The 124,890-nt window shown below is 34.2% G+C and overlaps 14 protein-coding genes across 19 annotated transcripts; 6 read left to right on the top strand and 8 right to left on the bottom strand.

Annotated features, from left to right (window-relative positions):
* Positions 1-13,787: 13,787 nt before the first annotated feature.
* LOC110427939 (GRAS family protein RAM1-like) lies at positions 13,788-15,957 on the bottom strand. The gene is made up of 2 exons (XM_021443592.1): positions 15,118-15,957; positions 13,788-14,912 (listed from the first exon to the last, which is right to left on the bottom strand). The coding sequence occupies exons 1-2, from the start codon at positions 15,955-15,957 to the stop codon at positions 13,788-13,790; spliced, it is 1,965 nt and encodes a 654-aa protein (XP_021299267.1).
* A 5,773-nt stretch (positions 15,958-21,730) lies between these two features.
* Positions 21,731-24,063, top strand: LOC110427821 (Pollen Ole e 1 allergen and extensin family protein). The gene is made up of 2 exons (XM_021443436.2): positions 21,731-23,115; positions 23,233-24,063. Exons 1-2 carry the CDS (start codon positions 22,914-22,916, stop codon positions 23,565-23,567), a joined length of 537 nt encoding a protein of 178 aa, XP_021299111.1. The 5' UTR covers positions 21,731-22,913; the 3' UTR covers positions 23,568-24,063.
* Positions 24,064-26,677: 2,614 nt separating this feature from the next.
* Positions 26,678-28,737, bottom strand: RWP1 (HXXXD-type acyl-transferase family protein). 2 transcript variants are annotated; one of them, XM_021443434.2, is made up of 3 exons: positions 28,604-28,737; positions 28,016-28,486; positions 26,678-27,711 (listed from the first exon to the last, which is right to left on the bottom strand). In XM_021443434.2, exons 1-3 carry the CDS (start codon positions 28,604-28,606, stop codon positions 26,854-26,856), a joined length of 1,332 nt encoding a protein of 443 aa, XP_021299109.1. In that variant the 5' UTR covers positions 28,607-28,737; the 3' UTR covers positions 26,678-26,853. The 2 variants fall into 2 exon arrangements, with proteins under 2 accessions (XP_021299109.1, XP_089641667.1); XM_089785541.1 differs by lacking the exon at positions 28,604-28,737 and having other exon boundaries at positions 28,016-28,495.
* Positions 28,738-30,146: 1,409 nt separating this feature from the next.
* On the bottom strand, positions 30,147-34,495 carry ARP2 (actin related protein 2). Its single transcript, XM_021443399.2, has 15 exons — positions 34,356-34,495; positions 34,159-34,269; positions 33,911-34,045; positions 33,733-33,804; positions 33,557-33,635; positions 33,275-33,324; positions 33,044-33,147; positions 32,878-32,946; positions 32,732-32,795; positions 32,370-32,438; positions 31,977-32,060; positions 31,286-31,344; positions 31,054-31,120; positions 30,771-30,854; positions 30,147-30,633 (listed from the first exon to the last, which is right to left on the bottom strand). Exons 1-15 carry the CDS (start codon positions 34,395-34,397, stop codon positions 30,553-30,555), a joined length of 1,170 nt encoding a protein of 389 aa, XP_021299074.1. The 5' UTR covers positions 34,398-34,495; the 3' UTR covers positions 30,147-30,552.
* Positions 34,496-34,706: 211 nt separating this feature from the next.
* On the top strand, positions 34,707-36,901 carry LOC110427825 (large ribosomal subunit protein eL8y-like). Of its 2 annotated transcripts, XM_021443440.1 has the most exons (7): positions 34,707-34,801; positions 34,949-34,999; positions 35,087-35,288; positions 35,836-36,005; positions 36,112-36,240; positions 36,328-36,420; positions 36,502-36,901. In XM_021443440.1, the coding sequence occupies exons 1-7, from the start codon at positions 34,799-34,801 to the stop codon at positions 36,631-36,633; spliced, it is 780 nt and encodes a 259-aa protein (XP_021299115.1). In that variant the 5' UTR covers positions 34,707-34,798; the 3' UTR covers positions 36,634-36,901. The 2 variants fall into 2 exon arrangements, with proteins under 2 accessions (XP_021299115.1, XP_089641660.1); XM_089785534.1 differs by lacking the exons at positions 34,707-34,801; positions 34,949-34,999; positions 35,087-35,288; positions 35,836-36,005 and having other exon boundaries at positions 36,093-36,240.
* A 1,132-nt stretch (positions 36,902-38,033) lies between these two features.
* Positions 38,034-45,540, top strand: LOC110427836 (uncharacterized). The gene is made up of 11 exons (XM_021443456.2): positions 38,034-38,390; positions 39,144-39,206; positions 39,301-39,395; positions 39,674-40,522; positions 40,615-40,714; positions 40,823-40,960; positions 41,044-41,829; positions 41,915-44,224; positions 44,313-44,385; positions 44,765-44,913; positions 45,040-45,540. The coding sequence occupies exons 1-11, from the start codon at positions 38,315-38,317 to the stop codon at positions 45,375-45,377; spliced, it is 4,977 nt and encodes a 1,658-aa protein (XP_021299131.1). The 5' UTR covers positions 38,034-38,314; the 3' UTR covers positions 45,378-45,540.
* A 272-nt stretch (positions 45,541-45,812) lies between these two features.
* On the top strand, positions 45,813-49,129 carry LOC110427837 (cation/H(+) antiporter 15-like). The gene is made up of 4 exons (XM_021443457.2): positions 45,813-46,480; positions 46,615-47,613; positions 47,700-48,932; positions 49,015-49,129. Exons 1-3 carry the CDS (start codon positions 46,241-46,243, stop codon positions 48,822-48,824), a joined length of 2,364 nt encoding a protein of 787 aa, XP_021299132.1. The 5' UTR covers positions 45,813-46,240; the 3' UTR covers positions 48,825-48,932; positions 49,015-49,129.
* A 25-nt stretch (positions 49,130-49,154) lies between these two features.
* Positions 49,155-51,502, bottom strand: LOC110427838 (Tetratricopeptide repeat (TPR)-like superfamily protein). Its single transcript, XM_021443458.2, is given in 10 exon segments — positions 49,155-49,473; positions 49,729-50,133; positions 50,136-50,168; positions 50,171-50,203; positions 50,206-50,234; positions 50,236-50,503; positions 50,506-50,541; positions 50,544-50,578; positions 50,580-51,183; positions 51,186-51,502. Coding segments are annotated over 10 exon segments (1,941 nt in total). The 5' UTR covers positions 51,370-51,502; the 3' UTR covers positions 49,155-49,159.
* Positions 51,503-51,874: 372 nt separating this feature from the next.
* On the bottom strand, positions 51,875-55,062 carry ACR6 (ACT domain repeat 6). Its single transcript, XM_021443669.2, is given in 15 exon segments — positions 51,875-51,978; positions 51,981-52,166; positions 52,169-52,205; positions 52,332-52,363; positions 52,366-52,433; positions 52,731-52,787; positions 52,789-52,811; positions 52,813-52,903; positions 52,905-53,058; positions 53,061-53,381; positions 53,594-53,647; positions 53,650-53,658; positions 53,757-53,871; positions 54,232-54,277; positions 54,815-55,062. Coding segments are annotated over 15 exon segments (1,341 nt in total). The 5' UTR covers positions 54,859-55,062.
* A 5,744-nt stretch (positions 55,063-60,806) lies between these two features.
* Positions 60,807-66,024, bottom strand: TCP20 (TEOSINTE BRANCHED 1, cycloidea, PCF (TCP)-domain family protein 20). Of its 3 annotated transcripts, none has more exons than XM_021443363.2 (3): positions 64,467-66,024; positions 64,313-64,363; positions 60,807-61,409 (listed from the first exon to the last, which is right to left on the bottom strand). In XM_021443363.2, exon 1 carries the CDS (start codon positions 65,617-65,619, stop codon positions 64,684-64,686), a length of 936 nt encoding a protein of 311 aa, XP_021299038.1. In that variant the 5' UTR covers positions 65,620-66,024; the 3' UTR covers positions 60,807-61,409; positions 64,313-64,363; positions 64,467-64,683. The 3 variants fall into 3 exon arrangements, with proteins under 3 accessions (XP_021299038.1, XP_021299039.1, XP_021299037.1); XM_021443364.2 differs by lacking the exon at positions 60,807-61,409 and adding an exon at positions 62,913-63,553; XM_021443362.2 differs by lacking the exon at positions 60,807-61,409 and having other exon boundaries at positions 62,913-64,363.
* Positions 66,025-72,914: 6,890 nt separating this feature from the next.
* On the bottom strand, positions 72,915-77,296 carry YSL6 (YELLOW STRIPE like 6). Its single transcript, XM_021443518.1, has 7 exons — positions 76,846-77,296; positions 76,425-76,597; positions 75,895-75,992; positions 75,440-75,577; positions 74,746-74,935; positions 74,409-74,541; positions 72,915-74,037 (listed from the first exon to the last, which is right to left on the bottom strand). Exons 1-7 carry the CDS (start codon positions 77,189-77,191, stop codon positions 73,103-73,105), a joined length of 2,013 nt encoding a protein of 670 aa, XP_021299193.1. The 5' UTR covers positions 77,192-77,296; the 3' UTR covers positions 72,915-73,102.
* A 14,126-nt stretch (positions 77,297-91,422) lies between these two features.
* LOC110427976 (protein LAZY 1) lies at positions 91,423-94,925 on the top strand. The gene is made up of 5 exons (XM_089785542.1): positions 91,423-91,516; positions 91,602-91,668; positions 92,260-93,026; positions 94,050-94,335; positions 94,788-94,925. The coding sequence occupies exons 1-5, from the start codon at positions 91,511-91,513 to the stop codon at positions 94,805-94,807; spliced, it is 1,146 nt and encodes a 381-aa protein (XP_089641668.1). The 5' UTR covers positions 91,423-91,510; the 3' UTR covers positions 94,808-94,925.
* On the bottom strand, positions 94,525-99,115 carry ABCI11 (non-intrinsic ABC protein 14). Its single transcript, XM_021443640.2, has 11 exons — positions 98,873-99,115; positions 98,720-98,777; positions 98,324-98,403; positions 97,998-98,049; positions 97,782-97,915; positions 96,410-96,524; positions 96,177-96,278; positions 95,983-96,031; positions 95,637-95,721; positions 95,180-95,299; positions 94,525-95,077 (listed from the first exon to the last, which is right to left on the bottom strand). Exons 1-10 carry the CDS (start codon positions 98,959-98,961, stop codon positions 95,227-95,229), a joined length of 837 nt encoding a protein of 278 aa, XP_021299315.1. The 5' UTR covers positions 98,962-99,115; the 3' UTR covers positions 94,525-95,077; positions 95,180-95,226.
* Positions 99,116-106,828: 7,713 nt separating this feature from the next.
* LOC110427966 (NAD(P)-binding Rossmann-fold superfamily protein) lies at positions 106,829-110,061 on the top strand. Of its 2 annotated transcripts, none has more exons than XM_021443629.2 (5): positions 106,829-106,952; positions 107,196-107,300; positions 107,687-107,886; positions 109,005-109,234; positions 109,620-110,061. In XM_021443629.2, the coding sequence occupies exons 2-5, from the start codon at positions 107,209-107,211 to the stop codon at positions 109,896-109,898; spliced, it is 801 nt and encodes a 266-aa protein (XP_021299304.1). In that variant the 5' UTR covers positions 106,829-106,952; positions 107,196-107,208; the 3' UTR covers positions 109,899-110,061. The 2 variants fall into 2 exon arrangements, with proteins under 2 accessions (XP_021299304.1, XP_021299302.1); XM_021443627.1 differs by having other exon boundaries at positions 106,910-107,059.
* Positions 110,062-124,890: the final 14,829 nt, after the last annotated feature.

Below are 124,890 nucleotides of genomic sequence, written 5' to 3'. Positions count from 1 at the left end.
TTCTTGTTCTCAAGAGAGAAATGTAATGGCTCCCTCCTCTGTACAAATGAAAGGCAAAAAAAAAAAATAGTAATTTCTACTGAGTTTTCTCATTGTTATATTCAATTTTTTTTTCTTTCTGTTGATCTTAAATGCTTTCCTCTGTAATGAATGGCAGAATCCTCAAGGAAAAAGCCAACTTGCTAACTTTACCCATAGGGACCCCATGGGTAAAAGACAAGTACTAGCCTTTTTTGACCAAGCAATGAAAGTGGGGGGCTTAGACAACAAGAAACCCGGTTTTTACAGCCTCAAAAACAGTGAAGAAAGAAACACAAGTCGAAGAGTTTCGCCTGAAAATTCGCCAGGTTTAACTTCAAACTTAAAACACTACCACAAATTCTTTGCTCACCTTCAGAAGGACCCCAGGCTTTCATTAATGCAGCCCCCCACCCCCTCCATGGCCATTGGCCTATGAGTAGAGAAGGGAGAGGACTTTTTTTACCATACACATTGAGGTTCATGTCCGTACAATCTTGTCTTGTCCCTTTTGACACGTGCGGATGTGTGGTATGACGTGCAGGGGAGGGGGTGTTCCCAGCACCTGCGGTATTGGCAGTTGACCAAAGGGGCAGAACCTTTTGGAACTTTTGAGGAGGTCGGTGCGGTGGGTGTCGGGGGAGGCACCTCCCATGGGACTCCTCTAAAAAAGGCTTCTTCTTTTGGGTTTTACCTTTGGCGTGAGATTCCTTGATTCTTTTTGCCATAACGCTAGTAGTTGTTAATGGAAAAACAAAAAACAATTGCCACTTCTCATCCTGTCTCACTCATGCAGCTGATAACATCCACGTCCCCATGAATCTTCATCCCATACTTTGAGCTTCATTTACTTGTCTTTTTTGGTCCCAAATACTTATTAACAATGCAAACCATTGTTCTAGTCCAATTGTCCTTCTTCTTTAACCCTCTTTAATCATATGTGGGTGATTAAGTTGGCATGCTCCAAATTGAAATTTCAAAGAACTTTCAAACACTGACTTAGAGTGACACTCTTGCAGAATCATTATATGTTTATTTGAGTGTGTTGCGGCTGTATTTATAAACTCAAGACTCCTATCTTATCCATCCCATATGAGATTTCATAAGATTCTTTCACTCTTTAAAACTGTCGTTGCAATTCAAGTGATTTTGTCTACTCCATGCATTGAAATGCTTGGTATGGTATCAGAATAGAGTTTGAGTAAATTCGAATATCATTTATCATGAAACGATTATCTTCTTTCTAAAAAATTAAATTAAGTGTGCAACATCTACATTTATAAGCTTCAAACCCTTCCCTTGTTTATTCTTTTATTTGACGTAACATTCTATAAAGATGCGAAAGTAGCCCCTAAACATAGCAATGGTTCCATTCTCACAAAATCAAAGCTGCGGACTAATTGCAAAAGGGGATGGTATTTTGGACCTAGAATTTTGAGTGGATGAATGCTTCCCACATTCCCTTGTTCCCGTCTTATGATGTAAAATAAGTGAGGGAATGGTCATATTGATTTCGGCTCTGATAATGTGATGATTCCCAACTTTAGATTGAGTTGGTCCACATTTAGACTAGCTCACCTTTAGAACTTCCAAAAGACAAAGGGAATGACTTTATGCTGATACCATAATAATAATAAAATAAATAAAAATTTTATATTTAATGCATTATTAGCACATAATATATATCATCAATAAATCAAATACTATCACTTTGTTAATAAAAAAATACTTATAATTTTAAAAAATTTTGTTTTGAAAGAATTTTAAAATTTTTAACTTTATACGTTTATGAGATATTGTTAAGAGTTTTTTTTTTTTAAAACAAGCTCCATGCATAAGGTGTTTCTGAGAATAGGCTTTTCCATAATTTTAACTATTTCTAGCCAAGAGAAATAAAATTTGGACAAAATTGTCCCTAGTGAAATCGACCCATTCGTTGGCTCCACGCTTTAACCCGAAACCTATTAACGGGTCAAGTATGTTTATATGATCCATAACTCCTTAGTTCTCATCGACAGACCGTACATCTCCTCAAAAGCAATTTTATCGGAAGCATTCCTTACCAGTTCAACTTCCAAGTATTTTCGCCATAGTAGGAGCATTTTGGAGCTGTTATTATTCGCATAAATGTAGTTCACATATTGAATAGTGAGAGGAAGTTCACATTATGTGAAAAAAGGTATAATATTTTTTTATTATATTGTGAACCATGTGGAGAAATGGTTATTCTTCATGTTTAGGGTTTAGGTTTTTGAGCATAAACGTATACATATTGCTAGCAACTAACATTTGAAAGGCCACTATCTTTAGGTACGGCAACAATAACGTTCTCAGAGTTTGTAGTTTGCTTTAGACAACGATTTCGTGTGTCCTCGGGTTGTTTGCAATTTGAACATGCCTTGGGTCAATGCCATCAACAAGCCATCGGCTGAGTAGATGATGTTTCCCTGTTTGTTGATGTACCTGTAAACGGAGTCTAGTAATTTTGTCTATTATGACCATAGCTCTTGCATTGTGAACATTTACGTTGTCGATTGCCTTCCCTAGCTAATGGAATCCTTTTCTTCATAGGTCTTCCAACTTGACCTCACCAAGTTGGTGGCAAAACGATTGGGATGCCTAATCGGGCGAATGGGAACCACATATCCCTCCACCTAAGATTGAGTCTTGTAATAGTTCGAGTAGAATTCAATGGCTGCATGTTTGCACTTATTGCCAAGGCAATGAAATCACAGTTGTGAACAATGTCAAAATCTAATTCATCATGCACAAAATAAGAAAAAATGATTATTCATACCTTATTGCGGCCATGGCATGCGCGCAGAGGAGTAGATCAGTTTGGAACTCACCGCATGAACACGTCTTGGTGGACAAATTGACGACTGCGTCCTTAGTCTCGCTTATAACTTAAAACTCCACCTGATCAATTGGTTGTATGGAAAAGTGACATGTTTCATTGAACCATGTGTTCAATAGATCGGTAGCCCAAGGGTTGGGAGGCGTTGTCAATTTCAATACCTCATTATGCCGGTCATGGAACCAATGTTGGAACATGCCTCTGATGCACTCGATCAAGACAGTTATTGGCATTTTCCTTACATGCCTCAAGCAAGAGTTAATACACTTCATAATGTTGGATGTCATTAGCTTGTATCACCTTACTGGTGACCGTGCACGTGCCCATCTTTCAGGCCTTAATCTCATAAGGCAGTCATAAGTAGGTTTGCAGAGCTGTTTCAGCTGATTCATACGTCTGTTGAAATCAATGAGCCTATAGCAGTTGGTGGCCAAGGTGACAATCGTAGCAATATCTTTGCACTTGAACATGTTTTTAACGTTTTTCCCTAAGTGGTAATTGTATAAACCGTGATGCGCATCCTTGTACACTTTCTCAACTGTATTCTTAATGCCAAGATGCTAATAAAAAATGAATATTGCACTTTCAGGACAACCAATTGCACAACACAATTGGTTAAGAAACCACAACCAAGACTCTTCATCCTCAACGTTAATGCCAAATGAAATTGGATATATCTGCCCAGTCACATCTTTGCATACTGCAATAAATAGAACACCCTTAAATTTGCCTTTCGGATGTGTGGCATCGATAGCAACTGTAGGCCGCATTACAGCACTAAACCCTTGGATACATGACTCGAATGCCTAAAAACAATATTTGAATCATTGTTCCCCATCCGTAGCAACACTTGTGACAGTATCGGGATTTTCATGTTCCAATATATGGAAATACGAGGGGAGGACTTGGAATGACTCTTTTAGGAGACTGAACACAAGACTCTCCACATACTCTTTCAGTTGTCATGCCTTACCATATAAGCATTGCAATCCCCACTTACGATTTATCTTTTCCATTATTTTCTTAGGGCTCAATAGGGTTACATAATTTCCTTGTAACTTTGTGGAAATAAGCTCACCAATTAAACTCGCACTCGTAATTCGGTACCCACATTGTAAACCATCAACAGTACACGTGTGTACTTTCTACACCATCTGAAGTTGCCAATATTCTCCCTCAGGTAACTTTGTTGCATACAAAGCAAACTTGCATGCCTTCTCCTTACAACCAACCTCAAAACAAGTGTGACATAACTTTTTAACTCTAACGTCAAAATACTCTTTTAGTGCCAACATGCTCAAAGCTCGTTTCAATTTGACCTTCGATGGAAACACTTTTCTGCAATATAAATGGTCATCCATTGATCTGGATTCCTCACTCGTAATTGATTGAAAAGAGATCATATCTACCCCGAGAATAATCCATTGATAAGATACCCCTGTATTTACCTTTTCTTGATCATTATCATCAAGCGAATGAATGTCGTTCTCAAGTATGATGTCGTTGTCATAAATAAGGTTGGCACCCTCAACATCTTCTAATTCTACAGTTGTGGTATGGTCATCGACCTGAACCTCTTCTAACACAACAGTTATGGCATGTCTTGTACTGTAGTCTACATGACTGCAACCCCGAATGTCGGTGTGCTCACCCCTATAGTCCTTTGAACTGTCATTATGTCTGTCAGCAAAATCATCTTCATAGTCATCATGCAACTCATCGTTCCAATCCTCTGTGTCATCCTCTTCAACATCATTTTGAATTTGATCAGATGTATCCTTATCACTTACAACCATCATAGTATCGTTTACGAATGACAATGGACCCATTACATTCTCGAACGACAATTGCGTTTGTTGCAAAGTACCAAGTATTTCATTCAATACACATTCTGATCAGAATTGTATAGACATTATTTGCAAACACCTCATGTATGTTCGGAACTACTCAAACTCATAAAGATACGTCAAACGTGATTGCCATGGTTGTTTGTTTAAAAATGCATAGTGTGGTATATCAAAATAATTAACATTATGTTGTAAGTGATTATTATGTTGGATACCATGTTCATGTGAAATGTCGTTTGCATTTCGTGCCTTAACTGTCACAAAAACAACAATTGCCCTCTCATCCCTCTCATCTCGCAGAATACTTGCTACATCTTCATCATCCCTGATAATTACGTACATGACTGAGTAATGCATGTAGTTTGATTTCATTATTTTGTGACTTGGCCTCAATAACCTCTTCAACCTGCATCACTAGGCTCGAAAATGACAACTCACTCCCAACACTCCTCACTCGTGTCTCACCACCCATGTGAGTGTCATCGACCCAATGAGTATTGTACGTAATCATAAGCTTCACATTTGGCAAGCTATTGAAATTTAACAAAAAATAAGTATCACAATTAGTCAATTTATCAAAAATTACCCCTCAATGTATAAAAACCACTTACGCAATGCCTAAGTCACATTTCGTAGGCCTCTGAAATTTAACAAAAAATAAGTGTTGCAATTTCTAATACACATTCATGCAATGCCTAAAAATTAGTAAACTAAAACCTTAAAACAAGAGATGAATTAAACAAGTCACTCACCGTCAGTCTCGCAATACCTAAGAATAAGTCACTCAATGCGTAATATCCACTCACATTATGCCAACATAACCAATCACATAATAGCCTAATGTCACGCAATACATAACAACAAGTCACGCAATATATAAAAACCAGTCACGTAGTGCCTAAAAACTAATGAACAAAAGCCTCAAAACAATAGATGAATTGCACAAGTCATGCATCAGCAGTCTCATAATACCTAATAATTAGTCACTCAATGCATAATATCCACTCACATTATGCCAACATAACCAGTCACGTAACAGCCCAATGTCACGTAATACATAAAAAATAGTCACGCAGTGCCTAAAAACTAGTAAACAAAAACCTCAAAACAAGAGATGAATTACACAAGTCACGCATCTCCAGTCTCGCAATACCTAATAATAAGTCATTCAATGCGTAATATCCACTCACATTGTGCCAACATAATAAGTCACGTAATAGCGAAATGTCACGCAACACATAACAACGGGTCATGTAATACATAAAAATCAATCACGTAGTGCCTACAAACTATTGAACAAAATTCTCAAAACAGTAGATGAATTGCACAAGTCATGCACCTTCAGTCTCGTAATACTTACTAATAAGTCACTCAATGTGTAATATCCACTCACATTATGCTAACATAACCAGTCACGTAACGATCCAATGTCACACAATACATAACAACAAGTCATGCAATACTTACAAACTACTGAACAAAAGCCTTAAAATAAGAGATGAATTGCACAAGTCACACACCTCCAATCTTGCAATACCTAATAATAAGTCATTCGACGCTTAATATCTACTCACGTTATGCCAACATAACTAGTCATGTACTGACCCAACGTCACGCAATACATAACAATAAGTCACCATATACACACAAACCACTCACCCAATGTCTGAACAGAAGATATGCATTGCACAATTCACACAGTGCCTATAACCCAGTCTCGCAATACCTAATAATAGGTCACGCAATGCCTAACATCAACTCACGTTTGCTTCTTTTATTAAAATAGAAAATAAAATTATTCAGCATAATATAAAATAAACCAAGAAAATATGAGATCAATGAAAATTTTTATTTTATTCATGATCGAAATAAAAGGAAATGATAAAAAAGAAAATGAACCGTAGTTCATTTCTCTTAAGTTCATCTACTATTTTATATATTTCAACCAGAATCTTGTTGTCTGCTAGAATATCTCCCTCTAGGTCAAATGTCCTAGCCACCAGCTTGTCCATCAGGGCATGCATCTCTTGCTGGATTTTCTCGACTTGCTCCCTCAAGGTAACCATCTCCGGCATGTCCTCATCAGAGGCAGCCCTTTTCCTAATGTCGACTCTTGGACGTTTTGATGCCATTAATATTATCTGGCTGCTTAAGATAATTGAATTTGAGTAAAGTGGTTAATGGTTCCCTTTATTTATAGGTATGAATACTAATTCTTTGTTTTCTACATCGATATATGCAATTAAGGGAGGCTGAATTGGTTATTAAGTATATTAAGTATCTGTTCAGCATGGCTTTTTTTTAGTCTATCTACCTTTTAAAAGAAAAAGCTAGGCCAAACGTCATTTTTCGAGAAATTCTTAATAAAAAATAACTTTTTTTCAAGAACAAAATTTTCAAAAAAAGAGATTAAAGAAAAGCTTGAGAGATGAGCCTTCTCTTTCTTCTCTTTTTTAAAAAACATATTAATTTTTGAAAAAATACCCCTCTCACAATCAATCTCTCTCTTCTCTCATTCCCTCTGCAAAATTACCATTCTTCAATATAAATCATGATTTCCTTCTCCTTTACCTCTTTTTACAAAAACTATTAAAAAAAAAAACAAAAGACCCAACAAGAGAATATCAAAATCTATAATTTTTTTGTTCTTACAGAGATTAAGAGAAAAAAAATAAAAAATTCAAAACTACATTCAAATACTATTTAAAAGTTTTTTTCTCTTTTTCACCAAAAAGGATTTGGATGTTGCATACATCGTTTCCTTTTTCCTCTAGTTTTTTTAGAATTTAAGCATCGTGGCGATATAGACCTCAATGGCGTTGGAGAGATAAACGGCGAGATATATACCCCGATTGTGTTGGAGGGCTGGATGGAGAGATAGCTAAATTGAGATTTAATTTTGAAATTTTTATCTAAATGGTAGGAGAGGAGAAAGAAATAGGAACGTGCCTTATTATTTTGGATTAAATGGTTTAAAGGGTATCCTTGTCAAATCTTGTAAAAAATTATCTAAAAACAATTAAAATTATAAAAAAGATTATTTTTGAAGTGACCTTATTATGAAGGTCATTTTTCATAATTTTTACTATTATTAATCGCAACTGATGGTGTATAAATATTATATAGTATTAATTATGCATAGAATATAAAGTAATAATTAAATATAAACTAGGGATACCAGGAAACTTTGAAAGAAGTTGAGGGAAATGGCAGGGTGGAATGTTATGTTAGCCCCATCAATACACCACCTTTTGTCTGACATTGAGCTAATGCATGCATGCAGGTACCATCACCCTTTACATGGAATTTGCCAGCAAACAAATGGGCTAATGTTAGGGGAATCACTTTACAATCCATCTATCCATAAAACAGAAAGGGTGAAGATGAATGTACTGAAATGATAAGACAACTTTCTAACCCAATTAAATGAAAAATAAAAAAAAAAATAATGAAAGAAGGGAATTTGTCAACATGATTATTAGGAAGGGATTGTTTGGCCCAATACTCAAGCCAATGGGCTTTGAACCTGTTTTAGTGGGAATGGTTGACCCAAATAGACATGGATTGGATACAAATTCAACGTTTCCCAAAGTTGTATCATTCCAACCCAAAAAAAAATATTGAAAAGAAACAAAAGAAGGGAACATGTCAGTTTTTGGCCCAAACCTCAAGAAAATGGGCTTTCAACCTGTTTTGTTGGGAAAGATTGACCCAAATAGATGCAAATCAGATACCAATTCAAGTCTTTGAAAATAAAAAACGTAATATTTAAAATAATTTTTAAATTATTTTTAAAAATTTAAATAAGTCTTTATGATTTCATTACGTTTAATAAAATTTTTATATTTTTATTTTAAATCAATTAAATTTTTTAAAATTAGTGATTAATTTAGATAAAATATTATTTATTATTTTATATTAAACTTTCCTATTCAAAGATCTTAAATCGAGCCTTTTTCGATTCTTATGTATCAAAAAACAAACATTACGACAAAATTTCGATTGCAATGAATTTTGCTCTCCATCACAAATTTTAATCCTAATCATTGATTACAATTGCTATACCATATTGGGCTTTATAAATTTTAATTGTTAATTTCTTATTTAATTCAGTAATTTCAAAAAAAATAAAATTTTTTTCTTAAAAAATTAATGACATGTTTGGTTTCATTCTCCTTATTGTCATTATTTTTTTAAATCATGTTTGATTCATAAAATGATCATTTTTGAAAAATGATGATTTCTCAATTCTATTTCATTTCGGGAATCATTCACAACAAAATAACGATAGGAATTAAAAATAAAAATAAAGATTTTTTAATAGTAAAAAAGATAGAATTAGGGATTTTCCAACAATTTATTGTCCATTGTTCTAATAATTACGTGCATACGGCATCCTTAATTTTGCTACTCCATATTACATAGGAAACTTCTTCTGAAATTACTAAACGGAAGCCCACACGTAGCTTCTTTCCCTGTCATTTACCGCGGCTTTCCTAACCTTGTCGGCGTGTCACCAACGCGCTCAATTTCCCGCTTTAAATTTTGGTCAAAGTGTTACTGGAAAGCATCGAATCCCCTACCATCTAAGTTCCCTTGCTCTCCCTCACTAACAAGTAAAAACCCGCCACGTATAATGACAAATTCCTTCGGTCCCCAACGTTTACAGGACCATTTGGAGAAGTGAAGAAAATATTGGAACAGAAGATCAAAACTCGGTTTTCTTACAATGTCCCAAACTGACTGTTAACTGACAAATTCGGCTCGAAATCTCACTTTTACTTTCTCTACTAGGCAAAAAAACAAAAACCAAAAATGTTTTTCTTAAAAAAAATAAAAAGAAAAAAAAGGGAAACAAGAAAATAAAGCTAACAAAATTCTAAAAAAAAAAAAATCCTCTTATGGAATAAAATAAAACCAAGAAAAATAAAATCAAAGATTTGCCATTAAATCAAGATTCTAAAAGAACACTTATTAAAACCCTAGAAAAACACAGCAACACACAAGGGAAAAAAGAGAAAAAAATTACATAAGAAAAGGTGGCAAAAAGGTGTTCTTGGTTTTTCTTGGGTTTTAAAATTTTTAGATTTAAATTTAAGAATTTCGGAGAAGTTTTAGAGAAAATGAGTCTGATCAAAAGAAAATTCGACTTGAAAGGGTGCGATTTTGGGGCCGATGAACGACCACTGGTGTGGAGAGTGCGACGACCAGTGAGATTCCGACGATCGAAATCTGAAAAAAGAAGGCAAAGGAGAGGTTTTTTTGGAGGGAGAATAGAGCATCAGCATTGGAGAGAGAAAAAAAAAGTGAACAGAGTTGCTTAGGTTTTTTTGAGAGGATTTTATACCTTAGTGAAACGACGTAGTTTTGATAATGAAGCATTTGGACTTTAAGTTAGTTGCCACAGGCCACTTTTGACTAAGTCCACTTATGAATCTTGCTTCTTGGGCTGTTAGATTGGTTTGTTGTCCAAGCCCATCTTATTTGGATCTTTGGATTTTGATTACAGCCCACTTGACAAAACCCACTCTTATTCAATTGTTGGGCCACTTATCAAGTATGGGCTTGAACCTTCATGTTACTCATTTTATTTATTTATGTTTATTTATTTAGTTTTATTTTGTTTTTGTTATTAATGAAAACTAGAATATAATAAAAATAAAGTTCTGTTTTAAATCATAATTAGGTTAGGATGAAATTCTTACAACCATAATTAGTAGAATGAAATTATAAAATAAAAAATAATAAATATTTGTAATTATTTAAAAATAAATCTTTTTAAATGAAAGTTTTAAAGGAGTTGTAAGGGGCAATTTTTTTTCTTAAAATTGTCAGAATAATTATGAGACTTTACCATAAGGGTTGGGGGTGATCTCATAAATATATTTTATCAAAAAATTTATTTATAAATAATTAATAAGAACATAGATAAATAAATTATTGAGATTTTGTAAATATAATTTCATAATAAATGTTTAATATAAAATAAATGAAAGTCTTCTGATGATGGAATTTTGAGAATGTTATAAAAGGAAAACATATAATTAATTAGATACCATTTTCAATGGGCATTGTGAAGGTGCTAATCTCTTCCTCACACATAATTGTGCTTCCAAACCTAATTAGTTTCGTAAAGTGTAATCTATTTTTTTAAATGAACTTAAAGTCAAGCCTAAGACTTCATTAGAAAAATAGATTTAATTAAGTGAACAATCGCACTTAAATAAAAAAAATTAATGACGACGTCGAACGGTTGAGTTTTAGGACTCATATGTTATGACAGACACTATTTCTCTTCAGCCTTTTGTTGTATTGCACATGGACTGTTAATTAATTATCAGACATCTGATATATTTCATTTACATGTTGTTGGTGGCTTCCTATGTTCAAAATACCCGGTTACATTGATGTTATTTATGAGGATTATGTGGATCATACCTCTTTGAGATAAAGCAAAGTGTTTTCAAATATGTATTTTCTGACCAAATTTTATCTTGATTTTGCTGGAGTCTTCTTTCTTGTGCCTTTATTACTTCCACGCTTTCAATGTAAGTATAAGGTGAGCTTATATTTTCTTTTTGAATAACTAGCTTAACTAATTTTTTGAAGCGTACAAGTACTTATTCTAGCCTTCTAGTTGGAAGGATGTCTTGTTCTATCATCCTGCTTTTCATTATACAAATTTTTTGGGTTAAAATTACTTAATAGTTACTATTTCATTTGACAATCTTTACTCATTTATGACTGTGTATGTTTTATTTGTTTTCTTATCCCATCTTTTTCTTCTTCTTTGTTATGTTGTATGATATTACCCACCCATCTTTAAAGTCTTTACCTCTTAGTTTTTTTCCCAAAATCCTTTGGGATTGATAATCTGGGATGATTTTGAAGATACATTATCTAAAAGAATGTGTGGAATTTTCAAGGTTTTTGCTAAAGGGTTGGACTAATGTTTAGACTTGAGATTGCTGAATGGCACATGATGTCCTTTTAGTGCCATTTGTCTTCACTTATTTTGACCTATGGATAATCACATCTTTTTTTTTTGCTGATCCTAAGGGATGTAGTGAGACGGAGGGAACTTGTTTGCTTGTGTTAATGAACCAATCACACGAGTGGGCACATATATGCATTTGAGTAATGAAAATTTTGTGTTTGGGCGAGTAATGTTTCTTATTTACTTTCAACCTGTGTTGTTTTCTCTTTGCTTTTCCCACTTCATTTGTGGAGTTGTGGTAGACATGAGCATCAAAATGGATAAATTTGTATAATTACACCTGATTCTCAAATGTTTAAACTTTGAAATGTTCTGTTTCTGAAGCCTTATTGTAGTAGGGTGGTGGAAGCAAAGATCTTGATAAAAAAAAATTATTGTCTTTGTGCTTTCTAATGTTGGATCTGAATTGTTTTGATATGTATTAGATAAAACAGATGCACCTAAGGGAGCCAATGACATCAAACTGATAAATGCCGGCAAAATTTTGGAGTACCTTTTGGTGATCTTCCTAAAGCAGTCATCACCATGCATGTTGGTAGTCTGATCTCGTCCATTTTTCTTCTGCTGGATTTCTTTTGTTTAAACTATAATCCCCGCAGAGTAATATATTTATTGACTACTGAGAATAAGAATTTGAATTTGAAGGGATGGCATTATCTTGTATTCAAGGTCAAAATATGCATATGTTATGTGCTTTCTTTGCTGCATCTGTTAAATGTTAAAATGTGGTTAATTTTTGTCTATAGCAGAAAAGATGGTGAATGAGGCCCCCAAGAAAAACTTCTGTTCGTGTTCCGTATTGTAAAAGAGTTTGCTCTTGATCTGGAGTCAAGCTAGTGAGGCAGCCTCACAGGTTCTTGAGATCTGTTGTGCTATGGACATGGTAGCTGGAAGCACAAAATAATTAGTAAAACAGTGCCATCCTTCATTGTTACATGGTTTGTTTGAGGGCATTCTTGAGTAACACTGATGTTGATGATAATGTATTTGTGTCTTTTAAAAAATATGGTGTTTCATGTATTTGGTAGCTACCCTCTTTCTTCATTATTTATCTAATAGAAAGCTTATGGATTCGGACGTATACATAATACTCTTTCAGCCATGATCTTGATATATTCGAATACTGTTATATTCAGACTAGGGAATAGGCTTGGATGCTTTCTGAACCCATCAAGATTTAATTGTGTGAAACAAATCTAGAGCGTGTTTTGATAACTAGAAGTGTTGATCCAATGTAGAAGTTAATGCATTCATTCAACACCCTTTCTCCCACTTCCTTGTTCCCCTTTCACTCTCCTAGCTCTGCTGCCATGTTTAGGTATGTGTCTGGAAGAGTACATACTTTGTTTATATGTATATGCAGATGTATGTTTGTGTACTGATTCATGTGTGTGTGTGTGTGTGTGTGTATGAATGTATAAAGTCAACAAAATTGAACAGAGAAATGCATATTATACCATCAGGGTGCGTATGGCAAACCATTGGAAGGAAAAATGGAGCCTGGACTTTTCATTTCCTTGGTGAGATTATCTCATAACAATGAATGAATTTGGTTTCCTGTTTTACAACTTAAAGGAAAACCCACCATAAATTTAAAGATGAATTAATTAATTGGGACCTAATAAGCCGAGAGCCTCGCTTTCGAGAGTGGGTCTCACCATTCACCAAATCATCAAGCTTTGCAAGGAAAAATCTGATGAACTTGTTTTTCTCAAATACCTTAGCTCATCACCACCGACCTTGCGCAAACCCTTCGGTCCAGTGGTTACAACATATGGGACGAAAATCAGCAACGTTTTCTCGACCCTGTGCCCAAGAAAACAATAGTTTTTCTTTCCATTATTCAAAAGAAAATAGTTTATTATACAATGAATCAAATTTTAGTATTGACCTTATCCTGACTCACACCTTTCTTGGCATTTATCTTGACTTCTTTTTCTTTGTTTGTTCCTTTTCTTCCTTGGCATAACGTAAAAGAGAAGCAATATCCAAGATTGGAATGATAAGGAAAGCTTGGAAAGAGGGAAAAAAAACATGCATGTAAAATAGGAAGGAAGAAGATGATTAATCAACATCGCCATGCAGAAGCAGCAAGAATTGCTCTATCTTGCCACCCCAAAAGTAAGCAGCCTTTATCTTCAGTTAATCGGTAACCATCACAGGAATATAAACCGAGCAAAATCTTTGATTGGGTCACTGCATTTGCACTTAAGGGCACCCCTTTAAACCCTTTTCCTTCCATTAATTTCCTCCATTTCTCTAGCCTCTCATGCCTGGCTGTCCTCTCACTCCCTTCACAAGCCACAATGTTTCTTATCTCTGGTGCAAATATGTACTGCTCGACTTTTGCTCTTTGAGCAGAATCTGGGGAAAAAGTGGCATCCAATGAGTCAAATATTGCTGAATAGTAGTGCAACGCCTCGAGGAAACGGCCTAAGAAGTAAGGGCCATTATGGCTTGCTTCTTGTTCAACGAGGGTTACAATGTTAGGAGCTTGATCACGTATCATTGCCAGTAGGTTTCCAAGGCAATTACTAGGTACTCGGTGGAGCCTATTAACAGCGTTAACGGCTAGAGCCTCACCAACTCTCCTGTTGAACATATGAGGTTTTATATCTTCAAGTTGCTCGCCAATAGGGTGGAATTCAAATGGGATGTGGAGAGAGTGAGCTAGTTCTGTTAAGCATCTGCCTGTCTCTTTGATGTATTCTAGAGAGGGTCCAACTCCTGTTATCCTAAGAAAAGGAGCTCCATTAGGTCGGGCAGCTAGAGCTTGCATGAAAGCTGGCCATTGATAGCCTTGGAGGATATCTAAGTCAATAACATGAACACGTTCTTCAGCTTCAAAGGCCTCAAAAATGGCTTGATTAGCAGTGAAATGTGCAAATTTTATGTATGGACAGGCTTGGTAAACAATTTGATAAATCTTGAGAACTTCTAAGGAGTTTGATGGGAAAGGAACAAATGGTTTTGGAGCACTGGAAGTGCCAGGATTAGTGGTTATGGTTGCGGCAAGCCTTGCACTAAGGGCTTCGGTGAAGCAAGAGGCAACTCTTTGCATGGAGTCACCAAGAGGAGTTACCACTCGATTTAGATGGTGTATATATTTTCTTGCTAACAAGTAATCTTCTTGGGCCACTGCTTCAGCACATGCAAGGAGGAGATGCACCAATTGAAGCCCACTATCTTGCTCCTGTAAAGGCAAATTAGATTGGAGTTAAAATTTCTAGCTAAACTAAAGATAATTTGTTTAATTATATGTGAAAACTTCCATGCATCATATCTTTTTCTTCCTTTTTATTTTGTTCATGATCTTTTTCTTTATAAAAGTGCAAAAGGGAATCATCTTGAATAATCAATGAATGGAAAAAGGAAACCAGAGCAAGAGATCATAGTACCTGCTCAGGGCCAATAGGAATAGGAACCATTAAGGTATGGCCAAGGTTCTGGTGTTGCTGTTGCTGTTCTGGTGGTGCTGGTTGTTGCTTTTCTAGTTGTTTCTCTTGCTGTAGTTGTTGAGATAATGGTGGTCTTGCGATAGAGTTTACCGGATAGTGTTGCTCATGGGTCAATTGTGAACATCCGGCTGACGATGACGTTTCACTTGCAGACCCACAAAACCTTGAAGAATTTGGGATTGTTATGCAGTCTAGCACTGCTGGAGCCGTGCTTGGCATTTCAAACATGTTATTTGAAGTTCCCATACTTGAAATCCTTGTTGTTGGGTATTCTCCATAACCATCCTTCTGATAATCATCCAGGAATTCTTCTATAGCAGGCAATGAAAGGCTCTCAACCTGCATAAACTGATTGTTAGGTGAGTTAAAGACTTTGTGGAGTGGGCTTTGCCCTTTCCCTTTGTGGGTGCTGTTAAATGACCCAAGCTGAGACGAAAACCGAGGTGGAGAACACCCTGGCAGACTCTGCCCTTGCATTGCCTGAACATTACCGAAACTATAGCTTGATATTTGTGGAGATGGTAAGTTTCTCACTGGGGATGAGATCATGGCGTCAGAATCAAAATAATCAGAGAAAAAAGTTTCCCATGCAGAACTGTCTGGGGACTGGACCTCAACATCATCCAACTCAAACTTGACTGCTGGGAAATTGAGGCTTGGTGGGGTTAAGCTCTTTTGCTCCAAATCAGAAGATGGAAAAGTTTTCTTAGACTCAACAATTGACTCGCATGAGTTCTCACTCTTGATGGAACCCATGCTGCCACAAAGAGAATTCATCATGTTTTCTTTACTTTGATCAGCAATACTTTTTCCAAACACCCAAAAACCCTCCCAAAAAACAAAAAAGGGGTCTGTGTTTGTTTTCAGGAACCAAGCCCTTTCAAAAGAAGTAGCTAGTTTTCCAAACCCGCTCTCTCATAAGTTGTTCGACTAATAGCTTGGTAGGGTCTGTTAATGTTAATGAGAAAGAAGCTAGAGACAGTTTTCCTCTCTTCTTATTTCATAAGGGATTTGTCTTATTGTCTTGGAAAGAGAATGGGATTAGAGACAAATTTCTAAGCTGGATTCATGTTGATTGGAGGGTTTTGGTTAGTAATCTCCTCTACTAAGTCTAAGCTAAGCTTTAGCTGGATTTTTCTAGGGGTTTAATTTGTCCTTTGGGGTTACTCCTTGGAAGACTACAGGACAAACTCTTAGTTGGCATTGATTGGGACCACTTTTCCCTTGGGCCGTCCCATCTCAGAAAAGTTTATTAAACAATGATTGGACCCTTTCTTGGTGTGAAATGTGTAGTAGATTATCACTAGGATTGGAATACACAGAGAATGATGGCAGGGGGGGGAGAAGACTGGACAGAGGAGAAGGGGAGAAACTGAAGAAGAAGAAAGAAGAATAGTTTTGAAACAGAGAAATGGGGCCTCTGGAAACATGACAAATTCTGTGAAAAGGACTTGGAGCAATGCATAATCCTGAGAAAAGGACTTGAAACGAATTGAGTAAATGACAAAGGGATCATGATGCTCCTGCATTGTGATGAGCCAAAAATTGTTATTTTTACACTATGGAGGATGTCCTTGCCGATGCCACTTAGCTGCTTTCATCTATTGTAATAGTGAAATGATTTTGATCTCTTTTGTCTAACAATGAAAATGTTACATTACATCTTCAACCAAAAATCAATAAAAAAATGTTACGATGATAACAGTAAAACATTGGTTTAATGATTTTTACTTTAGGGGTTGACAATTTGAGTTCAACAATCACTCATTGCCACAATAACAATACCTGTAACCATATGTTATTAAAGAATAAGTTTTAACCAGCCATGGTCTAAGGGTAGGTGAAGAGTACTGTAGGAAATGAAAAAGTTTTAAGAGTAAATTACATCCATGGTCATTAAACTTGGGCAAGATTTCTTTGAGGAAAGAAAGGGGCACAATGAGGCGAATTTTGTTGACATATTAGTTCAAGTGGTAGCTATGTTAATTTTTGGTCGATTATTTGTATGAAATTTGTTATGATTATCAGATTTGATATATTTTAAAAATTTCAAGAACTTAATTGAGATAAATTAAAATTCAATGACTAAAACGAAAATTTTGTGAAAGTTTAGCGACCAGCAGTGTAATTTAGACAAAGTTTTAGTCCTAAACTTAGTGACATTGTTGGTAATGATAAGCAAATTCGAAGGGATGAATAGATGGAGGAGGTGGGATAGTGAAGAGAGGGGGAGAAAGGACAAGAAAGGAGACATAGGCAAGGTCGTCGGATGTGGCGTCGGTGGCGCCGCCTGCTCCTTGGACTTGCCAAAGGAATGAAGCGCTTGTCCCAAACCATCTTCTTTCTTAGGCGGCATCTCTCTCTCTCTCTCTCTCTCTCTCTCTTTCATTTTCATACAAACAAATACAAAGCCTAATCTGCATGTCCTTACGTACCATTTTCATGCCCCTAAAAATGTTTGCCTCTTGACATGGAAACATTTCTACGTTGTGAGTCTGTCCAATCAGAACCATCTTCTCCTCTTTTCTTTTGCATTTGTCATCTCCTGCCTAAATTGGTCTTGCCATGGAAATTCCATCTTCTTTTCCACTAAAACCATCATTTCATCATTGTCCAAATCGTCGGTTAACACTGTTGAAGCCAAAGCATAAACTTCCCATTTTTCCTCTTCTTTTCCTCACCACGAAATCATGGTCAGCAATGTTTTTGTATATCGTCTAGCATATGCCTAAATCAATCATTAATTAATTTAACCCTTTGGGAGGCAAAACTTTATTAACTTAAAACCTCCCTTGGATCAGCTAACTGCTAACATATATAGCTGATCTATCTAAATTTAAAAAGATTACTGACGATAAAAGTCTATATAATTTCTTAACTTTAATCAAACAACCCTCTCACAACCGTAACATTATTGTTTTTATAATTTAGATCTTAATTGATCGAAAGTAGCTGTTAATTAGCTATAGTAATTGTACACATTAGAAGTTTAAATCAATATTAGTTTATTAGATTATGATATTGTGAGTGATACAGTAAAATTAAAATATTGTCGGTGATATAATTAGATTATGATACTATTAATTTTGTACAATATATATCGCATTCATCTTAGTATAATTCACACAATCCAAAATACAAGATTTCTCTTATTATAACAACAAGTATATATTATAATCTAAAATATAATCATACTAATTTAGGTTATGCACCGTACAATTATAATAATTAAGTTAACAACCGCGGATTAATTCATTTTGTTGAGCATATCACACCAGAATTTTGTTTCAAGACCAAGTCTTCATTCCTTTTTAATGGCTGGAGAGAGGTAATGGTAAATTTGTGTGTTGCAAAGTAATTAATTAAACCTCACAGAAATGACAATGAAACTTGTTTTATCACTTGTTTCGACCTGCTAAAACAAAGCCATTGGCTCTACTAACGTAAGGGCATAATCCCTATAGCAAACAAAGTTTTCCAAAGAAACAGTAGAAGCTAAAGCCAAAAGGCAAACTGGTCTGCATGGATTATGGCCAGGTCAAAGCACTGCTTTAAAACATTTGTTCGGCATATTAGTATAAATTAAAACCAATCTCAATGTCTGTCCTCCATATCTTGATAGACAATGATATATCACAAAGTCAACAAATGTTCATTCGCCATTTGGCTCACGCCCCTCCACTCTAATTAATATGCCGTTTCATATAGTCTATTTGAGTCTGTCATGTTTGTTTAACCTCATGATTTAACCTTTTACTTCGAATAGATTTAAATGAAATTCAGTCATCTTATGAGATAGAGAATGTAATTGAGCAAATTATGAGAAATAATTAATTTGATAAATTCATTTTAAAAATAACATTTAATATAAAATTAATTGTTTTTACTTAACTTTTGTCATGACTTGATAAAAACATCTTTAAAATCATTTTAAACAAATTAAATGTTCTTAAGTTTTCTCTCTCGCCATTTGTCTGTTATGTTTCCCATTATGTTTATTTCTTGCCATCTCATTATATCATTCTTGATCTACAAACCAAATAACATGATATGGCAAGTAACAACATGTTTTTACATTTATTAATTTATATTTACAAAACCCTCTCTTTGTTTATCTTTTACCATTTTGTCATATCATCATCGATCTACAGATCAAAAAGAATAACATGGTGAGTAATAACATATTTTTAAGTTTTTCAATAATTTAAGTTTGGTAGAACAAATCTTGACGTGTAACAAAGTAATTCATGTTTGACATGTAATATTAGTAGAAAAAAAGAAATTTTGGCATGCAACATCTTATGCTGAAGCTTTGGGATTAGCGTGTAACATCAATATCTAGTGTTAAAGATTTGGCTTTGATGTGTAACATCTGAAGCTTTAGTGTGTATCATCTTTTACTAAAGTATGTAACATCTGCTTAGACTTGTAATGTCATTTTATTTTATTTTTTTGTTATTTCTAACTATTGTAGATACATATATAGATTAGTTGTTTTTGATATTTTGTAGTTATTTATATCTAAAAAAATTTAAATGATGGTGAGAGATTTTTTTTCCTCCAAAGTTGTTAATCTCTTCCTCTGTTCATCTTCTTTTGTTTTTGAAAATTATAAAAGTTTTTATTTTTTTGCAAAATTTTTTTGAAAAATTAACAATTGATTTACATTTACAAAATTTAAAAGTTTATGGGTTGAAATTATAAGTAAAATGAAATATATAAATTAAAATATTACCCAAAATTATCATACCCATGTTTGCATATAACAACTCTAATGCACTTGATATGTAACAAATCTATTGGATGTGGTATAACGCGTAATAACATTTTTTTAACATGGTGCGTTTGAATATGAAGAGATTTTATTAATAATAATTTTATTTAAAATTTTTTTTTCTTAATTAAAAATAGTTAAAATTAATTTTTTTTTTGAAAACACTGTTAGGTTTAAAGGCAAAAAAATGATCCTAATGTAATTTAATGCTGATTAAATTCAAGACAACAAGTTTAACGCCCAAATGAGAAACTCACAGGCCCATGGGTACTATATTATTGAGTTGGCATTCAAGTATTCATCAAAGGACATTAGCATGAAATCAACAACCACCAGCCCATAATAAGGTTCATCAAAATGATAATAAAAGAAACTCACATAAGTTATATATTTTCATTAATAATTAATCTGCCCAAGACAGTAAATTGTTCCTGATACAACTATAGTATATCTGGTGTACATACATGACACCAGCTAACAAAACATATCTGGTACGAACAGTACCACAATTCAATAGTAAGCTAAGCTTTACAATATTAAAACATTGTGAACTAAAAGTATTCATAAAGAAAATTGCTAGCGAAAGCTACCACCATGCTTTGAACATTGACTCACAATTAACACCATGTTTAGCAAGCATGCCTGCGAACGAGTTCCCATCTCACAAATGATCTTTTTATTTATTATCAATTGATTTTAAATTAGATATTTATTTTACAAATTTAATAATATATTAAAAATGCTATTTTCTCTAATTTTTAACATATTCGACGAGATTTAACTATAATTGGGTTTATCTAAAATCAGAAGAAATTGGTCCAACTAAACTAAGGTTTTCATAGATAAAATCTTTAAAATATTCCGAAGATAAATTTGATCTCAATTTTTCATATGAAGATGTTTACATTTATTTTTGGGTAAAATATCTCAAACCCTTAAGTTATGATCGAAATTTCAAACGAATTTATTAATTTTCGAAATAGATATTCTGTCTATAAAATATAAACATCATTAATAGAGATTATAAAAAGATTAAAATATTTCTTTTTCTTTATTAATTTAAAAAATTATTATTATAACTTTTTTAAAAAAATATAAAAAAATATTGGTGCTCCCCAAGATGGGGGAGCATCGATATGTACTCCCTAAGAGAGGGGAGCATTAATCGATGCTTTTTTATATTTTAAAATTAAAAAAAAAATTAATAAAAATTATATAATAATAATTTTTAAAATTAATAAAAATAAAATTATTATTTTAATATTATCACTTCATTAAATTAAAAAAATATTAACAAATGATTAATAGCTGAATCTATATGTCTAATAGAAGAATTTTTTAAAACATGATATTTATTTTGAAAACTTATTAATAGGTTTATTTGAAATTTAAATTAAAACTTAAAAGTGGAGGTTTTTTTACCCTTTATTTTTTCATACTTAGTATCATAAAATAATCGTCCATTAGGTGAAATTCGTGAGGATTTAAAAATGTGGAAGTCCCTTTAATGGACAGGCTGTTGGTTCACATGTTACTACAAGACATCCCATATAATCTGTGAAAGTACCAAGTGTTCACCATGTCGATTAGTTTGAACTTCGAACACTAGCCGCCATGACGCCAACCCTCTTGATTTAGCACAAATTTGGTTGCAATTCCGAGGAACTTTTTGAGTTGAAAGGTGAAAATTCATAAACACAGTGATCCCATTTCTGTCTTGGTCTCCAGAGCCCTCCCAAAAAATGAAAAAAAAAAAACATTTCCCATCATCATCTCGTCTGCCATGCCGATACCTATAGCACTCTAGCAACTATAAATAAGCAATCCATTGCCATGTGATGGCATTGCACTCTCTCACAGCTTGAGCGTGAGCCAAATGTCACCAGGCATCAGCTCATTTACCCTTGTTCACGGGTATCCAGTGCCTTCCATCAGGCAATTGGCAAGGCCAAGAAGGAAGCCCAAGTTAGCCAATAAGTGCACCTGAAAAATTACCCGGCAGCTTCTTTTGGTTTCCATAATTCTATATAGAGCCTAAGCTGAATTACCTTCCCCGATAATGGGGGTTACCACTTCACTAAAACAGGCAACAAGTCAACAGAAGAATTCCAGCTTCAACCAGGAAAGAGAAACAGAGAAAAATGGTGGAAGGTTAGCTGACAATTAACTCGAAAAGAAAAAAAAAACCTTTATGTGGTATGTTTTCAGTTTCCAAGTTTAACAGATTCATGATATTACAAGTAGTGGGGTGTGTTTTTTTTCCTAGTAACTTTGATGGAACTTTATCCTTACCAGTTCTTCAGAAGAGCACGTGAATAACTTTATTGCATTCCCATTAAAGCTTTTCTTAAATGGCTGATTCATCTACACAACCAAGTCTGCATGCATGAGTAGTAAGCAATAAATTCAGAGTTAATGGCTTAATCTATTGAGTTTTTGTTGAAGCTTAGCAGCAAATGCATCCTTTGCCCACCCCAATCCATTAAGCATGAAAGAGAGTCTGCTTATGTTTCAGTAATGTCTCAGGTTACACTGCAGGAGTTGCAAAAATACATTGTGTTATTGCATAGATTCAAACAGCAACCAAAATTTCCTGAATTAGGGGAACGTTCCAATCTGCCAACTAGGGGCTTTACATGCTAATTTTGAGCTAGTAATTTAAGCTTATTGCATACTCGGGCCTTCAAATCAAGCCCCACATGAATGTGACAAATGAAGCCACTAACGCTCATAAAGAAGCTAGTCTCCTTCTCTATCCTACCCATCAAGTCCACATGTTGCCAAAATACATTCACATGTCTGTGTTTTCTTGTGAAAAGGGATAAATTTTCCTCCACTTTTGCATACAGTTGGATCTCCACCAACTCCTACCATCCTCTATCCACGCTACAAAACTCATCATCAAATACATGATAATGCTTTGTATGCTACTCATTTAAACCAACCATTCATAGTGAAAGTTATGAGAAAGTTTGTCTGTCATCTCCCAAATTTTGCTGCCATGAACCCAATAATTCTCTTTGTTCTTTCTTCTCTGTTGATTAAGGCATTACCTTTGAAACCTGAGCCAGCAAAAAATAATGCCCAGATCACTGTGATGGGGCTTGTTTATTGTGACATTTGCTCCACAAACAGCTTCTCCAGACACAGCTACTTCTTACCAGGTAAAGTATCTGAAACAACCTACTCTTATTCCAAGTTTTGTTGTATTACTGTCTGAATGTTTAACAACAAATTAAAATGAAAGCACGGTTTCTCATTGTTCAATATTGCCTAACCAGGTGCAGAAGTTCAAATAGACTGCAACTTCAGGGCATTTGTTCCGAGAACAAGAGAACAGATATCATTCTCAGTCAACAGAACTTCCGATAAACATGGAGTTTACAGGTTGGAAATACCATCAGTTGATGGGATCGCATGTGCGGAGGCAGCCATCGCATCATCCTGCCAAGCAAGCTTAGTTGGGAGCTCGTCTACTTCATGCAACATTCCTGGTTACAGAAGCACAACGGATCAGATAGCAATCAAATCCAGACACCCCAATCTCTGCATCTACAGCCTAAATCCATTGAATTTCAGACCATCAAAAAGAGATGCTTCCTTGTGTGGGAATTGAAGCAAGACTTCACTAGTTATACATATTTACCTCCTTAAAGCATCTATATGATTTCCTTTTGCTACTTTTCCAATTATCTCTTTTCCTTAACACACTAATCCCAGTTACTGAAGATAGATCCCAATCTCCCCATCCTCATCTATCCTATGAAGGTTCTTTCCATTTCTCAGTCTGCACATAATACAAGAAATGAGGAACCCTTAGACACCCTTTTGTCTTTGCCCTTACAACCTTACTTGGTGCTCCTTAAAGAAGAACAAAGGGCCACGTATTACTATGTATTTTCCATCCGTGCATTGCTTTTTTATTGTTTGTATCAGCACATTCAATTGTGCCCAAGAGACTTTTGTGCATATGGGGTCCAGGTCAAGCATGTGGACATACATGATTTACCATATTTTATCCTGATTGGTCTTTAGTTACAATGTATGAAATGTGTGAATGAAGTGATTAATGATATCAACAGCCTTTCGAAATCCGAAAAGCTAAACAAATTTGCCCAGATTGCATCACTCCAACTCAACCATGTAATTCTTTTTATTATCACAAAAAGATGAGAAAGTGAGGAAGGATCAATGAGATCATAAGAGAGGAAAAGTTTTTATTGCACAGTTACAGATAGCGTCCAACTTGCAAAGATGTGGCAGAGGTCAGAAATTTAGAGCAACTTCAATCTAAGATTGGTCTATAGATACAAAGCCAACATGGCAAAAAAAAAAAAATTCTGATTCTGCTTGACAATGGCATGAACTGCAGCATGATTAAGCTCAAAACATGAAGATGCTCTTAAAATCACAAAGTTCTTCTTTTACTCCAATACCCTCAATTGTCATGTCAATGTTCCTTATGAAATCATCGTAAGGTCCTTTCAAGTAGATGATAGCAATATTCCACCGAAGTGTTGGCCAATCACAGTCCAGCTTTCAGTTCCCCCTGAAACACTTCTACAGTACCATCTAACTTAGATGCTTATAGTTGTTTCTTTACTTGGAGAGATAAGAAGATGTCTGGAGAAAGAAAGAAAGAAAGAAAGAAAAAAAGGAAAAACTGAGAAATCTGCAGGCATGAGTTGTTATTCTCAAAAATTTTTGCTGCCTCTTAATTCCACCATTATGATTTCATCAAAAGATCAGAGTTGTAGTCCTACTAAGTCATTGGAACATACTGTCTAAAATATGCCCAAGTTCACTAGTGTTGGAGTAGATGGTGCTAAGGACTGAAAAAGTCAATCTCCTGATAACCAAATAAGAGCCTAGCAGTAGCCCTACTCTACATATCAGATTTAAGGTTATTGGATAATCCCAGTCAGTGCCTTTAGGCAAAATCTCCCAGGATGCATGCAAGTCCAAAGAAAAAGACACTGAAATATTTCATCAAAGAAATATCTCTAAATCCCACTTTTTTTGAGTGTAAGTTATCAGTGTAAAGCAACAACATATCTCCATCTTGTGGACCGACAGTTCTTTGCCACCGCAGAAGAAATCATATGAGCACTGCACATGCCATGTGAACGTCATCTGACTCCTCCTACGGACAGCAATCGTCCATTGCCATTCCTAAGGTGGAGGACCGATGTAATTCCAGATGCTTTACCATAGACAAGATCACAATTTAGAATGCTGCAAAAGGCAAAAGCTCAAATAGAAATTCTTTTGTCTCTATTTGGTGTCTCCTTTGGTGTCCTTTTCATAATTTATGTTACACATCCCATAAACTTTTCATATTAAGATTAAAGTTTTTGGATGTCTAAAAATTATAGAAAACGATACTAAGCGGGTTGGAGAATTTCTATTAGCACCAGTAACCCCTTCTTGTGCAACTACTCCAAGCATTTTCAAGTACTTTCACTTTCTCACTTATCCATTCAATTTCTGCATCTTATTATGCAATTGGGATGAGATGGAAACTTATATTTCATAACAAAATATTTGAGCAGAGTATAGAATTGAAGCTTTAATGCAAACTGACTGAAACAGATAAATCAATGCCCTTCCAAACTATGAAGCCCAGTTCAGAACAAATGGGCATAAAATCTGGTTTCCACAAGTGCATTGTTTCTAGCAACTAGCAGGCCGTACTCTAATGCCCTTTTAGCATCTCCATATGTAAAATACTACCAAAGAAACTCTGATTTAGATCAGATCATGCTTAGGACAAACTTGCCAACTCTGTAACTCCTAAGCATCAATTCCTATGTTAAAATTGAAATCAAATCTTATTCCTGGGACTAAAAATTGACTTTTTGCCAAAGAAAGAAAAAAACAGAAAAGAAATCAATACTGAATTTGGGTTGTGAGAGAGAGGAATTTGCCATACAAGTAGAATTATTTTTTTGTTGTTACTTCCATACTAGAAGTATTTATGTTTGTATACCTTGAAAGCATAATGAATCGAAATTTTTCATGCCAGAAGATAGGCAAACCCCTAATGCTACTCATATGAATGTAAGGGCTGCTGCTATATTTTTTGGGTTCTCTCTCCCCATCCAGAGCGGTACCAGTGCAAAAAGATAGCCTAGGCTACGTAGTTATCAGTGGTTAGCACCTATATGTTTCCACTAGGATAGGCTGTTCCTTGCAGTTGACATGATAGAAATTGTCCAACCAACATTTCTTGATGGACTCTCCTGGACCCCATTTTGCCCTTTGGAGGTGCTTCTGAGCTGATGCAAAAATTGGGTTTCACTTTATTGCATGACAAAAAGCAATAAGCAAGAATCCTTTTAGGAGGCAAATGAAACATCTTTTCTCCTTTTTAGGTGAACTAACTTCTGCGTCTGTGTCATGTATTTGTTTGTGTCTGTATGCTGTGGCGTTGCTTTTGTATAATAGAGGATGGAAAACTTGTTCCATTCTCAACCACTTAATCTGCAAGGTCCTTCTGTCCTTCTTCTGCAGGTTATTCATGATGTATATGCAAACAAAGACTTATGTTTTGAATAAAGAATGAAATATAAGACATAACATTAGATTTTAAATCAAAGATACATAATTTCTGGGCAATACAAGTTAGAATAGATGTGCCTCCAGCTTTATAAAAATCCCCATTAATAGATAAATTAAAAGAAAAACGAAAAACGAATGACCACCCCACACAGCAGCAATTTTCACCTTTAATTTCCCTTTTACCCTGCACCAACTTTACTTGGTACTAGGTTATAGCATAATCGATCTTTTTCTGATCAGATGTCTACGGAAGAACGTAGCATACCACAAAGAGAATTGACCTAGAACAGTGAAATAGAAGACAAGAGTATAACAGCATCCCACATATAATTTCTTGTTATCTAAATCTGCATCTGTTCTTGGAAGACCTTCATGGCAGAAGCTGGCAATCCTAAAAGAACATTTATGCTTTTCCTCTCTTTGCCATGAGACAGGAACAAGATCACTTCCTTCTCTGGCAATGCAACTGGCCCTGATAGAACAGGCTCTCCCCATCCGAAATCTGTAGTGTGGAAAGATAGCCTAGACCATGTAGTGATCAGCAGAGTGGATGACAAAGAAGGCCTAGCTCTAGTGACCTCGAAGTAATCTATGGCTGATCTCATGTAACCATCTGTAACCATCTTAATTGCATCCTGAATCAGGCCCACGGCATGTGAAAATGGCTTGTCCAATAGCTCACCTGCCTGGCATATGGAATTTGTCAACACAATGCCATTGCCGAAGTAACCATTTGGTAGAGGCGGATTGAACTTAGGCCTGCCGTCAACAGCGAAGAGAAGCTTTGTTTGTTGGTCAGACAGCATGTTAAGTGCCTTGGTCCGAGCCCTCCAGACAAATGCTGAAAGAGCTTCAAAAGTAGTACATTTTCCAAGAACCCCATCTTCCATAGCTTTTTTCTTTAGGCTTTCAAGCTTCTCAGGCTCAAAACAGAAAGATCTATAGAGCATTTCATCTTTGTAGAGATCACCAGTGCTGGACTTGTCCTCTATCTCAGCAAATTCCTGATGCAGGTATTCTATCTTAGGTGGGCTTCGGGCTTTCAGAATGGCTCTATCCGAGAATGGAGGGATAGTCAGTGGCAAGCCTCGGGCTGTTTCACCCCATGAGTTGACAAATTCCATAGCACCAATGCCATCAAACATGCAATGGTTCATGCACAGGCCAAGGACAAATCCTCCACATTGGAACTTAGTCACCTGGAAAATAAATTGTATCATTTAGATATACAAAAAAATTAGATCTGTCCAACACTGTTCATGATATTCATGAACATTACCTGTCTAGATCATTATTTTTCATGACATTCTGGTTGATAAATGCTTGATGATTATCATGCAAAGAAGCAAATTTTCCCAGAGAAAATATTCAATGTTGACTGTAAAGTGAAATAGATTAAACTTTTAATCTATATATCTAGGATAGCAATAATCATACTTCAGAACTCTTACTACAAAAAAAAAAAAAAAAGGAACAAAATGTTTCTGTAGAAGTTTGAAATACCTGAGCCACTAGAGGTGGAATCTCTAGTATGTTTTTTGCACCAGGAATGTCATAAACCAGCTTCCCAAGAGTCTCAGGATCAGGCTTTGTTATGTCTCCAATCTCCTCCATCTTACAGTTTGCTTCAGCTTCAACAAACACAGCCCCTTCCCCGTTGCAATCCACAATTAGTTTACCCTCTGAGCTGATTGTAAGCCGCCCAGCAAGGGGATAGTAATGAACAAGAACCTTTCTCAATGCATCCTTGACCACTTCACCAGCATTTTCATTCCCTTTCTCATCTGACTTAAAGCAATATATGGTGCGAACGATCACTGCAATATTCTGATCAAGATTAGAGAGAAAGTATAGACCCTTTTCTGTCTCTTCAGCAGGACAAACCAGGGTTGGCTCTCCTTGCTTCACACTAAGCTGAGACACTTTTCCATCGGACCTTTCCATTATCGCAGAACCTTCAATAACTTCTGCGACCTGAATCATAAATTAGAAATGAGATGATATATAACCTGAGAAACAAAACTAAAAAAAAAAGTTGGAACATATCTAATGCGGATAAATGCAGAATTTATTGATTCTGAAAACACGAACCATGTGAAATGCTGAAAAAGAGATATGGGAAAGTTTTCTGGTAAGGTCTGACGGCAGGGAATTGCAGTGACCAAAACCTGATAACTATGAAAACAATGATAGCACTAGCTGGCTCGATGCCTGTCACAAATTTGTAATGGTCTGATAGAACCTGGTTGATATATAAGGAAAGTTATAGACCCCGACTCCCTTCTATAAATAAATGAAAATGACATGAAAGGACAACTGGCAATGCTTCATTGGAGTCGGCACATGCTAAAAATATGAACAGTACGGAGAAATGAAGAAATGTCAAAGGTTTTTGTTTCTTGGAATGAAGATTTTGTTTTGGTCCATATGGGTTGGGGTAGGCCACTGGTCGTGGGACCTAACGCACCAGCCGAAGGAGTCTGGCGTGTGCAAGGAGAGCCTGACTGGGCTTCGGTTGGTGGGGGTTGGCATCCCAATTTGTATCTTATTTTGTTGTATCCTTAATTTCTCCACTCGGATCATGTTATTTTTTCTGATGAAACTTGTTATCTGATTTTCATTATAAGTATTAAGTTGCCTGCTTATTCATTGCTGATGGAGCCATTATTATGTCCTAGTGTCTGTCCGTCCTGCATGACTAATTTCTTTCTACAGAAAACTTTTAATCATTTGCACATATGGGGTAAACCGGCGAGGCATGGGAGTTTTCTGATAGACGTTCACTTTCTGTGATAAGTATTCATAGTTTTGTTGGTGACAATGGGGAATCCTGAGTGGAAAACATCATGGCATTGTATCCTGATAAGATTCTGTACTGGCTGCTTACATTTTTATATTCATTCTTTCCAAAAAGTCATCTCAAATCTTAGGTGTTCAAAATGTTTGTTTATGCATTATTTTGATGGATTAGTTATTGCTTAACTACTTCAATAGAATCTTCCAAATGAAAGATGGTTAAATTTAGGAACAAGATTTTCTTGGACAGGCGATATTTTAATGGATCGATGTTAGCTTGTTAGTTTAATCAAGTCTTTGCTTGATGGAAACGGGTCAAGTAAGCGAAAAGAAAGAGTAAAGCATTGCGTTTTTTGGACGCCAAATTCGTTGGGGATGTAGCAATCAATCCTGGGTAAACTATCATTAGATCAACAAGAAATCCTAAACTTTGAATACCTGCCTTTTTCTTGCCTTGTACGGGCACTGACTTCAATTGCTGGGAAGAAAAATGAAAAATGGTGAGGAACCGTTTCAAAGCTGAGAACAAGTCAACATATAGATTTCTCCAGGAATAGATATTTCCTGCCTTATTTGATACTTGTTCAACTAAACACGTGACATAAAATTATAAAAAACAAATACCAAATGAACCTTTTCTCAGAATATTTCCTCAATTACTATAGTTGTTGTATAAAATTTATCTGTCGGGGTAAAGCCTTATCGGGGATTTCGTATAAGGTTATCAGAGCATCATCCGAAAAGTTAGACGGACGAGACAAAAATCAGAGCATTGAAAAGGTTAATATAACCCCAAAATCATATGTAAAGAAAATGTTATTTAAAGTATATAGGCATATCCTGTCAATATTCACGAGTTCATTCATTTTCAAATAGGTAGTTGCAGATACAGCTCAGAGCCTCAAACCTTTAAGAAAATAAAACAAACATGAGCATAACAACTTCTATGAGAATACACACCAAAACCAAAATTTTGGCTTTTACATTTTGCTTGGTAAAAGTATATAGCACAAGGAAGCTTTTTCTGCTGGGAATAACATAATAGAGGCACCACCCAATGGGATGCCTCTGTCCGATGGGAAAATAGATGGCAGGATGTGATATAACCCAGTTACCTGACACGAGTATTTATAGGTAGCTTGGACACCCTTTCATAGTGTTTTCTCGGCTCCTGGTTTTGCTTGTGGACAATGCAATCACAGTGAGATAACAATAAACAATGAACAAGAACTGTTGTCAAAAAGTCAAGCCTGGCCGCACTTGCTTAGACAGGCAATTCCTTCTTCCAAATAATCTTCCCTGCTGATCCAAAACTCAGGTGCATCCTGCACATGATAACATCAACGTTCAAATATTCTTCAATTACTTCTAAACTGTCATCAGAAATATGCTAACTCATGCAGAAAATTACGCATGAGAATGAGTTTACATGTGCAGGTACAAGCATCAGAGAGATTTAGACCTTCATAATCCCGGCAAGAACTGCACCTCCAAGATACACCATATGCTTTCTCCGTGGTGGGTCCTCAATCCGCAGTCGCAGTTTCTACTCAGAAGCATGAGAAAACAATTTAAAAAGATGAGCATCACAGGTTTTCATAGTCATTTACGTGTTTTCTGTGTCCAGCTCAAAAGATCAACTGACTTGCTCAATCATTGGCATGAAATAAAACTCAAAAAGAGATAATACAAAAACAGAAGATGGAGTAACTTCTGTTCTATATTTTAACAGCAATAGAGCTTACCTTTAACCCATCCTTATTTCCCTTTAGAACCACTTCAAGATATCGATCTAGTATTTCCTTCTCCAGCCTGAATCAAAAGTAAAATCTCTATCATATGAAAGGCACAACTGTACTGGATAATGCGACCAAGGGGGATGGTTGAAGCCAGGACCAAAGCAGACAATGAAATTAACCACATACAAATTTCAGAAGTATCTTAGACATGTTTCTTTGTACAAGTAAAATATATTACCGACTAGGTAATCCCGGATACATAGTGCTCCCTCCACTTAAAACTATATGCTGATAGAGCTGAAAAATATAAAGCCAATAAGAAGTCAGATTTACGTGGATATAATCCCAGCACCACAAAGAATTAACCATTAATTTTTCTGATGATCATTTTCGAGCCCATAAATCACTGTCCTGACCTAGTAGGTCATAAAATCATACTAGTTACTTATATCCAAAGCCTGCCCTGAATTTGAGACTTTGTGGTAACTAAATATAAAAATGCTAAAGCAGATGAAAGGGATATCATTTTAAGTGGAAATGGAAAAGGAAAATATGGACATATAAACTATCAGAAGCACTAGATATTCACTTCATTGATGAGTGAAAAGTGCACTGACAGATTTATTTTAAATCCAATGCATGGGAATACTGCTTTGGGAGATTGTATCCACCATGAGACGTGCAATTTAATTATACAAAGAAGACAATAAATGAACAACAGATTTCTTGAAGAAACTGAGAACTAACATAAGAGAAAAAGGCACACAGACACATGAAGAAAGGGCTGCAGAATGGCTTCAAAGAAAGAGGATGATGAGAGGCTTCATGAAAATCCAGAAATTCTAACAAATTAACAGCCTAAAGCTTCAGCACTTTGTTGGAGTGATTTTAGATAATAAAATCTATATTCCTTGAAATAATTTTAGTACCATCATGCGGTTGTCAATATCCATCTCTTGAATGCAGCGGAAAACCATGTCAGCCATGCCATCACCTTCAACATCAATAAGTTCCTGCAAAAGGGTTCCTTACTTTTCGCAATCTATGGTCTATCAATATATCTTTGAGACTAAATAAAATCAGTTTTACAACAATAATTGATGAGAACTCAAAAAGTGGCCTGAAGAGTGCAATGTTACTCACGCAATCACTGCTTGTCAAAAGTTCTCAACATATTGATATTAATATATGGAGTGCAATTTTATTTTGATAGCAATGGACTTTGAAACAGCCTAACTCATTTCGATAATCCCAAAAAACAGGTAGCACAGAGAAATTTTAATATATGGGACCAGTAACAATAAAGAGAACTGCAGTCTTACAGGAGTGAAAAGAGCCTCAGGGGCCTGGAACCTTTCAGTGCCTACTTTAATGACCCTTCCATCTGGCAGCTGGTCAAAAGAAAATTTGTCAGTATACTAGATACAGGACTCTTGATTAGCGTTTTGCCATTCTAAAGATAGAGTAATTAAAATGTCAGACCAAATCCATAAACACGCATCAAATTCAACGAGTAAAACCACACAATAAGATAACAACAAGGCAAATAAAGGGCAAAAAGTACTTGTCTAGATTCCTAATTAAGTTTCTTTAATCAAACCCATGCATAAGAGTTACAAATTATATATTTACAGAGGAAGAGGGAATGGAACATTTACAAAAGGTACTGAGAGAATGAACTTACAGTGTAACTCTTAACAAGGATGGTCGTCTCAAGTCCCAGTTGATATTCCCTTTTGTAATCATAACTGCATGAAAATACAAGTCATGTTACGCTTAATTCCATAATTAGTTCATTAAATCAGAGGACAGCATAAAATGTTTGTTCACCTTATATAGCAGAGTTTTTCTTTGATTTCCCTGACAGTCTCAAAATCAGCAGTTCTATTCATTGCATACCTAACAAAATGCACCCAAAAGCAGATCACTTAATGATCAAAAGCATTATCAATCTAATTAATCTTACAAGTTTATCTCACAAAGAAGTGGTCCTCACCCTCTCCGGGAGAGTAAATCAACAAGATAGGATGTTATGTGCCGACCAGCTACATTCATTCGCTTAGTAAGGTGAGGAAATGAATAGCCATCAACAACAGGAACCTGGGAAGAAAGACCAAAGTAATTATTCTCAAGACTTCATTTGCAGTGCTCCCACAAATGCACACCTTATACCATAGAGTGCAACTTCTACTAAAAATAATGATAACTGGGTTTTAAAACAGTTTACCACGTGAGTGACACCATCACCAGAGTCGATAACTAATCCAGTCAGCAGACCTGTGATGATTCAAGGTAATGCTCAAAAACAAGGGAGAGAATACAAAAATTGAACAGTAATAGTTTTGAACAAAAGATTCCTCATGACGCTACAACATTCTAGGTGACATGCTATAATACCTACCGTTGTCTTTAAAGGGCAGTAGCAGAACTTCATGCCCAAGTTGTGAATGTTCTACAAACACATATTATATATAACAAAATTTAAACCTTTAATTATCTCCGTAGGCACCTTGAGCATACAAAGTTAAAACAGCCTGAATTTGAATGAAGACACCAGAAAAGTTGTATTTTTCAAACATGGTCTCGACCTGCAATCTCAAATCAAAATCCAACTCATCAGATCCCAGCAATAATGTTCTCGAAAGGTTCAATCAATCACCATGCCAATGAATTGGGATTACAAACCATTTTTTCACGGTTTTTTGAGGGATTGAGAGGCGGGTCGGTGAGTAATATCTTACATTCCGTTGGATTAATCTGTTTACAAACAGCATAGAATTTTATCAGACTAATAACACAAAACCAAAAACAAAAAACATGAATTAGAGCTAAACAACATAAACTAGAAGAAGGAATGATTTACTTTTAGTTCATTGTAAAACGCATGATCCCAAACATGACACATGTCATCCCAATTCTGCACAATTCCATTGTTAACCGGATACGATATATCCAACTGATGCCTCAAATCAGCACACGTTTCTCCAACAACAATATCCTAACCAAATTTCAAATCAAACAAAACAAAATGAAAGAAAGAAAAAACCTCATGAACATGATCTCTGAAGACAAAGAAATAAGTAAAGTTATGAAGAGTTTGAGTTTTTTGACCTTCAACTCTTGTTCCATGAGAGATTCCTCGTACCGTAACATAGGTCTCCCGACCACGCATGGGAACACCGATGTCGGAAAATTTTCTCCGGCGAAACCACATTTTACGTACTGCAATCGAATATTAAACAGATCCAGTGAAGCAAACTCAAAGAAATGAAACAAAGAAGGAAAACAGAAAGGAGAAAATGAATTACTCCGGTGCCGTTGTCGCAAACGACGACGTTCCGGTTATCCATAGGAGGTGGAGTGTGTCAGCTGCTTGAAGCAAAGGGGAGTCAAATCGCAGGAAAGAATCCGGGTGTTTGCTTCCCCGGTTGACATTTCGAATAGTTTTAAAAATATTGAAAACGACATCGTCTCAGGAAATAGTGTGCCTGTTTGGTAGGGGGTTTGGACCTTTTGGTTGGGTTTGCATCCAAAAGGCTTTCATAAAAGTCCAATTATTTTGGGCCTGTTGGTTCGGTTAGGGTCTAAAGGGCTGATCCCAAGCCCGTATTATTACCCCTGTGCAACGACGTCGTTCATAACAGCCTGCTGTTTATAAGCTTATACCAAACTAGGGTTTTTTCCCTTAGATGTTCGTAGTCGACACATAGAGCTGAACAGCTGAAGGAGCCGAAGAACCAAAGCTGCAGAAATGGTGAAGCAGCTTTCATCCTCTCTCATTTTCTTTCTCTTAAAAGAAAATGGAAATTATCTTCTTTTGTCTATTATATCGGTTTTTGCTTCATTTTTTGGCTTAGTCGAATCAATCTAAGCTAAAATGTGTGCTTTTTTGAAACTGTAGGCTCCAAAACGAGGTGTGAAAGCCCCGGTGGTTGCAGCTAAGAAGAAAACGGTACTTTTACTTTGTTCATGGCATTATTTGATGGTTTTAAAGATTCCCGTTTTTTTTTTGATTTTAAATCTTTGTTTGGGGTTTTAGGACAAGGTGGTCAATCCGTTGTTCGAAAAGAGGCCGAAGCAGTTTGGGATTGGAGGGGATTTGCCACCCAAGAAGGATCTCACCCGGTTCGTTAAGTTCCCCAAAACCGTTAGGATTCAGAGGCAGAAGAGGATCCTCAAGCAGAGGCTTAAGGTCCCACCTGCTTTGAATCAGTTCACCAAGACACTCGATAAGAATCTTGGTACGAATTCCATTCGCACCTTACTTTCGTTTTAATTTAAGTTTTTTGTTTATGTCAAATGATAGTAATCATTTCATTGGTTCATTTTCATGATAAATCTGTGGTTCCTTTTGGCTTGATTTCTGGGTTTTAAAAGAGGTTTGATTCGCTCCTTGCCTTTGCTTCAGTTTAAGTTTCTGCAGATGTCAAAATTATAGTAATCATTACATTGGTTCATTTACATGATAAATCTGTCGTTCTGTTGACTATCGGGTTTTTATAGCATGATTTTTAGGTTTTAAAAAAAGTTTGAGGAAGCCTGCAGCTGATTGTATGCAATCAGTGTTTGTAATTTTTGGAAAATCCATTTTACTTAAGTATGTAACATCGATCTAAGGATTGCCTAATTCAATAGTAATGCATTTCTGCCGATTTTAATATATGTGCTACTTGATGGAAGTCAGTGGAAGGTATATTCTCATTGTTTTGTGACATTAGGGTGCTTTCTATTGTTTTGTCTTGGTTGATGTAACAAGTTTTCAATTGTTCCTTTTTTATGTTGCTGCAGCATCAAACCTGTTCAAGATGCTTCTCAAGTACCGGCCTGAGGACAAGGCTGCAAAGAGGGAGCGACTCTTGAAAAAGGCTCAATCAGAGGCTGAAGGAAAGCCTGCTGAGGCTAAGAAGCCCATTGTTGTGAAGTATGGTCTCAACCATGTCACCTATCTTATTGAGCAGGTATTCCCTCATCTGATAATTTATTTGCTACAGAATTGTGTTTCAGTTGCTACTGGTATCTATGGTGGGTCCTTTTTTATTGTCTCAAAGGAAATTTTCCTTGCAGAACAAGGCACAGCTTGTAATTATTGCTCATGATGTGGATCCCATAGAGTTGGTTGTCTGGCTGCCAGCATTGTGCAGGAAGATGGAGATCCCATACTGCATTGTCAAGGGAAAAGCACGCTTGGGAGCGGTAACTGCCTGTTATCTTGTATTCTTAGAACTTTCGAAGCAGAGTTATGAATGCAAAACTAAATGTTTGTACCTCCATATTTGATAGATTGTTCATAAGAAATCTGCATCAGTTTTGTGCTTGACTACTGTAAAGAATGAAGATAAGTTGGAATTCAGCAGGATCTTGGAAGCTATCAAGGTGGTGTGAAGTTTCAATGTGCTGTACATTTGTTCTTCTTTTAAATTGTTGGATCGTCTGATTCTTTTTTTCTTGATACAGGCCAACTTCAATGACAAGTATGATGAATATAGGAAGAAATGGGGTGGCGGTATCATGGGTTCCAAATCCCAGGCGAGAACCAAAGCCAAAGAGAAGGTACTTGCCAAGGAAGCTGCCCAGAGGATGACCTAAGAGCTAATATAGAGTTCATTTCCTGTTAGTTAGGACATTATGTTTGGAGGCCATCAGCCTCTTTCAGTTTTGGTTATTTTAAAGTAGTTCATGATAAAAGCAGAGTGTTTCTTTTCTTTAAAGGCAGGTTATAATCGAATTATCTGGTAATGCTGTTTGAGGGTGACTGCTTTTTTCCATACTCGAAGCTGCCTCCTTTATTCATGAATTGTTAGCGTTAGACTCAATGCAATTTGCCCGTCATTTTACTCATTTTATTACAGCTCAATCATGGTGTCCTAACATAAATTTTGTATTCTTTTCACATGGCCTTACCTCATCTGAATTTTTTTAGTGGTTTTCTGCTTAATTCCATGATAAACCAACAGCTTAGACTTGAAATGGAAGAACTATGCTGTGATTGAGATTCTTTTGTCACCTCTGTTTCTTACTTTATTCTTGGTTTCACACTAATGGGTTTCCCCACCTTAGAATATACTTTAATCCACTTATTTCAGCCCTGGGAATCAAGGCCAGGTGAAGAGCTGATGTGGTTACTGTTGACATTGTTGAAAGTCATATTTGGAATCGATTTGAGCAATGTTGATTCTTGATTTTGAGTTTTCTTGTCTGCCTTTTTTGTCCTTTGGACATTGTAGTTGAAGAGTAAAGAAGCAGGCAAGCAAAATCAATCATATTTCGCCTTTAAAATCATACCATTGGGTTTTTTTCTTACCATGATTGGCCGCTACACTTTGTGGTGTGCAGAATTAGAGGAACTATGTAGATTGGTTCGGGATTTTTTTTTATCATTTTTTTTCAATAATTTTCGAGAAAATAAAATAAAATAGGATTATTCGTTTTCAAATTTTAATTTAGATAAATCTAATCTCAAAAAATATCATTATTAAAATATTACAATATATGTAAAATATATTTTAAAAATTATTATTAATAATCCATTTGTTCGATATTATGTCAATCAAATTTTGTTCAGTTTTTACTGCACCCATCCTATTGTTGTCATTTTTTACTGTTTCCTTTTTTCTAATTTATTCAAAAAAATAAAATAATATAATTTTTAAAAAATAATGAAAAGAATAAAAACTGTAACTTAATTGTTAAAAATTAATAACTAAAATTTTAATTTGAAAATTAGAGATAAAATGTGTGATGTATACCTTAACTTCTAATAAATTCAGGGTTGATAGCTATAAAAAGAATTAATTAATAGTAAAATGAAATGTAAAATTAGTAGTATTACTATTAAGTAGCTGTAGTAATTTTTTTACTTTATTTTGTTTTCAAATTTTTAATCCTCAAAAGGAAAAACGCACAATTTATCTGATAGATATTTAATTCCTTCTTTTTTAAAAAAAAAAAAGTTCTCTCACTGTAAAATTAAAAAAAAAAAAAAAGATCACAGTTTTTGTTTGTTCTGACTTCTGATCAAAATCAAACCGAATCCTCCAATTTGAGAAACCCTAGCAATTCCTCTCTCTCTCGCTCTCTCTCTCTCTCTCTCTGCAAAATCATCTTTTCCTGGTACCTTTCTCTCTCTCTCTCTCTCTTTCTTTCTATCGAACCATTTGATCGCTCGCCCTCTTCCTCTCTCTCTGCGTCGCCCTTTTCAGAACCTTAAACGCCGCCGATACTGTGCTCCGATCTCCGTTTTCAGATTCTTGCAATTTTCATTTTCTCGATGGCTGACAGGAAATTCGAGCTACCTGATGATCTCCTCTTCTCCAAAACTGCGTCTGACCACTCCTCGCTCAAAGGTTTTCTACATTTCCTTGTTTTTTTATTTACCAATTTATTCAGATTTCTTTTTCAATTTTCCTGCTCTCATTTTTCGTCCAAATTTTTTTGCATGCCTATTGTATAATCTCGCCATATCGATCTCAATCTTTGCAGCTTTTTTTTTTTTAATAAAATTTCATTCTTTTTATTAAAATGGTTTCCTCTGATGGTTTGTTCGACTTTTTTTTTAATAGTTCAATTTAATTATCTGCTGTAAATTTCATATTTTTTCAATGATTTGTATATTTTTCCCTTTAGATCTCGATTAATTTTTTTACAGCAAATTTAGTTCTTTTTACTGCTTAGTAATTTAATTTCGAAGCTTTCGCCTTAAAAGAATAAAGAAAGGAAATGCATGTTGTTTATATGTAGAATCGTTTTAGCTCCAACCTTCCTTTCAAATGTATCAGGTATTATAGAACAAATTTTAACTTTTTTTTTTATAGAAAAAGAAAATTCCTTTAGTTGCTTCAAATAATTATTGGAATATTATAAGCGTCAACGATGAAGTGGTGCAATAATTCAGTGTTTTTTTCCCTTCTAATTATTGGAAAGATTCAATTCAATGAAAGGTTCACTTGTTTCAATTAGGAAAATTGGAAGTTCAAATTCAAAGGAATTTGATATTTTTTTAGGGACTCAATAAAAACAACCTGAAAGCTATGAGGTTCGAAAGGTGATTTCTACCTTATTCACTTGTGTGTTATTTACTTGGTTTCTGTTGTCGTTAGGTGAAGCCTGGGATGGGAACTTGGAGGAGAAGGGACTCACGGGGTTACTTGATGACATCAAAGGTACTAATATTTTTCTTATGTTGAATTGTGAATTGTTAAAAACCTAAGCAGCTCTTTTATTGTAAAATTTAATACTTTGTTTTGTTGCCAATAGATCAAGCAAATTCAGAGAGCAGCATACCTCTGTCTCCACAATGGCTTTACGCTAAACCTGCTGATGCTAAAATGTTAGCTGCTGGAGCTTCTGGGGTATGATACCTACTTTCATTGCCCGTATGAGGGGTTGAGGTGTTTGTTTGTATTTTTATATACCCTTACTAATAGAAGTATGGGTAAATAGTGCATCACATCAAAAATCAGTTAGACTGAATTTGAATAAATTGGTATAATTTTCATTGCTTAATCCTCATAATGAATTTATATTTGGCATTTAGCTGATGACTTGTGGAATGTTCAGGTTGAAATAAATATTTTCTTCATTTTGGTGTGTCTATTGTTTTTGGGTTATAATTTGTTTACCCTAACAGGATATACGGATGCCAAATTCATTGCCCCATGGAACCTCTGGTGATCCCAATCTGAAAGATAGTTGGCGATTAGACGGGTCCCAAGACAAGAAAGACTGGAGGAGGCCTGCACCTGATCTTGAAAGCAGTCGCCGATGGCGTGAAGAGGAGAGAGAAACAAGCTTACTAGGCCGAAGAGATCGTAGAAAAGATGATCGCCGTGCTGATGTTACTTCAACAAGGGATGTTCCTGAAAATAGGACCTTGTCGTCTTCAGAGCGATGGCATGATGGTAGCAGTCGTAGCTCTGGGCATGAATCTCGTAGAGACAGCAAGTGGTCTTCGAGATGGGGTCCTGAAGACAAAGAAAAGGATTCTCGAACTGAGAAGAGGACAGATGCTGAGAAGGAAGACGCCCCTAATGACAAACAAGCTTTTGTCAGCGGGAGCCGCATAGCCTCCGAGCGTGAGAATGATTCTCGTGATAAATGGAGGCCACGGCATCGTTTGGAAGTTCATGCAGGTGGGTCAGCTTCTTACCGCAGTGCTCCAGGTTTTGGTTCGGAGAGGGGACGAGTGGAGGGGTCAAATGTGCGATTTGCAGCAGGACGAGGAAGGTCAAATGCTAATGGAAGCCTACAAATTGGAAGGCCAGCGTCTGCTTCTGTAATTGGATCTCTTCCTGTCGATAGACACAAAGCTTCTAATGCATATTGCTACCCAAGGGGAAAACTCCTTGACATTTACCGCAAGCAAAAGACTGGTCCAAATTTTGACATCCTACCTGATGAGATGGATCATTTATCACCAATAACTCAAAAAGAAACTGTTGAGCCTTTGGCTTTTGTTCCACCTGATGCAGAGGAAGAGGTATGAAGTTTCTATTGTGATTTATAGGAGAAAAACTTACTCATCTTTATCCTTCTTTCTTTGCTTAAAATTGGCTTGTGTGATTCTTACAGGTTGTCCTTGGAGATATATGGAAAGGAAAAACCACTAGCAGTGGTGTGTTCTACAACTCATTTAGAGACACTAGTAGGGGATCAAATGACAGCATTGCTGGTAGTGTTTCATCTATGTTGTAACTTACCCAGTAAACAATCAGATATCTTTTATATGCTGAGTTTTATTTTTTTTGTCCTAATCTAGCTTTTACTGATTTGACTTCAGGTGAAGGGAAACAAAGTTCCTCGGTTAATAGGGAGGATAGTGTTGAATCTGGTGAGAAGGTGGCTGTAAACAATTATTATCAAGGAAATCATGCGGAGACATTTGATGTGTCAGATTCACAGATGATTATTTCCAATGGTAGGCAACTTTTATTTTTAGTTGTTGGGTGTTAGCAGTCAATTGAGAATATATTTCATGATTTGTTCTGTTTGTCATTACAGAAAGGAATAGTTTAAAAGAAGGTGAACAGAGATGTCTGACATCATCTGATATAGATGTAACCAATGCTTTAATGTCAGATGGGGAGATTAGTGGGTCCAGAAATGACGTGTATGAAATAAAATCTTTTGATAGCCAACAAGCGGCAGATTTGAAAGTGCAAAAGCACCCTAAGTGGGAGGATAATGAATCATCCTTGCAATGTGAAGTGGGTAATGAGCTTCCCGAAGACTCAAGTTCTCTGTTTGATTTTCCATCACTACAGCCTGCTCCAGGCAGTAAGCAGATAAATCTTAGGGGCAATAATGAGGCACATTCACTGGAAAGTGTTACCCTTCCTGAGGATTTGAGTTTGTGCTATCTTGATCCTCAAGGGGTAATTCAGGGACCATATCTGGGGATTGACATTATTACATGGTTTGAGCAAGGTTATTTCAGTACAGACTTACCTGTTCGATTGGCAGATGCTCCAGATGGTTCACCTTTCCAAGAACTTGGTGATATCATGCCACACCTAAGAATGAATTCAGGTTCTGCCTCCAGTGTGAATGCAGTTACAAGAATGCAAATACCTGATTCTGTTGAATGCAACTTGGAAGAGACCATATCCTCCTCTGCTTCTGCTTCTGATTTGAAGGGGTTTGCCGTGGGAAATGAGCAGCAAATTTTGTCTGCTTTTGAGACTTCTGATACTAAATTTCAGTTTAGAGGACTTGATCGAAGTTGTCATTCTGAGCATCGGTTTTCTGAAGATCAAAGCTTCCGTAAATTTGCTGCTCAAGAAGAGGGTAAGTGTAATGGTTGGACCTACTGTTGATTTTGTTTTTAATTGTGTCTCTTCATGATGCCTGCTTTTCCTCCTGTGTGATGCAGAAACTATTTTTCCCGGAAGGCCCGGAAGTGCTAATGGTGACCGTTTGAAAGTTTCTGGCGACATTCAAGGTACTTTTGGCAATCCTGCCAGCCATTTGTCGATTGCAAATGAATTTTCAAAAGCCAATGTACCTTCTCATCGTGATGATGAGTTGCATCCTTTTGGATTGTTGATGTCTGAGTTGAAAGGCACTCATTCAAAGCATTCTCAATCATCTAATATGGCTTCAAGTATTGGTGATAAAGGGCAGTTTTTAGACCCTTCACTCGATATAGAGGCCACTTTTTCTGGTCAGAGTATTGTTGGTACAGTGGCTGAACAAACTTCTTTTCCAGAGGCTTGGTCTGATGATTATAGAAAAAATGCTTTGTCTAACTCAAACATTCATCTAGGCACTACTGGTGCTCGTCTGTCATCCCACCGGGAGCAAGAATACAATGATTTTGACCTGGTACAGCACCTAATGTCACAAAAGTTGCCCAATGAACCACTTCAAGAGCAAAATCGATTCTCTCCTCATACCTTTTCACATTCAGCTGGATTTGGTGTAGAGCAAATTCAAAATTTTGACCTTATGCAGAGCAAGAATCTTAATCTTCAGCAGTCAATCCATCATTCAGCTCCACACATGGAACATCTTTTGGAACTTCAGTATCAACAGCAGCGGCAGTTGGAACTTCAGCGGCAGCAGCAGCAGCAGCAGCAACAGTTGGAACTTCAGCGACAGCAGCAGCTTCGTCACCAGCAAATGAAATTGTTGCAGCAGCAACAACAACAACAACAATTACAGCAGCAGCATTCCCAAGCTCAGCAGTTGCTTCTTGATCAATTGCTGCAGCATCAGATGTCTGATCCTGGTTATGGTCAGCCCAAATTTGATGCTGCTAGAGACAATGTACTTGATCAGGTTCATTTACAAATGCATCTCCTGAGTGAATTGCAGCAGAATTCTCATGCTTCAAGGCACCTGGATCCATCACTGGAGCAGATCATCCAAACAAAGATTAACCAGAGTGCTCTCCAAGGGCGACAGGCTGACTTTTTGGATTTCATGTCGCAAAAAAAGTATGGCAGTATGCTCCCTTCAGAGCATCAGCTTCGTCTTCAACAAGAACACTTGCAAGGGCAGCAATTATCTATGGCACTGAGGCAACAATTAGGAATGGAGGGGGAAAGACAAAGTGCTGGGTCATGGTCTGTAGATGAAGTTGGTCAGTTTGTCAGGAATATCAGTCATCACCAGGCTCAGTCAGTGGGTTTGAATGCTTCAGATATTTACCAGCAGAGGCTTTTATCTCTTGAAGAGCAATTCAGCAATCTTAGACGGAATCATACTTTGCAGGAGCAACAGCGGCGAGGGATTTTTGACCCCAACCATGCAGCATTTGACAGGTTGACTCTTCCTGCAGTAGCCCCTGGAATGAAAGTAGGCAATTTAAATTCTCTAGATCTAGCTGAACATTTCTTTATGCGCTCAAACAACCAGCTGGGTCCTTTTTCTTCTGGTACCTCTCTTAGTCAACAAATTTCGGGTGATGTCTATGCTTTGCATCCAGATGCAATAGAGAGCTTGCACTCTAGGAAAAATGGGCAGCTAGAAAATAGTTGGACTGAAAAACAGAGACAACAATTACAGTTTGAAGTGGAGCTGCAAAGAAGGGAGTCTGAAGTTGATTCAAGCGCTTGGGCATCAGCTGGAGGAGTTCATGAAAACTCTAAGAAAGCTTTAATGGACATTCTTCACCACAAACTGGGTATTCAACCTGTACAGTCATCAGAATTAGATTATCAACATCCAATTTCATCTTCCAGAGGTCGGGAAACCTTTTGGCCTGTTTCTGAGCCACAAACTTCCAATTTTCCTTTTAATCATATTCCAAAACAGGAAGTTCATGTGAACGATTCGTTTATGGAAGGTTCTCAAAATTCCAATTCAAGTGCCTTGTTGCAAGATCATTTGTTTGGAGTTGCTGTGAGTGATTGTGTCAACCTTATGGGTAACTCTGAAAGATTGCCTCTTAAAGCCAGTTCTGGCTCGTTTGCAGAAGAGGAGTCATTCTTGTTGGGCATTGAAGATCCTTGCCGTAGTAGTTATGCAGATGCCAGCTTGATGGGAAAATCAGCTGCAAATAAAGAGTTAGCAGTGCTGGAGGGAAAGAAGGAGAAGAAAAAAGGATTGAAAGGCATGATAGCAAGGAGTGGCTCTATGTCAGGGTCTGAGGACAACATGGCAGAGCAAGTAGAGACAGCTTTGGACTGTGGTGACTTACAAAGTGGTATCCATAGTCGGCATGATTCTCTTAGTGCCGGTAATCTGCCAAAACCTTTTCCTTTTTCCTGTAAATGCCGATTATTATTCAGTTCGATTTAAATCTAAGAGTAATTGAAATGGTGCAGGTGGGAATGGCAGGTTGTATAGTTATGAAATTGGATTAGATACATCAGTTGGAGAAGATGCTTCTAATGATAGGTGAGGTTCCTTTTTACATGGGTTAAGTAAGAGATTAATACCTAATTCCTATTACCATGCCTAAACTTGTAACTGTCCATAACTACCAGACAAAAGCTCAGGTTGTGCTTGTGTAGTAGCAGCTGGTACAAATGAGTCAATTTTGGAGCTTTTGTGTTAGTTAATTTTTAGTTTGATGATTTACGCAGCTATGGCACACTCACCTTGTAACTCTGAGCTGTCTTTTTTGGATATTCCTGACACTAGATAATACCCTCTCTTCTCCCCTGTTGGCATTTGACTCTGTCTCTGCATTGTGCATGTGGCTTTTTGATTGTTAACTTAGTTTTAACTATTGAACTTCGACTTGCAAAACTGAACATTCTTCTGTTATTAATAGGTTGCTGTCACTGGCAAAAGGGCTTGACAAAGTTTCACAGAAATGCCCACCTGTGTCACGGGTTTCGTCATCCCAGGATGTTTTTTCTGATCAAAGTTCAGTGGCCTTTGTCAAGCAGAAAAATTCTACAAGCCTTGCAACTTCTGATGGTATGATTTTCATTTTTCTCTTTCCTTTATTTTAGAAAGGATGAACAAAGAAAAAATTAGAAAAACTATATACCTTACCTTGCGTATATTGATCACCAAATCTTGTGTTCTATTTACCATGTTCAGAAGGAAGACAGGAAGCTGTGGGGAATACAGGCGCAGTGAGGCTTGCAGAAACTCAGGCATCTGTGAAGAAAGATGCCCGTTTTAGAAGGACCTCATCTTGCAGCGATGCTGCGGTGTCAGAGGCATCATTCATAGATGTTCTTAAGAAGCCGGTTCTTCACGGGACTGAGGCAGCAACGAATGGCGCTGCTTTGGAGCCAACTGATGGGGTTTCTCAAGCTGGACGAAGTGGCAAGAAGAAAGGGAAGAAAGGGAGACAGATTGATCCTGCCCTTCTGGGTTTCAAGGTCACAAGCAACCGCATAATGATGGGTGAGATCCAACGCCTCGACGATTAACGACCAACAACCACATGTACACTCTATGATGCTGTACATCTCCTGTAAATTCTTTTTTTACCTCCCCATTTTTGCTATAGATAATTTTTGTACAGTTTATTTTAGATGCACAGTTGATTAATTCATTTTTTCTAAATATAAAAAATAAAGGTTTTGGCTTTAAGAAGAGACTTGTATGTTCATTTTCCTGGAAATGAATGCGGTTTCCAGTACTTGGAATACGAGTAATTTAAGTAATTTAGTTAATAATTCTGGAAAAATGCGTAATGATTATTATGTAATGGAAATGAAATAAAATAATTATTTTATAAGAATAAAATAAAATAATTATTACACAGTAAAAATAAGTAGTACTATGACTCATTCTAACAAATCCTGTGTGTTAATTCAGAGCACAACAATTCTTTCTATTCTTTTCTATTCATGGTTAAGAGGTACAACAACAGAGTAGAAGAAACTTGGAAAGACTGACTTTTGGGATCAATTATTTTTTAAAACTTTAAATCCGTTTTATTTTAAATTTGTATTGATTAATATAAAAAGTATTGTTTAAAAATTACGTATATATATTAACTAATGTAATGAAATATTTTAAAATAATAAAACCAAAGTCGCAAAAAAGGTTGTAAAGAATAAAAAAAAAAGAAAATGAGTATAAGAATGGATGGTTAGAATGTGGTTTTAGGATGCGAACAACTGTCAACCTGAAACCTTGACCCAATATGTCGCTCTTGATCCTAACAAACTCTGTCCCTGCCTCTCCCTGCATGGTTTCCTTGCCAATTACCATCCAACATTGAAAGCACTGCGGTCTGTGAAGGCCTGCCGTGATCTCTCCTGCAACCGTGGGTTCAAGTTCAACGATGGAACCTGATGACATTGTTATCCTGAAAAGCATGCCAAATTTCACCATACCAAATTTCACTCATGTTTGCTCCGCCTTCTCCACGCTACACTCTGTCGGTATATTTTACTATAACAATCCTCTCAATTTCATGCTCCCTGCTTTGTTGATCCAAATGTCCCTTTCCTCTGGTGCCATTCTCCTTATCTTTCATCTCCTCAGGCCTCTTGGTCAGCCCATCATGGTCGCCCAAATCCTTGTAAGCTCTTTCTCCTCATTTCCTCTTTCACAACCCAAGAAAGCAAATGAACACAAATTGACAAGAATTCTCAATATCCTTTTCTCGTTTTTTTTTTTTTTTTAACTTTGATTCATTTGTTTGTGGTTCATCAGGCTGGTATAATAGTAGGGCCATCATTTCTGTGCCGGATTCCAGGGCTTTTGGATTCCTTATTTCCCATGAGAAGTTTTGTAGTGATGGATGTAGTATCTGCTATAGGTTTCATGTTTTACTTCTTCCTGATTGGTGTACAGACAGATGTATGGATACTTAAGAGAATAAACAGACAGAACTTTGCTATTGGGTTTTTCACCGTGGCAGTGCCAATGATATTAACCATAGGCAGCTCCGTTATCTTGGCAAATTTTGTTGATGCTGACGGGAATGAGATGGATGCGCTTGTCCCGATAGCACAAGCAGAATCGGTGCTCTCTTTTCCGGCCATAGCATACTATCTTTCTGAGCTTAGGGTTATAAACTCGGACTTTGGCAAGGTGGCGTTGTGCTCTTCCATAGTTAGTTGGCTTTGCAGTTTTTGCGTGATTACATTCAATGTTCTATTTCGTCAATCAGGGAAGGACGTGTTCCTCGTCTTTAAAACAATTAGTTGCGCTTTGGGCTTTGCAGCTCTCATCTTCTTCCTTCTTGGCCCTTTACTTCTATGGCAGATGAAGCGGAATACGGCGGGACAACCTTTGAAACAGAGTAACTTGATTGTGTTCTTTTTAGCTGTGGTTATGGCAGGGTTTTGGGGTCATTATTTTGGTTTACACATTTACTTTGGTCCCTTTTTGTTCGGATTGATGATACCGTCGGGGCCGCCGCTTGGGTCAGCGCTAGTAGAGAAGCTTGATCTCGTAACCTATTGGATATGGTTGCCGCTGTATTTTGTGAAATTTGGCCTGGCGATAGACATCTTTGCAATCAGTCTCAAAACTTACTCCACAGTGTTTTTCATTGCCCTGTTGGCTGCGTGTGGAAAGTTCTTGGGAGCCTCTCTGTCTGCACTCAGTTGCCAAATGCCACTTAGGGATGCTGTCTCGCTTGGCTTTGTGATGAACTTCCAAGGCATTCTCGAGATTGGGATGTTCAAGTTAATGAAGAATGCAAAGGTATGTTTCCAAAGACTCTTCAAAGGTACTTGCTTCCATAGTTGCATTTCATCTTAATGCTGTCATGTGGATGCTGCTGATTGCAGATAATAGATGCCGAGTCCTTCTCGGCCATGTGCGCAGCATCGTTGTTTATAATTGGAGTTATTACACCAATGGTGCGACACTACTGTGATCCTTCAAAAAAATACAGGGTTTACCATGGTAGAACTGTGATGCACTCAAGACCCAACTCTGAACTGAAATTACTAGTCTGTATTCATGACCAAGAAAATGTTCCATCTGCCATTAACCTCCTGGGGGCCTTGAGTCCCAGCAAGCAAAGTCCTATTGCTGTTCACTTGCTTCACCTGATTGAGCTTACCGGGAGTGCAACCCCCCTTCTCATTCCCCATAAGATAACCAAAAGTTTCTCTTCTAGGAAAAGTGGCTCAGGACCTGTTATCAATGCCTTCAAACACTTCCAGGATATCCAAGGAGGTCTCGTCTCAGTTATCCCCTTCACTTCAATATCTCTTCCTCAAACGATGCACGATGATGTGTGTGCAATTGCACTTGACAAACGGACTTCGCTTGTTATAGTTCCTTTCTACAAGAGATTTCATGTCAATGGTGCTTCACAATCGTCTAAACAGGCCATCAAGATCACCACCCAGAATGTCCTCACTAAGGCACCTTGCTCAGTTGCAATACTTGTCGATCGTGGCCCCCCCAAAAACCAGAGAGCTCTCTGGACATCCTGGTCTTCCTACAATGTTGCTGTCATCTTCTTGGGTGGAGCTGATGATCGGGAGGCATTAGCTTTGGGAGCTAGGATGGCTGGCCAACCAAATATCAATTTGTCACTGATACGAATCCTTTATGATGGAAACTTTCCCAGAAATTACATGGAGGAGAGTATACTTGACAATGAAATTATTAATGAGTTTAAAACCGATATCTCAGGGAAGTATTGCGCCATGTACAGAGAGGAAGTAGTGATGGAGGGGGCAGGGACTGCTGCTGTCCTTCGCACTCTAGAGAATCAGTACGAACTTGTAGTGGTAGGCAGGCGTAATGACGGTCTACCACCTCTTTTGTCAGGGTTAACAGAATGGATTGAAAACAAGGAATTGGGTGTAATCGGTGATCTGTTGGCTTCTTCAGATTTCTTGGGCAACACCTCAATCTTGGTGGTTCAACAACACATTGATAGTATTCATGGCGATTGAAATCAAATAGAAAAAGTGTTTGAACCCAAGTTTCCATTGATGAAGAAGCTGAGAGAGGCCATTTCAAAGAGAACCCTGCAAGGTCTTCAAGAAGTGAGAATTGCACCTGTGAGACTCCTTAGCTTTAGTTTCAACTTCTTCTGATGCTTATTACCATATGAGACTCAGACCATTCTTTTCTTGTTACTAGTTTTGTCATCATTATTAGCGGGATGAAGCACATTGTGGTTGCAATCTAGACAAAGGATTTCCTGCATTGCTTGAATCAACAGTACAATTTGATTCTGGTTTTTGAAGAAGAAAACAATACTAGAAGTTCGATAAACAAAAGCTTTCTAACATCCCGTATGTGCTCCAGATGTATCCTTCCAGGAATACATGTTGGAATCTAGCAGACATTTTTCCTGTATTGCTTGAAGCAACTGCTCAATCGAATCAAGTCTCGAAGTAGAAGAAAGAGATGCTGCAAGTTTTGTGAATATAGCTTGCAACATTGAAGGTGAGGTTTCTTGAATCCATTGTATGTGTTGAATTGCGAACTGAGTCTCTTTGGCATCAGCTAAACATTTCAGCATAACAACATGGGAATCTGAATGTATTATATCAGAACTGAGACCACAGAGCATCTTAGAAGCAACAAGAAACTGACCTGCAAGAAGCATACCAGATTTGTAATAGACAATCTATTAAACCATCTTACTTTTAGTTGAAACATTACGTTGGAAAGCAAGCCAAAATATGATACTAATATCGACAAAATCTACACAGAATAGAGTTCTGAAATGAATATTTCAAAGTAATATCAAGAAAGGGTAACAATTAATATAAACCCGTGTTACGTGTCCTAAGTTGCAAATGAATATGAGTGAGCTGTATAATAACTAGTAAGGTAAGGAACATATACCTTTTCTGCAGAGATGTATGACAAATGTGCGCAATATGCTTTGTGCAAGCATCATATCCTGTTCAACAGATTTATTGAAGATTTCAAAAGCAGATTCAAATTTTGATTCTTGACAAAGCCCTTCAAGAAGGTTTGTGTAAGTTGTCCCATCAGGTGCTACCCCTTTCTCTGCCATATGCTGAAAGAGGCGCAGAGCCTCTTCAACTTCCCCTATCTGTGAGAGCTTTCCAATGAGGATATTGTAAGTGTTCAAGTTTCCTGCGCACCCACTTGCAAACATCTCATCCCATAATCTTTTGGCAGGACGCACTAAGTCTTCTCTACAACATGCTTCCATTAGGGAATTGTAAAAGAAGACATTTGGGCCTAACCCCTTTTTCTTCATCTCCTGAAGTACCCCATACCCTCTCTTACTCTCCCAGCCTTGCACAAGAATGAACCATCACATTGTAACTCTCCATATCCAAGAAATATCATGAAAAGACAAAACCTGATAAACCTCCAACTTCATCAACTTTACCATGCTTGCATAGATTCCTACTCAAATTACTCAAAGTCATCAGAGTCGGTAATTTTCCTTTCCCAACCATAAAATTCAAAAACATAATTGCGGAGCCAGGATCAATACTCGAAACCGATCCTATCAACGCATCCAAAACATCATCTTCAACAGGAAAATTCCCACTTACAATCACTTCACCTAAATCCCTAGCTTCACATATCCGTCTCTCCGAAATCAGCCCTAAGATAAACTCTCGATAATCATCACTCCTGGAGCCCCTAGCTTTCTCTTCTTCTTCAAAACCAACTCCTCTCAACCACACGCTTACTCTTTCTGAACGCTTCAGCTCAATCCTGTAGCTATAAAATCAGGTTTCCAACCTCTACTCCTCAACTCATCCAATACCCACAAAGCCTCCGATTCTCTTGATGAAAAACAAAGTCCATGAACTACCAAAACCACGATAATTGATCCATTAACCTCCCAAGAACTCCCCTTTTTTGCTTCATCCAACAAACTTAAAACTTTATTCAATTCACCATTCTTACAAAAGCTCCAAATAAATAAACCAAACCCAATTGTATTAAAAACAACACCTTTTTGAAACATTTCATCAAACACTTTCTGGGAATGAGCAAAGTAACCATCAGACACTAAAGCAGCCAAAAGCGAGTTACATAGCTCAGCTCCAAGTTCTGTACTCGGCGAGTTAACTTCATTTAAAACCCAAACCGCGTTCTGGGTTTTCTTTCCTTTGATCAACGAACTAATAATAAGGCGATAAACCGAAGAATCTAGAGATAGTTTCTGGGCCTTGACTTGCTTCAAAAGGGTTTCAACGGCATTGAATTGACGAGAAAACGAGAGAGACTTTAGAATTGATTGATATGAGATTGAATCGTGGGAAAATCCAGGTTGCTGAGAAGCCCAGTTGAAGAAGCCGAGGGCGAGGAGTGGTGAGTGGAGAGGAACGAGTCGATGACTCGGGCGACCAATGACGGACTCAGTGAGTCACGACAACCGAGTTGGTGAAGAGTCTGTTCCAGAGATGCAGTCCATGTCCGAGTTGGGATTGCATGGTTGGATGCGGAGATCAATGCTCGGCCTATTCTATTTGCTAAGTCAGTCACCGGTCTCATGACTGAGTCACGAACTAGTTACGAGACAAGCTAGAGAGGACTAAGGCACTGGCCCATTTTATCCTTTGAAAACATCTCTCTATCGAATCCAAAACAGCGCACCGTTCCCCAATTGTAAACTTCTAAAGAAAGAAAGGAATGCTTCTGTACATAATAATTTTATATTCACAACATATTTATTTCTTTCTTTTTTCTTCTTCATTGAGGGTCTTTTCTTACTTCTAGCTTTGTTCAATCCATGTAAAGTTTGCCAAAATATTACACTGTACAGAGATTACTTACAGGAGATACAATGAAAGATATACAAATAACAGAAGTAACTTTACAGTGTAGTGACTGGCTAAGTCTTTTTCTGTTTTCCTTGCAGTATCAGGACATTAGAGACTAAGCAAGGGAGAGGGTGATTTACAGAGTTTTCTTTTTCTTGCTTCCATATCTTTTAAGTTGTAATCTGATATTCCTGTCAAATATCTGCTTCAAAGGGGGACTATACAAGAGAGAGGAATCAGTTTAACTTGAAATTCTGAAAAGTTCGTGCTTTAAATAGGTTTCCAAAGAAATAACCCATTGTTGTCTCCTGATGAGGTGGTTTAGGTGTGAGGTTTGAGTATGTTTCACCCGTAGTGCGCTCTGTCCGATCTGTCGACGAATAGAATCAATGATCTTGGGATCGACGGGGTTTCCTGTCACATCTGTGACATAGAAGGTGTCCTTGGCCTTGCCACCTTTTGTTGAAATTAATGCTCTCTTGATACACAAGCTGTTTTCCCGGAATATCCTGGTGATGTCAGACAGAGTCCAAGTCGGTCTTCTGTGCACAATTCTAGCTCCAGCCCCTACACCACGAAATGTTGCAAAGTATTATATCACGAGTGTAAGCATGGTTGCCATAATCACGTTTCTTATTTTTGTTTTTTCATGTGTGCATGTGGGGGGGTGAGTGAGGGGGGTGGTTTCTGTACCTCAGATGCCCTCCTTTCAATGGCTGCTTCAGTTGTATAACACGAACACGCTCAGCTTCTGAGCTAATGGGGAGCCCATCCACAATGTCGATATATAAATTCCTACAACCAAACAGTATTTTTCTGTTTATGGGAAGAGAAAAAAGTCAATGTCATTAACTCAGTTGAGTCTGCAAATCTAGAAGATTAACTTGTGCTCAACTGAGTAGAATTCCAACACAAAATGGATTACATCATCAGCATCAATCTACACTAGTGGTTTCACTAGCATCAGCTTGTCAAATTCTTAAAGTTGATCAATATAATATCACTGGCTAGTAGGACTGCTATTTCATAAAAGTTGTTCTGGTTTTGTCAAAATTGGTTCACTAGTCATTTCATCAGCTGCTTCACTACAACTATCTCACCTGATAAGCTTCCATCCTTCCGGTGTTGACCATTCCATGACAAACACTATTGCATATCTGTAAGAGTGCAGAGCTATATCAAACAATAGCTTTGGCCGATCTTTTGACCTCATGGTAATACAGTGTAATCTTTTCTCAATATTCAACAGAGTACTTGTGGTCTTGAGTCCCATCCTCTACTGCCCTTCCTCCTGCCCTCTCAACCCTCTCATAGTCCCTATCTGCGAACATGATTTGATGCAACCTTCTCTCCCTATGCATAACACCTGGAGCTGAAAGCATTGTTTTTGCTGTTTTCAATTCATCACTTCCTTTGAGACATTATAAAGTAACTCCTTTATTGTCGAGAGACGTTTTGGATCATTAATTGCACAGCCTGTTGAATCATCTGTCACATGAACTACAGCTGCAGCCCTAGCATTATGGGTCCATATCTCAGCATTTACAACATTGCAATGGAGGTCTGCAAGAACTGCACATACTTCAGATAATAGACCAGGCCTATCAGTGCCAGCAAGTTCAATTGATGTATGCTCTTCTGAAGGCATTACCCCTACAGAGCCTCTTCGTGAAGGTACAAAGCCAGCACTAGTTTCAATTCTCTGCAAAATTAATGAGTAAGATGAAAATAGTCAAATAAAAGCTTTGTCAAACATTAAAGGTTCATGAAGAAACAAACAATATATGACAGAAGAAAGGGCAATAGTTGAATTCATTGAACAATGAGGAAGAATTTTCCTTTCACAAACCATGAAATATGCAAGGTCAAGAGTTTTAGTCTTATATAGCAATTCACAAAACTAGAAATTAAAATCCGTGGGGAGGTATAAAGAGCAGTATGAGTTAGTTTCTTACCCTTTGATATAGTCGTAACTTCCTTATCTCTGATTTTGTTGCCATCATTGTCACAACATTAAAGACTGAAATATGGCAACATATTCATAGAAATTAAGATAGGTAAATGGTTAGCTTTGGATATAATACAATTTGAGCAGTTTTCTTTTAAAAAAAAACCTACCATCCATAAACCATCCTCCATCAGATGATATATATGCTTTTGTTATTACAAGATTCATATCAGTAAGCACTTGGACAACTTCCAGGAGAATTCCATGTCTGTTGACACTGTCAACCTGAGCAGGAAATTCAATTTTAAATCATAATATATCTTAAACAAATAAAGACATGAAAGCACCCATTCAACCAACTGAAGGACCTCATTAATATTAACCGTTATAACACATTCCTATTGACTTGAGCAATCCCCACCCTTGCCCCTCTGCGCTGCACCCCCCCCCCCCCCCCCCTTTCTGTTTTTTTTCTTCTTTCCAGTTCATATGCAAGCTCAAACAACAGAGATTCAAATATAACATCCTATATGCATATGATTAACTTGAGGAAAACAGAGAATTCAAGGAACTAATTAGCCACATATGATGATATAACCTAATTACAGTGAAGCCAGAAACTAAGCAGTAAGCCATAAACCTTACCTGGATAACAGTGGCATCCTCACTAGAATTATTGTCAATCACAACTCTGCAACAACGAAACCATACATCTTAAATTACTCCACCTTTTCCCAATCCCAAAAAAATTAAATACTAATAAAATAATAAAGCAAAATTAAGAGCCATCAAGAAAACTTGTCAAATATGCTTCACTTTTGCTAGGAAAGTCCAAATGGGTCACTTGATTTTGAATTTAAAAGGGAAAACTAGAACTTTAATTTGCCATGAAAACTAAGGAAAAAGAAAAAAAAAAGTAATAGCTAATTTAGGAAGTAGAAAAGAAAACTTTGCTTCAATAACTTAAATTATTCCAGAAAATTTGATCAGTTCTTCTCATCAGCCAAAAAGTGAAGAAACAGAAAAAAAATCAGAAAATTAAACAAACAAAAGAAAAAAAAACCATCAACGTAACAATAAAAAGGATAACTTGCAAAAAATGCAAACATTATTCTCTGAAAAACTTGAACCAAAAATTAAAACTTTTGCAGACCCTTCAAGAAATTCAAACAAAAATTCCAGTATTCCCATAAAAAACCCAGAAAACAAATTCCTTCTAAAACATTACCTGGGTTGGTTCACCCTCCTGATAAGCTTGTATTCATCATCCATTTCTCCAAACAAACACCCCAACTTCCACAAACTAAAAACCCCAAACAGCCAAAAAAAAATTTCCAAGTAATAATCGATTAGCTCACAAACCCCAGAACTCAGAATTTCCCAAAGGGGGGACCTTTTATTACACTTCTCTGATACTGTACAAAATTGAACGAATGGCTCTTCCAATATTCAAGGAAAACACGACAGAATTAAAAAAAAAAAGGGTACTATAAAAAGTAAAGTGACACGACACAATTAATCGAAAGTTGAAAACACCGAAACTTAATATTTTGGTGACGTGGAGAGAAATGGTTGGTTGGAAGAGGGGCTATCTGGTGCCCGTGGTCAGGCCTCGTGCGTGCTGACGGCGTGTAGTACTTTTGACCGGGTTTTTTTCTTTTTTTGGATTTACTTTTGTTTTTTTTTTTACTGTGGTGATTATTGCGGCGCACGGGGATTTATGGCAGCACTTGAGGGGAATATGGGGAAGGTGACGTGGCAAATGTTCACGTGGCAATACATTTTGGTCGGAGATTTGGCCGGTGTTTTGGCGGCAATCCTATCCCAGGTCATTTTAATGACGAACCGTCCTCTGTTTTTCCTGTATTTTCCCCAAATTACCCCTTCCATTCATTTAGAAATAGCAACGATTTTTTTTTCTTGGTTGGAGAAAGGTTTCATTACTTTTGAAATTAGTTAGAATATCATTTATATTTTTTTATTTTTACAAAAATTAAAATAAAAATTAATTTTAATTTTTTATATTAAATTTTTAAAAAAATTATAATATATATGTTTAATGAAAAAATTAAAAAATTATGAAAATTAAATTGATAACAATAAAAAATTAATAATATTATATTACAAATCTTACATTAATAAGACATAAGGTAGGTTTTGGATATATAACCATGAGTCTTGCACCACCAATCAATTATATCTTTTGGATTGAGAATGTGAGCTAATGATTTATAAATTAACTTAAACTCTATTTTAAAATATAAAGTTGTATCAGGTTAAGTTTCGGATCTACCTGAACTAGTGTAAGAGTTTTTTTCCTTTACGGGAAAAAAGTCAGTGCAATAATGACCTCTCATTTACAAGTAAAGAGCTAGTGAAATAATAGCATTGCAAAATTGAGTGAATTAAAATGTCACGAATCTTATATCAATAAAAAAAATTAGTGTAAGAATCCCTAAGCCAATGCAATAAGGGCGTTGCACAATTGAGTAAGGTACAATATCATGGATCTTACATCAATAAAAGAATTAGTGTAAGAGTTCCTCTCTTCTGTGAGTAAAGAGCTAGTGCATAAGGGTGTTGCACAATTATGTGAGGTAAAATATCACAAATCTCACATCAGTAAGAAATGGGATGTGTCTTGGGTATATAATTCTCTCCTCTACAAGTAAAAGGCTAGTGCATAAAGGCATTGCATAATTAAGTGGGATAAAATGTCACAAATCTTACATCAGTAAGAGATGAGATGGGTCTTGAGTATATAAACATGGGTCTTCTACCTCCTATTAGGGATATCTTTTAAGTTGAAAACGTAGATCCGTAATTTATAAGCTTACTTAAGTTTTATTTTCAGAATTTAAACCCGTACAAGGTTAGGCTTATATTTTAAATTTCATTTTGAAATATCTGAAAAAAAAATTTTGAGTTAATGTGGATCTATGATTTATAAACTTACTTAAGTTATATTTTCAGATTTTAAGACTGCATGAGATTAAGTTTAAATTTTAATTTTCATTTTGAGATATCTTGAAAAAAAAAAGATAAAAAAACAAGATGATTAGAGTAATATTTTTGAGGAAAAAAATGTTTTCTAATATAATATTAAAAAATACACTGAAAACATCGTTAACAAAATTGTTTAAAGGTACTCCAAAAAAAATTTTAATTATTCGAGAAAAGTGATAAATTGGAGACAGTATAATAATTGGCTATTTTCAATTTCAGAAAGGGTTTTTTTCCCCAAATTTAGCAATAACCCATTATTTTTTCCATAACAAAAATCTTTATTTTTTTCTAATTAGTCCATCAATTAGATTATACAACACCAAAAGAAAAAAAAAAGAGGCTAAAACTCTAAGTTAAGAGACCATATTTTTTTTCTTTTATAAATTTGATATTTGGTTTAAAGAGATTTATGAACAATAAAAAAGAAATCGATTAATTTCATCGTATAACATGGACAGCCCAAATTCTCGATTTTTTCCATTTAATGGAAAATTAAATATTTTTATTTGTAAATATAAAAAAAATTTCATATATTTATAATTTAAATTTATTTAAAAATTACAAATAAATTGAAAATGACTTGATAATAATCATAAGTGGGTCAGAATGTAGACACTGAAACTTCAAAATTCAATCCACAGTGTTTTATGTATCTTATCGGAATACATAGAATTGCAAGAGTGATGAACGAGCTGTGAACGTGGAGTTCCCTGCACAACAACATAATTTGCACTCAAGATGGAGACTTGCTCTCATTTTCATTTGCTCGTCTCTACTTTCGCTACAAACCTCAAACATCAATTTCTACTTAACGCCACCACAATCAGGTCACCCTTTCTTAATTGGTTACCTTAATAATTTTACGTCTATTGTCAACGTTGGTTGAATTTTATAAAATAAATATCTAATCGAAAATCAATCGACAATAAAATGAAGAAATTTTTTTATATTTAAAGTTTTAAAATATTTTTAATGTAATTAATATCAAGTTTTTTTTATCATTACTTCAATCTTCTCTTGTTAATTAATTTTGGATTGGATTGGATGTCGGTTTTAAAAAAATTAAACAATTAATCGCTTCGTTTTTTTGAACTCTTACTTTTTTCATTTAGAAATAAAAAAAGAGAATTCAAAATTAAGCAAAAGATTAATGAAATTCAAATGGTTACGAAAAAAACCTTATTATTATTATTATAAAGAACACCTTAACAAATATTTGAGTGTTTAATTTAAAGCAAGTTGAAGGTGGGAAACCAATTTTTAAAATTGTTTTCGGTGTACCATCCATTGAATTTATGAAAGTTTCTATCTATGAGATTAGGTTTAAAACTTTAGAAAAAAAAAGTCTACAGCCCCCAATTGCCTAACCCTAAAGGGAAACCTAACCATCTTTTCATTTATTTGCTTCTTCTAATTGGGTTTTTTTTTTTTAATGCTTGCATAAGATATGTGGAAGTAATTGGAGTGACAAAGTGTGCTTTGACAAGTCATCTTTAATTAAGATATTTTATGGGATGATCTTACACAGTAATAATGAGGATAGGTCCAACCAACAAATATTAATATTTTAGTCATTTCAAGTAGGCAAGAAGCAATATTTTGACATCAATTTGCATAGATTTATTGGCCAAGTGGACATCTTGTTTGGAGTTAGGCAAGAAAAAAATTCCATACATGTCAATGCATTCCTACATATATAGCAAAAATCCTCCCTAGCAAAATATATAATAACCCAAGAATCAATGTCCCCTTGTTATTAATATAGTCACCCAAATTAATTAAGAATTAAACCTATGTTTCGCAAGATTATAAAACTCTAAACCCCCATTAAAATTTAAAAATCAAGGTCGATTAACGGGTGTTTACGGATTAATCGAGTGTAAATAGATATTAGTTAGAGATAATTAATTTTTTTTTTTTTTTAAAAAAGGGTATCATCCAGCTGTCTTGTGCCCCTTAGCAAATGTAGTATATTTGATTTCGTTGGAAGTTGGGGCATTTGGTGGGAATAAAGTAGGGCTTTTTGGGACACTAGGAACCAGGAAGGAAGATGGAAGGATGGATGGAGAAGAGGGAAGAGAGGAGAGCCGTCCAAGGGGACCCCAGGGAGGAGAAGAGAAGATAGATATGGGCAAATAGTTTACATTACAAAGCAAAATGGAACAACTCGTGGGTTCCCATTCCTTGATGTTGGAAGAATATAGAGGTCCACGTTGACAGGGGGAGCTCTGAATTTTATAACCAATCTGATGCTGACATTGCACTTTTTGTTCCTCGATATTTTTAACAAGTAAAGTTTTCCTACAAAAATCTATTATTCAGTTTATTATCTTATTTAATATTCAGATAAAAATCTCATTTTTTTTTAATTTTTAGCCATAATTTTACGTAAATTTATTAATTTTAAATAAATAATATATTTTAAAATATTAAAATTATTAATAAAATATAATAAAAAATATTTTTTAAATAAAATTTTTATTTCAAAAACTAATAAATCTATTTAAAATTTTGATTAAATCTTATAAAATGAGGTATTTCATTTTAATATTTTTTGGATTATGGGTTTAGGATTAACCACGTCACATGTTTCCATTCATTTTCACTATTTATTTATTAAAATGTTTTAATTGATAATATACAACTAAGCAAACATGTGATGTAAAATTATATAGAAAAAAGGGTGACAAGATTTTTATTAAAAGGCCTTATCTTAATGACAACTTTCTGGAATTAACCCACTTTGTCTTGGTGGGGAGGAATTATTATTGTCCATTAATCAAAATGTCGAGGTGCACTAAATGTGGGAATTCTAATACGCAAAGCACCTGGTTTTTTTAGGCCATGATTGGAGGAAATAAAGGGTTCACCTACAGTCGCCTGCTGTCTTTTTTTAACTCTCCAAGTTCGAAGAAGTTGTGGCTAAAGTTCCATAGGCATGGCAGCAGCAGAAGAAACCAGCTGTGCTCTGGCTGCAGCCATGGAATATCTGAGTCGATTCTGATCATGATGTTATTGTACCTTGTACGAGTATTTTTCCTGTTCCAAGTCCAACATGGTCAAACTAGGCATGCACCAACGCTATAACATTGAACAAATCAACTGGTATATGTATTGGATTTGAGAGCAGCATGTAGATGATATAACCCTTGGAGAAATAATCGTCTTTGGGTGATAAACAAAGCAAAGGGACGATAGGCATTGTTAAGGTGGAAGACCCAATGAGGGAGCATCACCTCTTTAATTTTCGGGAATTGATGAAGTTTTGTTTATTAAAATGATGATAAAAAAAAATATCTCACATCAATTTAATTTCAGATATTCTGAACATATAAATAATAAAAAAATTTTCATTTACTATCAATTAATTTAATTAACATGGTATCGTTTGGTTTAGAGCACTTGATTAGATGTAATTTCTAAGAAATTTGGAATGAAAATTGCAAACCCAAAAGTTGAGCCGATGCCCACCAGCTGCAGAAAGTTGGAGTCTAACCAACGCATTTTCTGTGATGACTCCATCTATGGTGGCCCCCTTAATTTGAATACTCCAACGTTTGATTGTATGATCATGTCCTTAATTCCTTGTGTGATTGGTAGAAAGAGATGTTCATGGATGGAGTGAAGTTTAGCCTTTTAACATTAACTGAAATTTAACTTTCGTGAAATTTGATATCAATTGATTTTGTTTTCATGTGACATATAATTTGATAAATCAATGAGATTCAAAAAATCTGATGCATTAGACATATAATGTGATTATATCACTTATCACGTGATAAAGAAAATCGATTGATATTGGATCTAATAATAATTAAATTTTTGATATAATTAAGAACATTTTTAGTTTTTTTAATTGAAGAAGAGAATTTAAGTCTTATTTTTAAATAAAAAATATATACTAATTAATAAATTAAATATTTACATACAACTTTTTATAAAGTTATCTTCTCATTTTCAAATGTGTGGTTTTGGGTTTGAGCTTCTTCAACCTTCATGGTAGAGCTCGTTCTGATAACGACAGTGGGCTGGAATGGATGTTGCCGCACTTCCACACCCAAGGTTGGGCTTGTACTCATGGTTTCCTTTAAATCATGTGGCTTTTCCTTACCCATTTCTTGGTCTACCGCCTACTCTGATTGCCCCCAATGCCCATTGCATAAGTGTTGGCAATGATTAAAGAAACCATAAACTGAGAGAGAAACAAAGAGCAATGGCAAAGGCTAAAGCTTCATTGTGAAGCATAGTTTTGACGCCATCATTTTTAACTCTTTACTCTGTCAAAAGCTTTTATGGATAAGCAATTGTCTGTGTTTGGTTTCAATTTTTCTTACATGATATTTTATATTTTTTTCTCAATAAAAAACATACAATATTGTATGAAAAATGTTGAAACTATAAGAGATGCAGGTGAAATTATTTATTTTTGTCTTTTTTTTGCTTGCCCTCTTCCAGCATACCACCATAGATACGTACTTCCATTTCCATAGGCAGTGGAAAGAAAGCATTTATTTTGAGCTATTGTACTTGATGATGTCCCTGAACTTTTCTGGGGGTGTGATGTCTCACTCCCCAGAAGTATTTAAGTAAGATTGCAATGCCCATTTTAATGAAGATTTCCACAATGCTGAAAGGCAATAAATGGATGGTAAAGCATTGACTGCTCTGTGTGCAGCTCCATGCTTCAATAAAAAGAGACACTTCCCTTCTGTGAATGGCAATAAATGGAGGCAAGTACTCATCTTTCACGCTATGTTTATGTACTCCTTTCAATTTTAATTGAATGCCCATATCCTCCTCGTTTTTCTTCCTCATTTCTATCCAAATGAAAATACAAAGGGAAAATGAATGGGAATCAAAAACAATATCTTCTGAGAAATGAACTAGGCAATTCTTTTTAAAATACAAAGCAAGTGGCTGTCGTGTCATATCCTCAATGTACCCTTAACTTCAGCAGGTGGATGTCATGCATCCAAAGTGCTCAGCTAAAACATAACACCATGAATGGTTTTGAGCAAGCATTGTCAATTTAACCATATGCAAGCACATTAGATTGTAAATGTGAACAGGGTTCCAGGTAAGAGTCAGGAAGAACAAAACCTGAATGAATATGCAACCAAGAATGTAGTTCTAGGCCATGCCTGTGCCGTGAAACAGCAAAAATTTAAGCCTGAGCATGGCAAACAGGTGTCTAATGTGATAATAAACTTCTTTCGAACCCCTTTGCGCAATGTGATATTGGGTGCAGAGTGCAGACCTTTCGTTGTCAGAAAGAAGAGCACTCAAATTTGAGTGCAGTTCGATCGGAAGCAAAAAAATCTACTCAAATTTGTTAAATTACTTCTTTCACATCTTGGCATCATGAAAACATCATGCAATTTTGTTGTTGCTAATTTTTGTAAGCTGAAATTGACACCTTAAAGCAACATCAAGTTAAACAACTAAAGCAGGATGAGATGCTCAATGGCTTAAAAGGGTGGGAGCTGAGAAGATTGAGATTTCATAACTGGAAGAGAACCAAAGTAAGGCGACTCAAGCCATGCTATTTTAAGTCAAATTTCATTCTTAGGCAGGCTAATTGCACCTAGACTTTTGGACTTTAGGAGACTGAAACGAGGAAGGTGGGAAAAAATAATACTACAACCAAATGTTAGATTAAGATTCCAATGCACCACGAAAAAGTATGAGTAACAATAGTCAACCTGAAAGGCTGCCACTTGGAGTAAGTAACATTGAATACACTCAGGAAAATACAACAGAGAGATACTCTCCTGAAAACCAGCAAATGAGGACAAAACTTCAGTGCCTATCACAGAAATGGTGGACAAAATTAACCTGACCTGTCAATTTCAATACACACAAAACCTCCAAGGTCCAAAAATGTAAACGACTCCAGTAAATATTTTACCTCATGGATAGAGTCATTGATTTCTTTAAGTAACATGTTAGGAAAATGCCATTCTTGCACTGTCTCCTTATGCTTTCTGTATTAAATTCTTAATCTTACAGTATTTATTTGGTAAAAGTTCCATTCAAGAAAAAATTCATCAAATTTGTCAACTTTGCATTCGTGCTCTAGTCCATGAATTTTCACAAGAAGGAAAAAGAAAGTCTTGGTATTAGAAAATTTACAGCAAATCTTCATGCTAGGAAACTAAAAATAGGAAGAATATTAAAACAACCATAGAGTTCACATGAGGATGCTGAACCACAAATCAACTATTACCTTCCAACAGAGAGAAGTTATCTTCAACCTACTTCAATTAGGATAGATGCAGCTAACTCAAGAAAGATCTTATAACCATTGGGAAGGCAACAAGAAAAGAGAAGCCATAGTGCTATACTAATTAAACACTAGTTTATGAAGCAACAAAATTAAAAAAAGAGAAAAAAAAACTGAACATATATGAATGTAAGGATTTTATCAACACAAGAAGACCTCAGACATGAATGCTCCAAATTTCCCAGTCCTAAATGTGTAGAATCAGCTTCCACCGAATAATCCAAGTCAATGTGACATATGAAAGACATTCGCATGATCATTTCTAAGCATACCTCAGTGCAGGCACATCAGATACTGTGCACTTAAACACTGACTTTTTCTATGTTTTAATTCAATATCATTACACAATATTCTCATTTATAGTTGATTAAAAACTCTTTGGCAAAGAGAAAGCTCAGAAGCTTCGTACAAAGTGGTTCTTTAACAGCTTTGAGTCAAGGTTTGCCATAACACTAGATGGCTTCTTTAAAACATGGTACCCTCGAGCAACAGTTAACAGGGCAGCTTGGAAAAGTTACTTGGGCCATTTGGTGCCATAAATTGATGAGAACCAACTTGGAAGTTGGATAATGTAGCTTAACAGATTCTTGTTTGCCTCAAGGTTAGAAACTGCAGTTCAAAGAAGGCGAAAGCACGGCTATTTGGCTATCACTGACACTTCTATGTTGGGGCCAAGCCCTTCATCAAGGATTAAGAATAGTTTCAGAGTTAGAAAAAGTAAATTATGACAGTTTGGATAGCGAAGACTGCCTGAAACTGCATCATTTTAAGAGGGCACTGATCTTTGCCAATTATAAATCCTTGTATAAACATAAAATGATTTCTAAAATAATATGAAGTATGATGGCAGAAAGAAATTTGAATTTTCCAAGAGTATTTTGCCCAAATTTGAGACAACCTCATGTACATAATCTTGCTCAACAGCAAACAAAGAGATAAACAGTTAATAACACATCCAATGTCATAGACATACTTAGTGGAGTGCCCTTATATGTGAAGCAGTGAGTGGATACAAATTCCATGAATAAAATTAATCCATTGAGATGAAAATTTGGGAATAACATGGAGAGAAAAATATATAGGGTTTAACAAAAGGATTATGAAGGAAATAAGCTGAAAGAGTTTTCCAACCAAGGTAAGATCAGCACAAAGGAAGAATTTTTGAAGTGATGACAAAAGAACTAGGTTCCTATGTGTTAGCAGACATGCTATAGCAGGAAAAATGCAAGGCAGCCCGAAGTAATCAATAATTGGCCCTGTATGTGCACAAATATATTCTTTTAGAGAAATAAGAATTCTTACTTGATCTAACAAGAAACTGGACATGTATGACTGTAAAATTCTATGTTTAATTTCACAAACAAACCGATTGCCACTCCATCCAGACCTAGAGAAAAAGAAAACAATTAAATTTGCCTTACATCATAATCAACACACCTCTGAATCAAACAAGAAGTTCTCAAGCTACAAGGCTGTGCAAAGCTCCACCTGCAATCCACATCAAAATTAATAAGACACAAAACAATTGATACTTCTCCGAAGACTTTGGAGGATGCAAGTTCAACAGAAGGCAGGAATAAAAAAAAAGCACCTTTGTAATGGAGACTCGGGTGATGCAGTGCAGAAAGAAGAAGGGGGCACAATAAAATCCATCCAGTCCCTACAGAATTCTGAGAGGCAAAGTATCCATTTTTCTCACTTTTTTTTTTGTTTTCCCAATTATACAATACCGAAACCATAACAAGAAAAAACCCATCCTCTCTCATGAATGCTAATTTTTTTTAGTCTTGCTGCCAAAGTTTATAATTTTACTGGCCTGATCCTTGGGAATCATCCTTAGCAGGGGGTTGTTGCTGGTGCTGCTGCTGTTGCTGCTGGTGCACCCTAGCCTGCCCCATCTGCTGATAAATCTGGCTCAAAGCTTGAGGATTTAGAAGTCCAATATGACCATCTTGAGATAAGCCAAGTTCCAAACCAGGGAGCTGCTGGCTAGCCCCACCCAAGATTGAGGTGAAACTCATCTGACCCATGTTAGCAGCTGGCAAGTCAAAACCAGGAAACCCAATCTTTTGCAGATAATTAGAACTTTCACTGCCTAAATTTGTTGTAGATGGACCAGATGATGACTGAAACCCATAACCACTGACTGGGGGCCATAACCCTGTTGCCACATGATGGGGTCTCCCCAAATTGCCACCAACCATTGCCCAACTGGTCCTACTGCTCCCTGACCCTATACTGGACCCCCCTAAATCTTCCATCTTTTGGTGCAAACCGGCCGATAGAGAGGCTCCCTGCTGTGAAACTGAGCCTCCAGCTGCTGCCAAAGCTGACGCTGGTATTGTTCCACTTCCTGTGGCGGCTATTATTGATGGTTCAGCTTGTTGTAACAGCCACTGTATTGTTTCCCCATCAGATTTGTGACCCAATTCCCTGGTCAACTGAAAGATTCTAGCTGCACATAAAGCAGGCATCCTTATCCTTCTACCTCTTCCTTCAACTTTGGTATGCCTGTCTTTGTTAGAACTTCTTTTTGGGGCCAGCTGTTGTTTCTTCCCTTCTTCTTTATCTGCAATAACAATCTGGAAATCCTTGATTTCAGCTGGTTTGTTCTCACCCATGTTTTGAGGCTGTTGCTGCTGTTGTTGGGGTTGCGGATGTTGGTGGTGTTGTTGGGGTTGTGGTGGCAGGGTCAAGAAGTTTGGTACTTCTTGTGGAGGCTGCTTGGAGCCCTTGGGATCCATGAACAGGTAAAAGGGTGGTGGGGTGCGGGCAAACTAAAAGAAAGGCTAAAAACATAAAACAAAAAAAAAAAAAGGAGTCCTCTTTGATTGAAGAAGGAGACCTGAAAAGTCCTAGACTTTCATGAGTTTTCACTGTTTTTGGCAAGGAATGTGAAGACAAACTATTATTATAATATTGAAATCCCAAAGCACACCCCAAATGTCAAATTTTTACTCTGGGTTTTACAATATGTCATTCCACCCCCCCCTCTTTCTCTCTCTCTCTCATATGCTTTAGTCTGTCCTTTCTTTCACTGTAGTAGGGGGGTTTTGACTAACATATCTGATATGATAGCAACTTTAACTGCCAATTCACCTCCAGATACCAACCCAAAACACATAAAAACACCATCCCCAATTCGGCCATGTTCCATAGATTGATGGATTCCTCCCCTTTCTCTTCATTACATCCTCCTACTATATTATTGCAGCAGCAATATGCTGGTGCCATCTCTTGTAAGGGACTCAATTGTCCACGTGGATGAATGATTTCTTGACAACTGGCAACCTGGGTCTGGATAATGGGGTTGCTTGCTTCTAACCCACTCTAGGCCCATCCTTCTTTATACATTAATTAAAAATTTTTTAAGGAGGAAATTAATCATGGGATCACTACGCTCAAAAGTGGAAGCCTGGAGACTCTGTTCTTTAGTTTCAGTTACATAATCACATAATCTGCCAAAAAGAAAAAAAAATTTAGATGCAGTTACAATTGAAGGAGTTGATGCTGCTTCCATTTGTTCAATTTGGAGATACTCCACCATTTAAGTGGACCCCAAAGTCCTAAACCCCTCAAGTGTTCCTCAGTTCTGACAGTTCATGGGGCCATCTTCCAAAACAACACCCCTTTATAATATCAGTGTTTAGGCTTACCTGGCTTGCTTTTGTAATCTTAACATCGAACATGGTGTGATCCCAGATCATATAACACTTCTCTAGAAGTTGACACTTGAAGACAACCTTGTTCACATCTATGTTCGAGGACAATGATTTACTCTCTTTTCTTCATTTTCACACATACTTGTCCTTAACTTGGGATTCAGAAAAGAGAGTGAAGAAGAGAGAAAAATAAAGAGAATTATCTAAATTTAACTAGGATTATTTGAGAAATATTCTTAATTTAGTGAAGTTTTTGAAGAGGTCATGTATAAGAATATTGTTTTCAATAAAGAAATTATGTGTATGTGTGTGTGTGTGTGTGAGAGAGAGAGAGAGGAGAGAGAGAAGAGAGAGGAAAGATGAGAACAAAGTGCTGCTTAGCTCATTCTATGTTTATGCTACTAGAAATGGTCACAAAAGGTACACTTGTCAAAGTGATTAAACCCCTTTAGATTGAGTGGATGCCAATTACAGCTTGAGAAAAAGACAGGGACTCCCATGAATTTCTCCTATGACAAAGATGTCCAATTTCTTACAGAAGGGTAACATTTTTCAATTCTTATTTTGAAAGCGATTTCCTTATATCTCATCTCCAATTTATTATACAGCTATATAATGATTCCCCACGCACATAATCACTGTATAACACTCATATTATCACTTAATAGCAGAATGATACTTCCTAAATATATAAAAATAAAAAATTCAATTCAATAATATACTCTGACAGACTATAAAATATAAACCTGATAAAATCCTATATAGTCGTAGCTAAATCAAACAAGGATACCAAATTAATTGCTGATGTATGCACGAGTTTGATTTGAAGAAATTTCTTGCTTTTCCATTGATAAGATATGCGTAATTGAAGGGGATACAAATAAATCCTTAAGAGGTTTGGCCACCGACATTGCCATTAGCATAGGAGGGTAGCATTTTCTTGGCTACTGTACCAACCAACACATACAAAGTTAAGTCAATGGCCGGTCTATATTGGTTTTATGATGGTGAATTTAAAGCCCAATTAATTTTTATTTATTAGAATATTTTTGCGTGTATGTATTGAAGCAGAAAATTCAGGTGTATGAACATATAGGATCTCTATATCTTATCTTTAATTCTTCTTAAAATTGTAGGTTTAAATACCAAAAAAAAATAATCCTTCCAATATGGTTATTTCTTCAGATGTGTCCATAATCTTTTTCTGTACCTAATTGAGTTCTTAATTTTTGATTTGTACTTAAACATAATTTTAGCCCTAAATTAATTTCTATCAAACGTAATACTTGTTGGCATTTTTTTTTTCTATGTGACCTACGATATTGGCAATTGATTAACTGTCACGTGATTACATTAGTTACTTTGTAATTATATTAACTTGTCAAATTATGATTATCTGAATATAAAATATTAATTGATATTAAGTTTGTCGGCAATTAATTTTTCATTAGAGCTAAAAATTTTTTGGGTGTATATCAAAATTTAAAAAACTCATTTGGGTTTATTATTTAAACCTTATAATTATTCATATTACATCATAATGTTCTATATGTGTCTTTTTCACTCAATTTCTGCTAGAATTGCAGAATAAAAAGAAGATCATCAAATCACTTCATTAATGTTTGGAAATTGTTGAAAGTTTCCTGTTAGAAACATGGCTTTAACTGTTGAAAATAATTGTCTTGGTGGTTTTATTTGCTGTGTGATTGCTTCACTTTCATGTTTCTTATAATCAATTTCGTGTACTGCTTGCTCAAAATTTACATCTCTTTCAGCTTCTTCTCATAAGTATTTGTCAAGTTTATTCAAAATCATGCAGTCATCATTCAATTCATCTCCTCAAATCTAGCAACTACATTTCCTTTTTTGGGTCAACAAAATCTAACCACTTTAATTTTCTTCTTATTGGGGAAAAATTAAATTCTTTTCTCTTTATCATCTTTTACAGGTTTTTATACGTTAATCTGAATGTGTGACATCGATTCAGACAATAATTATATGTATTTTTTTTATATAATTCAAATTTTTATTTTATTTTTCATTGCATGGGGTATGTATATGGATGAAATGCTAGACATAACGAATGGAAATATGAATTACTGTGGGAATAATTGGTCCAAAGTCATCACTTTTGCTTTGGGAATTCAAAAGTTGGCAGGTTGGCATGATTATTGAGACCCTTTTTTTCCTATTGAAACAAGAACAATTCATTCAGAAGGAAAAGATTAGAAACTGATGATGGGATCAACTTGTATCTTTGACAGCATTACTCCATGATAATGACATAAATTTTACATGGTATCAATATCACCAAGTAAAGGAAAACTTGCAAATAGTGGTATTTAAAATGGAAAATGCTATGTCTTTTGACTTTTTATTGCATGAATAATCCATGCAATTCTTGGTCACAATAGTGGGGATCCATCCTTGCATACACGCATCTCCTTTCTTTTTCTCCTTTTCTTCAATCATTCCCTTAAACTTGATTATTAAGCAACTTTAGGAGGGTTTTGGTATGAATCATGGACGAAACAAGAGCAGGGCTTGATTGGTTTATTTTTTTAATTTATTATTCTTCTTGTTGATGTTGTTCTTCTTCACTGCCTTTCTCTTTTTAAAAACTTGTAGCTTTGCTTTGATGGGGAGAAGACCAATTCCTTTGTGTTGTGATGATAATTATGGTTGGAGTGGGTATGTGGGTGTTGGTGATTGCATTGCTTGTCACATGTGCTTCCCATCGTGGAGACAAGGGAGGCCCCTCTTTGAAAGCTAGCTGTTGAAATATCAAAACCAATCTAACATGCAATTCAAAGATTGAATGGGAAAAGATCTTTGCTTTTCTTTAAGGGGTTTAATTTCAAGACCTTATTTTCCCCTAAGAGATAAGCTTGGATCTTTTTATTTTGTTTTTAATCATTTGCCATTCCTACTCCCATCCTTTTCAAAAGTTTTTGTTTTTGCCCCCATTTTTGAATGCCAAAGGGAGGGCAAGCACCATCTAGTTAACAAAACCCAACAAAGTGTTCTTGTGATGATTCCCCATCAATCCCAAGGGGCTTTTCTGAAAGCAAATAAATAGTTACTTCCTAGTTGTTTTCAATTTTTCCTTTTCCTCTAGGCTTTGGGTTGGGTCCCTTTGAGTAGGCAACAAATTCTTTGTTAACAAAATTTAGCATACTGCACTTTGGACCTTGCAGCAATCTTGGCATTACATGGTGTAAATCTCTCCTTTTCTTTCATTTGAGCAAAGCCTGATGAAAAATGGAAAGTCCCAAATTAGCAAAGTTCAAGCTAAAAGTTCTTGTATGCTTGTGATTTAGCAATTTTCAGCTTTAAAACAAAAAAACTCGGAGCTTCTTTAATAATTGAACATGTCCTCATGCAAACTTCTCCGTAAGAAAATTATCTGTTTTCTGAATTAAGCGCTTTGCTGATGCATTCAATCCGAGCTGTGTACTTCAATCAGCAATAAATGTGTTAATGGGTACAAAAAAATTTTCACAGGCCTCCAGGGCAGTCGTTTCTTCATTGAATTTTGCTCTTGGTACACTGCATTAACTTTTAGCCTTGTACCTATTCTTCCATCACCACCCAAGCTGATAGGTCAGGCTCAGTTCGGCCATTACAATCCTTACGTATAGATAGGCATGTGCCTGTATGTTTGAATTGTTCAGGATCGAGACAATGAAATGACCTATCAAGATACCGCAAATTAAGTACAAACAATTGAGTTCAATGGTTAAAAATTGGGAAATGGTTTTATATATATATATATATATATATATATATGTATGCATATATGTATATATCAGTAGTTTGATATTAAGACAGAAGAAATATAGCATACTGGCTGAATAGTGTTGTATACACCAACCTATAAGATTTTATTTGTTTCAATTCAATGAATCTCATGATTTAATACTTAAAAAAATCTCAAAAATTAAAAAAAAAACCGTAAACATTTAAATACTCAATCAAATGTTTAGGATTTACATATATATATATATATGTAATGTAAAGTTTTTTGACAGGAAAGTAAAGAGGAAAGGTTAGATTGTACTTGAAGTAGATCTGCTCTGTGTCCCATTCTGTCCACATTACAGTGATATTTATTGATGAAGGGACTCACTATTAAGATTAGGAAGAATGAAATGGGAGAGAAGGAAAGAAAGAAGGAAAGGTAGTTCCACCACATTAAATAGGAGCCACACCCACCAATTGATGAGCTCCAAAAAAGCCAGAATCTCTAACCGAATGGCTCCTTTTGATAAGATGGACCTCACCACCATCATCCTTAGATGTCACATCCAGACGTATGAGCTATGAGCCATGAGCTATCCCTTTCCTCTGCTTTTCTTCTGAGTTCAAAACTTTTTTTTTACTACTACTTTCATTTGTTTTTGATAATGTGAAAGACCATCAATAATCACAAACAATCTCTCAAAGATCAGATGGGTGAAGACAGAATTCAGTGAGAAAATTTGAGTAAAACCTATATTAATTATAACAAAACACTTAAATCGTTTATACGGTTAAAATTACGAAACGAAAAACAGTTCTCTCTCGTTTTATAAATTTTAATTTTAAAATTTTAACCCTAAATTATCGAGTTAATGGAGTAAAAGATTGGAGTGTCAGTAATGATATTTTAAATTGATTGGAGTTAATTACCTATTTAATTATGATAATAAAAGGTGGCATATGTGACTAGTTTCCTTGATGTTCACTTATAAGAAAGAATGTTGTTCATGTATAAACAGATAAGCAAAACAAAGAAACCAAAATGAGTGGTTTAAATTGTACCACTTTATCATAATTTCTATTAGACAAGACTTTGATGATCATTGGCCCTACATATGATGTAAGAGGTCACAATCTCTACCATGTGCAAATTTTTATTGATTTTTTTTTTTTGTGTGGTGCTCCAAGGGTCAGCTTGAAAGAATTTGGTTTCTCTTTTTCACATGGAGAATCTAAAGATTTTGAAGTAGTTGGAAGTACTTAAGTCTCAATTATTTGAAAAAACAAAATTTCAATTGTACTTCTAATTGATATAAACCCTAAAAAAAGTTATTAAATTATGATCATTTATTCAACTAAATCAATCCCCTTCTATTACATTCAAAAAAATCTTTAAATTTTAATTTAAATTCAAATAATTTCTTAACCCTAATAGGAATTTAACTTGCTAGATCCAACGCCAATCAATCTTTTTTACTCGCATAGCATATGACTTAGTATTAATAAGTTGATGTGACTAAAAAATTCAATGCATTTCGTCATATCAATTCTTCAGGTTATATGTTATGTGAATAAAAAGAAATGAGTTAAGATTAAATCTCATGATGATTAATTTTTTATTAAAATTAAAAGTTTATTTGGATCTAAATAAAAGTTTAAGGATTTGTTTAAATTCAATTAAAAGTGAGGAGCTCAGTTGAATAAATGGTTATAGTTTAGAGACATTTTTAGGATTTAAACCTTTTTCAATTCATGACTTCTCTCTACTTTGTCATTGCATTTGCATGTTGAAAACTCTAACCTAAAGCCACTGCTCTGGAGCCCTCCCCAGAAATCTTAACAACAAAGCTAAATAAATTTGATAAATACTAGCAGCATCTATGATTATGATTAGTCAATTTTAGAAAGAAAAAAAAAGTGATTAAATTCAATAAAAAAGAGGGAGGTGTTCTCATGTTTAATGATGATTCATGATAAAGCAGAAAACACAAGCATCCTAAAATTCTTGGAGAAGCTTTACAAAAGCAGTAAATCCAGACATTTCCATGCTTTAAGTTATGAAGCCTTTTTGGGGTTTTCAGCTATAACCCATGATGGGTTGTTGGCATTTACCAGATTTGAAGACAACAAAGTTTGTGTTAGATGTCAAGGCTGAATGACTGCTTTGGCAAGAAAGCCTGGCAGCTGTCTAACAAGAGAAAGTTCATTTGTTACAAAGAAACAGCTCCTGCAATGTTCTCAGCATAGGATGCAATTGTTCTTAGAAATTAGGTGCTGGCTGTTTGGTCAGGACACCAAACAGCGAGCACCTACAAAATTCAATGCATCTTCCCTGTAGAATTCACCATTCTGAAGCCTGGTAGAACCCATAAATTTCAATGAGATTGAACCTTCACCATCAACTTTTATTTCGTTCAACCAGTCACTCGAAACTAGCAAAATTGGTAGAACCAACTCAAATTGCTAGCGACAGAGTAGGAACAATAATCACTTTTTTTTTTCTTCAGGATTCTAGCTAGCTATATCTTATTTTCTGCCAACTGCAAAAATTTATAACGCGTAATCTTCACTATGTAAATATAAGCTTTCATGATAAGGAAAGCAGGATAGCACAAATCAATGGCACGAGGGAGAGATTTCTCTTAAGACACAGCTTTTACATTTATAAAAGAAATACTTACGGAACAATTAACTGACACAGATTGTTGTCTTAAAATCCATGTTCGGAATTTGTAATAACATACATATATACAGAATCCAATAAACCTTCCGGCTACAACACACTTCCTCCATACAGTTACAACACAACCACCGGCTTTCCTGATCAACTACTCAGAGAAGGCCCAAAGTACATGCAGATAGGTGGATCGATCCTGAAGATGGAGAGAATGGCTGACGGTATCGTCCAAATACCATCACCACAAATTAAACCTGAAGCAACTGCCCCTGCATAATCCTCTGCATCCTTCCGGTTAATTCGTTCCCATATATACAATATTACTGTTCCGACAAACATGTCAACAGCAAAGTAAGCTCCAATATAGAATGGAACTGCCATAGCCATTGGAATAGGAATAAACTGTGAAATTTTCTTCGGAGTCACATCCCTTAAGAGGTTTACGACCAAGGCACCCACAAAGAATCCACAACATAAAGCTAGACAATGCTTGGGCAGCTCCGAGAAGCCCTCGATACCAAGAATGGCCATTTCCCTGAATATCACAGCATAAGGTGCTTTGTATGGACCATCAGGTGACCCAATGTCAAAAGCAGTCCAAAACAACCAGAATGTGAGTGGAGCAATGACACAGCCCATGGCTGTTCCTACTAACTGGCTCACAAACATAGACTTGGCTGATGATAGAGTGAGGTAACCAGTCTTTAAATCTTGCATTAGATCAGCTGCAGTGGAGACAATGGACATCATAACCCCAGAGGCTGCCAAACCCGCTATGACTCCACCATTGTTTCCAACTAATGAAGCTATAATGAAAAGACCAATCTTCCCATAAGTGGATGACAGGCTCCAGTCTGTAAGTCCAGTTCCATAAGAGTTGCAGAAGGCAAGGGCGGGAGCAATAATGTATGAAATGAGAACCAGATACCACTTCAGGGGTGGAAAGATGATAGGAATGGTGGCTGTTGATATAGCAGCCAAGGCCACATAACCAGAAGCAGCAAACCAAGTAGGTATCCTGTCTTTAAGAAATACCTCATCTCTTTTTCTCTGCTCTGCTAGTCCTTTAGAACTCTCACCATCTGTGAAAACAAAACAATATTTCAATCAACCCTCAGTGGAAAACAAAATGCTTAAAAACAAGAAAACAGATACCTGCATACACATTCCACCTAGAACTTTGAAACATTTTAGGAAGTTTTGACAAGGTGAAATTAAATATTCAAATAGAGGCACCACAGCATGCCCCTATTTAATGACTTTTTCACCAAGAACTACAATTTTAGAAAAGTTAAGTCATATCAGTGGAAGCATTCTGCAACGACTTTATGACTTCAGTACTTCAAATGTTATTTGAACAAATTCTACTGAAAGAAAACCATTGCAACACTACAGACAGACACACACAACAAAACCAATCAAGCAAGCAGCAGCCTAACCAAGGTATTCTCACCTATAACCTCATTAACAATGGGAAGTTTGCCTTGTTTGGTGCTTTTGTTGTACATTTCCTTCACAGTTATGTATACTATCTTGATCAGGTTGTATAGACCATCCCCAAGGATAAGAGCAATAGCTATGAAGACCTGTGAACAACGTGATGGCCCAGAAAAATTTCTTAGACTAGAGTTATGAGAAGAAAGTATTTCAATAAGGTCGGAGTCAGCAAAGGACTGAGAATCAACCAGAAGATGCAAGGCACAAAAACAAAAAAATATCTTCTTCACCTATGTAACAGAATTAATAACACTGAAGTTGGGCACTCAAGGAAGAAAATTTTTTCTCTGTACCTTATACCCATAAAGACCTTTAAAATCATTGCTCTCCAGGCCAGAAGGGTACCAGTCCCCAGCATGTGCAGAAATGAAGGGCCAGAGAAAACCCCACGATATGATAGCCCCAAGAAGAACTGAGCAGTTCACTATGTGAGGGCAAATAAGACCACAACCAACATAGGTTGGACTAAAGTCAAAATAGAACCTGCATAAGAAGCCACGTATAACATTAACAATACAAGTAAAACATTTAATAGTAAATTCAGTAATCATATTCATGATATTTTACCCATAGCCAAATTATCATCCGTCAGATTACACGCCAAGATGCTCCCAGACATAAATCAAGCAAAATGACGTTTCACATGCACCAGAGCCATAGACATATAGAGATAGTTTTCAAACATATGCTAATCAAGTTTGAAGTCATTCTATTTCTCTTTTCTGTTCTTATAGCTCAACAGGTAACATAATAATCACAATGGCCTATGGAGGACCAATTCATGTTACACGTAATAGTACAATACAAATATTTGATTGCCACAATCTGTGCCCTCCGATTAATGGTAATACAGGTTGTATTACACTTGTATCAAATTCAAAGATGAAATATTGAGCTTTCTCATAAACATATATGGGCATTCATTGAGCATAAAAAGAGAGAGAGAGAGAGAGTTCACATGGGAAGCCAAATCTGAGAGAAACTTACGTGTTTTTGAACAGTGTTAAGCCAAAGCTGGGAAAATTATCAAAACCACAAGAATCTCCAATGCCACTGAAAAACCACTTGAAGCAGCTCCAAACTAAACTTATGCTCAGATATTTTCCAAGACACTTGACTTGCTTCCTGCAACAAACTCATAAAAATTGTATATATAATCAGAAAGATAGCAATCTAGTTGTTAGAGCTAAACCCATTCTCTCTAGTTATTCATAAAGCAACTTTTAAGGTTTAACAGCAGCTGTTTCATTCATTTCCTAAATGCATGATTGTTAGAAATGGATAGACCCTCCATTCTTCATTCAATTTTCTTAATCTAGTTTGATAACATGATCACTAAAATTATTTTCTTTTCCAGTAAGCTTTCTCATTAAGTGCTACATAAATGGAAACTGTATGAAGATCTGTGAAAAAATAATAAGCATGATGTATCTTATAAGTACCCTGCAAGCTCAGCTCCAGTGTTGGTGTGAAAACTATTTATCAACATTGCCGTGGCAGTCCCACTCGGATATGTAAGTTTGTAATCCATGACCATGACCTGATGAAATACAGAGATGAGAATTAGACTAAATGACAAAACTACAATCGCATAACACGAGAAAAACTTCTGGCAGTTCACTCACATTAGCAAAGAGTTAGTCAGGACAATAAACAAATATTGATTACATCTCATAAGATGGGTTTTTATTGGAATACAAAAAATTAGTGATATTTAACAACTTATCACATCTAAAATTGATTTAGACAACAATGAACTTGATGATAAGCACTTGAAAAACTGATATCAAAACCAAAATTACAGCCACAAATACTTTACTGAATAGAACAAGTATGGCGAACACCATAGCCACAACCAAAAAATGCAACTTTAACCAAACTCTAAACTGATCTACAAAAAGGAGTACATAATAATAATGATGATAATTATTCCAAAAATAATAATAATTATTATTATGATAATAAGCTATACCTTACGTAGTGGAACAAGACTGAACAGTCCAAGAAAACTGACAACAAAGAGAAAACCAGTCATCCACCCTAACCCCGGATTCTTAATATCTTCCGCTCGGTTTCCAGGGTAATCAGCTCCGATAAGTTGATATGTTCTCTCATCCATTGCAATCAAATAAGATCCAAATCCCCCTATCAAAACAATCAGATGTTACGGGTCAGCCTCGAAGGTGCTCAACCTAAGATTGAGTTTAATTACTTAATTTAACACTAAAAATTAAGTTTCCACAATACTTTTAAATTAAGTCACTAATATCAAATTCTTTACAAGCCAAAAAATAACTTAATAACCATGCCAATAATTACTTCTTAATCATTTGCAATTGTAGCTGAAAATTGATTAAATTTGGTAAAATTTAAGAAAATGTTCAGTTTTTTACCGCTAAACGCGAGGCCGTAACAAGCGACGACGCAAGTTTGAATGACGGTGTTTTCTTGTTTAGTAAAAGGCAAAACTTGAAACCCTAACTTAGTCAAAAAACCGGTCCACGATTTCAGGAAGAAGAATCCGAGCAATCCAGCGCCGACATTCAACGACGGAATAATCCCCACGGTTAGATTCAGCTTGTGTGTGATGATGCAAAAGAGAGTCCCTAACAAGGCGCTCACGGCGAGCCCTCTGATCGTTATCTGCTCTTTCCATTCCGGAATCCGCTCCGACTCGACTCCGCCGCCGTCGATGTCTTTCTTGTCGATAATCAACGGCTCCGATATCTCGGTTCCCATGATCTTCGGATCTGGTCGGATTCCTTGAAAGGAGTGGTTTGTTGGATTAGTTGCGGGCTAGAGGTGGCTGTATGTGAGGCGGACAATTTCGTAAAATCGGCATGAGTTGAAAGCTAGATGTGAAATCCAACCAATGGCAAGCGTTGGCGGCTCTGTAGTCGAGTGGGGGAGTGACACGTGTGTAAATTAAAAATTAGTTTCAAAGCCGTTTTTGTTTTATTCTTAGTAATTATTACAGCCCATGATGTGTCAGAGTTTTCGTTGATATTGCCGCCAAAATCACGTGAAAAAAAAACTCTTACTTTATTATTCACTATTTTCTTAAACGATATGATTAAAAGGTAAAATACAAAGACAGTCACTAGATTTAATAGAAATTACATTTACTTGTCCGTATAAAATTATATTTAATTCTTATAAAATAATAATAAATTATTAAAATTTCAATTAATACTCAATTAAAAAAAATTATTTAAAATTTTACTCAAATATCCTAAATAATATTAATTAAATATCCAAACTTATTATTACCTCATTAAAATAAATTTAAAATTAATTATTAATAAAAATTAATTTATTACTTTAATTATAAAAAATTTATAATAAAAAATAATATATATAAAGTTAAAAGAATTATGAATATTTTGTGAATATTTATTTATAGTATGTATATCTAGATTTGAATGTAAATTAAATTGGATGAATATTATAATTTAATCTATTCATTTAATTTTTTAATATTATATTCATCTTGTAAATTCAATCTTAATAAAAAGTTATTAACATATAAATAGACCCATTTATTTCATTTGTAAACACACTTCAATAATATCTTTTTACTCCCTTTAAATACTTTTTTTCTCTCTAAATTTTTTTTATATTTCTCTTATAATTATTTTCTTAAAGATTTATTTCATAACATATTATCAACATGATCTTCCGATCTCTCAGGTTTGAAATCATTTTATTTTATTTTGTTTTTATTATCTTCAAACTTCAACAGAATTTCAATAATTGAGTTTTGATTTCTGATTTTAGCAAATCAAGTAAGTGTTAGTATTATTTTGTTTTCATCCTCTCACTAAGGTTTTTTTTTTATTTCTAATTTTAGAAAATCAAGTAAGTAACTTGATATCTCTTTAGTATTTTCATTCCCATAAAATCAACCTTAATATGAATTTTGTTATCATATAGTCTATATTATATTTTGTCTCTTGATTGAAAAGTGAATTTGCTATTATATAGCTACTAATGAAAATTTATGAATGTTCATTCCTTAAAGTGAATGTGACAAATGAGCTATTGATAAAAACTTATAAATCTATTCATTCTCTAAAGTAAATATAATATTATTTAATAATTATGATCATGGACATGGAAGAGGATGTCATAAGAATTTACACCATCGCTATTTTAATTTTAAAGATAATTTTGCCATCAAAAGTGAATGAATAATTTTGTCATCAAAAGTGTATAGATAATTTTACCACCAAAAGTATATAGATAATTTTACCATCAGCGTGGATGGATACCTTAACCCACTAACTCACTAAAAGTGGATGAACACATTAACCTACTAAACCACCAGAAGTGGATAAATAATGAAAAGATAAAAATGGAAAGAATAAGAGGAAAATAAAAAACGTATTGTCATTCATGTGGCATGAAAAACTATTGGTAACGTATCTGTGGTACGTTTTGAATTTTATCAAGTATCACTGAAAATTAAAACATCTTATGATGATTTTAACTATGGTGAGGTTGATATAGCACATCAAGATATTTGTCCACCATAAAAAAAAAATTAATTATATGATTGGTAATATAAACATACATTTTTTATTTTTTTGTCTTGAAAAAGGAATTGATCATTTGATTAGTAATAAAAATATCAAGAATGAAATTTTTTTAATAATTTGTTGGTATATTCTAGTATAGCTCTATAAAAATGCTTTTATATGTTCTCATTATGTTTAAATGATATGTTCTTATTATATGTTTTAATTCTATATTTAATGTTCTTTTATGTTAACTTGCAAATATTGTTGGATCCAAGATCTATAATGTAAATATATGTCTAGCAGACATTGCTACAACGCACATTATATTTAACAATAAGAAATATATTTTCAACTTGACAACAGAAAAAAACTAATATCAATACAATATCTGGTAATACAAAATTAATTGAGGGCTCTGGAAGAGTTAATATTTTACTATATTGAGGAATAAAGTTTATAATAGAGATGTATTATTAAGTCTTGAAGAAGTGTATTAAGTTTTGAAGATATTTGTCTGAATAGATATCATGTTGAGACAACGAATGAAAAAGACACTTAATACCTCTATATTACATCTATTATATCAAGTAAGGAGTATGTGTTGAAAAAAAAAATACTTGCTTTGTTGTATGGATTAAACTACATAAATAGTAGAATAATTGAAATCAATAGTAAATCAAAAGTTTACTAATGATTTTAATATTTGACATAAATGTTTGGACCATCCTGGATCAATAATAATGCCAAAAAATTTGAAAATTAATGTGATCATCCATTGAAAAATCAGAAGATTTTTCAAGCTAATAAATTTTCACGTGATGCTTACTTTGAGGGCAAATTAATTATAAGGCTATCACTATTTAGGGTCGAGACTGAATCTCCTATGTTTTTTAAATATATTCAAAGTTATATGTGAATTCATACATCCACCATATGAACCGTTCAGATATTTTATGATTTAAATTAATGCATCAACTAAATGGTTAATGTGCAATTACTATCAACTTGCGATTTGATATTTGCAAGATTAATCACCCAAATCATTTATTGGGAAGTACATTTTTCTAATTATGTAATCAAAACAATTCGTTTTGACAATGTTGATGAACTTACATCTCAAGCCTTTAATATTGCATATTAGTTGGAATAATTGTTAAAAAACCTGTCGCATATGTTCATATACAAAATGGCCTAACAGAATCATTTATTAAATACTTTTAACTGATTGCAAGGCTCTTACTTATGAAATTTAAACTTTCAATTTTTATTTGGGGGCATAGTCATTTTGGATGCAGTAGCACTTATATGCATTAGGCCAAATAAGTTATTATAAATTCTCCCTTATACAATTAGTTTATGATTAGGAACCAAATATTTCTCATCTAAGAATTTTTGGATGTGTGGTATATGTTTCAATTGCTCCACCATAATATATGGAGATGAGTCCTCAAATTAAGTTAGGAATATATGTTGGATACGAATCTCCATTTATAATTAAATATTTAGAATTATGAATAGGAGATTTATTCTTGGAAAAGTTTATCGATTGTAAGTTTGATGAATCAAAATTTTAACATTAGAGGGGGAAAATAAATATCTAGAAAATGATATTTCTTAGAATAAATTATCATTATCTAGTTTTGATCATTGCACAAATCAATATGAACTTGAATTTCAAATATAAATTTTTTGTAAACTATAATAAATCAGTTGCTAAATGTATTTACTGACTTAAAGAGATAACTAAATCTTATATACCAGGTACAAATGCTTCTATTAGCATTGATGTCCCTATAAGACAAGGTATGCTAGAATCGTGGAGATTAATCGGTTATAAAGATAAAATCATTCGAAAAGAAAAAGAGTAAATATTCAAGATGGTCAGAAAGAGAAAGTTGAAATTCTATAAGAGATTGACATAATTGATAAAATTCTAAAAGAAATTCAGGTACTTGAAATTATTGAAAATGAAGAGATTTCAATCAATTATGTCATGACGAGAAAAAATGAAACCAGAATGAAATAAACATCGATGATGTTTTTGTGTATAATATAGCATTCAATAATATGAAAGAAAAATGAAGATCTTGAACTTATATTTATTGAAGAATGCAGACATAGAAATGATTGGCCAATAAGAAAAGACATAATTCAGGAAGAATTGAATTTACTTGCAAAACATGAAATTTTTGGACCTATAGTTTGTACACTAAATTGTGTAAAATGAATGGGATATAAATGGGTATTTGTGCAAAAATAAGATTACGAGATAAACCATGGCTTGTCACACAAGATTTTACCCAAAGACTTGATATTTAATAGACATATTCTTTTGTGGTGGGTGCAATTACAATTTTGTATAATTAGTCTGATAATAAATAAAAAGATTAAAATGCGTCTAATGAATGTAGTTACAACTTATTTATATTGCTCACTTGATAATGATATTTATATGAAAATACTTAAAAGATTTAAGTTGCCCAAAGCACAAAATTTGAATTCATGAAAAATTATTTGATTAAATTAAATAAATATGTTATGGATTAAAACAATCTAGATATGTGGTATAATTACTTTAGTAAATATTTATAGATGAATTTATCATAATTATTGATAACTTAAACATTATTAGAAGTCTTGAAGAGTTATCAAAAGTAATGGATTACTTAAAGAAATAGTTTGAAATGGAAAACCTTGAAAAAACAAAGTTCTATTTGAGTCTTCAGATTGAACACTTGACAAATGAAATTTTTGTCCATAAATTTAATTGTATAACAAAAGTGCTCAAACAATTTTATATAGATAAAACATATCCATTGAGTTCACTAATGGGTTGTAAACTCACTAGATATGAAAAAGGACCATTTCCAACCTCGTGAGGATAATGAAAAATTTCTTGATCCTAAAATACTATCTTATTGCAATTGGAGCACTAATGTATATTGCTAGCAATACATAACTTGATATGTCTTTTGTTGTAAGTTTATTAGTAAGATATAGTTCTTCTCCAAGTCAAAGATATTGAAATAGAATTAAACATATGCTTCGACATCTTTGAGGAACAATGGATATGGGCTTATATTATTCAAATGTATTAAGATTATATTTAATTAGTTATGCAGATGTATGATATTTATCTGATTCACACAAAACTTGATTTTAGACAAATTACTTGTTCACATATGGAGTTAAAACTATTTCATGGCGTTCTATAAAACAAACTATAGTTGCTACTTTTTCTAACCTTATAGAAATTTTAGTAATTCATGAGGCAAGTCATGAATGTGCATGGTTAAATCTGTAACTCAACACATTCAAGAAATGTGTGGCTTGTCAACCTAGAAGAAAAGTTTCACAACGTTATATGAAGATAATACATATTTCATCAAAATTCTTCTTCACTCACGATCTCTAAAAAAAAGAGTGATATTAGTGTTCAACAAATTTAGTCAAGTGACAATTTAGCATATTTATTCACTAAAGTCTTTCCTACTGCAATATTTGAAAAATTGATACAAAAGATTGAAATACATCATTTTAAAGATTTCTATAATACAATCATTAAGATGAGTCAAATACGTAATGTACTTTTTTCCTTCATTAAGTGTTTTCCCATTGGGTTTTTCTTGATAAGGTTTTTTATGAGGTAGTATTTTAAAAGTGTATTGTTGAAAAGAATTATGTACTCTTTTTCCTTCACTTAGATTTTTTTCATAAGGTTTTTTCCTTGTAGGGTTTTAACGAGATATATTCTTGATACAATGGATATTCAAGGGGAAGTGTTATGAATATTTTTATAAATATCAATTTATACTATGTATATCTAGATTTAGATGTAAGTTAGACTAGATGAAGATTATAATTTAATTCATCTATTTAATCTCTTAATATTATCTTTATCTTGTACATTTAATTTAAATAATGAGTTATTAATCTATAAATAAGCCCTTTTACTTCATTTGTAAATACACTAGAATAAGATCTTTTTGCTCCTTTTAAATTCTTTCTTTCTCTTTAAATACTTTCTATTATATTTCTCTTATAGTCGTTCTTTTAAAATTTATTTCATAACAAAAAGTTAATATTAAGGGTAGTAGATATTTTAAGACTCCTAATCAAATTTTATTTGAATATAATATATTTTTAATCTTATTTAATCAAATTATATCTTTTTAATCCATGATTAGAATTCTACATCAGCCTAGAGGATTTGGGGCCCATTTTACTCCTAATAGAAGTGAGCCGAAGACATAAACAAACACCGCGCTATAAGTATTATTTTGAGCAAAGTTCAATCTCCACTATCTTTGTTATAGTAATAACAAGACAAGCAAATATTTCTTTGGTAATGGAGGGAACTTTAACCCTTAAAATTATCTTTAATTAAACCAAATTGATTAGTATGTTCACTTGAATCTTTCCTTAAATTGTAGATGTTGGACCCACAATATTTCGTTAATTTCATCAATACTCATTATAATTTCAACTTTTTCAATATGATATTTTGTAATTTTTTAATTAAGATTTTGTGAATAACTTTTATGGCCACACAAGATGACATTTTGAATTTTAGCTTGAAAAATTTATAAAAGGCATAATTCTCAAATAAGCTTCTAAACAATTTAAGAAAATTCAAATAAATTCTTGTCATTTTATTAGGTTCAATTAAGTCCTTATACATTTATTTCGACTCAAATAAGCCATTATAACCCGCTTTTCAAAAAAAGAAAAACTATTATAACCAATAATTAATTAATTATCATTAGTCAAAATGTCACTTGTCCTGAAAGATAACCAGTTCCTACAAGAAAAGATAGAAAAATGGCAAGCTATTATTTGCAGATCCTGAAATCATGTGGGTCTTGAAGTCATGCTATGGCAAAGAACAACAATAAAGGAATTTCCTAAAGTTAATATTCCCATTACTCTCCCTTAAGTTGATGCATGGAGCATCGAAATGCCCAACTTTCCAAGCAACTTGTGCAAGCAGTCCCCACCAAGAGCTTTAGTGAAAATGTTTGCCAACTTATATTGTGTGGAAATGGACTGAGGTACCAAAACAAGAGACTAAATAAACTAATAAATGAAGTCACAATCTATTTCAATGTGTTTTGTCTGCTTGTGGAAAATAGAGTTGGCTGCAATTTGAAATGCTACCTGATCATCACAACAAAAGGTATTAGAATGTCATAGGCTAGCTATAGTTTTTGTCAAAGATGAATCAACTAGATGATCTCTCCAGTGGTGGTAACTATAACCTGATACTCTGCTTTTGCTGAAGAATAAGATATAATTGTCTGCTTCTTAGATCCCATGAAATAGAAGAGGATCCAAGAAAAATAATGCAACTAATAGCAAAAATGCGAGTAATGGGGTAACTTGCCCAACATACATCACAATAAGCCCGTAATGTTAATGGGCTTGTATTAGGAAACAAGAAACCCTAACCTGGTGAACTTTTGAGATAACAGAGTACTCTAATAGTAACCTCCATGTGTGATTATCGTGGATCATGCGTAAACTGATTGAGGACATGAACGACATAGTTGATATCAAGCCAAGTAATAGTTGAATACAAGAGACGACCCACTAATTGCCAATAGGCTCTAAGATCTAAACATACAAGCTTAACTTCAGAAGATAAGTTATGTTGTTGATCCATTGGTGAGATTGCGGCTTACAACCCAAAAACCCACATTGTGTTAGTATGTCTAAAGTATACTTGCGTTGGCTAAATACTAGTCCTATTAGAGACCATGCTACTTTTATGCTAAGAAAATACTTTTACTTCTCAAGGTTTTTGATTTTGAATTTGTCATCTAAAAATTTCTTTAAGGAGGTGATGCAGACTAGATCAGTTTCTATGACTATGACATCATTTACATAAATGAGTACAGCAACAAAAGAGAACCTATTATTATAGGTAAACAAGGAATGGTCCTAAATGCAAGGGCTTATAGTCAAGTTGTAAAAGAGAAATGTGAATTTCTAGTACCAATTCTTAGATGCTTGTTTAAGCCTATACAATGATTTTTGCTACTACAGACTTACTATTCCCCCTTTTGGGTAAATTCTTGAGGAAATTTCATATATATTTCTTCCTTAAGGTCTTTATGTAGAAAAGCATTGTTCATGTCCAATTAATGCAATGGCCAATTCCAAATTGAAGCTATGCTCAACAAACAGCAAATTGTGACTAACTTTGCCACAGGTGTAAAGGTTTCATGATAGTCCACGTCTTCAATTTGTGTATAGCCCTTTGCAACAAGACGCGCCTTATATTATTCTATGCTCTCATCTGAGTTGTACTTAATTTTGCACACCAATTTAGAATTAATTACCCATTTCCTTGAGGGAAGTGTTTTTAAAGTGTTTTTAAGACCCATGTATTATTTTCTTTTAGTGCTTGAATATCTTTTATCATTACTTTCCACCAATGTTTATGTTTAACGACTTGAAAAAACGAAATAGGCTCATCCAAGGAAATGATGGCCACTAAAAAACCTTTGTGAGCACTAAAAGGTCTTGAATAAGAAAAAAGTGTGAGAGAGGATGTATAGTTGAGTTAGCCAATGGTTTTAGTGAGTGTGAAGGTGAAGATGAAGGCTTGAGAGAAGGAGGCAAGTTTAGTTCATAACTAGTCAGTCATTGTGAGTTTTATCTTGCTCTTGTACTTGTCCTTATATTAAGTGCTGCTGGCTTTGTTGGCACATGAATTTTATTTTATATTGACTATTCTACATCAATAGTGGCCTTATGAGTTGGTTTTGGCTTAAACACTGATGGATTAAGTTGCATGGATGCCTCTATTGATGGATTTGGTAACATGGGCATGCCTGGTTTGGGCTTAACTTGCGTAGATGGATCAGATCGTATAAGTGCATTTCAATTTGATTAAACCACATGATCCATGATGGGCTCGAGGTCCACAAAGTCTTCGTGAGGTGTGGTTTAGTCATAAAAAGTCCAAGTTTGAGCACTTACTGGTTTTGAACTGTGAGTTCCATGTGAGGTGCCAAATGGAAAATTTTCTTCACAAAAATAAACATCCCTTAATGTATCTAGGGTCTAATATATTACATAAAAAATGCGACACCCTTTCTAACCGTATAGGTATCTTTAAAAAATCTCAAGTCTGGAGCGTGGTGCAAATTTACCATAAGGCTTGCTATGCATATGACCATAACACAAGAAATCAAAAGTCCATAAGTGCTCTTAAGATGGGACTTTATTAAATAATACTTCATAAGGTAATTTATTCTAGAAGATTGATAATGGCATCCAGTTAATCAAGTAAACTGTTTTTGAAATACATTCACCATAGAATTTGATAGGTAAACTAGTTTGGAATCTTAGTGCCCTATCAACTTCCAATATGTGCCTATGTTTACTTTCCCATTTTGCTGTGAAGTGTCAATGCAACTCTTTTGAATTTCAACTCCATTAGTCTAATAATACTAAAGTAAGTCACTATGTTGAAACTCCATCCCATCATTTGATCTTACAATTTTCACCTACAAAACAAATTGTGTCTGAACCCATTTGAAAAAATGCAACAAATAAACTCGCATTTCAAATTTATACTTTATAAAGTACATTCATGTAGCTCTACTGTGATCATCAACAATGGTTAAAAAATAATGTACACCAAATAAAGATGGATGATGATAATGCCTCCAAATATCAACATGAATTAATTCAAAAGGTCTTCCTGATTTATTTAGACTAATTGGGAAAGATAAGCGGGTTTGTTTTGCCTTACAACCAGCATCACAAAACTAATTGTTCTTAATATGGAAAGATAAACCATCAACCAAAAACATTCAGTTCATCAGTAAATGTCCCAATCTGCATGCCAAATATTTGCATTTGTTTTCTTTGCCATCAAAACTTTCCTTTTTTGCATTGGCTCCGAATAATACAGCTTGTTTTACAATCTACCCATTCCAATCAACTTCATCAAAGGTAGGTCCTATATCACACAAAAATAAGACAAAAACATGAGTGCACAATTCAAATCTTTTGTCAATTGCTGACAGAAAGTAAATTAAAATAAAATTTTGACACAACTAAAAATACTTGAAAATCTTAAAAAAAATAAAAATTGAAATAAATAATTTAAAATTTTAAAAATTCCTCAAAAGCACAAAAAATCTATCAAGTTCTTGAAAAAATCTCTTAAAAACCTTAAATATACTTAAAAGGGCCTTGAAAATGTATAAAATCAATGAAAAAAATCCTTAAAAATGCCTCAAATGGATTCAAAAATCTTAAAAAAAATAATTTAAAAACCCTTAAAAATCTTCAGAGTTACTAGGAAATCTTTTAAAATACAATAAAAAATCCTTTGAAATCCATGAAAAAAAGCTTAAAAATGCTTAAAATGACCAAGTAGTATGGAGAATTGGTGTCGACTGCCTTTCTTTCTAATACACCAACGTTCGTTACCAATCTTTTATTTTCCTAACTTATCTTGTCTTTGTTTCCAACCATGATTTTGATAATTGAATTGTTAGATCACTATGACCTGCTCTGATACCATAAAGAGATTGAATATCTTTTGTTTGTTTTTCGTTGATGTATTACTGTAACATTTATACAACAACAGGGTTAACCAATTCCTACAAGAAAGGATAAAAAAATGGATAGCTAGTATTTACAAATCTTGAAATCTTATGAGTCCTAAAATCATGTTATGATCAAGAACGATAATCAGGAAATTTATTAAAATTAATATTTCTATTATTATAATGTCAAATTAACATGTCACGTTATCATCAGTTATAATATATTAACGTATTATGTCATTATCAATTATGAAATATTAACATACTACGTCAAAGCTATGTGGTATAAAATGATAAATAGTATTTTGACTAAGTTAATCATTAGTCATAATGGCTTATTTGGTCAAAAATAAAAATATAAGGGCTTAATTGGTTAAAAATAAAACTATAAGAGTTTGATTGAACGTAATAAAAATATAAAAAATTATTTTAATTTTTTAAAATAATTTAAAAGTTTTTTTAGATATTATACCTTTATCAAAATATTTTGTGAACAAATATGTGAATTAAGAGTGTTTAAATAAATTTGATAGATAGCCTAACTATTTAAGAAAACAAATATTATTTGCGCGACACTTATTAAGAAAAAATGTTATTCATAATATGCTGATTAAAAAAGAAAAACTCCACAAAATATTATATTATATATATTTAAAGTAGATGAAATTGATCATTTAACTATTTATGAATAGTGCTAGGGATGCAAGGCCTATTCAATGATCATTCATGGGTACGTTTTAAGATGCTATTTTTTCTTCTTTTGCCAACAAGCTTCACAGCTACATGTGCACAAACGATTTCTTTTCAGTCTATCAACTACCATAGCTGTTCAACAGAGTTTCAATGGCCCATATGCCTTCATAATCATCATCCGTCATTGATATTTTTGCCATCCTCATTCAAAGATCGTACAGCCAAAAAGGGGCAAGACAAGAAGGAAAATGAGACCCCCCCCTCCCCCTTCTTTTGCTTTCTAATGGATTGATTCTGTAAGAAAAATGGATATGGGAAAGCCAACCAAAGTCCTAAAGTTCCAGGTGGGATTCACATGTCCACCATCAAGTCTGGGGGGATGGATAACAATTGGCAAAATGGCATTGAGTCGGGGAGTCAGCCAATGGCTTATCCCCCACGGAAAGTTATGTGTATTGCAGGCTTTGCTCTTGTCTTGGTTTATACTGTAGATTGCACATTGTGGGGAAAATTGATTCTCACTTTCCTCCAAAAGTAGCAATTACATGTGTTCATAGCTGCTTGTTTTTCTTGTGACTTTTTCTCTTGACTCGTGGTTTTTTCTGCTTGTTTGTTAGCTGAAAATGGGCATCACTCGAAAGCCTACTTCACCTCTTAAACATGGTAGCGTTTTGACAGATGTGGGCAGGCTTGTCTCACTCAATCATTATTTCAATAATGATGGACCCAAGTCCTTGACTGGTCTGCCAGTGGCAAGTTTAAATGTTCAATCCCACACCTACTGAAATCTTTCCCAAATCTAATCTGTGGCAAAAAAAATCTTTTCAAATGATGGGATAAAAAAAGAGAAGACCCCAGATAGTAATAATGATTCAAAGGAAGTTAAAGATCAGCTAGTTGTGCAAGTTTTACACGGTTGAAAGAGGAAGAAGATAGAAGAGAAACTCCAAACATGAAATGATGACGCACAGGGCGAGAACACAGTTGAAAAGATAAACAATAGGAGAAAGAGTACCAGGAAACAGAAGAAAAGGGAAGAGAGCTAGAGAGAGAAGCACTTAGGGAGATGAAGGGTGATTTTCAATAACTAAACAACCAAGTGTTGAGTACATTTATGTGGCATCCAATTGCTGGAAGTGGTTGAAACAGTCTACCAACTGTATCATGTCTCCACATAATTCTGACCATGTTACGCAACATTGATATCTGTACTTCCTTGATGTAAGTTTTAACTATGCAAATGAATTATTACAAGCAACCATAATCAATAACGAGAACTGTGGGAATAATGCAGTTTCTGACATAACCAGCTATCAGAGCAACATGTCATGTGTTCCAAATTTGATTTCTGAATCTGAACACCCTTAGCAGCAGTGTTAGATTTCATCAATATATACGTGTAAGTTATTCATCCCCGCAGTTTCCACTGTTTGGGGATTACAGAACGTGATTGAAGCATGTAGAAGTGGGTCTTTCATTCCTGCAGTTTCCACTGTTCGGGAATTACAGAACTAGATTGAAGCTACGTGCTGAACACAATGGACCATGATATGCAGACACATGACAAAAAAGGGAACTTCACATCCAAATGGGGCGATTCCCAGTTGAAGGCGTTTGGGTGGCTTTTTTGTCTCTATGCTTATAACATCTTCCTCCTCGTCTCACTCTTAACTTCCAAGATGCTTGTGGGGTATGTTGATGCATCAGAGCCAGCAACCCTGTCTGATTGGTACCTTTCTTGATCCAAAAGTCATACATGCAGCAGGAAAGCATCTCAGAGGTAATCTTCCATTGTTAAAAAGGATGTCATTATCATGCCCCCATCAAGTGCGACTTCATGATAAGAATCACCAATCATGGGTACGACAACAACTATAAGAAGGGATTTTCAACTTATGGAAGCTGCAGTAGAGCTGTATTAACTGGATCATTCGCAATAAGGAAAGGGGGAAATACAAATTAAAAGAGAAACTTGCCTCTGTCCTAGGTCCCGTGTGAGATGTTTGTGTTTCCATTTTAATCCAGAAGGTATCAAATTAGAAAAAATGCAGAAAAAAGAAAAAGAATGAAGATGGTGTTAAAAGAATTTACATGAACAAAATTTATGCGCATGCATGATTGACCATATGTATGTGTGGGTGTGTTTATAAGAGAAAGAGGAACAACTTATACATATCAGCAGTTCGATCAAACAATGTTGCTGATTTCAGTAAGACTCTCAGCAATAAGAGGGGAAGGGGGAGACGGGGGGGAACTAGAATGTTGGTAGAATACAAATATATTAAGCTACAACATTCCTGAGAAATGGTCACTCCAAAAAAAATGCAAACAAGAATATCAAACCCGAAAATGCCGATAAAGATAGAGAGGATCATGTACTGTACAACAACTGAACTCAGCTCTGAAGCCAATAATTGCAATGTGCAGCATGTAGATTACTTAGATTTTTTAGCTGGGAAAACCACAGTGACACCAATACAAAAGATGAGGACCTTTTCGAGGTAGATACCTGAAGTATGACCTACCACAACCTTTAGTAAATTATCCAGTCCTCGTGGAGTCCTTGATATGTATTTCCACCTGACAGTGACAGCTTTCAACCAAAATGTGCTCTTGTCCTGCCAGTAATGGTGGCACCACCCTCACACCAAATACCTCGTAAAATAATTGTACATGTAATGTATAGTACACTATGGGATTAGTCTACATAGACAGAAGTGAACGTGTACATGGATTTGATTACCTTCAGATGTCTGGCCTGATTGATTATATGTGTCCATTTGCATATGAATATGTTTGCATGCTTCTCAATAAAAAATATCATCAGATTTAGGACAGATATGGTATACTTATCCACCTCAACAATGAATAGCAAACATTGATCCATGGATACTTTAATCTTGCACGGATTCAAGCTGCTATGCACCTACTCCAACAACGCGTGTAATGAAGGGCAGAGGTAATACCATGAAATCAAGGGTCTATGAACCATTCTCCAATTTGTCCACTTGATTTGATCGTGACAGTGAATAGCCAACCAAAATCTTGTATCTTTCTACTTGTTTCTCTCTACTTACATCTGGTACAGACCCTTCTAGCAACCACTGGCTTATTACTTGCTAGCAGTGATGACGCAAAGATCCTGGATGTTTTGCTCTTTAACAATCCTATCTCATCCTTTAAGTCCCATTCCCCTTGTTCATCGAAATCCATCTCCATACATGCCTCCTACGAAAACCAAAGCATTTTGACACCGAGCTCTTCAAAGCGAGAACAAAATGAAGGTAAGTCTCCCCTCTATTAGATTCTTACAATAGCATAAATGTTTCGAATCCTGCTAAAACTCACCTCTTACTGTTGTTATTGCAGTTACTAGGATGGATGCTGCATAAGTTACGGCAAAGTAATATTGAACCTTTCAAGGATTTCACAATTGGTATTCCAACCTCTCTCATTCACAACTAATTTCTACAAACAATCCCCAGGTCATAAGTCACAGGAAAATCACCATTAGATTGGATCAGCACAGCTGAATACCATAATCAACTCACCTGCTCAGCACAAAATAAAGCATTAGCCATTAGAATACATTGCACTCAACTCGTCAGAGTTGTTTAAAGTTCAGAACAGAGAGTTTATAAACCAAAACAGAGGTTAAAAATTCAGGTTCCTTAGACTATCAAAACTAGGTCTATGTGGTCACAGCCATGTAGCTGAGGGTCAGAATCATCTTGCCTTATCATATTTTCTAATACAGCAGCCACCTTATGAGCTGGGGCCTCCCATCTTCATGGTCTCCGGACTATCTGATCTCTCTTCATAGCACAACAGTTAAACTAATTATATCAAAATTACTACGGGAATCAGTCACTCTCAATACAACCATGTTCACCACTAAGGCAAGGCAACCGCTGGCTTGGTCCACATTACCCTTGAAGTGCTTACTGATACGTACTGCTTAAGCACAACATGAAGTCCTTTCTCTGCAACTGTGTCTGATGATGTTATCTTTAAACTCTGATTTCAGGGAACTACTGTACCTGTCTTTCGGCTCACTCATCCCTCAATGATCAAGACTCCAATCCAAAATCAGCCTCTGGCCACGGACATGGATCCAGATTTTCAACCCTGTCCCAACAGGGAAGTGAGAACTCCTTCACAGAATTTGAAGCCAAGGGAGTAGAAGAAAACTTTGGAGATGAAGCATCTACTGTCATCTCGGGGCTGTTCAATGGCTTTCTCACCATTGGAACTCTGGGCTCCGAACTGATTATCAGCGAACCTGAAACGCCAACATTCGCCATGTCTTTGGAGAATTCTGAGGAAAAAGCAGAGGTCACAGAAAATGATTTGAAGATCATCAATGATGAACTGGAGAAATTCCTTGAGGCAGAAGCTGAAGAACATGGGTCCAATGAGTCATCAGGAAGGAACAGTCAGGTTAGCACGATTACACTTAGTGGTAAACCAATGCAGGAAGCCAATGCTAAAGAATATGGGAAAACAATCGTATGTCCACTCCAAGGATATCTGTTTGGGTCTTCAATTGAACTTCCAGAAGCAAGATTTGAGGTGAAGAAGGAAAAGGCATCACTTGCAGAACTGTTCTACAGGGCAAAAATAGCAGAAGAGAGTCCCACGGAAAAATGTGGGAAAGAGGAGATGCAGACCAAGCAAACAAATAAACCTGTCAAACATCTCATCAAGAAAATTCTGAAAAAGCTTCATGCTTCTTCAGGGAGTTCTACTTCTAAAGAAACCAATTCTGTTTCAACCAAGAAAAAACTCCACAAGGTGCGTCTTCTGGGGTCAGATTTTTCTAACAATTTTTAAGTATGTGCAGCTTATCTAATACCTTTCCCTGTTTAAGAACAAGGACCTAAAAAATGCAGAATCTAATGGTGGTATCCCACCTTCTGAAAACACAAATATTTTGTGGCATAGAATTTGGTCCAAAAAGGTCAACAATAATTAAAAAGAGTGCCAGGAGCAAATCATCTATGCCATCATTCTCAAGCCTGAGATTATAAACCATTCACTGAACAAAGAGTCAAACATTGCCAAGTCAGATCATTTGAGTCCTACAGGCTAGAAGTCAACAACATGATCAGGTGTCATTACATTTTCTAGGATAGTCTCTATCGGATGAAATTTCTTACCAAAATTGTCAATAATTTACCAGGCAGGGAACATTTAGATTTTGCCCTTTTAAATAATATATTCTATATACAGTAAGCTTCCTCTATAAATAAATAAAAGAAGACCAAATATTCAACATCTCAAACTTTTATAACTATCAAATACGAAACACCACCAAGGAAATGTAAACTGAACTAGTTTAATCACTGAAAAACAGAAATTAACCACACTAACATGACATATCGACATTTGTTTATTTTGGTGCATATTCCACTAAAACTACTTATTATATAATTTCAACATTCTAAGTACTTCATCTCTTTCATGGCAATCAACATGGTCAAGTAATAAGTCTGTTTCTCCTCTTGCCCGTTTTCATTTCACTTTTATTTTGTTTGACATCAAAGGTTTCTTTATTCCTGCACCCAAAAAAATAAGAGGTTTTCTATTAGATTCTCTATAAGTCTCCATCCATCTCTCCGCTTGTATCCTAAATGACAGCAGATCCAGAATTTTTAGATGGTCATTAAGCCTTTTGCAAACCTTGATAAAAGTTCTTAGATAGTGAGTTAGCACATCAAACTGCATGATCCTTCATATTAACGATTCTAATGCATAGGGTAACAAGTTTTCTGCAGGAAATCAGGAGCTCTAATTTTCAACCACTGTCGCTTGCAGGTCATAAAACTATTCCACAGAAAAATACATCCTGAAAGCTCTATAGCTGAAAGACAGTCTAAAAATTTACATACAGATAAGATGAATAATGCTCCTTATGATGATGGTGAGTATACTGATGGACAGCAGGTGCAACAAGGTAAAGGCCACAGGAGGCTTCCTCAGGGATCATGGTCAAAGGAAGGAACACAAAATTACAAGACTATCTCAAAACTGCCTCAATACGGACTCACTGGCTTTACTGCAGGTGCAAATGGGGAGCACTGGATTAAAACAGATGCAGACTGTAAGTAAAATGCACCCCCTGAAAATGATATGCTTTCGGTATAAATTCCAACCATCATGTCCATTCAAATGAGTAACACCCAACATACATATCTTCGCATTTAGTTACCATGCATTATTTGACTTATCAATTCCAACGTACAATCAATGAGTAGTTAAACCAAAAATAGTAATCATGTTACGTAGGAAATGTAAAAGAAACAAAATGAATTACCATAAAAAATGATGCAGGACAAGTATTTTCCTTGAATATAATACAACTAAACTTGGATACACCATCAGAATTGACGTTCACAATTAGCAAATGAATAGGTGATATTTTGACATAATCAGAAATATATTCCTAGACCAATACAAACTGCATTGAGCTTTGCGATCATTTAGTTCAGTGATTTGTTTTTCTAATATATAAATGTCTGACCATCTTCTTTTGCTGCTGCTGTTGGGTTGTAGACTTGGTGTTGGAGCTGTAGTGAAGAAACTGCAAGAAATTCTTATTAATAGCTTTTGTCCTTTGCAGTAAAACTCCAATCTTTTGGCTTCATAATATCAACTGTGTTGTAATGTGTTTGCTAGTAAGTAGTGATGAACTCAATAGAAAAAGAAGACTATTAGGAGGAATCCATCTTATCCTCCTGCGTGTGATAATAAAGTTGTGCACTGCTTTCTTGTAGTCTTCCTAATCCGAACATCTGTTTATGATCACTCGTAAGTCTTGTCTCATTTGAGCTCTTGAGCATATTCTGGTCCACAAGCAAAGCACTTCAAAAAACTCCATAATTGAGCTACAACAATACCTGAATCCACTCTAAAGACTTGGGAAAGCGAGAGAAGGATTATCAAACCTCAAAGAAAGAAATGTCGACAAAGCAGGCATTGTCCTAAACTAAACCTATAGGCACTCTTCCCTCAAAACTCCACCCATTTCCATCCTCCAAGATCGATCAACTAAATCTTGTAGCTCTCTGCAAGACAAACCAAAATGCTCCATAAGCTGGAAAGTATTAGCACATGCAATCAAAGGAGAATTTGAAACAACAAAGTTCAATTTATTGGGTCTTAAATCTCATCAATGAGAGCATGAAAGGGTTTAGGTTCAACATAGATCAGTTTGGTTTGGCTGAGTTGTACAAGCATTGCACTACCCATCATTATGAAAGAACTGTTAGAAGACAACATTTAAAAACAAGGCCATGAAGGTTTACCCGATTCTTTTTTAACCAATTAAGATAACATAACCTGTACATTTTACAGTGAATGTAACATCCTAATGGAAATAAAAAAGAAAAGATAAAGACTTACTTGAGATCATGACTGACAACAAGTATAGTTAATTCTTTCTTCAGATGCTGCAAAAGCTTCACAACATCAACACGCGCCTTCCAATCTGATTTTACAGTAGCATTCGCAATAATAACATTTAGAAGGTAAATAAATCTGAAAATTAGCTATTCAAATCATGTCAAAGCCAACTCAAGCAGCAAAAAGTTGCTTTCAACTCATACTTTTTGCCTATCAACAGCAAAATGTATTTCAAAGCACTCGATCAGTCAAGCTCTATTTAGGAACTCTAGTTTCTAAACTATAATGTAAAACACAAGATAATCAGAAATGTAAGAAAAACAGAGTAGGAAAAGCAATGTCATACCAAGACCAGCGAGAGGCTCATCCAATATCAATACGTCAGGAACTTGTGCCTACAGCCATCACACAATGAAAAAGAACAAAGGGAAAAAAGAAACATTAAGTGGGCAAAAAATCATGTCATATTATAAATAATCACAAAAGAATTGACATCGTAAATCGTCTTTGTTAAAAATTTAATTGCAGATTGCGAATTACTCTGAAGGTCCTAACCAATTGAATTGCCAGAGCAAGTCGGCGTTTGTAGCCACCACTTAATGAATGAGGATCTTTATCCAGGGAAATCCCATTCAATCCAACCTAACATCATCAATTTAAAGAAATTATCTAAGATTTCACAGAGATGAATATTTTTAGAACCAATACCCACAATAGGTGAGAGGGAAAATTTAAGGGCCACAAGTAGATAAAAATGCTTTGATCATGCATACCCAATTAAAAGCTCTTTGGAGATTTAATGCAAGATGCTCCTTCACTTGAAGCCCACTCCTTTGCCTTGGCCAGCCAAATGTAACTTCATCAAGCACATTGTCTGCCACAAAATACCTAGCCAGCAACAGAACATGAAATATTGTTTAGAACTTAACAGACTTTAACCGAAATGAGCACAAACCAAACTAGAGTTATGCAAACAAGAGACCACAAGAATTAGACTTATAACAGAACTCAACTAGCTATATTCAAGTTGCATGATATATAAATAGATGAATCCAAAATTCTACTTGGTCTTAAACAAGTCAAAGACTAAGTGCCTATTTGGTCCGGCTTTTTTTTACCTTATCTACTTGTTAAAGCAGAAGCCAGCCCAAACAAGATTTTTGAGAAGTTCTTAAAAAAAAAAAAACAGCTCTTTTCAAAGAACAAAATATTTTTTAAAAAAAAGCTTAAAGAAAAGCTCCAGAAAGGAGCTTTCTCTTCTCCTTTTCTAAAAGTACGCTAACTTTTCAGTAGATACTCCTTTCTCTCAATCATTCTCCCTTTCTTCTCCCTCCCTTTGCAAATCACCCTTCCCCAATGCAAAATCGCAATCTCCCTCTCTCTCTACAAAGACTACTTAAAAAAAAAAACAAAAGACCCAGCAACAGAGTAACAAAATCTAGGATTTTTTGTTCTTACAAAAATTAAAAGAAAAGAAAACCCAAAATTCAAAACTGTACTATTTAAAAGTTTTCTTTCTTCTTCACAAAAAAATCTAATACTATTACTACTATACAAGTTTGAGAGTTATTTCAATTTTTATGGATTTTTTTTATTTTAACATTTGAAATCGTATATAAATTCGAACCAGACTTGTTCCGCTTTAGTCTATTAGGTGATTGATGATGGCATGAATACTCTTTATGGTAATTTTAACCAAAATTAGAGCTTATATAATTTATTTTGCCAAACAACTTACCAAACAACTTTAGCTTAATTTTAATAGCTATTATTTTTCATAAGAGCTTTATAATAGCTTTTCAGCTAAAAAAAAAGCTAGGCCAAACAGGCTCCAAGCAAATAAAAAGAGCTAAAATGAGCCATGTTGCTTAATTGGCAGTAAAAAATTGCAATAATAACAAAAGCAAGAGTTTCCATCAACATGATAGAAAACCAGAAAAAACAAATATGCATGTGAGATATCGATGTAAGATTCTACAAACATACCGACTTCATAATACCTAAAAGGTCCAGAAAAAACATGCAAAAGCAGACCTAGAGAGCCTAAAGGAAAGTGACATTGTAACAAGAATGCAGCCATCAAGAGATCGAAAATCCCATCAAGCAAACAAAGACAAGAAAATTTGTTCATTTGTTATCGGGTACCTCTCTGGGAACTGGAAGACAATACCAACTCTTTCTGGAACTAATAATTTTGGAGACTGATTTGGGTTGCCTTCATTTGTGTATCTCTGGATACAAATAGAACCTGATGTTGGTTTGCTAAGCCCTGCAAGAAGCTGAAAGGAGAAGGAAAAATAAGTAGATGTACAAGGTATATGGTAACAAACAGGCATGACCAAAACACGATATATGGTAGACCTGCAAGAGAGTAGTTTTCCCGCTTCCACTCTGTCCAAAAATTAAGCCAAAACTGCAGCAATGCACACAAACCATTTAATTCTCAAAGTCAGCTTTGAAGCATGCACAAGCAATCAATGACAAGACTTTACGCCTGCTTCCTAATGGTATAATTAGTAAAATACGCTTAGAAATTGTGACAAGATATTCAATGTCTCATGTTCTGTTCTCATATGATTCTTCAGAGCTTGCAATCCTAAGAGTAAAAACTATGCAAAACTAATTTGGAGGAAAACCCAAACAATAAAAATGGTCAATTTTCCATTATTTACAATTAAAGCATGTACCTTTTCTCTGGAAGTGAAAAGCTAACTCCATTCAAAAGGTTAATCTGCGTCCCTGGAGGTCTATAATAAACATCCTTCACCTTGAAATGACAAGATGATACCGTTTCAGCAAATTCCATCACTCTTTCGATACCACCATTCAATCAAAAGACAGAATCCCACTGATAAAAACACAAAAATGCATCCATCTGCTAAACTACAACAGCTATAAAGAGAAATTTAATCGTCGTATTCACTAAATTCATTCCCCAAACATGTGTAAGCTACAGCTGTAATTAGCAATATTATTCTAATAAAAACTGACAAATTAAAACAGCAAAAAAAAAAAGTAAATTCCTCAAAATCATAATTTGAATATAAATATAAATTAAAAATAAGGATGAAAAAACCCCGTACTTCCAAGCAAGAGTAATCACATGAGATTTTAACAGGTGGAGTTCTCTTGGAGTTCAACCTGAAAAAAAATTGAACTTTAATCAAAATTTTTTCTTTTTCTTTTTTTTTTTAAAAAAAAAAGATTTCTTTCATTAAGCTGATTAAGAAGCTTACTTGGAGCGTGATTTCGAGGAAATTAAGGTTAATGGTTCGTTAATTCTCGAACCGAACAAAGAGGAAGCTGAGAAAGCAGAAGCCGCCATGTTTAGGTGTGGATAAGTTTGACTAATTAAGGCTCAAAGTCAATATCAACATTATCGAAATGAGAGAGGTGGAGGATGACGCGGAGGAGAAAGAGGGAAATACGGTGGTTGGTGGCCGTACAGGCTGTGGCGGGAGTGGAGGAGGATGAGGTTTTTTTTTTTTTGTTTTTTCCCTCTGTTAATTTTTTTTTGGTGGATTTAGTCGAGTGTTAATTGGGCCTGGGCCCCGCAAGCCCAAAACCCATTTTAGGGCAAGTTGGAAAATAAATGGAAAGAAAAAACAATAGTAATTTCTTATCCATGACTAAAAGAAAATTTTTAATATTTTTTTAAATTAAAAAAATTATTCTTTTAAGGTTTAGGGATTCGAATCCTATTTTTTAGAGTAAGGGAGATCATGTACTAATCAATAGGTCAAATGTTTGAGTGTAAATTTATTCTTTAAAGTTGTTTAGATGTTAAATTTATTTAAACTTTAAAACAATCAAATTATTTATTTTTTATTTTCTCTTTTTACAAAAATTTTGTTTTCCTCCGTTATTTTTAAAAAAATTCATAATGCAAAGATTTTTCTTCTCAACAGTTGTCACTTTGAATTACCTAAAAAATTTCGATTTTTACATTTTAAATAAAAAGATACTTCATACATCTACCATTTGAGTTGAATATGCAAACTTATCTTTTAACACATTATTTAATAAAATTATATAATATATACTTTATTAATTTTCATGTACACGAATATCTCTCGAAAGTTAATTAATAATTTTAATAAAAAAATAAATATAAACTGATTTTCAACAAAGTGTCATGGACAATATTTGAAGATGATAGCAATACAAAAATAAAAAATTGGTACCTTTCAACTTCTTAATTAGATTTAACATTCAACATAGGGGACCATTAATTTAATAATTTTAAATAAATCACAACTTAGAATTTAATGATTTCTAAAAATAGCTTGATTGAATTGTCAAAAAGTTTTTCCATATAAGCTGAGAACTAAATTAGGTATGGAATCAAAGACATGCTTAGTGTTATTAATTCATATTTTCAACCGAAACACTTTTATGTTAGGTAGAGGAAAATCTTTATTTATAATCTCATGACTTATTCATCTTTTACTGATGTGAAGTTCGTGATAGTCTAATCTATACAATTGTACAATACCCTCGTTATAGTAGCTCTTCTCCTTATAAAGGAAAGGGATTGCATTTTGATTCAAGTCTACTTAAACAATCAACTCTGATATCTCTCGTGGAGTCCCACATCAAAGATTTAAATTTATTTTAATATCATATGATTACATTTTCAATAAAAAAATACATGTTAAATAGAAAAAGATATTTATTTATAAATTAAAACCCTATCCAACTTTTATTGATATAAGATTAATGACATCTAAAACTTATTTGAGGATAATTTTCCTCATTTTGCATTCACGTGAGTGTAATGTAGAGGTATGTAGTGACGGATGAATGTTGATCCTAAGCCTCTTTATGGCTCAATTAAATGATTAATGCTTTTAATGGATGGTGACCATAAAGCCAATGCTTTTAATGGATGCTTTTAATGTATTTTTTTTGAAAAAAATCTTGATCATTGAACTAAAGAGTTATATAAATATTTATATCCAATATAAATAATAAATGAATATTTAGAAAAACTAACTACAACCCCAAACAAATTGTTAAAACCTTAAAAATAATAAAATTTAATAATAAATTAATTATATTGTCGATGTATGAAACTTTTTATAATATTCATAAATTTGGTACACTATTTAATTGAAATCTATAATTTATAATTATTATAATTATAATTTACAGGTTAGAAGCAAGGATCCATGTGCATTACTCTCCATTAGTTATTTCTACAAGGGAAGGATCCGGGTTGGGAGCAATGGGAACAATTGCCCCCACTAAGGTCCTAATCTTCCTTTGATTATATTATGAAAATAGTTATAAAATTTTAACTCCTTTATATTATGCCTCCATTGGAATTAACAAAAAAAAAATATGTATCACATCATTATAATTATAAAAATATCGAAAAGATCAAAGTTATAATTATAATAAAAAAATGACTTACTTTGGAAATATATGGTATAATATGTAAATTTAAATAAAAGTTATAGTTTTATAATTAATTTGATTTTTGATATAATAGAGTGTTGATTTACTATTTGAAATTTTGCATACTGAGATAAAATAATTTGAAATAATCAAAGAATATTTTGAAAAAAAAAAACCAATATCAATTTTGAAGGGAGGTTTTTTAATGAATAATTGTTTGGAGAAAGCATACTTTGAGGTATTGATAATTAAAAAAATTATACAATGCTTTGGATCCATAAAAACGTGTAGAGAACATTATAATGGTATTATCTTTATATAAAATTAAAGCAGTTTATATTACTCTTGAGTTAATATTATATAATGTTATCATGAGCTGTCATTATTAATTTTTAAGAATATTTTAGAGAAAATATTTTCTTATTTCTTTTTACTTTGCTTATACTCCAAGAAAGTCGAGGGTTAGGATACCTCTTTATTTACTATTTTCTTTACTTACACATCAAGTAAGTTTAAATATAATTATTTTACTTGCACGCTAAATAAGTTTAGGTTTAGTTAGTTATTATAAATAGCTCTTTATGTAATTCTTTATGTTTTGATCAAGCAGTTTAATTCCTTGCTTAAATCTTGAATATTTTCTACATGGTATCAAAGAGTTCTAATCCGAAAAGAACTCTCTAATGTGAATCTTGTACTCAAAAATCACCATCAAATTTTTTGTCTTTCTTTTATTCATCTGAAACTACATAAATAGCTCTGAGACTGATTTGTTTATAAAACACAAAAAAAGGAAGGTAACAGTTTTAATTGTATATGTCGATGATATTGTCTTAACGGTAGATGACCCATATGAAATAAAAACGTTACATGAATATTTGCATTCTAAATTTGAAATGAAGAATTTGGGGTAACTTAAATATTTCTTAGGGATTGAGGTTGCAAGATCGAAACAAGAGATTTTCCTTTTGCAATGAAAATTTATGCTAGATCTCTTAATTGAAATCGAAATGCTAGAGATGAATCATAAGCTCAAAAATTTTCCAAATCAAGGTCTAACAAATAAGAGTCATTATTTGTGATTCGTTTGAAGATTAATTTGTTTATAGCACACAAGATTGGATATAGTTTATGCTGTAAGTGTCGTAAGTCAGTTTACGCATGCACCAAGGGAAGAACATATGAATGCAGTATATCGAATCTTAATATACTTGAAGAGTACTCTGGACAAAGGTTTGTTGTTCTCGAAAAATAGTGTCTTTGACATTGAAGGACTTATGGATTCTAATTGGGCAGATGATAACCAGAAGATCCACATCTGGTTATTTTACCTCTATGGAAGGTAATCTTATCACTTGGAAAAGCAAGAAGCAAAACATTGTGGCAAGATCAAGTGCAAAAGTTGAATTTCAAGGTATGACTCGTAGTGTAAGGAAATTATTGTGGATTCGGAGTATTTTCGAAGAGTTAGGAATTGAATATGCAAAACATATGAATTTTTATTGTGATAATATGGTAGCCATTGAAATTACACAAAATCCTATACAACATGATCACACCAAGCATGTTGAAATTGATTGACATTTCATCAAGGAGAACCTCGATAAAAAAATTATACAATTTTCATTTGTTTAGTTTGATGGTCAGTTAGTTGATATTCTCAAGAAAGCAGTTTTAGGGAAAGTGTTCCATGGTATAATTGACAAGTTGGGTATGATTGATATTTATGCGCCAACTTCAGAGAGAGTGTAACCATGAGTTGTAATTATTAATTTTTAGAAATATTTTAAGGAAAATATTTTCCTATTTTTTTTTTATTTTGCTTATACTTCAAGGAAGTCTAAGATTAAAACACTTCCTTATTTACTATTTTCTTTACTTGTATGCCAAGTAAGTTTAAGTATAATTACTTTACTTGTACACAAAGTAGATTTAAGTTTAGTTAGCTATTGTAAATAGCCCCTTATGTAATTCTTTATTTTTTGATGAAGCAGTTTAATTCTTTACTTAGATTTTGGATATTTTCTACGTACAAATTAGTTCGCCCACATTGGATATGATCCATTCACTGTATCTACCAATAACTTGATCAAATTTTAATTTTTTTTGTCATATAAGTTGTGAATAAAAAGATCGAGTTTTTTTTCATTACTTTTTAATATACTTATAATCACTGTTTGCATACATCAAAAGTATTCCGTATACCATTTACATTATTTAAATAAATTTATCACTTCGAATTACCTAAAAAGTAATTAATAAAAATTATTTGGCTTTAAAAATTATGATGTCGTTGGAAATTAAATTTGTAATCTCATGTGTTTTCAAATATATTATTTATTTAAAAAAATATTTTATTTTAACTTTTTAAATAAAAAGGATATTTCATATATACCTTTATCATCAAACTAAATATTCAAATTTATCATTAACCTGATATCTAATAAAAATATATAATATATCGCCCAAAGCTAATAAATCACCCCAACAAAAAAAGAGATAGATATAAACTCATTTTCCATTTTTCTTGCCGCAATAATTGAAGATAATAATGAATGTTGACATTTAACGAATAGGGGACCATTAATTTAATAATTATAGATAAAAAAAATTAAAGCTTAGAAGAAAAGGGATCATCATTCATCCACAGGCATCATTATTTTTAGAATAATTTGATTGAATTGTCAATTTCTTTTTTCATATAAGTTGAGAATAAAGTTAGGTATAGAAAGGACTTTCCTCATTTTGCACCTCGTGAACGTCGATATCGTACCATCTTATTTATAAAATTCATCTCACAAATATAAATTTAAGACAAAATTGATCCGAAACAAAAAATAAATCTAATCTATTTGAATTTGAACCCGATTCAACCCAATTTAATTAAAAAAAATTAAAAATCAGTCTCCGCTCAAGTCAAATTCAAATTGATTTGAATTGCAAGATGAATTGAACTTGAAATAATTTGAACCTGATTCAAACTTAAAATGACTTGAACCTAAATGATTTGAAAAATTAACATAAAATAAAACGATTCCGAATAATTTATTAAAATTCAATCTGATTTCATTTTAAGAAATTCATTCCGACTTGATCTGACCCATCCAATTATTACCTTTAACCAAAACCGATCCTTATAAATTCCAAATGTGAGATTGGAGGCATTATAAATTTGGACCAATTTCATGACATTTTTTAAGTGGTCAATGGTTCTACACACTTGTTTGAACCAAAAGATTAGACTATAAGATCTGACTTATGGATTGATTCTAAACTAATGATTGCATTACACAAAATAAATTAAATATTTACAAATTGTAAGACTTGAACCCATAAAATAAGTTTTTTTTTTTAAAGACCTTGATCATCAAGCTAAAGAGAAAAAAAATTACCAACAACATTAAACGAAAATGTTAAAACTTTGAAAGTAATAAAACCGGACAATGAATGAATTATAATGTCAATGTATGAATTTCATGCACTATTTGATTGTAATTTACAATTATAATAGTTGAATATTATTATTTTAATTATTACTTTTTAAAAAGGCTTATTATAGGGACATATGGATATTGATTTTAAGCCTATATACATATATGTCTCAATTAAATGATTAATTGATTGGTGACCATTAAGCTAATGGCTGATGGTCAACTGTTGGTATGCTTCCGTTATGATTTAAATATAAAGGAAGCTAAACCTAGTCATCTAAATATTGCTATCATATCTTAAATAATAATACTAGTATACATCTCTTTCCTAACACGTTTTAAATACTTCATTTTAACCTATATTATAACTCTGAATTTATTTGTATGTAACTCAAGTACAGTTTAGATTGAAAGATCAGAAATTAATATATGTTTTACGCATGTTGTATAGGTCTTTATACACTATCACTTAATTATAAAATGTTAATAAATGCATAAACAAAAAAAATTCAAAAATCTTTGGAAAATAAATACTTTCTATAATTATAAATATTTATTTTTGAGGGTTCATAACTTTTAAATTTATTTTGTTAATGTGATAATAACATTTGTTTTATTCATAATGTATAAAATTTATACACTGACATTGCATCAAATATAGATTCATATATATTTTAAATTCAAATTATTTAATTATATATATATGTATGTATGTATGTATAAATGTTTCATATAAATTATATGTCTTCTCCAAGTCCATATTTTTTAACTATTAATCTTCACCTTAAGAAATTTGCATATACTTTCTTTTTGGAATATAACCTTATCTCTTTTATAAACCACAAAATTTGATAATATTTTGAGCAAGGATATTTAGGTCCGCAATTTGTTTATTAGTATTAGCTACACATGGTTTGATGAAAGTAGAAGTAGAAACGCAAAGGTACAGCAAGAGAAAATACAAAACTAGTACATACCTAAGATAACAAAAATATCATCATCCCCCTTATGGATTAAGTTTTTCCGTACCCATTGATTAGAAATTTGAGAGAAAAGGGACGACAGGTCTTCCCTAAAATGGCATTTGGTGTTTTACCATTTTAACTTTTCTAATTGCGAAGTATTAAATTGTTGCGAAGATAAGGTTATGTTATTTAATATATATGACTAATAACGATTAAAGGATAAAATATTTTTTAAATTTTAGTCTTCATTTTATGTAAATTTATTAATTTTTAAAATAAATAATAAAAATTAAAAATATAAATATTATTAATAAAACATATAAAAAAATTAATTTTTTTTTCTTCAAAGAATGTGATCGGTTGGCGCGTTCTCATTCACAAGTCGGCCACTTGATGGCCGGTGTTCTCCAGGGGGAGGGGAGCACCCTTGGGATCACTGGTTGGTGCTCCCCTCTCTTGGCTTGAAATTCTTTTTGTAAAGAAAATAAAAAATATAATTTATATAATAGTAATTTTTTAAAATTAATAAAAATTAAAAATATTTTTTTATTATCATCATATTATTAAATTAATAAAAAAACAAAAAATTGATTAACAGTTAAGTTTATATATTTGACAAAATATATTTTCTTAAAATAGAATATTTATTTCAAAAATTAATAAATTTCGATTTAAATTTAAAGAGTTTAAATATTTTGCCTATGATTAAAATTTCAAGAAAGTAATTAAACGGTGTGATACCTGTTGTTAAGTATCGAGACTTATAAAAATGAGGATATTGTTGAATATGCTCAAAAAGAGGTGTGGAAACCTTGTGTTGGTGCAACCAACCCATAAAAGCATAGAAAAAGGACTTGACGTGCGTGTGTATGCCAAGGGAATCCCACGTACTTCATACGATAAACCTTCATACGATTCCATGACTCCACCAAGTCTCCCTTTGATTCCACGAAGGAAATCTCGTGGAAAATGGCAAGAAATGTCATGAAAACTTCCCCCAACATTGACCCCCCGACCACGTGACTTTCTTCCTCCATTTCCCACTGTTACTGCCACTTTCTTAACAAATATTGTAGCAATGACATGGGACCAATCTTCCAACAACCTTTTGTGGGATTGGGAAGTTTCGATTCTCTTCAAGCCATCGGAAGTCTAATTCCAATTCCAATTCCAATTCCAATCAAATCACCTTTTCTGAATACAATAATGTTATTGAAACAATTATTTAAACGAATGAACCAAAGATTGGAATATAAAACCATATAATTTAAAGTTTGACTTAACATGATCTATATATATATATATTTTTTAAAGTTATGATTAATTAACCTCCAATAAGTAGAGACACGTGGATGGCTGTTAAAGCATTTTTACTGGGAAACTATCGAACTAAACTCAGCAACTAACAGTTTGGAGGAGCTTGTAGGGACAGCAGGCAAAACTCAAAAGGGACAGGGTTTTTGCTGTTTGCTTTGGTTCCCACTGTTTTCACAAGTCGGCTGCTCTTCCAACAAACATTGGTAAGTGGTAACAACCATTTATTTCTGATATAAAAGCAGCAACCAAAGGGTAGACCACTTTCATAAATATCTCCAAGGAGAGATTCGTTTCTTCAGTAGCAGTATAGGTGAAGAACTGATGGACTTCTTATTTTTTTTTTCTATTTTTTTTCTTTTTTGCTTCGAAGCCTTGGTTTTTCTTTCTGGGTTCTGTTTTAATTTGTTGTTTTTTGATGTTTTCTGGGGTTTTTGGTTGATTGACAGTTGGCTTTTGAGAATGGAGAATCAAGCAAAGAAAGTGCTGCTCACTTCAAATGGAGATGAGATTTCAATGAACATTGCTTTGCATTTAGCCAAACGTGGTTGCAGGTTAAAGCCTCCTACTTTCTTTGAGATTTTAAGTATTGCACGTGTTTGGTTGCCCTGAAAACAAGAATCACGGAAATTCTTGGCCATCCCTATCTCTCCCTTTTTCTCAGCAATGGGTTCTCTTATTGTGATCAGCTTTTTATTTTTTAAGGTGTCAAAGAGTAGAGTAATAGCAAGGAAATAAGAGATGAAAACAGTCGATTTTTCAAAGTTTTAGTTTTTTGGCATTTTATGCTTTGTTCGTTTGAATCGACTGTTCTTTCATAACTCAAGCAAAAATCAATATCCTTTATTCTTTTTTGGTCATTTCATTTGATTATGCTCCCTTCTTGTTGATCAACTAGGCAAAAGTTTAACTAAAGAATGATCTTCGGGCATGTGATTAGGTTGGTTTTGATGGGGAATGAATGCTGTCTGAGGAGTGTCAAAGACAACATAATGGATTCAACAAATAGTGCGGTCCCAGTCGAGGTGGTTGGATTGGATATGGAAGATGAAAGAGAGGGAGCTTTTGATGAGGCAGTAGATAAAGCGTGGAAAGTGTTGGGAAGTTTGGATGCTCTTGTGCATTGTTATGCTTATGAAGGTATATCTATGTAGATCTGCTTTAAATATTGTTTTGGACCCTAATGATATTTTTCTAATTGAAAGTTGAACTGGTCAATTTCCATTTCCTTTTTCGTTGCCAAAGTATCAAATTCTGGTTTTCTTTTTTTGATTTGGTTTTGCATCGAGAAAGTGGGGCAATTCATAACTTCTTTGTCTTATCTATCCCAGACCTTTGATTTTGACCAGATTTTATAGATATAGTAATGGTGGGATGTTATGCCTATATGCTCTTATTGCTTCTGAGCTTTCTTAGCAATGGAAAAAGCAACTTGCAGTATCTTCTGAAAACCCACATATATGAAAATTTTGGTAATTTGAGGCTCTTGCGATATAAACGTCATTTTGAAACATTTGAGAACTTTGTTAATTCATCAACCTACTTCTCTAGCTACCTTAATTTGTCCAATTTATAAATAGGACAAGTGGGCTAGAACTTCAAGGTGCATTGTAATAATCTGTCACATGTCTAATAATTATTTATTTAGAGAAGGTTTTATTTAGTGAATACTAAAGATGATGTAGACCATAAAGTTTATAAATTACCCTGGTCTACCATGGAGAGGAAACAGGGAACCTTTTAAAGAGCTTACCGTGGGACATACAAAAACGTGTTCTCTTTTTATATCAATAAAGAAGAGGAGGCTTCTTATATCTGAAAGTTTTGTCATCATGTTTGTTTTCTTAATTTACTCAAGGTTTGTGTTCAAAAGGTTACATTATATTTGAGTTATAACAGTTTATAAAGTGAAGAATAAGATACGTCTACTTCAATAACTTTGTAAAGGTTGTGAAATTTAGGTTGGAGTGACAGACTCCTTTTGTTTCACTGATTGTATAAAGTTTGGATGGTGATCATTATGCAAGAAAATTTTAAGCTGGAATTATTTAGGAGCTGATGATTTATCTTTTACCAACATTAGTGCTACTTGCTTTTGTAGCCTATGTCAAGAAAAACACCAATATTCCCCATAAATATACTTGCTCTTATGAAAAAAAATTCTTATTTTCCTTTCAACTTGTCTCACTTACATCACTGTGTTCAGGTCTATGTAATACAGTTGGAGAAAAACTAACCATGCTGACTATGTGAAACAGGAAAGATGCAAGACCAACTGCAATTAGCTGAAGAAGAGTTCAGAAAAATAGTAAAAATAAATTTTATGGCTGCATGGTTTCTGCTAAAAGCTGTTGGCAGGAGAATGCAGGATTATAAAATAGGTGGTTCCATTGTATTCTTGACTACAATACTTGGTGCTGAAAGGGGACTTTATCAAGGAGCTGCTGCATATGGTTCATGTTTGGCAGGAGTGCAGCAGTTAGCTAGAGTAAGTAAACTCATTAACTTTCCTTGTAGTCTTTAATGCAGTTACACTCAACTGCCACAATTTGCTATGCCAGTTAACTGTTCTAAAGATAAAAACTGATATTGAGCCTTAAACATTCAAGATTCAGCTCTGTTTCTTGGTGGCTTTTGCTTTTGTGAACATCCTTCTTCTAAAGCAATGTAATCTTCTGGCTAAGAACATTCCCTTTTAAATTAAATAGCACCACCCATTTATACTCTATACTTCAGATCCATAATTATTTAGCCTATTTGCAATATGGCATGACTGTTGCTTCTTTTTGAATATCTTTCCATTTCCAACTTCTGGTTCATAGATTTTGCTCACTAGTAGTATTTTTGTGGACATCTCTCATTGCTGTTGTCAGGTATCAGCTTTGGAGATTGGAAAGTACAAGATCAGGGTTAATGCAATTGCTCGTGGCTTACACTTACAAGATGAATTTCCCATGTCAGTAGGAAAGGACAGGGCGGAGAAGTTGGTCAAAGAAGTAATGCCACTGCACAGATGGCTGGATGTTAAAAATGATCTGGCTTCAACTGTCATTTATTTAATCAGTGATGGTTCCCGCTATATGACTGGAACAACTATATTTGTTGATGGGGCACAGTCTCTGGTTAGGCCTCGTATGCGATCATATATGTAGTTCCTTTTTCTACTATGCAGTCATCCTTTCTAGTATGCTGATGCAGAAACATGCATCAAACCTCTAGGCCTGGGAATGATATATTATTTGTTTCTTTCAATCCTAATAAATGAGGTTTTGCTCTGTATGATTCATTGCAGAGATCTTAAACCTATTCAATTCATCCACTTTTCTGAGTCATACGGGAATTGAAAGATTGTTCAAGCAAAAAAAAAAAAAAAAAAAAAAAAGCCAAAAGAGGAGGGGGAGAGAGAGTTTTGTATGATTGGAAACAATTGTGATAGGAACTGATAACTGAACATGGTAAAAATCATAATAACATGGAGATGTGGAACTGGACATACCTCAGATCAGATAGATGTCATGTCGTTCTTCATTCCCTGCAATTTATAGCGTGAAGGGGAATCCAGGATGGGCTGATATGTTGGTTGACAGCTGCTAACAATGGTGTAAAACATGATCGATTCATCAATTGATTGGTTTTTATTGTGCATGGTAGCTGGGAACCGGGAAGGGGTGATGAATCCCTCTTTAGATGTGACTACAAACTATGAGAATTCGCTTTGGATACTTTGAGATTTGTTTCCTTTGGAAAATGTTTTTGGTGCATATCACATGATAGTTGCCTTACATAAGATTGTTTCAAATACCCCGATTCCACTTTTTGAAGTTTTCATATTAGATTTGTCGGATTAATTCAGTCTCCATGATGGCATTGCCCCTGTATTTGACTTACTAAGCGATCAGGCAAATGTTTCTTGATGAATAAAACAACCCAAAATTAGGCAAAAGATTCTTGATTTTCTTTCTGGCAGTTGATGTTGCCAATAAAGTTATGATATAGGGTCGACGGCAGTCGGCGGATAACCATCTACACACCATCGAATCACTGATTTACTTCCTTTTCATGACAAAAGTTTCTTGACGAATATTCTTTCTTCAGTTTACACGGTGCATTGCTATTCAACAATGGCAGCTGCTTCTTGGAATTCAACACCAATAACAAAAGGACAATCATTCTAAAGAACATTTTCCATAACTTATGATAAATGCAAGTTGAACAGCTTTTAAGGTACGTACCAAGGCTAGTCACTGTTGCCATATTTTCCATAGCCAGTCTTCATTGACTATAGAACACAAGCATTACATTCTCCCAAGAAAGTTCCTCTTTTATTTTTTTTAAAGGTGTTAGAATTTTATTTCATCAAGGATGAAAATAAGAAAAGGGTAATAGTAGTAAAATGATCCAAGATGACAATGTGATAGTCAACTTCTCTATTTCATTCCATAAATCAAACTTGTTGATAAAGAATTGATCTTTGAATTCTCGATTTGACAAAACCATTAGCTAACACATTTATGGAGTGGGGACTCTGCTGAATTTGACATTTGTCCAACTGTAACTTTAGAGTTTCAATGCCAAGGATGTATCTCTTTAGTTTTCATGGCGTTGAATTAAGATTTAAAACTCAGTTCATCACATTAAGAGAATCACTTTTGATCAGCAGAAAATGATTTCGTTGTGGTAATCAAATTTTCGTATATGAAGAGGGCACTTAGGAATTAATTAAGTATTGTTATACTTAAAAGAGAACACTTATCTTGCTACAAAACAATAAAGTTTAAAAGTTAAATTACACTCCTGACTTGAAGCTTAAAATTGTCTCTAAATCTTCATTCCTTTGGTCATATTAAGCCTGGGTAGTGGGCAATTAGTTTCAGTAAAATCATATAAACACGTTGAAGCATGTTTGAGTTAGTTATATAATTCAAGTCAATTCAAGAATGACAAGTTATGAACCTAGTAATTAATTTACTACATCATTAAACATAAGGTTGGTCTTGATCTTGCTGTTTTTGACATGTTTTCCATTGTCCACTGAACAAACCATATTCTATATGGATCTTAACCAAAGGTCCAAGGTCTTACAAGGTTGGACCAGGTATTTACCATGATGCTTGGCGAATGGGTTTACTATTCAAATTCGTGAAGAAGGCAGAATTGGTCCAAGTTTTCACCATAATGCTTGGCCAAGGGTTTAGTACTATCCAAATTCATGAAAAAGCATAAGTATTCTGTGGGTCAATTTTTAAAATCAAAGATTATATTATATAATAAAAAATTATCTTAGTTCAAAGTTTATATCATATAAAGTAACATAATATGGCTATTAGATTGTTGGTAAGTTTTTCATGTAAATGATTATGTTTCTTGGTAAAATAACATCTAAAGATTATAAGACATATTAAAAAAAATAATATAAAATAAAAATTTAAGTATGAAAAGTTATCATTTTAAATTATAATTTAACGATTATGTTTTATGAAATGAATGATTGTGGTGATTATTGAAACAATATCTTTGTCCAAGAGTTGTGTCTTACAAAATATAAAACTATCTTTTAGACAAAGTAATGCCTTAATGAAAGGGTTGTCTTTGAAGAACATACACTTGCAAGCCTATATGAAGGGCTTGTTGTCCACCATTTTGACACACTAGATCAAGAGAGATAGAAGTGTTATGTTTTGAAAATAGACATAAATACTTAATTTCCCATCATCTATCAAAAGAATCTAAATTCTTTATAATCTATTTGCTATAAAAAGTAGGTTCTAAGGTTGAGCAACTTTGTAAGCCCTCAAATGTATCTAATAGTTTACGCTCGTAAAGTGTAAAGATGAAGTTAGATGTTGATTTCGTTGTATCCCTAAAACTATTTACATTATTCCCTTTTACATACTAAGTGGTGGGGACGAAATAAGTTTTAAAGATATCGTCTATTGAAAGGTTCATCTTGAAATCAATTTTACCAATTCCTTAAATTTCATTTAAATCCCATTTGCACCAACATATTCAACCATAATTCTATCTCTCCTGCATCAAGAATATAGAAAAAAGGGGAGATAAGATAGTGATTTTGCATTATATTTATTTCAAATAACATGGCATATATCCCTTGCTCTCAATCATAAATTATGTAATAACCTTGAAAGTTCTAGGAATTGCAGCTGAATCTGACTCATTCCCAAATTTCAGAGGTGATCAGGCAAAGTACAGCTTTGACCTTGGATGCCACATATCAGAAAAGATTTTCAATCCTCAGAATGATTACAAATTGTAGTTTCAATGTTAACAAGCACTGAAGTCAATCAGAATTATAAATTTTCATGGCAATAATTATGCTTTCAGAATTCAAGCAGTGGTTAGGCAAACAAGCTAGTGCTCCATTTAACCATGTCAAGATCAGTCATCTACTCATCAGCTACAGTGAGAGCAGTAGGTGAAAAATCTTCCAAATGGCATGATTATGCTATGATTATAAAATAAATTTATACTTTATGGAAAGCATTTCCTAACTATGCTCCAAACTTAGGTCCACCAAAAACCAATTATGCAAGAGTTTGGTTCCAAGTATTGAAAAAAAGGCTTTGTGTATATCATACCCTTCTTGGATTTCAACAATGTCAAACAAGTGTGGTACATAAACCTATGAAAGAAATTCTATACTCCCAATCTATCTTAATTTGGTCAGTCAAGTAGAAATCAAGGAGCAATCTCAAAATTTTCAATGTTATATTGGAAGTTAATCCTCTCAAGTTGGAAAAATCTTGAACGTAGTCATTGTCTTTTTGAACATTCTTGCTCATGGCAATTAAGATCATTTAACCAGCAGATATCATGGCTATAATTTCGTCTGATTTTTTTTTTTCATGATTTTCATTTTTTTCCTTCTTTTAATTCTTTGGCATTGCGTACCCCATTAATTAGTAGTTGCCATTCAACAATGAAAGTTGCTCATTGGAATTCAAGCAGCAGCACAATTCAGCAAGAGAATGATAGTTTAAAACAGTTATAATAAAGGCACCAAGGAGGCCTGTAGCCAGCTTGCCACCTTCCTGGCAGGTTCCTTAACCAAACCCTGGCGGCTTTGATGAGGCACCTACTCATCCATGGCTGCTGCCATAGAATTTTCTCCACTGTTTCGATAATCTTCTTCTTCAGACACGTGATGATCACTATATCTGCGTAGAGTGGTCAGATTCACAGTATCATATCATTAAAAGCATGCAAGAGAACTGGTTAGCAGTAAGCAAACTAATCAAAGTGACAATATTCAGTACTTGAGCTCAAAACTTAATTCAGTGCATCTGAAATTGGTTAATTGGTTTTGATAGTGAGAAATATGCCGTCGAAGAAAGCTAACTAAACATTAATATCATATTTTAAGATTTTAAAAGTTCAAATTGCAAATGTTTAGTCCCAGACTAGATGAAAATATGGTTGACAATATTGAACACATGGTCAGTGGTCTCCTCCATTTATTCTAGTCGATAAAAATACACAAATTCAATCCTGCAAGTACGTACGGGTTATTACCTTCTAGAGATAGCTAGTCCAAGATTGTGGATGATATATATAGAAAGCAAGAAATCAACATCTTTTGAGACAAAAACAAAGAACTCTAAAGGCTAGACCAAGTCTTATTGCTGTATAGACTGTAAGTTCGCTAGAAGGAGAGGGGAATTAGTTTGCATTATCCTAGTGTTAATAAACTCTCCTTTCCTTTCTTTCTTTCTTTCTTTTGTGTCTTTTACGTTTACAAAAGTAATAGAAAATTCAAACCCACTTTAACCTAAAAACCACCTGATTAGGTAAATGGTTACTCAATCATTTTAACTAGAAGGTTTTCACTCAACCCTTCATTAAAATTCAAACAAATTTTAGCAATTTCCACGAACCTTCAAAATAAACATTGGTTTCTTCAGTATTAAGATTTTATCGTATTTATCTATTTCAATCGTCTTTGTCTGGCTAAAATTATCGATTAGTTTCTTTTTAAATATATATGGTCATATATTCGCTTTTGAATTTTGATGATCAATTACATGCACATATTCTAATGCAATGAAAACGAGTCAAACTCGAACGTATCATTGACGGATTTATTATCGACGTGTATTGATTATGATCGAATATTTTCTCTATTTTTTATACTCTTAAATTCTTTAAAAAAAAAACTCTTGAATTATCTATAAATATAGTTTCTTCATAACCTTTTTTTTCTATCTTTTGAAAATTTGTAAACAAAACAAACAAGAATAACATTCAAACTTAACTTTTCCTGGATCTGTTCATATTCTATGATTAAACCCATTCTTCATTTTTCTTTTCCTTTAAGTATCTCAAAATTTACCGAAAGGTTTTTCTTTTCTTCGAGTTATTAAAATAATATTATTCACAACGGTTAATATCCTAAATGGAAAAGCTCGAATATCTTGAAATCTTAATTAAGCTTGCTTAATTACCTTTTCAAAACAACAACTCCCTATGCATGAAGAGAATTAACTGCTGTCAAAATGGTTGGGTGGAGAGGTTTGGGGTAAGTTAGAACTAAAGAGTACATGGCCCAAATTAAATATATGATATTAAAAATCATGTAAACTCGGATATTTGTAAGATTCCATTTGACATAAGGCTCCTCCACAAGAAGAACTCAGCTAGTTTGAAATAATTTTTCTTTTGAAAGTGTACCATATGGTCTTAGGGTTTTGGAGGAAAAGCAATATTTTCTCCTGTTTTTTTTCCCTTGTTGTGAGGTAAGATTGGTGACAAATTTGGCAAAGAAGTGATACGTGAGAAGGACATATTGGAAAGAGAAAGAGTTAAGCCGACAATTGGTCTCTTGCCAACTAACACAAAATTGTGGGCATGTGAGTATTTGACGTTTCAAACTTGGGTTGAATAATCCAATTACACACCAAATGTTCCATTTTTCAATATTTTCGACATTCCAGAATATTAAAATTGGCTTTGCTTCTTTTTTCATTCCCTGATTCATGAAGAGTATAGGAATTGAACTCTATTAAAACAAAAGACTTGTAAAGCATTCTAAATTTTTAAAATAAAAGAGATCGTTTTAAGAAAATCAATATCTCTCTGAATAGTTTTATCTAAAACGGATGTAACATAATGTCTTCGACCACTACAAAATCAGAACTCTCCAAATTGTTTTTTAAAAATGATTTTAAAATATTTTGTTGGTCCAAGGTATTTTACGCTAAAAATCACAAAATTAAGTCGTGAAATACCCAAAAAAACTCAACAATATTTATATGTGTGGCTGCCTAGCTAGGCTGCGCACTTCAGACCTAACCACAAATATATCTGATACACAATTAACCTTCCAATTTTTAATTTAACTCCATTTTTATTTTCCAACTTCAAACCCACATGCTTTCTTGACTTTTTCTAGTTTGCATAAACCTAAGTTTGTATGTATCTCCACATGTGTCCACTGACCTTTTACTTTTCTCTCTCCAATCCTATGCATTTGATTTGATGGAAATTTGGCTTAGTACACCCCATCACTATATTTACTAGAAGGTTAAGCAAATTCTAAAATATGATAATATTATTTATGTAAAAGGAAAAAAAAGTCATACCAAAGCATACATCATGTTATTTTAAGCAACAAATTTAAAAATAGATGTTTACGTCTTTGCTCACATCAACGATAACCAATAAAAAATTAAAAAAATTGTGGGTCGAAATACAATCTTATTATTAAGTGAAATAAAAGAAAATTTTCAATGCAAAAAGTAAAAGAGAAAGATTAAAGTACAAATTAAGCAAAAGAATTGAAGCTTTTTTAGGGTAATGGTGTTTTTCATGGATCCTTGATCATCTTCGGGTGTAAATCCAAGTGATGGAAAGGGAATAACATGTGGATAAAACAGTGGGTGTCATCATGTCTTGTCCTAGGTTGAGAAAACATTTGGAAAAGTGGCATTGCCTTGGTTTACAAAAATCTTTAGCAATTCTTAGTATATAGTCGGGATTGTATCAAAAGGAAAAATAAGACAGAAAGAAAGAAAGTATCTGTGGGTTTGGTAGAGAATCATATCCAGGCAAGTCAACGGGAGATCCGAATCATAAGTTGATTTCCCATTAATTAATGTCCATGATCATGCAATTTTTCACCATGACAATTACCACCAAATTATATCCATTATTATTTCTAATTTAGCACTTCAAAAATTTAATAAACCATTTTATTAGAAAGTTAGCTTAATAAAAATGTGAAAATATTCAAGAAGGGGATGAATTGGATTTTTAAAGATTCTTTTCTCAAAATCAAATTTCCATTGAAGTCAAGTTAAAAACAATTTTCACAAAACCTTTTTGTCTATCAAAGTGTGCCAAAAGTAATTTGAAGAGTAAATTAAAGAATAAACAAGTTAAAAACAAATTTTCAAAGCTCTTCAAAGTTAAGTAAAATGCACAGGAAATTTGTAGAGGTTCGACCCTTCCTTAGTGCTTACATCCTCTCTCTTAACAAGCTAAAGAGTTTAATCCCTTATTGAATAAATTCAGTACAATACATTTTAAAGGTTCAAGCATAACTATTTCCTTTTCGAGGATAACCATTGCCTTTTCAAGGTTCAAGTGCAACCTTTAAATACTATCTTTTGAAGGCTAAGGTATAACCTCAATACCTTTCAAGGATCAACCACAACCTCTAAATATTACCTTTTGGAGGCTAAGGTATGACATTTTTCTTTTACAATTTTGAGTAGCAACTATACTTATAGAAGGTGGGTTTTGCTAAGTAAGTACAATGTAGATAAAGTGTGATGAATACAAAGATGTATATAAAGAATATGAGTGGTAGCACAAAGAATTTGAATCTCAAAAATAGCTTAAAAGCTAAGTGGAAGAATGTGTTTTGCTAGCTCTAGCTTGGTTTCTCTTTTTTTTTCTTCTTTCTCTTCGTAAGATTTAATTCTTAAGTGTTTAATGTTTTTCTCCATTCTAACCTTGTCAATGTGTTAGAGAAATCCTTTTTATAGTTGGAGAAGCTTTTGGAGCCATTGGAGAAGGTTTGGTGATGAAAATAGCTATTTTTCCTTTGATTTTCGTGTGTAACAACTAGTTTGGACTAAATGTATCGATACATGTTAGAATGTATTAATACATTTTGGATAGAATTATTCTGTTTTAAATGTATCAATACTTTTAACTAAAGTATTGATACTTGTAGCTTTAAATATAGAAAATTCTTCTTTTTGAACCAAATTTGATGCCAAATACTTGGACATTTCAAAGTCAAATGCACAGGGAGATTTAAAATTAATTTAAACAAGTTTAAAAGCTATTTAAACAAGTTCAAATATTATTCAAGCAGTTTCAAAATTCATTCAAGTAATTTTTAAATTTTTCACATAAAAATTCTTAGGGACTTTAAGCTTATTTTAAAAAGTTTAAAAACAATTAAAACAAGTTTAAAAACTCATTCAAACAAGTTTAAAGATCATTGAAGCAATTTTGATAATTTTTGTCATTTCAAAACTATAATAATTTAAAGCTAGTAAAGCCAACACATTTCTTATATTAATTTTACTATTTAAGTATCAAAGTTAAAACATATTTTCAATATATAGACAAGTTATTACTACTATAAATTAAAATCGTCTTAATTGCACGTGTCAAACTTGCATTAGGGCACTTGATCTAACATGATATATGTAATTCAATGAAAAACACATTCCACTTTGATTGTTTTCATATACTTTTATCATCAATTAGTTTTTTTTATATGTTTACGTGAATGATTTAATATGTGAATATTATAATAATAAAAATGATAATTTATAAATAATGATTTGATCAACTCTAAATTAGTTAATATTTAAAGAAGAAAGACATGAAATATACAGTAAAACCTCGATTAATTAATATTTGATAAATTAATAATCTTGATTAAAAAATATTTTTAGTCGGTTCGAACTTAGGAATAACATGGTAAATTAATAATTTACTAAATTTATAAAATAATGTATTTTAAACAAACATATAGGTCCCACTTGATATATAGATTAATAATCTCTTTATACATCAAAATTATATATATATGTGTATGACTCTGTTAGGAGGTTTTATAAAATTAATAATTTACTAAATTTATAAAATAATGTATTTTAAACAAACACAGAGGTCCCACTTGATATATAGATTAATAATCTCCTTATACATCAAAATTATATATATATATATATGTATGACTCTATTATGAGGTTTTTGTAAAATATGATTTCAATGTTACTTATTTCTTCTTGAAACTGATGCCTCATCAGATCTCATCTTTAACTTTTTTTGGTACATTAAGAAGCAATCTGGTGTAGTGTTTTAGTATTATAAGAGAAAATTATGCAATGTGATTAATGTTGCTTTGAGTGCACCTTTGCACAAGATAGGTTCTAGTACAGAACTATCATTTTCAATTTCGTTTTCTTTGTTATTTCTATGATGTTCTCAATAATTTGCTCGCCATGAATAATGGTAATTTGTAATTCAGTAATTAGATATAATATTCTTATAATCACAATACATAATATATGTATTAAGTTTAATGTTTTAAGAAAAAATAAAAAATACATTTACAAATTGATTTTTTATTAATTACTATATAAATGAATAAATTATTTATTTATCTATTAAATAATATCCCCATTAATTAATAAATTTTCATGGTCCCCAAGGTATTAATCTATAGAGGTTTTACTATATAAGGTATATCATATAAGGTATAATATAAAAATTACTCAATTTTTAATATTTAATTTAATAAAAAGTTAATAATTAAAAAAAGTACAATAAAACCTCTATAAATTAATACTCAATAAAGTAATAACGTCAATTAAATAACAATTTAGCCAGTCCTGACTTGGAACTAAGGTGATAAATTGATAATTCGTTAAATTTATAAGATAATATATTTAAAAAAACATATAAGTCTCACTTGATATGTAAATTAATAATTAATGGACTATGGAGTGACATGACGGGAGGAGGAATTTGGAGACCAAGTAACATTCATGCGGCGAAATTCAAGTCATCCTTTGATAAGACTTCAAACTACAGGCTTTCTGCAAGTCTAGATAAATGGAAGAGCAATTTGTTTTATGTTTTTGTTGGCAACTTGCCTTTGAATATTTCCCAGGAAGTGCTTAGAGATATTTTTTGCTGTGTTAGTTGTGATATGGATATTTTGTGGTGACCTCTCCTTCAAGTAAGGTATGTTGGACCTCTACGTATACCTTCATCAAATTTCAATATGAATCTGAACAACTCAAAGTTGTTAGAGAAGGTTTTGATTTGCATCGGCATGGTGGGTTTCTGAAAGCTTCCTTGGCATGTAAGAATAGATCTACTTGCGATTCTAAGGTTGGTTCACATGATTTGCGTGAGGATGATAATGATAGGGAACATTCTACATGTTTAAAGCCATTATCTTATAAAGAAGCCTTGATGGGTAAAGTTAAAGTTGATAATGAAGCCTTGTTGGATAAGGTTGATGTTACTAAAGTCTCGGTGGTTCTTGTTTCCCCTCCTGTCTTGCCAGCCATTGATATTGACATTGATAAGACTAATGATATGGCTTGTAGAATTATGGCATTTAGCCTAATTATGGATTGGGTTAATTCCCCTGTTATTGGAATCTTGAAAGAGGATTTTTAATTGGGTTTTATTGAATCACGTATTTTTTCTCAAGGGATTTAGGTTTGTTTTCGTCTAGTAGGGGAAATAAAGGTTTGTATTTCCTTTGATGATAAGAAAAACATGTTAGATTTGATCAAAGAGTGTTTTGACATGTTCAAGCTTTAGTTCTCTTCCTTATCTCCTTATGATCATCATTTGACTTCGAAAGAAAATTGGACTTGGTTAAGGTGAAATATCTTTCTATCCATTTATGGCATTTTAATGTCTTTAAAGCACTGGGTGATTATTAGGGCTCTTTTACTCTTCTTGATAAAGATACTGCCACCATGAAAAGGTTTGATTTTGCTTGTATTCTTATGGAGGTTTATAATGAAAGGTTTCAACCATGTTCCTCCAAGTTTATCATTAATGGTTGGTGTTGTCTATTATTGTTTCTAGAGTGTTTTTATTGGAAGTTGAATGTTAATAGAAAATTTCTGAAGCTATATTTAAGCCACCTGAATTAGGGTGTTCTTCTTAAGTTTCCTTTCTTGATGGTGATTGGGAAAGCTAGTTTTTGTAGACCAGATGTGATAATCCTATTTTTCAAGATGGTATAGGTTCTGATATGTTCAAGTTAGATAGCCATCTAGTTATTCCAACAATCGTTTTAATGTTCTACATCCCATCTTGAGACATTTCTCCTTCTCCCAAGCTTTTGAGCAAAATGTCAAGGAGTTGGATGCTAACATTAATCTTATAGGTGTAGAGCTCGAACTGTTGGACAAGGGGAATCGTGATGGTATTTAATTAGATCTTGATCTGGGTTTGGATATTTTTATGGAAGAAATGGGGGCTTGTTTGGATGGAAGCCCTACTACTTTTGTTTAGGCCTCTAAGAACTTGATGGATAGGAGCTTGATGTCTAAATCTGAGTTAAGCCTTTCTATTCTTATGAGTCTAAAGGTTTCAAGCTCTAAAAGTTTCAACACCTTTTCTCTTCGTTCAAGGCTTCTTGCATTTCTTTTCCTTATTCAAACAAGGCTATTAAGAAGGTAAGAAACTTAAAAATAAAAAGAAAGGTAGACTTGAACGAAAAATCAAAATATGGACAAAAAAAAGGTGAAGTTGGTAAGAAATCTAAGAAGAAGGTCTTGCTAATGGAGTCTCATCCTTTTAATAATCACACTAATTTTGAATCTATTATTCCTAAGGATGGTTTTAATTCTTTTTGTAGTCCTCTTGCTATGGTTAAAAAAGTTTCTTAGACTTCTTCCATTTCTCCATTGATTAAGGAGTGTGATTTGGTGGCAATCCCTTTAATAATGGTTGGGAATCAATCTCTTCATCAACTTGAAGGTTTGCTTCTTCTGAATTTCTCCTCTCCTTGCTTACCTTCCAACGAAAACCCTAATGTTCCTATTGCAAGTCCTCTTTGCCCATAAAAGTTCTATTCAACTCTTTAATACCCTTATTGAAGTCAGCAATGGTTGTGATGGTAGTCTTCTTTTTCATTTTTCTTCTAGTCATGGTAAGAAAAAAACTAACAACTTTGCATTAAGATTTGTTATTAATAAGAGAAAAGAGAAAAAAGAAAAGAGGTTTTATGAGCAGAAGAGGGAAAAATGTTAGAAGGCACATCATCACTGCTTTGAGAAATAGTACATCTCCTGCCCAACTCCCTTTGATAATTTTATCATTGATGTTGACATCTATCACAATAATTCTATTCTTAAGAAGGAGGTTGTCGGTTCTTTAAATCTTTTTAACAATATTGGTGATTTTTTTTCAAAACCCTAATCCTCATATTATAAATGCATTGATTGACATTGAAGTTTGCCAAGAAGTGTAATCGCATTGTGGTTTTGTTCTTTGTGATTTTGATTTTTCAGTGATTTTATTTTCTTGGAATGTAAAAGGTTTAAATATGGTTGACAAATGGAGAACGGTGAGGAGGATAATATCTTTTGTTAACCGGTGTTTAGATAAATTTAAGATGATCAAGTCTAAAATTAAATAGTGGCAGCATTTTGAGTTTGGGAATTTGAATGATAAAATAGTGACTTGTGAAAAGGATATTGAAGATAAGCTCTCCACCCTTCATAATGATCCTCTTAAAAGTTCTATGAGGAATTCTTTTATTTCTCTCAAAGCCTAGCTTTGGAATTTATATCAAGCTGAGGAAAGATCATGGCAACAAAAGTCACTTATCAAATGGTTTCTTAAGGGTGACCATAACATCAACATTTTTCATGACATAGCTTCTAATACGAGGAGGCTTAATAGGATTAAGAATGCTATTGTGGATGGTATTTCCTATTTTGATCGTAAATCTGTTTTGAACTCTATTATTTCTTATTTTGAAGCCCACTTTAGGAAAAAATCTATCTTCAAGGTGGTTGAATTTGACTGTCATTTAAACTTTTTGGAGCCGGAGTTTGCTTCTTGGTTGGAACGTCCCTTCTCTAAGAATGAAGTATAGAATGCTATTGCTAGCAGTGATGGAAATAAATTGCCTGGATTGGACAGCTTTAATTTCTCCTTTTTCAAGAATATATGGGACAAAATCAACTTTGAGATTATGAATCTTTTCTCCAAGTTCTATAACTTTGGTTCTTTGAATAAAAGAATTAAGTTTTCTTTTATCTCCTTGATTTCAAGGCTTTTTAATCCTAGAAATCTTTATGATTATCACCCTATTAGTCTTATGGGTAATTTGTATAAATTAATGGTTAAAGTTCTATCTAACAAGCTTCGGCAAGTGATATAAGAAATTATTTGTCAAATCCAATTTGCCTTGACCAAAGGCAAACAGATCTTGGATTGTGTTCTTCTAGCTAACAAGGTTATTGGCCTTATTACAAAATGATCAAGAGGGAATGGTCTTTAAGCTTGACTTTGAAAAAGCCTTCGACAATATTGACAGGGAGTTTCTTAACTTCATGCTTGATAAGATTTGTTTTGGTAACAAATGGCGCAAGTGGATTTTCTCCTACATTTCTATAGCTACTGTTTCTATTATGATCAATGGTACTCCCACCAGGAAATTCAAGAAGAATACGGGTCTTCACCAAGGTTGTCCTCTTTTACCGTTTCTATTCAATTTTGAGTTCTATGGTTAACAATGCAATCTCCAAGGGATTTTTTTCAAGAAATTGAAGTGGGAAATAATGGCTTAATTGTTTCTCACCTTCAATTCACTGATGATATGATTTTCTTTTGTAAATCGGATCTTGACAATCTTATTTGCACCAAACATATTCTTTGTGGCTTCCAACTTTTCGAAAAACATCACTGAGCCTCTCTGCCCTAGTGATGACTTATCTCATCTGCTTTCTATTAGTATGGGGTTTTAGCTTGGCAAAGGTGATAAAATTAAATTTTGACATGATGAATAGGTTGAGGGTTGTCTTCTTAAATCATCCTTCCTTAGGATCTTTATGCTTTTTCTTCTATCAAAGATGGTGTTTTGACTGACTATGGTGAATGGAGAGATGATTTACGAATATGGAAAATTCAATTAAGATGCAACCTTTTTGACTGGGAAAGGGATCAGTGGTTTAATTTGATGAGAGTTCTGGATGATGTCTTACTTGATAAAGATGAACTTGATAGAGTCATTTGGAAAAACAGCTCTTGTGGTCTCTATTCCTTCTGTAGTTTTTATAAATCTGCATTTGATCTTAATGGCGATAAACTCTTTTGGAATTCTATCTGGGTTAACTTGCTCCTCTTAAATGTGAAATTTTCTATTGACAATTAATGAAAGGTAGGATTGCAGTTAAAGAAGAACTTCTTAGAAATGGTCTTATTGATAGGAATACTGCTCTTTGCCCTATTTGTAATGTCAATATTAAAATTGTTGAACATCTTTTCTTTGATTGTTATGATGTTTGGTGTGCCTAGATGCTATAGGTTAATTCTTGGGGATTTTCTTGGACTTCTCTTAAAAATTTGAGGGATCTTTTTGCTACTTGGAATGAGGCTATCAGTGGCAAAGATCATTTTCTAGTTTGGAAATTGTCATCTTTTACGATTCTCTAGACGATTTGGATTCATGGGAGCAATTTGGTTTTCAATAGAGAGCCTTGGGACTCAAGTCATATTTTCAACATTATTAAGCTGAGGATTTGCTCGTAGGTTAAAGTCAAATGGCCTAAGTTTAATTCTTCAGTGATTGACATAATTTGAAAGCTGAATTTCACTAAAGCCTCCCAGATGGTTAAGAAGATAAAAATGAAGTGCAACTAGTTGAAGTCAGTGATTGGTTCATTGAAATTCATTGTTGATGGTGCTACTCATGAGCCTGGGTCTTTCTGAAATTGGACGAGCTCTTTAGGATCATGAAGGTAATGTCAAAATCCTATTTTCTAAATTGCTAGGTATTAGTGATTCTAATATGGCAAAGGTCATTCTAAGTAGTCTTATTAACTATATTTGCAGCATCTCACTAGAATTCTTCTCACGATCTCACTATTGAATCGAACTCTAACAATGCTATCAAATAGATCA

This window comes from Theobroma umbraticum, unplaced genomic scaffold (genome assembly GCF_002168275.2).
Source record: "Theobroma umbraticum cultivar Fairchild unplaced genomic scaffold, ASM216827v3 scaffold_239.0, whole genome shotgun sequence".
In the NCBI taxonomy this organism is placed as follows: Eukaryota; Viridiplantae; Streptophyta; class Magnoliopsida; order Malvales; family Malvaceae; genus Theobroma; species Theobroma umbraticum.
This window is presented reverse-complemented; position numbering and strand designations above follow the sequence as displayed.

Bases quoted from the DNA above. Each gene is read 5' to 3' on its own strand.
- LOC110427939 (XM_021443592.1), bottom strand. From the start codon at position 15,957: ATGATGAATTCTCTTTGTGGCAGCATGGGTTCCATCAAGAGTGAGAAC. The intron at 14,913-15,117 runs GTACTATGATCT...TTGCCTTTACAG, and splicing joins TTCCTATTGGCCCTGAGCAG to GAGCAAGATAGTGGGCTTCA.
- LOC110427821 (XM_021443436.2), top strand. From the start codon at position 22,914: ATGAGAAAGTTTGTCTGTCATCTCCCAAATTTTGCTGCCATGAACCCA. The intron at 23,116-23,232 runs GTAAAGTATCTG...TTGCCTAACCAG, and splicing joins ACACAGCTACTTCTTACCAG to GTGCAGAAGTTCAAATAGAC.
- RWP1 (XM_089785541.1), bottom strand. From the start codon at position 28,495: ATGATTCAGGTCGCAGAAGTTATTGAAGGTTCTGCGATAATGGAAAGG. The intron at 27,712-28,015 runs GTATTTCAAACT...TTTATTTTCCAG, and splicing joins TTCCACCTCTAGTGGCTCAG to GTGACTAAGTTCCAATGTGG.
- ARP2 (XM_021443399.2), bottom strand. From the start codon at position 34,397: ATGGATAACCGGAACGTCGTCGTTTGCGACAACGGCACCGGA. The intron at 33,325-33,556 runs GTGCCTACGGAG...GAATCATCACAG, and splicing joins TTTAACTTTGTATGCTCAAG to GTCTGCTGACTGGATTAGTT. The intron at 30,634-30,770 runs GTCTAAATCTCT...TATCATGTGCAG, and splicing joins TTCTTGCCGGGATTATGAAG to GATGCACCTGAGTTTTGGAT.
- LOC110427825 (XM_021443440.1), top strand. The intron at 35,289-35,835 runs GTACGAATTCCA...ATGTTGCTGCAG, and splicing joins GACACTCGATAAGAATCTTG to CATCAAACCTGTTCAAGATG. The intron at 36,421-36,501 runs GTGGTGTGAAGT...TTCTTGATACAG, and splicing joins GGATCTTGGAAGCTATCAAG to GCCAACTTCAATGACAAGTA.
- LOC110427836 (XM_021443456.2), top strand. From the start codon at position 38,315: ATGGCTGACAGGAAATTCGAGCTACCTGATGATCTCCTCTTCTCCAAA. The intron at 38,391-39,143 runs GTTTTCTACATT...TGTTGTCGTTAG, and splicing joins TGACCACTCCTCGCTCAAAG to GTGAAGCCTGGGATGGGAAC. The intron at 39,207-39,300 runs GTACTAATATTT...TGTTGCCAATAG, and splicing joins GTTACTTGATGACATCAAAG to ATCAAGCAAATTCAGAGAGC.
- LOC110427837 (XM_021443457.2), top strand. From the start codon at position 46,241: ATGGAACCTGATGACATTGTTATCCTGAAAAGCATGCCAAATTTCACC. The intron at 46,481-46,614 runs GTAAGCTCTTTC...GTGGTTCATCAG, and splicing joins TCATGGTCGCCCAAATCCTT to GCTGGTATAATAGTAGGGCC. The intron at 47,614-47,699 runs GTATGTTTCCAA...TGCTGATTGCAG, and splicing joins AGTTAATGAAGAATGCAAAG to ATAATAGATGCCGAGTCCTT.
- TCP20 (XM_021443363.2), bottom strand. From the start codon at position 65,619: ATGGATCCCAAGGGCTCCAAGCAGCCTCCACAAGAAGTACCAAACTTC.
- YSL6 (XM_021443518.1), bottom strand. From the start codon at position 77,191: ATGGGAACCGAGATATCGGAGCCGTTGATTATCGACAAGAAAGACATC. The intron at 76,598-76,845 runs GTAAAAAACTGA...TTGTTTTGATAG, and splicing joins TTACGGCCTCGCGTTTAGCG to GGGGATTTGGATCTTATTTG. The intron at 75,993-76,424 runs GTATAGCTTATT...GTATTTCATCAG, and splicing joins GTCTTGTTCCACTACGTAAG to GTCATGGTCATGGATTACAA.
- LOC110427976 (XM_089785542.1), top strand. The intron at 91,669-92,259 runs GTATTCCAACCT...CTCTGATTTCAG, and splicing joins TTTCAAGGATTTCACAATTG to GGAACTACTGTACCTGTCTT. The intron at 94,336-94,787 runs GTAAGTAAAATG...GTTGGGTTGTAG, and splicing joins GATTAAAACAGATGCAGACT to ACTTGGTGTTGGAGCTGTAG.
- ABCI11 (XM_021443640.2), bottom strand. From the start codon at position 98,961: ATGGCGGCTTCTGCTTTCTCAGCTTCCTCTTTGTTCGGTTCGAGAATT. The intron at 97,916-97,997 runs GTCTACCATATA...TTCTCCTTTCAG, and splicing joins GGAAAACTACTCTCTTGCAG to CTTCTTGCAGGGCTTAGCAA. The intron at 96,279-96,409 runs GTATGCATGATC...TGATGATGTTAG, and splicing joins TCCAAAGAGCTTTTAATTGG to GTTGGATTGAATGGGATTTC.
- LOC110427966 (XM_021443629.2), top strand. From the start codon at position 107,209: ATGGAGAATCAAGCAAAGAAAGTGCTGCTCACTTCAAATGGAGATGAG. The intron at 107,301-107,686 runs GTTAAAGCCTCC...GCATGTGATTAG, and splicing joins TTAGCCAAACGTGGTTGCAG to GTTGGTTTTGATGGGGAATG. The intron at 107,887-109,004 runs GTATATCTATGT...TATGTGAAACAG, and splicing joins GCATTGTTATGCTTATGAAG to GAAAGATGCAAGACCAACTG.